The sequence below is a fragment of the Phodopus roborovskii genome, unplaced genomic scaffold, assembly GCF_943737965.1.
Source record: "Phodopus roborovskii unplaced genomic scaffold, PHOROB, whole genome shotgun sequence".
Classification (NCBI taxonomy): domain Eukaryota; kingdom Metazoa; phylum Chordata; class Mammalia; order Rodentia; family Cricetidae; genus Phodopus; species Phodopus roborovskii.
In genome coordinates this window covers 135,556-279,734 of record NW_026125837.1, presented here as the reverse complement: position 1 = coordinate 279,734, position 144,179 = coordinate 135,556, and the positions used below count along the sequence as shown (strand labels likewise).

Sequence of the window (144,179 nt, the reverse complement as noted above, 5' to 3'; positions counted from 1 at the left end):
CCTGCCAGTTCAGCACAGCTGCTAACAATGGTCCGACCTCTAGGGTCTAAATGATCTGAGATTTTGGATCTCTCTTGTTGGAATGAAGTTTGGGGGCAAATCAATTAACTTTGCTTCTGTCATTTCAGAAATGAGTGTAGTAACCATCCTTCTGTGGCCGCATTGCTAAAGGAACTGAATTAGACGGTCCATGGCTTCCCACTTGTCATACCTGGCATATGATAGAAACTCAGCAAATGGTCCTCCCTTCCAACTCCCTTTGTCTTTTCTCTCTACCCCACCATTTCCTTTCTTACTTATCATTGTAATTCTCACTACATTGTGTCCCTTGTTAGTCTAAATGCTTCGATGTCTAAAGTTCCATGTTAGATTTTTTTTTTTTTTTTTTTTTTTTTTTGCTCTACACTTTTTCTGTACTCTTGCCAAGTCTGGTATATTCATTGCTAAGTCCCATATCGTTTACATATTTCTAGGCATTGTAAGCACAGTTCAAAGAAAATTTCCATCTCTTCTTTAAACCCAGCAAATGGCATTTTGCTAATAACAGAAAATGAGAAAATACTGAGTTCTAGGTTTTGTCAGAAATGTACTAAGGTAAGCCAGGTATGGTAGCTCATGCTGTAATGCCAGCACTCATAGGTGGGAGTATTGATGTGAGTTTGAGCCAGGCTGGACTATACAGTGAATTTCAGGACAGCCTGGAATACAGAGTAACTTGTGATTATAGAGTAAGAACTTGTCTTTAAAAAAAATATGGGGAAGGCTGCTTGGAGAGATGGCTCAGTGGATAAGAGCACTGACTGTTCATCCAGAGGTTTTGAGTGCAATACCCAGCAACTACATGGTGACTCAAAACCATCCATAATGGAATCTGATGCTTCTTCTGGCATAAAAGTACACATGCACATGAAGTATTCATATATGTAAAATAAATAAGTGTTTTTTTAAATGCAGGGGGAATAAAATAAAGGAAGGAGAGAGGGAGAGAATGAGAGAGAGATTTAATTAAATCTGCCACACCAGATTTAAATTCACCCCTGAGTGTATAGTTAATGTCTACTAAATTCAGAGTATTGCATGCATCTTTCAAGAAAACAGTGACAGACACTGCACAGAAAATTCAACAGATGAGGGAGGGCTGGAAATGGGATAAAGTTGGCAGAGAGAGCTCTGAGAAAGCGGTGATAAACATAATATCAGATGGTTCCATGCATGTTCCATACATGTTGCTCCAGCAATATGTGCTCAGATGCCAGGCAGTCAGTGTCCCAATGGGCATGCAGATAGCATTGTACCCATTTCCTCTACCCTCTTCTGGTCTTCTGCAGCAGCAATTTGGATACAGCACTACTATGTCTGTGGGATATACTGCATTACCCAGGGAATGATCTTACTGCATGTCATAGTCTGCAAGAAATGCTTCAAGGGACATAGTTTAGCCTGAAGGGAGGGACAGAACATGAATGACACAAAGAAAAAGAGAAGATTCCTAATGAACTATGTGGAGTAGATACAAGTATGTCATGGGAGAAGGAGTCATAAAGGGAAGAAGACACATGGGGAGGGGAGCCAGAGGGACTTCAACAGTGCAGGAATTTGAAAACCAGACTGAGCAATGCAATGATGTGACTACCCTCAGGCAGCCTTGCTTGCAGCGAGGTTTCACTTGCCAATAAGTTAAAGCAAAGGATTGCAACTCGCTTAGAGAAAGAGGTTCCTTTTCGAAGCTTTCCCCATCCTTGTTAGAAGCATATGGCCTTGGCAAGGGTTCCTGCTTTTTTTTTTTTTTTTTAATCCTGTGACCCCTCTTTGCTGCACATTGTTTAGGAAGAAATAAAAACGGCAGTCAGGCTGCTTGAAGGAATAATCATTAGCTAATGCTGCCATCTCCAGGAACCTGCCTGCTAATAACAGGCATACAACAGCAGGCCAGCTTCAAACGGTCTGCCCAGTAATGCTCCTCCTGCCCTCGCCACAGCTGCACCGGCTCTATTGGCTTATCCAGCTTGAAAATGGCCTGCACAGCTGAAGGACGGGAGAAGCTGCCCAGGGCGTCTAGAAAATGTGACTTTCAGCTGCCTTCTCTTTTTTCTGCTCTGTCAGGAATGTGTAGCAAAAGTCCTACAAAGGCTGAGAAGGCCTTTGTGTGTGTGCTGGTGCTACCATAATAAAATGCTGGATGCCCTTAACAGTTCTAGAAGCTAAACATAGAAGATGAGAATGCCAGTTGATTTGGATTCCCCCGAGATTCCTGGGGTTTCCAGAGCTCATTGTATACTTGAGTGGATTTTCCATTACATGCATACATCCCCAAACTTTGCACATGCTGGTCTCTTCTTAGAACTCCAGTCAGATTGGCTTAAGGCCCACCCCAACGACCCCATTTTAATCCAGTCACCTTAAAAAAAGATCTGTCTTCGCATACAATGACATTCTGAGACATTGAGGCTTAGGACATCAACGTATGAATAGGGGTAAGGCAATTAAACACAAAGTGCCATAATGTTTACTGAATACTCTCATTCTGTCCCTCTCTGCATCTTTGTTTTCCCATTATTACCATAAGTAAGATGGAGTTGGTTATATAAATAATATGTCTGGTATACCAAACATTCTAACTGCCCAAAAGAAAAATGAGTAGGTGTTTAGCACAAAGACATTGTGCAAAACTTGAAATACAGTGAACCAATCTAACATTTAGCCAGTACTTCATTTTTTAAAATTTTATACAATTTATTATTTAAAATAGTTCCAAATAAATAAGAACATCACACACCAAAGTAAACCCAATGCAGAGACTATACAAGTCAGTGAACTGTATAGTTGGAGCAGGCATTTGAAACAAAAGCTGTGGCGCTTCACATTGAGTTTTACACTTTAAGTATTAAAGATATTTTATGCACTTATCAGCCATCAAAGAAAATCCACGCCAGAATTAAGACTAGAAAAACAATAGCTTCATATCTTTTCATAACTCCTTCTCATAGCTTCATTGAGCCCTTTCTCATGCCCATATATTTAGCAACTGCCTGATTAGAAGAAGTACAAGTAAATGAGCTTCTATCCAAGAGTCACTTACAGGCCTGCATGCTAGTCATCTGTTATTAACATAGTAAATATTGATACAGTTGATTAAATAGGAAATTACTTGACGTTTTAATCAGAGGCCTTTGCATTTTGTGAGTTGCAGGTCCTAAGAACAGAAATCCATTTATGTGCTAGCAGCAAGTCTTCCTCCTCCTCTAGAAGGCTGAGTTACAATGTACTAGGAAGGCACAACAAGTCCAGCAAACAGATTATGCAGATGATTCCAACACAAGGGCACCATTTGGAGACTAGTAGGATTTGATAAAGTCTAGAACTGTTGCTATAACTATGGGTGTATCTTTGTTGCTTTCATGTGTATGTTCATGTATGTGCCATGTGGAGGGAAAGGTATCAGATCCCCTCCTGGAGCTGATGTTATTGGCATTTGTATGTCCTCCTGATGTGGGAGCTAGGTACCAAACTCTGGTCTTCTACCAAGAACAGCACATGATCTTATCCATCTCTCCAGACCTGGCTGCTATTATTCAATGGTCAATGGACCAAACTAGTAATATTAACTTGGTAGTATTGTTAGCCATGTCACATCTCAAGGCTATCTCCACATACATCACCAAGTCTGGCTCTCAGCTTAACCAGAGCCATTTCTTGAAAGAAAAATTGTATTTACAGACATTAGTCTTAAATTCCAATATTACCCAGATTTGGCCACAAAAATAGAAAGGTTGGGATGATTGTAGGATTTATATACTCAACTCAACTGCTCTAGGCGTTTTACAGTTTGGCGCTATTTATTTTAAGCTGAATTCGGCTCTTAAAACTCATGCATTACAAATAGGTGGAGTCTTGATAAATCAGATCTGCCCTTGTGGCTGTATTCTACAAATCCAAAGTATCAAATGGAAAAGCACTTCCAGAACTGTGCCATCATTTCCACAACAAAATAAACCCTCACATATTTGCTATAGCTATATTCTTATCTGATAATTGAAGCTAAGTCATTGACAGTGCCTTCCTTCTCCTGCAAGAGGCTATGCAGCTTTCATTGTTGTGACAAATACCTGAAAGAAACCACTTAAAGGAGGAAGAATTTGGACCCATGATTTCAGAGGTTTCGGGGCATGGTTGGCTGGCTTCCTTACCCTCAGCCTGAGGTGAGGTGGAGAGGGAACATCAGGGCAGCACTGTTCACAGCATGCTAATCAGAAGGCAGAAAAAGAGAGAGAGGCGAGGAGGGGACAATAACAATGTGTTGTTGCCAGGGTACTTCCCATGTTACTTCTTGTGAGTAGCTTTCAACTGCTACCTTTCACTTCATATTATTAATCCATCAGTTCAGAGGCCCCCTTACCCAATTTAATCACATCTAGAAATGCCCTCAGCCACACATGCAGAGGTTTGCTTTTCCTAATCCAATCAAGTTAGCAATCACGATAAACCATCATAGGGGCTAAGTCATAGTAAGGGGAAAAAGAAAAGAAAACCTTCGAGCATTCAGCCTTTGAAAATGACCAAATTTCAAGACAACATAAAAATTAAATACGTTACTGCCTAGAACTATGCCTGGGATCCAGTGTGCTCTCAATAAATACCCAATGTATGAATAACAGTAGTAAATACATGACCATAATATGAGAAAATCCTGCAATATGCTCAGTTACTGAGTTACATATTTCCCATTTTAAGATTATTTTCATGTTTCATCAATAAAAATGAGTTATGCAAGGTGCTGATTCAAACATAGATACCCGTGATTTTTCCTGACAGTGAGAAATGGCCTTAGAGGTAAGTGTCTGGGAAATAAATTGTTCACAAAATGTATATATATATATATATTCCCGATTAAATCCATGGTCTGTGCTTTGACCAAAACAATGCAATGGGTTTGTGCATTTCAAGGCAGTGTTAGGTCAAAAGGCTCAGTGCAGCATACTCAGGGCTGCATACAGACAGCCCTCTGTATGAACTCTGTGAGGTCACTGATAGTGAGGTCTTGTTTAGTTGCTTCCAGATGTGCCATTTTCAGACTGCTTGTTCACACCTTAGCACTTCTACTGGACCATGCATGTTTATATATAAATTATTATTATTATTATTATTATTATTATTATATATCGAATACCTTACATTTGAAGTATTTATGTTGCCGGCATACACAAGCATCATATTTAAATTGAGTGGTTACCTGCTACTCATTTTAAAAATACTGTTAGACAAGTTTATTTCCCTTACCTGCACTGGCAAATGAAACTAGGAAGTGAGCTCTGCAGTGTTCTGTTGCAGTGAATGATAACACCCACACCATCCAGGTGTTCATTTAGAAATCTTAGACTGCTTTCTGAAACCTTCTTCTCTCTCGTGGCTCCATCTCAAATCTTTAAGTCCATCAGATTCTACATCCACATTGGATCTGTAGGGTCTTGCATTTTCTCAGCCACTGGGTCAATGTTTTCATATAGGCTGCCCTCATTGCTCTTTGTGAAAATTGCAATCTCAAAGGTCTTTCTTCCCTTAGTGTTAACATCTGCTACCAGTCACTACATCAGACTTCATGCTGCAGCCAGTGGGGTTTTTCTAAACTGCTCATCATATCGGGTGTCTCCCTCACTCCAAACCATAGCTTAGTTCCATTCTGGCATTCAATAGTCTCAAGTGTCTCTGTTGGCCAGGGATTCATGAAAGAGCTGACCACTAGCAACTATCAGAGCTTGATTCTTCATGTCATCCCTGGCATTCTGGGTCCCAGCCATTCCATTCCTAACAGCACTGCCTTTATTTACCATGAATGTCTGTGTGCTTGGTCCCTGTGCCTCAAATCTTCTCAGACTGTATAGTCTACACTCCCCTTATCAGACTTGACTAAAGAAAAGCCTTCAAGACTCAAATCCAAACACCTGCTCTAACAAGGGCTTGTCTGATCAGTGCTAGGTTTGGCAAACTTTCTCTGACCAATGTCTTGTAGCTCATGTCTGCCACCACACTTACCACCTTGTATACACATGCATGTGTACTGGTCTCTTTCTCCTGGGAGCTAAGAGCCCCCTGAGTCAGAGGTTCTTTATGATTCCTTTGGATTCTGCCTGTTTATAGAAGAGTGACTCTTCCCCCTGATTTTTGTCTGCTCTTCCATCATGTCTAAGCCTCTGGAATGCTTTGTGTGACCCTAGCCTCCCAACTCAGGCCACTTAATGACTTAGATGTCCAGCTTAAAAGAATCTTGAGTTTTGCCATTTTAAAAATACCAAGTATCCAAAACCCTGCTATTGTGAGCTGCAAATTGACTCAGGAAATTGCTAGTTACCTTGCAGTAGAAGCTGCTGCTTCTGCCCAGGATAGAGAGCTTTGGGGGAGGCACTGAGGTAGTATAGACCAGCCATCTCACAAAATGACCTTATTTGGGCACACTGGCCAAGGAGAAAAAACTGGGAGAAACTAACCCTTATCAAGTCCTCACTCTGTAAGGCACTACAGTGAGTGCTCTGCCTTGTATAATATCACACTTTTACAACCATACTAGGGGATCAGAACTTTATATTCATTTCATAGGGAAGGAAATTGAAGTAGAAAGAAGTAAGGAAATAGGTTCAGGGAAAAAAATGGCTTGCAATGACAAACATCTATTTTTTGTGGAGACCATACTATTTATCATTTTTGGCACATGCTTCTAGGTCAATGTAAAGGATAGATCCCACCTTCACTGTGTTCTCCATACAAAGTACCATAGATATCAACAAAGAAAAAATAATTATTGCCTGCCCTTCCTCTAGTCCAAGAACCAATCATTCATGTAAATGTCTTTATAGGTAGAAAAACTAGATACTTAGGCAGTGTTCTAAGCTTTGGTAGGGTTTTTTGTCCCCCCCCCCGACATGGTCTCACCATGTAGCTCAAGCTATCCTGAAACTCACTATGTAGGCTGGGCTGGCCTTGAAATCACAGAGATCTGCCTGTATCTGCCTCCCAGGTGCTGGGATTAAAGGCACATACCATCACACCTGTCCTATCTATATGTCTCTTTTTTATTTATTCTATGTGTCTTTTATATCATGTATCTTGAGATATTCATTTCCCTGTCCCTTTGCTTTTACCCTATGCCCACAAACCCCCAAAATAAAACGTGTGTGTGTGTGTATATTTTTTTCTTATTTTACTGCTGATCCCAGTTTCCTCTCCCTCCCTCCCATGCCCTTCAACCCCCCTCCCATCCTATTCCCCCCTCCACTCCACAGGGAGGGAGATGCATTCCAGGAGGGATCATCAAAATCTGTCAAGTCATTTGGAATAGGGACTAGGCCCTCCCTCCCGCCTCTAGAATTTAAGAGAAAAGGGAAAGCAATGAAAAAAATCTCATCATGGAAACTGCGGGGTGACACAGTAAGTCATGCCATAAACCCCTTTGTCACTATATCTTTACTTGCAAGTGTTCATTGCAAAGAGTCATTGGTCTGGCTCAAGGCCTCTGGTATCTTCTACACCATCACTGCTGGGCTGTCACTGGTACTTTTTGTGGATATCCTGCTGTTGCCCTGTGTTGTGGAGAGCCTGCAGCTTTGGGTCTGCAAGAGTGGTCCCTTCGCGTGCTTCAGCAGACCATAAATGGGGTAGACGTTGGGGCAGACCAAGTCATAACCGTGGATCTCATTTCTTCCTCCTTGCCTTCGCCCTATCACATTCTCTGCATTGCAGCCCAGGCAACCATTTGGAAAACGATTTGATTCTTTTATGGAGTAAAAAGGAATTGTGCTTAGTAGAAAGTCCAAACTCACTGAACTAGCTTACCAAGTTTCCCCACCACCCAGTTCTGTTTGCAGCAGAATAATCATATCTTCTAGGCTCACTGTCACTACTTCTGTATCACAGGGTCAATTCATATATGATTAGAGGTTCAGAGATTGCCAAGCAGCTTCTCACACAGAAAGAGGCTCTTGGACAAACGACACATCCTTTTTGAAATGCCATGTTCAAGAGTTGCTTTTCATGTTTGCAAATATAAACCATAAAGATCATTATTTAATTGGGCTATTTAAATCAATAGTTTACTCTTGTGGAATTCTTAAACATTTTTAGATGGGATTAAGCCTCCAATTGAAATATAGTTTTTGTCCACTAGGGGATGCTGTAAACACAGAAAGAAGCCATTCCACATTAATTGGTTCTTTCTGGGAGAATGAGGAATTGCAGAAACCAAGTTAACTCTCTGTCTTTTCTTGCTTTGCATTCTATTGTGGAAGAAATGAATTCTCTGATCCTGCTCCCAAAATACATATGTCTGACCACGCATGTGCACACACACACACACACACACACACACACACACACACACACACCTACCACCCTTAAAAGGTCAGGCATCAGATCAGGTACAAGGGCATATGATTAGGATATGTCTGAAATTAATTTTCTAACAAATTTTGGCATTATATTCTGTCACAGGCAGAATCTAGTGGACTAAAAGCATTCACTATGTTGCTGTTTCCTCTGTCAGAATATATGACAAGGCATCAAAGATGGGACATTGGCCAGATCTTTTCATTTAGAGGCACTGGTACCAGTTCTATGGGCACTACCTCATATTGGTTTCTTAAAACCGAAGCACGAGCAGTCAACAAAAGTAGTGTTTATGGAAGCAGAAGTTGATAAAACCACTGATTTAGATCAATCCAACATGTCTGCCACATCTTAGATCCTGTTTCTTTCTTCAGCATATATCCCTTGTTTCTTTGGATGCTGGATGATATTTTAAAAGTATATTCATGTCCATCTTTCCATAATTCTTGCAATGACAAAATCCTACTATAAAGACTCAGTTAATGTCTGTGAATTACTTGCTTATTGATCTATTTTCACAAAAAAAAAATGTTGTCAAAATGTCAGAAAGAATAATGGTGAGATTTACAGAGGAGACAAGTGAATGGGCAAAAATTGGCTAAGGGTACGAAGCAAGGACTCACTTCATTGAGTGCTCACAAGGTGCCAGTTACTGAACTAAGGACTTTATTTGAATATCTAACGTAAAGGCATTACTAAAAATTTACCACCTTTTCTGAAGCCAAAATGTAGTTTGTGTGTGTGTGTGTGTGTGTGTGTGTGAGAGAGAGAGAGAGAGAGAGAGAGAGAGAGAGAGAGAGTGAGAGAGAGAGAGAGTGGGAGAGGGAGAGAGGGAGAGAGGGAGACAAAGAGAGGGGGGAGAGAAACATATGCTGCTCTTAGATATGTACAGGGCAGCACCTGTGACTTCCTCATTTCAGGAAGTCAGTGATGCTAACTGGACTTTGGGTGGTGGACAAAAAAGCCAGTGGGATGTTACAGAAACAAGTGCTTGTGTTTACAGGGAACAGGGTATCTGGCTGCTTCCCATCTTACCACCATAAACAAAAGTAAGAGGGGGATGCAGCTCCTGGTAGCAAGAAAGTGTCTGAATATGACTGGGGGAGTTCTTCTGAGCATCACGAGTCTTCTTCCTGTGACACCTTAGTATTGTCGAGAATGAGTGACTTCTTCAGAATGTTGGGCTTCAAACTGGATTCCCTGGGGAATACTTTATGAAACAGGAAAAAGAGTCATTGAGACTTTGGTTTGGAAGAAGCTTTCTGACCTGTATCGCTTAACTACAATGCAAGATTCAAAACCCTCCCTTGACTGCTTTTCAGCCACTTGCTAGCTATGTGGCCTTGGATAAAAACTTCATATTTGTCACCTGCTAGGTAAATATTCCTCACCTGCAAAGAAAGAAGGAAAACAAGCAAGTAAACAAAGAAAACAAATTTAAATTTTAAATAAATTCTTATGTAATTATCATGAGGCCAAAATGAGAAAACACGTACTCCTGGAACATTCTAGAATTTGTATTTAGTTATGTTTTAAATAACCTGCAGTTTAAAACAAACTGTATGTTAAATTGACTGCTTTCTAAAATAGTTTCTGGTATACAACAAAATATCCACAGAGCTCACATCTACACCCTGGCCCATGTACATACCCCCAAAACAATATCCCATGCCAGATTAACACATTTTTCTTATAACAATTTGCCTCCATGGACACACCACTATCATTAAAAGACCAAGATTACATTAGGGTTCATTATTGGTGTTATATATCCTGAGGGCTTTAACACATGCCTATAACTGTAGCTACCTTTCTAGCCCTATACAGAATGATTTTACTGTCTGAAAAAAAAAATTCCTCTGTACTCCACCAATTCAGCCTTGCCAATTTTCAGGCTCTGGCAAATACCCACTTTTTCAAATTCTCTTCATAGTGTTGCCTTGTCTACAATGTCTTGTACTTAGAATTACAGTATACAGTCGTGTAAGACTGGCATTTCATTGCCTAGTTATAAGTTTCTTCTGTGTCTTGCCATAGCTTTGTTAGCTCATTTCTTATTAACATTGGGTAATGTTTCATTTTCTCGATGTGCCACAGTTTGCTTGTATGTTTGTTCACCTCTTGAAGGACATCTGGTTCACCACCAAAGGTAGCAATTATATGAATATTGGAAACATCTGTGAGTGTGGTTATGGGGTTTCAATTTCTTGATACCCAATAATTTTAAATGGAAAAATATTTTTTCCATACTCTCACAAAACTCCCCCTCTAGTTAACTCTTTCTCAGGTGAAGGATCACTGCAGCCAAGATACTCAGCTTGGAGCAAAATGTTCTTATTAATCAGCTTAGAACTGTAGCGAAAAAGAAAGTGCACAGTGTGCTACAAATGTGTTTACACCTGCTTCTAAAGACATTTCCAAACAATTCAGCTATCAAGGGGACCTGGAGACACAGCTTTAGATTTTAATGCCAAATGATTAAATCTTAGGCATCATTGCCTTTGATGTGTCTGGGCTGGAAGAAGAGGGCAAAGTATTGATTAGCGCCTCCAGGAAGGCAGGAAGCTTATTTAGGCTGCTTGACCACAGACCAATGAAAACCTGACGATCTGCAACCTTTTGGACTGGGATTAAAGGCCACTTGCCAGAGAGTTAACTACATTTGCCAGCTTCTGTTTAGTTAGACTCTGCCTGAAGGGACAGATGATGGATCGTGACGTTGGAGGGATATTATTGGTTGATTGGTAGGGTGGAGAAAGTGAAGAGAGGAAGGGGAACAAGTTAGGGTGGGGGGGTGGGCAAGAGAGAAAGGGCATCCATTAGAAAAGGATGAGTGACACAGCACTGAGTCACATGCAGTCACTACCTACCTGAGTCAAAGCAGAACTCGACTAGGTAAGTATGTATATCCCTTGGGTATAATAACCATAGAGTTTCCAAATCCCTGTATCCTCACAATTTCGGATACTGCTCTTATCTGTGGATCTTTTGTAGTCATGGGTACTTATTATATTGTACATGATCTGTGACCTCTGATGGCTCACACTCCACTAAAATGAGGGATCATGAAAACAGCCAAATACACCCAAGTTTTAGAAAGGAACCTTATGTTGGATGCAGTGTGACCAAAGAGGACATAATCAACTTTAAAAGATGCAAAGAGGCTCACAGAACAGTCTTCTTGTAGAAGGTTGAAAGATTAGTATCCAGAAAAGAGAAGAATTCGAATGAGCTAGTGGCTGTATGGAGAAATATTATAAATACAGAAAACCCAGGCAGGTACTGTAGCATTAGAGGTGGTTAACTGAGCCAGAAGCTAGTTCAGCTTAACCTGCCTTCCAGGAACTTTCTAAAGGGTAGGTTTTGAAAATAAAATTAATAAAGAAATGTAGGATTAATCATAGGAATAATCGAAAAACACCCTTACACGTGGTCTTACTGGAGAGAGGGGCTGTGATCTGCTCTCTCTGTCCTCCAGCTTGAATCTCCTCCCTACTCATTCCTCTTTGCTCCTAGTCTCCTATTTCCACCATTCTTGCTTTTCTATTGGCCAACAGTGCTTTATTCATTAACCAATAAGAGAAACATATTTACAGAATGTCATATCCCATCATACACAGATAAAGAATACCAAGTGGACACTCTGCTGCTTAGCATCCTTTCCATGTGTCATGGTACCCAAGTGCATGCCTATTGGAGAACAAGACCTGTGTGTTCAAGATGAAAATAACTAAAAAATGACTAGTTTTGAAACTTTTTATACTCAGATTATTCTCCTCTATAATACTTACAGAGAGTAGCTATATATACAATTAGGAGAACAGGTTGTTGCAGAATGTAAGTGATAGGTACACAGTGTGCCACATAGTCAGGAGGGAGACTCGCATTGAGATGTAGGCATCTAGAGATGAGTCAAGGTGCATTGGTGACTGGGAATTAGTTCATGGGAAAGGAACAATAGCATCCAATGAGGAAAAAGTCTCACCTGCCTCTCAATTTGGTTCTGGATCACTCCCCCCTCTTTTGTGTAATTCTGTGTTGTCATTGTCTAGACATCAAATGGCTGAGAACCCCTTAATACTGAAGTGACTTACACACCCCCCACCCAGGGCCATTTGAAGGAGCACAACTGAATGACTGGACCTCTTGTTTAGACCTAATAAGACCACTTAGATAGAGATGACTTAATTTTGTCCCATGGGACATGCCTTTTTAAAAGAGCTCTCAAATAGGCTAAGAGACGCTACCTCCATATTAGGGTTTTCTATTTTTGTTTGAAGGAAGTTGGCATCTCTCCTTGTAGAGAGTTCACTGAAGACTAAATTCTTCCATTACCCCTTTTGTTTGCAAATAGGGATCTGAGCACATATAACTGTGTTTCTTATGTTCTGAGCTTGAGCGCATCTTCCCAGTCAAAGGCCAACCAATGGGAAAGAGCCCATGGTCCCTTCTGAAGCACCACATCACTACCTTTCCAAGCAGAACTAGGTATTAAACCATCACTTCTCATAAGGGATACGATTGGCTGTAAAGTGTGCAAAATCAGCTGCAAAACAAAAATGTAGGGCTCCTTATTCAAAAACTATTAATTGAGTTTGAAACAATGATAGCAAAATAGGAAAGTAAGTGTGGAGCTCTTTCCAAAACAGTATCCTATGTAGTCACATCGGTCAGGCATCCAGGAAATTATCACGCCTCCCAAGTAATAGCTCTTCTTCCCATGTTCCTGATGTTCAGGTCCTCGGGCTATGGATAGTGACTGGGAAACAGGGGAGGGTGTTTGATGTCAGGACAGAACAAATTTTCTTCATCCTTTGCCTCCTGCTGAAATCCCATCCATATAGCTAACCCAATTCTGCTTGAGGCTGGCTCCCTTTGGGAGGGGCTCACATTTGCAGCTGTTGTTGCACTCTTAGTGTTGGATGCAAAGTGGAGGGAGAGAGAGCTCAAGGCAATTTTGATTAAGCAGTGAAGCTTAAGGAAAAATCTGTAAGTTCATGGAATGCTTTTGAATATACATAATCTTTCTTTCCATAAAGCTGTGAATATGGGTGATGGGACTTCATAAATTTAGCTCCCTGTGGGTGTCAGTAATTCTTCAATATTCATTGATAGTGACAATATTCAGAACTTGAGACAGATTTCCTTTCTTTCTGACTCAAGGGAAGTTTTCCCAGAGCCCCACAGAAGGAGAATCCAATCTGCTCAATAGCAAAGACTCATTTGCTCCCGGAATAACTTCAATTTCCATTCACATTTGCATTTTTAACCAAAATAGTGGATCTTCCATCAAGCAAAATTTTCAAAAAGGATGGCTACTTGGTTTATGGTTTTGCTTTTCCTTAAAATGTTGATTTTTTTATTAAGAGCTTCAGTATTTTCTATGATATAATGTTGTCTATTTGTTGTTGCATTTCACTGAAAGCCTTCTCTTAGCTAATTGTTTCTTTAATTTTTAAACAAAGGACTTTGATATGAAAATGTATTGTTTTAGGCAGAAAACTGAAAATTGAGGTGGAATTGCAACCTTTTACACATAATGTTCAAAAGCCTGAGCAACCGTAATTCTTGCAAATGTCTGTTTTGCTTGTAGCATTTTCAATTCATCAATAATTCAATTTCAAAATAAAAGACCCATTTCTATGTCTATTGGGGAGCCTTTCAGACTACAATATTTCTGACCTTAGGAGAAGCATCTACCAAATGAGGCAGCTTAGCTCCAAAAGCTCCTCTGATGTGCTGAAGGATCCAATTACAGACCATTTTTCGTAATTCTAGAAGGCAAAATAACATTTTATGCTTGGAAATAATAAGTTTAAGCAAATAGTATGGGCCAAGCTTATATTTGCGTCCAAGCAATGGTCTGATTACTGCCAGAATGATACTGCTACACGATGAATCATTAATGATCTGTGAGAGTCATAATGGTCTGTCACTAATGCCCATTAATGATCTCTCTATACCGCGAGTACGGGCTTGATGTTTCTGGCCAGTACCTTGGAGAATACTTTAGATATGCCTTAAACTTTCTCTGATCTCTCTCTCTTTCTGTGTGTGTCTGCTCCAAATGTAGACAGCAATTGTCTGGGTAGGACCAACTTATAAAGAAGCATGGCTTTGTTAAGGAAGTCGTATTCAGGTAAGACTTATTTAAAAAATGTTTTTTAAGGATGTAGATTTGAAAGATTATCCTGGACATTGGTGCCTTTGTGAAAATTAACAAATTAATGCTGGGGGAAATCTTTCTGTTTAGGTTTGTTTGTTTTCTTTCTTTCCTTCCTTCCTTCTTTCTTTCTTTCTTCCTTTCTTTCTTGATGGGATAGGGACTTTCAATTCTCTGCATTCTATACTGTTTGGCTGTTCAGCTTGACTCAGAGAAAGAAAAAACAAACCTTTGTTTTGTCTCTTCTAGAAGGAATTTAAGGTATTGTTATTAAAAATGAGTGTGTACATTTGATGTCCGAAAGCCGTTTATGTTTAGGAAATGCTGCTGTGTTGATTTCACAAGAGTTCCTCCTTCTAAACTTGCATTAACTCGGCTCACACATCATAACCATTAATTAGTGTAGGAAGAAAATAGAATTCGTCATTAGATTTAAGTGTATTTTTCTCTTGTCTTAGTGACAGGAAATAAAGAGAAGGTGACACACGGCTAGGGAAAGGTGAGCATGCAATAATTCTGTGAATACTATTAGGTGTATCTTCAGGGAAATCACAGAAGATAGGCAGTCCATGCAGCCACAAGGAAGCTGGGAGAGGATTGTTCTTCCATGGCGGCCACAGACATGCTGCAGGCAGCCAATGGAACCAACGCCCAAGAGCCTCCAGCTTGTGGACAAACAAGTGCGAGAAAGAAGGTCGCCAGAGCCAGTGGCCACTTTCAAGCCTCTTTGAAAATAACAAAACAGTGATGCTTTTAGAGTTTTAAAATTGCTCCAGTAGCTACTTTTTGCTGGAAAATTTTAACACGTAACTAAATGATAAACATGACATCATTTCTCGGAATGCCTTTTTTTTTTTTTCAGTCTTAAAATCTGAATAAAGCAACCCCATCAAGCAAAGATTTTCATTTTCTTTATCATTGAACTTGAAAGGGTTCCAGCAAATGTAAAGCCCTCTAAGTGTTTTATTTTTTAAGAACATTTTGTCCAGATGAGTGAAGGCTCATTATGATATTTTTGTTTCTTCAAAACCAATCCCTGTCCCAAACTTCTGAGTAGCATGTTTGTGTTCCTATTATTAATTGGGATTGGCAGGATTTCTTTTCAAATGTCTTTTACAATCACCTACACTACTTGGGGTGGTCCCATAGCAATTCCAAATGAAGACTTGGATTGATCTGCCCGTGTTACATATCCCTCATTTATTTGGTTATTTTGAGCTTCCCATGAAAAAGAGAAAAATGGCTTACCTGAAAAGTTACATCAGCCAAAACAATAATAGTGTTAAAGATCATGGAAGAATTTGTGAGATTTGCTTAGTGTTTCAAAGTTTATTTTTCCAATCTATGCCTCTGACAGATGCATTAGAGTTTACACCTGATGGGTAATGATTCCTAAAGGGCTACAGATTTGATTTCCCCTAACTTAGAATATCGCACATGTAGCTGAAATATCACTCTGCTTATAAAATATATTTTCTGCTGAGTAAGGTCTGTGACACAGGTAAGTCTTACCAATCAATTGCCGCACTGACACATTCATCTATTCATTGGAAAGGGCCAGGTTGCCATCTAAGCTATTGGGATAGATTCAAGCACAAACCAATTTTGTGCTTACAAAGGATTTTGAGATTGATTGATGAAATGTTACAAGTAGGCATGCTCATTTTAATAGATGTATATTCATGGAAAACCTACCTCCTTTCCAGAAAGGACCGTAAGCCAGGGTGCATATGGGTGTGAAGCAGTTACTTCAGTTGGTGCTTTTTGAAAAGAATGTAAAAAGTACCTGATGTGACAGAAGAATGTCACTGAATTGATTGTAGCACAGTGAAAGTGAGAGCAGGAGAAAGATTTATGTAATCAGAGAATGGCAAGTCCCAAGAAAAGTGAGGTAGTTTGTTTCTTTGCCTTCAGATAGGAAAACACTTCACTCCTTATTTACAGGGCAGACTGGCCCAGCTGTCACATCTTCAAGCTCTCTGAGGACCTCACTTGAACAACTCTCAAGGCAAGAATATTCACCCTAAGTCCTTCTGCTTCCTTCCAGTCCAGTCTGATGCCTGTCATTTAGCCCTTATGGACACTTATGGACATGCTAAATAACAGAGCTTAACTGTGCTCTGAGAAACCATTCACAGCCTGGAAGACTTTCTGATCTTATGTAAGGAAGCCGAGTTTTGTTAGTCTAATCTTTTTTTGTTTGTTTGTTTATCTGTTTATTTGTTTCTGGTTTATAGATAGACTCTTACATAACACAGGCTAGGCTTGAATTTGCTATGTAGCTATGGCTGGCTTTTGATGCCTCTTCCTCCTTTCCCAACCTCCCAAATGCTGCGATTGCAGACCATTGCCAGCACACACTGAGATTACAGGCCTGTGCCTCCACACTGAGATTACAGTGCTATGCCACCACACACTGGGATTACATACATGAGCCACCAGGCACAATTCTTGGTCTGCTCCTTACTCTTATTTCTAACACTATGTTTTATCAGGGCCACTTGCTTCTCTAGGGACTGCGTTTCCTTGCGTTGCTGCCTTCTGCTTATCTGTGACTGCTTCTTCAGTTTCTTAAGAGCCCTTGATGTAATTTTCTGCTTGACACTCTTATGCAACCTCTATTCACGGACCATTCTTATACCTACCTAATGATCCAAATAATATATAGACTTAGAATTTCAAATTACAGAGCACATGAAGGCAGATTTCATTCTCTTAGGGAACTTTAAGAAGCACCATTTCAGTATTGTAGTTATCTGTGAAATAATGAAGTTATTTGTTGCTTTTATAATTATTCTGTGAGCATATGTACATGGTATGTATATGGAAATCGTGTTCTACAGCACTTGCATGGAGGCCAAAGGATAACCTTGTAGAGTAGATTCTCTTTTTCCACCTTTATACGGGTTCTTGGAGTTGAACTCAAGTCATCAAACTTTTACAAAAATCTTTTACATTTACCTGCCAAGATCTCTTGCTGACTTAAGTTTTAATCAACAATTATTTAGTCAATTTTATGTGGGATATAAAAATGAACTTTAAGACATCCACCCACTCCAAACACTGAGGTATTCTCTCCTGGTCACTGCTTGAAAATGCCATATTAGAATAATTCAGTTCTTACTGCCTGGCTTGTAGATACTCAACTTGTTACTTATTTTAAGTGATTATATCTAAAATGGTTACAGAGAACACTGAAGACATCAATATATTTCTCTCTAAAATTATTTTAAAAATATGTATTTATCTTATTCAGCAACACCACAAATACTCTTACTTCCTATCTTTAAAACATGTATTGATAACTATGATTGTCATTCAATGGAAATGTAATCTCCTATGCTAAAAAGTCTCCAAGGATGACAGTCTTAAGAGAGAAAGATGACTATGCTACTTTTTTCCTACCAGCAGTGCTACTGGTTGGCATACAATAGAATTGTTTTCAAAATGTTATATGCAAATTGAATTATATTTAAAATTAACCTGGGGTTTGTATTAAGAGTTTGTCTAAAGTTGAGATACTTTGTATAAAGGACATACATGATGGATTACTCTTTAATATATCCATTAAAAGTCTGTTTTTAATACTAGAATGAAAATAATAAATCTGTATTCTGTTCAGAAGGACACAATTGACCAATGCTTACTAATCCCATGCATATTTTAAGATAATAATACTTCATCTGGGGCACTAAATATTAAAAATGGTTATATTTAAAAATGTTTACCACTTTAGCATGTTTAGTGATAACATACTAGTGTTTCTAGTACCTACTACCTGATTTTACAAAAAAGTGTTCCCTTCAAACTATGAAATCACACAAACAAAAAGCTATCAAAGAGACTTGAAACTCCTTTCTACATAGGGGACCTTAGTTTCCAGTGAACACTTTTCCTTCCTTCACAAAAGCTTAGCTGCTCTGCTGAACTGTCCTATTACCTAAGACAACTTCAGTTCCAACTTGACTTGTACCTCAAAATTCTCTGGTTTCTAAAAATATGGCAAAGGAGGACAGCTACATATTTCCATATTTCCACATATGTATTTAACAGAAGCATTCATATTCTTTCTGAGCCCATGGCTCAATGTGTTTCCCATGCCAATTCCCTGTTTCATTCTGCAGGTGCGTTGCTCTAATTTAGTACTTCCCAAGTGCACTCCATGCTTTGCTCTATTCTTACGGAACTGAATTAGGATTCAGGCCCTTCCCATTGCATGAGATTATTCAGAGATAATTCACAAGTTCTCTAGAGGATGCACAGTGGCGAATGAGATTCTTTCTTTGGTGATGTGCATGCATTTTCTTTGTGAACACCAAATATAGTAATATTCTTTATCTGAAGCATAGTTCAATATCATTTACAACATTTGTAGTTTGGAGGGTGAAAGGTGGCTCAGTGATAAAGAGTGTGTACTGCTTTTACAGAGAGAGAGAGTTTGATTCTCAGTAGCCACATTGGACTCTAGCTGCAGGGAATCTGTCCTAGCCTGCATGAGTACTTGCACTAACATGCCCACATAAACACACAGACATATGCACACATAATTTAAAAATAAAATAAATCCTTAAAACACAATTTTGTAGTTCCCCTGAGACACAACTTTATTGATGAGAAAGAACAATAATTCCAAGCCACCCCTTAATGTAAATCAAATAAGTTCTCTAAATGTCACATTAACCACATCCTTCTTTATAGAAAAACCTTTTCTGTTTTCCCTTTGAATGCCAAGTTAGAGTCAGAGAGAATTGGCTCTCCCCCCCCCCATAAGCAAAACCCATAACACTGTCTAGCATTATCATCTTCCTTTTTGAGAATTACTATTTTAGCCACCCATTCCTTTGGCTGAATCCATAAGTTTCCATTTCATTGATGTGTACTCTATGTACTACTCTGTGGTATACTGAGGAAGATGCCACAGTGAAAAAGCCATAACTCTATTTTCTGGAAAGGCACAGTCCGATTCCCAGGCTATATTACGCCAAACACAACTTGAGGAGAGTTGTAATGACAATACAAAGCCCACTAGAAATCAGAATTAAGGCAAATGCCTTTTGTTAGCTAGGGATAGCTTCATTGAGATGCTGATTACTTAGGTGTTAAATTATCATATTTTTATTTTTATTTTACTTATCAATCCCAGTTCCCTATCCCTCCCTCCCTCATTCTCTCCCATCCTCTCATGCATCCTGACCGCCCTCCCCTCCCAAGCCCCGCCCCACTCCACTTGTAGGGTGAGGCCTTCCAGGAGGGCTCATCTACATCTGTCAAGTCATTTGGAGTAGGGGCTAGGCCTTCTCTCCTGTCTTTAGGATAAGGGAGTATCCTTCCATGGGTGATGTACATCCAAAGTCCTTTTGTGCACCAGGAATATGTCCTGGTTCCACTGTGCAAGGTCCCTTAGACTGCTCAGGCCTTCTAGCTGACACCCATGTTCAGGGGTTCTGAGTCAATTCCATGCTGGATTCTCAGCTATCAGTCTGGGGGCCCATTAGCTTCTTCTTGTTCAGGTCAGCTGTCTCTATGTGTTTCTGTAGCCTGGTCTTGTCCTCCTGCTCTGAATCAGGATTCCAGTTCTGCTCAGTGTTTAGTTGTGGGTGTTTGCTACTAGATGAGGGCTCCATGATGGTGGATAAGTTAGTTATCCATCTCATTATCAGAGAAGGGCATTTATGGTAGACTTTCCACCTTTGCTCAAGTTGTTAGTTGGGGTGAGTCTTGTGGGTCTCTGGACATTTCTCTAGGTTCAGTTTTCTCTTCAAACCTATAATGGCTTCCTCTTTTATGGTCTCTCTCTTTTCTGTCTTCTATTCCTACCATGACTCAATCTTCCTAGTCACACATGCTTTCCTCTCCTTCCATTCTCTTTCTCCTAGTTCTCTCTCCACTCATAGCCCCCCTCCAACTTCCCATGTGCTCTGGGGGACTTGTCCCTTCCCCTTCTGTGAGGGACCTTATATGAATCTCTTAGAATACACCTTGTATCCTAGTTCCTCTGGCAGTGTGAATAATAGGCTGGTGATCCTTTGCTCTATGTCTAAAATCCATATATGAGGGAGTACATATCATGTTCCTCATTTTGTGACTGAGTTACCTCACTCAGGATGGTTTCTTCAAGTTCCATTCACTTGCCTGCAAATTTTAAGATTCCCTTGTTTTGTTTGTTTGTTTGTTTGTTTTTTGTTTTGTTTTTCTGAAGAGTAGTATTCCATTGTGTAGATGTGCCACATCTTCTTTATCCATTCTTCAGTTGAGGGGCATCTAGTTTGCTTCCAGGTTCTTGCTATTACAAATAATGCTGCTATGAACATAGTTCAGTGCATGTCTTTGTTGCATTGATGTGGATCATTTGGATATATGCCTAAGAGGGGGATTGCTGGGTCCTGTGACTGATTTCCATTTTCCTGAGAAACCGCCATACTGATCTCCAAAATGGCTGTACAAGTTTGCACTCCCACCAGCAGTGGAGGAGTGTTCCCCTTTCTCCACATCCTCTCCAGCATAAGTTGTCATTGGTGTTTCTAATTTTAGCCATTCTGACAGGAGTAAGATGGTATCTCAAAGTTGTTTTGATTTGCATTTCCCTTGTAGCTAAGAATGTTGAGCTTAAGTGTCTTTCAGCTTTTTAAAATTCGTCTATTGAGAGTTCTCTATTCAGTTCTGTTCCCCATTTTTTAATAGGGTTATTTGGTATTTTGTTGACTAGTTTCTTGGGTTCTTTGTATATTTTGGAGATCAGTCCTGTCAGATCTGTCTGTGGGCTGCCGTTTGGTCTTGTCAACTGTGTCCTTTGCCTTACAGAAGCTTCTAAGTTTGAAGAGGTCCCTTTTATTAATTGTCAATCTCAGTGTGCTACAGGGGTATGCTCAGGAAGCGGTCTCCTGTACCAATTTGTTCTAAGGTACCTACCTAGATTTATGTTGAGATCTTTGATCCACTTGAACTTGAGATTTGTGCATGACAATAGACATGGCCCTGTCTGCAGTCTTCTACACACCATCTTCCAGTTGTGCCAGCACCATTGGCTGAAGATGCTTCCTCCTCCCATTGTATACTTTTTGTTTTGTCAAAAATCAGGTGTTCATAGGTATGTGGGTTAATATCAGGATTTTCAATTCGATTCCATTGATCTACTTGTCTATTTTTGTGCCAATACAAGGCTGTTTTCAGGACTATAGCTCTGTAGTAGAGCTTAAAGTTTGGGATGGTGACGCTTCCTGAAGTTCCTTTATTGGGCAGGGTTGTTTTTGCTATCCTGGGTCTTTTGTTTTTTCCATAAAAAGTTGATTATTATCCTTTCAAGGTCAGTGAATAATTGTGCTGGGATTTTAATGGGGATTGCATTGAATATGTAGATTTCTTTTGGCAAGATTGCAATTTTTACTATGTTTATCCTACCTATACAAGAGCATGGGAGATCTTTCCATTTTCTGGTATCTTTAATTTCTTTCTTTAAAGACACAAAGTTCTTATTTGGTAAGAATTACCCCAAGATACTTTATGTTGTTTGTGGCTATTGTGTAGGGTGATGTTTCTCTGATTTCTTTCTCAGCCCCTTTGTCATCTGTATATAGTAGGGCTACTGATTTTTTGAGTTTATCTTGTATATCCTGCTAGTTTGCTGAAGGTGTTCATCAGCTGTAGGATTTCCGTGGTAGAGTTTTTTGGGTCGCTTATGTATACTATCATATCATCTGCATATAGTGAAAGGTTGACATTGTCCTTTCCAATTTGAATCTCCTTGATCTCCTTTTCTTGTCTTATTGCTTTTGCTAGGACTTCCAGTACAATATTGAAGAGATATGGAAAGAGAGGGGAGCCTTTACTTGTTCCTGATTTTAGAGGAATCGCCTTAAGCTTCTCTCCATTCAGTTTGATGTTGGCTGTTGGTTTACTGTATATTGATTTTATTATGTTAGGTATGTTCCTGTTATCCCTGATCTCTTCAAGACCTTTATCATGAAAGTGTGTTGACTTTTGTCGAAAGCTTTTTCAGCATCTAGGGAGATGATCATGTGTTTTTCTTTTTCAGTTTGTTTATATGGTGGATCACATTGATAGATTTTCATGTGTTAAACCATCCTTGCAACCTAGGGATGAGGCCTACTTGGTCATGGTGGATCATTTCTCTGATGTATTCTTGGATTTGGTTTGCCAGTATTTTATTGAGTATGTTTGCATCAATGTTCATGAGGGATATTGGTCAGTAGTTTTCTTTCTTAATTGTTTCTTTGTGTGGCTTGGGTACCAAGGTGATTGTAGCTTGTAAAAAAAATTTGGTAATGAACATTCTGTTCTATTGTGTGGAACAATTTGAGGAGTATTAGTATTTGCTCTTCCTTGAATTTCTGGTAGAATTCTGCACTGAAGCCCATCTGTATCTGGGGTCTTTTGGTAGGGAGACTTTTGATGACTGCTATGATTTCATTAGGGGTTATAAATCTATTTAATTTGTCTGTTCTTGATTTAATTTTGGTAAGTGATAATTATCCAGAAACTTTTCCATTATCTTTGAATTTTCAAATTTTGTGGAGTACAGGTTTTCAAAGCATGACCTGAAAATTGTCTGGATTTCCTCTGTGTCCATTGTTATGTCCCCCTTTTCTTTCTGATTTTGTTAATTTGCATGTTGTCTCTCTATTTTTTGGTTAGTTTCGATAAAGGTTTGTCTATCTTGTTGATTTTTTTCAAAAAACCAATTCTTTGTTTCATTGATTTTTTGTATTGTTTTTCTGGTTTCTATTTTATTGATTTCAGCCCTCAAATTGATTTTTTCCTGGTGTCTATTTCTCCAGGTTGAGTTTCCTTCTTTTTGTACTAAGGTTTTCAGTTGTACTGTTAATTCGCTTCTCTCTGTTCTAAGGCTTTCAGTTGAGCTGTTAATTCTTTTATGTGACTATCCTCCATTTTCTTCTTATGGGCACTTAGTGCAATGAGCTTCCCTCGTAACACTGCTTTCAAGGTGTCTCATAAGTTAGGGTATGTTGTGTCCTCAGTCTCGTTGAATTTTAGGAAGTCCTTATTTTCTTTCTTTATTTCTTCTTTGACCCAGATATGGTGCAATTGCGCATTGTTCAGTTGCCTTGAGTTTGTAGGGTTTCTGCAATTTGTGCTGTTGTTGAATTCCAGCTTTAAAGCATGGTGGTCTAATAAGATACAGGGGACTATTCCATTTTTTTTTTTTAATCTGTTGAGGTTTGCTATGTCGCCTAGTAAGTGGTTGATTGTAGAGAAGGTTCCATGTGGAGCAGAGAGGGAGTTATATTCTTTTGTATTTGGATGGAATGTTCTATAGATGTCTGTTAAACCCAATTGAGACATAACTTCTGTTAGTGCTTTTGTTTCCTTGTTACGTTTCTGACTGGTGGTCCTGTCTAGCAGTGAGGGTGGGGTGTTGAAGTCTCCCACTATAAGTGTGTGATGTTTTATGTGAGCTTTGAGTTTTAATATCATTTCTTTTCAAATGTGGTTGCTTTGTATTTGGGGCATAGGTGTTCAAAATTGAGACTTTGTGGTGATGGATTTCTCCTGTGATGAATACGAAATGACTGTCTTCATCTCTTCTGATTGATTTTGGTTTGAAGTCTAACTTGTTAGATATTATGATAGCCACACATGCTTGCTTTTTGGGTCCATTTGATTGGAAGATCTTTTCCCAACCCTTTACCCTGAGGTAATGTCTGTCTTTGAAGCTTAGATGTGTTTCTTGTATACAGCAGAAGGATGGATTCTGTCTTTGTATCCACTCTGTTAGGCTGTGTCTTTTTGTAGGCAAGTTAAGAAGTTTAATGTTGAGGGAGAGTAAGGACCATTGATTGTTAATTCTTGTTTGTTTTAGATTTGTTGTTGCCGGTGGTATTGTGAATATATTTGCCTTGCTTTACTCTTGGGTTCTGGTGAAGTGGGATTATCTATTGCCTATATCTTTGTGAGCGTAGTTAACTTCCTTGGGTTGGAGTTTTCCTTCCAGAACTTCCTGTAGGACTGGATTTGTAGATTGTGAAAATCTGGTTTTGTCATTAAATATCTTGTGTTCTCCGTCTATAGTGATTGGGAGTTTTGCTGGGTGTAGTAGCCTGGGCTGGCATCTGTGGACTCTTCGTACTTGTAGAACATCTATCCAGGACATTCTGGCCTTGAGAGTTTCCATGGAGAAGTCAGGTGTAATTTTGATAGGTCTGCCTTTATATGTTACCTGGCCTTTTTCCTTCACTGCCCTTAATATTCTTTCTTCATTCTGTATGTTAGGTGTTTTGATTATTATGTGTCGAGACTTTTTTCTTTGGTCCAGTCTATTTGGTGTTTGGTATGTTTCTTGTACTTTCATGGGCACGTATTTCTTCAGATTGGGAAAGCTTTCTTCAGTGATTTTGTTGAATATGTTTTTTGCAGCTTTGAGCTGGACTTCTTCCTCTACACCTATTATTCTTAGGTTTGGCCTTTTCACAGTGTCCTATGTTTCCTGAATGTTTTCTGTTAAGGATGTGTTGGATTTAAGATTTTCTTTGGTCGATGAATCTATTTCCTCTAGTTTATCTTCAGCACCTGAGGTTCTTTCTTCCATCTCTTGTATTCTTTTGGTTATGCTTGGGTCTGTAGTTCTCGATCATTTGCCCAGTCTCCTGCCTTCCTTCAGTTTGTGTTTATTTTATTGTCTCTATTTTAGTTTTCAAGTCTTGAACCATTTCCTTCACCTGTTTAATTGTTTTCTTCTTGGCTTTCTGTACTTTCTTTAAGAGATTTGTTCATTTCTTCCATTTTTTTTTTTTTTGTTGTTTTCTTCCATTTCTTTACGGTGTTTTCTCACATCGTCTTTGAGTGCCTCTATCATTTTTATGAATATAATTTTTAAGTCATTCTCTTTTGCTTCATCTGCTTTGAGATGTTCACCTCTAGTTGGTGTAGAGTCCCTAGATTCTGGTGGTGTCATGCTTGTCTTTCTATTGTTAGGTCTTCCCATCGCTTCTTCCAGTGGGTGCAGGTGGGGTTTCTCTCTCTCTCTCTCTCTCTCTCTCTCTCTCTCTCTCTCTCTCTCTCTCTCTCTCTCTCTCTCTCGTACTCCCCCGGTGGGCTTAGGTGGGCCAGAAGTTCGATGTCTGTAGCTCTGGGTACTCCAAGCTCTTTAGGAGGTCTCTCCTCAAGCAGGAGCCTGGTGATGGGGTCAAAGATTAGGTTCCAGCAGAGGCCCTGCGAAGGGGATCAAAGTTCCTGCTGGCAGGGATTCAGGATGGTCCTGCAGGAATAGTAGGCCTCTGGCCATGGGCCAGCGCTCTGGCAGAGGACTGGTAATGGGGGTCAGAAATCAGGTGGGCAGAGATTCGGGGTGGTCCCGCGTGTATAGGCAGGTCTAGTGTGCTCAGAGCAGCTCCAGGAAGTTTCCCAAAGGTGGCAGGATTGTTGGATCTGCCTTCTGTTCCAGTGCTCAACCAGAGCAGTGGGACAGTGGGCAGGGTATGGTACAGGGTGTTGGGAGGGCAGGCCCTTCTGGGGGGATAGAGTGGTGGTTGGATGTGTATCAGAGCACAAGGAGCGCTCTTACTGGGGACAGAACATAGGGGGGAGTGAGATTCGGAGCCAATCCAGGGAGTTCCCAGGGAAGGGTATAGGGGCATTCAACCTGAACTGGTCCCAGACTCACCTCTAGCAGACACCTGGTGATGGGCATCCGTTAAATTATCATTTTGAGAATGCATATAACTATGTTGAAAAAATATCCTGGAGTAAAGGATTTAACTGCTTTTGACTTCAGTACATGTACTTCTAGAAGCTGGTACTTTCTTCACAGCTAAATGTGGTTTCTTCCCTGCGTAGATCTTCCAAAATACTTTCCAGGTGAACTAGTCATATGCCATTAGTTCTAAACTCCCCTGCATTCTGTTACTGTTTTGTTTATTTTTTCCCACTGGATCATAACGTCTAGGGAATCAGGGCCTATAGTCAACATCTTTTACAATTTTCATTATATATATGTATGCATATTGATTTCTGTGTGTGTTTGTGAGTGCATATGTGGGAGCACACAGGTCACAGCAAGAATGTGGAGGTCAGAGGGCAGCTTGTAGGGGTTGGTGCTTTCCTTCTACCGTGTCAATCCTGAGGACTGAACTCTGATCATTAGGCTTAATGGCAAGCACCTTTATCCTCTGAGCCACTTGTCTGGCCCAGTATTTCTTGCTACCTTGCTAGTAAATAGTACTATACCAATAATGATTGTAACTGGAAATATTACTTATGTCAACAAACCTTGATTGAGTCCTGACAATTGTTTGTCTTCCTAATTAATCACTGGTATATAAAAGTTTACTAACATAATCAGGGATCAAATTTAACTGCATTTACAATTATTAGCCATGAACACAATACAAAACTTAACAGGTTTGCCTAACAAGCTTGAACAAAGTACACACAAGTTATGAAGTCTCCTTTAACCATCTTTTATATGCTCACTAATCATTTACTAAGAACTTAATATGTTCCAGGCATGGAGTTCATGTCTGGGGATAAAGTACAGAACAAAATATAGGTTATATAAGCCAGAAGCAACACAAGAAGGCTTTTTGGTCTCATTCTCCCCAGGTCATACCATAACCTGATACATATAATCTCACTACAAACACTAGGAAAAGTGGATGTAAAAGCAAACAGCCACATTCTGATTTTCTCATTTCTAAAATATTTCCTTTTCTTAGTTTGTGAGCTACTTGCTCTTAACCTTAACATTTCCTTTGCTTTGCTTTATTAGAGAAAGGAAGAATGAATTAGCACCCTAATGGTTTGACTGGATGACCAAGAAATGACAGCTGCTATTAATTAAGCCTCAACTATGTGTCCAGCTTATATTCTGGACCACCAATGTAACTAACCCTCCTGAAACCTCATCAACTGAATGAATAATTCTTACACAGAGATCTGGGACTCAGAGATTAAATAAATGGACAAAGTTGTCTATGAATGAACCCTCAAATTAGTCATTAAAATAGGTTGATATAATGTTATACTTTTTAAGATGCCATTGAATTGAAACATTTTGATTCATTGATTAGTTGTTGAAATTTTGATGGAATGATATGTACATATTCAAAATCACACTGTAAGAGGTTCATATAATTTGATTATATCTAATGTTGTCTATATAGTAAACATCTATATTCTAGCTGAAAATGCTGCACCAAAATAAGGCATGTGCCATCTATATCTTCTGTCATAATGGTTAAAGTTGGAAGACTCCAAACCGAATTCTTTGGAATCCAGTGATCTATGTTTGATACACGCTCCATTGGCCACTGATACAGGAAAAACATATCTATTTCACTTTCGTATCATCCTGTAAATAGTTCACACCGCTAATGTCTCTATTATCAGTGCTCATTGTTTTTCCCTTACCTTACTCGCTCGGCCCCACAATAGTGAAGCATAAAATATTCTTTAAGATTGTTTTATAATTTGTATAGTAGTTGTATTCAGATATTGTAGTACACAAGTAACCTAGTCTATTCTCAAGAGGTAGAAAACTTCCATCACTCTACAAAGTTTACTTTTCTAGTAAAATACTTCCCTTCCAGTCAACAATTACTACAAACAGAAATAACCACTGAAATTAGTTTTTTCTAACACCATAGCTTAGTTTTTCCATATTGTAGAACTTTATGTGCAAGGAAACACACTATATGCTCTTTGCTTGTGTCTGGATTTGTCTGCTTGTAATACATTTGAAATTCTATATGCTCTTTGCTTGTGTCTGGATTTGTCTGCTTGTAATACATTTGAAATTCATCTATGTTTCTATGTATTCTAACAACACAACATTTTATTGTGGAGCACTAGTCCTCTCTGCAGGAACATGACAGTTTGCACACTTATGCATTCAGGGCCATCTAGGGTATTTCCCACATTGAACCTTAATGCACAAAGCTTCTACAAATATTTTTAGAGTGAAGTTTCTTTGGAGAAATATTTTCATTTGTTTTGTAAGAACACCTCTAAGAAAAATCATTGGTTCATAATGTTGATGTAAATTAAACTACTACTACTGCCCAGCATCCTCTACTAATGGTTGCACCATTTTAGATTCCAACCAGAAGTGTAGGAGTATTACCATTGCTCACATAATCATCAACACATTTTAAGGTTTTCAGTTATTTTCATACACACACACACACACACACACACACACACACACACACACACATATCCCTTGCATTATGGTTTAAATTTGCATCTGCTCAATTACTAATGCTATTGGGGTTTCCATGTCTAATAGTATATCTACTGAGAAAACTATCTATTCAAGATTTTTTTCTATTTTTGTTATTCAGTTAATCAAGTATGCCTCATTATCTTTTAGATGTCTTTGGCATAATTTTTGTTTGTCATAATAGCTGTGCAGTGAGATTTTGTATATTAATAGCTTCTTTTTGTGTGTTTGTAGTGATTTAAAATTTTATTTATTTATTTATTTTATATAACCAAGTCCATTTAAATGAAAACAAACATTTATAGACAATATTTCGGAATGTGGGTGTTGTTCTTTCCAAACTACTTCCTGCTGGTAAGGGGTGCTGTCATGGGGGATTCGAAGAAGATTCAGAAATCCTGGCTGTTGTCTGTAAGGCTGCTTTGTCCAGCTGTTTTGAATGTAGGATCACCTGGTACTCTGTTTCAGGTGGTCTGGCTCGATCAACCCACATTAGTCTGGAAGGAATCCACATCTTTTCATTTTCTGTGGAAACAAAAATAGAAATCCTTTCCCCAGTAACTTGTCCTTGAACTTAAATTTTGGAGTCAAAGCATTTTTTTAAATTTAATTTAATATTTTACATGTCGATCCCAATTCCCTCTCCCTCCCTCCCTTCCTTCCTCTCTCCACTCTTCCCTCCCTATTACCCTCTCATATAAAGTCCCTCACAGAACTGGGAAGGGACAAGTCCCACAGAGCTCAGGGGAAGTGGGGGGGCAGCAAATGGAGAGAGAAGTAGGAGAAAACAAGGGAGGAAAGGACAACATGTGCGACCAGGAAGATTGAGCCTGGTTAGGAATAGAAGACAGGAAAGAGAGAGAGAGAGAGAGAGAGAGAGAGAGAGAGAGAGAGAGAGAGAGAGAGAGAGAGAACATAAAAGAAGGAGTCAATATTGGTTTGAAGATAAAATTGAACACAAAGAAAGGTCTAGAGAACTACAAGACTTCTCCCAACTAACAATTTGAGCTTCCGTGGAAAGGCTACCATAAAAGCCCTTTCCGGAGAGTGAGATCAACAACTAACTTCTCCATGGAGCCCTCAACTAATGCCTGTTGGAAACAGGATCAAACACTCATACATAAACACTGAGTCGAACTAGAACCCAGATTCATATGGAGAGGACAAGACCAAGCGGCAGAAATACATACAGACAGCGGACCTGAACAAGGAGGAGCTAACGGCCACTAGACTGATAGCTGGGAAGCCAGCATGGGACTGACTCAGACCCCCTGAATATGGGTCTCAGCCAGAAGGACTGAGCAGTCTAAGGGACCTCAGACAGTGGAGCCAGGATGTATCCCTGGTGCACAAAAGGACTCTGCGAACACATCCCCCATGGAGGGATAACTGCCTTAATCTAGAGACAGGAGAGAAGCCCTAGTCCCTTCTTCACATGACCTGTCAGATCTACATGACCCCAACTGGATGGCATTCCCCTACATATGGAATTGGGGTGGGGGGATGGGAGGGGAGGGTGGATAAAATATTTAGTATTTTCTTGACTTCTGCATGGTCCTTTGTGTTGTCTCTAGACTTCACTTTTCTGGCTTAGCAGTTTGGCTATGAATACCTATTTCTTTCACTGTTGTTTGTTTTTTTAATCCTTTTTGATATTCCCTGAGATTCTTAGATAGGTAAGGTATTGCCTGTCTTTAGTTTTTGAAGCATTCTTTGCCACTTTCCTCTCGTGTATTTCTGCTATTTTATTCTCTTGCTCGTCTCTTCCTGAGACTGTATTTAGTCCTTCCTAAGTGCTTTACTGTTGCCCCAGAGATATTTCACACCACTGTAGACTTTACTCTTTGATTTTATTTTATTGCTTTTTGGATACTTTTAGGCTGCACACAACTAAACAATTTGTTCCCCTGCCATATTAAATCATATGATTACCCCTTAAAAACATTAAGTATCGCTGATGTCCTACATTACTTTTCTAGCTTTTTACTTTTTTCTATTTATAGCTTTCTTCTCATTGCTGAAATTATTTCTTTCCAACCAAACACGTTAAAATAGTTATCATGCTATTTTAAATCTCCTGAGACCAACTTCTCGACTTTATTTGTAAAATGGTTTTCTGTTTTCTTACCTTTTTTGGAATTTCCCCCCTGATTATTGTTCATTTAACATGTCTGGATGGTACTATATGGGAAAAGCCCCAAACAAGTAAACAGTGTCAGTGTCGCCAAAAGGGAATCCCCTTTCCCCCCATTAGGCCACTAGTGCTTTGATTCCACAGATCCCATTGTTTTTGTTCTAATTATCATCAGTTTACCACAGGATTCGCATTACTGGCAGTATCAACAAAACTGCTTTCCCAAGGCCACTAGGTCTGGCAGCTAGGTAGGCCTGTTTCTGTTCTCTTCTTCCAGTAACCTTTTTCTTAAGCAGACTCTGTACCAGAATGTTGACAAAATTGGCTTTTCCTTCTTGTATCACCTGTCCCTTACTTTTCAGTGGGCTAGTGCATTTTCCCTGAGTTGTTATCTCAGCCCTCTGACATTATACACTCACAATTGCATTTTGGGGAAGAGCTGCCAGCTTTCTTTCCCATTCTCCAAGTTAGACAACCACCATTTCTCACTCATTGAAAGACTGGAATATATTTTATAATTTCTTAATGTTAAAATAGAGGAACGTTTTCACATTAAAATACTATCCACTGATCACATCCCAAAATTCTGTGCATGTTTAACTAAGGAATAACTATCAGGCTCATTAAACTCAGATCCCAATCCAAATGTCAGAATTTGGTTATGGTATATTTGGAATGAGAAAAACATTGATAATTCACGGGTCTGTGCATCAGCAGATTAGAGTATTTGGAAATAGGAGAAGGGAAATACTTGTCCTTTGTCTGCCCATGGTTAAACACTAATTAGAGATACATTGTAATCTGAGTCAACTATGAGTTGTAATCCATTTACCCAGCACAGGAAAGCTGTGAAGAACATATTAGGTTAGAGCAGAATGTAAGCAAACAATCCATTGTATGATGGATTATTGCTAAAATGCTTTGATTTCATCTAAATTTGTTCATATTTTACTTCCTCTGAGGATTCTGAGCAAAGTAAGAATTCACACATTTTCTTCAGCTTTTGCTAACTGTAGCTTTCAAAAGGCTCATATAATATTAGAATACTGGGGAAGTAAAAGTCACTGTTAAAACACAAGTTTCCCATCTGCCTTCATTTCCATATTTAGCATTATGACCTTGTTGAACTTAAAAGATATTTTTACAGAAAATTGAATAACGAGTCATATGAAAGTAATACCCAGTGAAGTAAAACTTCTAAAAAAGAAATCAATGTTCATGTCTTCCGGCTCCTTACTGTTCGTAGTACATTTTGGAGCAGTCTTTCATATTAGTGGGCTATATTTTGCTATCTAATTTGATGTTAAGGAAAGATTAATCACTAGCCTAATTCCACATTTTATTGGACATTTAACATAGATCATCAGAATGTATTCCTCTCATCGGTGACCTATGCACTTCTAAAGCAAGTCTAGAAAAGGTGTCTCTAGAAGACTTACATAGGGTGTGTTCACCCCCTTGCCTCTCATAGTACTTCATCATGTTCACAGATGATGTGATTATGGACCTTAAGCAATGTTATCTTGCACACTTAAGATGAATTTTCAGGAAGGTTGAACTAACTTGAATTTCCTGTAACAGATTTCTTTAGGTGCTTCAGCAATTTTCTCTGTTGAAGAGATCTCCCGGTCTTCACAGGGCCTATGGTCCTTGACTGTTATGTGGGAAGTTTTCACTGAGGCCTATCATTTTCTATGCCTCATTAATACAGGTGATGTGCATATTGTCCAGAGACACTGTTTGTGTTGTAATTACCTAACTCTTCTACACATTTGGCACTAATATTTGCCCTGATCATGCAATATAAAAACCGAATTTTAAAAAGAACTGGATCTCCAGGTGTAGCAATGCCTCATTAGATATCTTTCAACATTAAGTGAAACTTCCATTGCTAGGAATGAGTTGTTGAGTCATTGGCCAAGTGAACCCATGGATCGTCCCCCACAAGAAAAGAAATGGAGCTCATTCCTGCTAAGAGACAATGTGGTAGAGTTGAAAGGACATGAGTTGTTGACATATAAGCTAAGACTCCTTAGTTCTTTGATGTTGTACAAGTTAATCTTTTTTACAGATTTATTTATTTATTTTATGTGTATGAGTATTTTGCCCATATGCATGTATGTTTACCACATGCATGCTTGGTACCCATGGAAGCCAAAAGGTGGTATTATATCCTAAGAAACTGTAACTGTGAATGGCAGTAAACCATCACATGGGTACTGGGAAATGAACCTGGGTTCCCTGCAGTAGCATCAAATGCTCTTAACCTCTGAGCCATTTATCTCTCCATCCTATACTTAATCTTTTTAGTTTTATTTAGCATATAATATGTATACTTATTTATGTGGAAATGTTTTTGTTAAAAATGTTATAAAATACAAATGGATAAGATAATATTAATTAGCTTTCATCACTTCTCAAAATATTATTATTTTATGTTAGGGAACTTGTGTAAGTACATTCAAGTATGTGATTCCATCTTGTAATAGATATCCTTCAGTACTATAGAACTTCAGAACTATTAATATTTTCCCAAATTCTAACTGTAGTTTGACCCTCCCTTCTCTCCCCCCTTCCTAGGCTCTAGTGACCTTTCTTCTGCTACATCTCTGAAATTTATTTTCTTAGCTTACACAAATGAGAGCATGTAGTACTTGCCTTCCTATGCCTGATTTACATATTTTAACATATTGTCCTCTAGTTTCCTTTGCCACAAATGATACGATTCATCCATTGTGTGTATGAATAATAGTACATTGTGAATATATATTGCCTTTTTATCCACTCATCCATTAGCTGATTCTGTAGCTTTAATATTGTGAACAGTGCTGCTATAAGCATGGAGTACTGGTTACTCATTGGTACATGGCTGATTTCATTTTTTTAGAATCCATACCTAGTAGTGGAATTGCTATTTCTTAGAATAGTTCTGTTTTTAGGGTTTTGAGGAATGTGCATATTGTTTTTCATAATGACTATACTAATTTACATTCTGACCAACAGAGTTTTGTTGATAAGACCAGAGAACTTCAGACAACTAATGAATGCTTAGAGGAAGAGAGTCTCCCCAGAGAAGGGCACAGTAACTGGTCAGCCTGAAAATATATATACAAGTAACGTTATGTAGATTGAGCAGATTATATTTAGGAATATATATTTCTATACACATACAGATATTCATGTAACAACAATTAATGAAAAAAAGATGCCATGAGTTTCAAAGACAGGAAATGATGCAATTATATTATAATATTAAATAAATAATAAAAATATAAGGGAAACATTTCACACTATTTGATCTTTCTGAGAATCACCTTTGTCTCTGTAAAAACTGATGTGAATATATGCTTCACCTTGCAAGGGTTTTGTAAGTATTAAAGGCATGGTTTGTAATGAGCTTGGCACTTACTTAATAAGCAATCAGCAAACATAGAGTACTATTATGGAAGCAAACCAAAATATTAAAAGAACAGGATCCATAATCAGGTTTTTGAGATCCAAATTCTTATTCTGATATTCTATATCTGCTTCCTGGACAATCTGCTTTAATTTCCTTATGCTCCAGTTTTATCTTCTAAAGTATAAGGGTAATAATAACACTTAATCTCCAGTAGACCTATACTAATTAATATGTCAAAGAACCAATGTTTGACAAACTATTCTTTTTGTTTGCTGTGATAGAGCACTGTCCTAAAGCTACTGGGGGATGAAATGGTTTATTTTCCCACCTAGGTTATAGTCCTTCATGAAGGAAAGTAAGGAAAGACACTCAAGACAGGAAGTTGGAGGCAGGAACTGAAGCAGAATCTTTGGAGGAACAATATCTGTTGGCTTTCTCCCCATGGCTTTCTCAGCTATCTATTTTCAACTCAGGAATAAGGATCCAGGCATGGAGCATCCCATACTGGGCTGGACCCTCTCACATAAAAATTAATCAAGAAAATGCCACCCCCACATGCACACAGGAGACAATCCCTTCTGAAAAAGTGACTTCAGCATCCACCTTTAGAAAGTGAAATTTGTACATTTGTTACTTAGCTTTTCCTTTTCACAAAGCCAAGTCTAGGACAATCTGGGTAGGTGGGAGACCACTGGAGGACCTCAACTGAGTATTGTTTACTACATGCCAAGTAATACTTCTCTCACTCTCTCTCTCTCTCTCTCTCTCTCTCTCTCTCTCTGTGTGTGTGTGTGTGTGTGTATGTGTGTGTGTATGTTATGTTATGTGTGAGTATACACACACACATACACACACATATGTATACACTACAGTTATTCTGGGAGGTAGATACTATTATTATCATCAACACAATTTTACAATATAGTAAACTGAGGTATATAAATTAAACAACACTCTGAGGTCATATATCTAACATGTTATTAATAGCCCCTTTCATGTTTCTTAGTTCCAATGTCTATGTTCACAACCCTCTATCTTCTTCTTCATTAAATGGTGTGCTGGCCTTGGGACATCACCATTCCTATGATTGATGATTTTTTTTTCCAATATGATGGGACAGCTGAATATGATTTGTACATAATTCATGTCTATGTGGTAGCCTCCCATAAACACTATCTTCCTGATTAGTGGCAGGTTTATTCAATTCAAAGAAGCTTCATATCCATGCATTTTGGGAGTAATCTATGGCCTTTTGCCAATGCAAGTCATGCTTTGTCTATCAGCACTGTGTCAATTCAATTATTATATCAATATTTTTGCATGCAGTTTAGGAAAGTCAAGCACAGGACGTGACAAGTATTCTCAGTTAGGAAAGAAGCCACTCTACTATCAATGGTGTTTTCCTAAATGCCATTTATCTATGAAAATCTTGAACAACATCTGTGGCTGGCTCCTCTGAAGAGGTGAAGATATGAACTTCATAGTGTGTGCTGCTAGCAGTCTTAATACTAAGAAATCTCATGTCACTGCTCAGAAAAAAGGAGTGATCCTTCCCTTGGTGACATGAAGAAGCTGTTTTTTGCTTGCTTTGACTTCTTGTGTACTGATTGTCATCTCCAGGCAGTTGTATCCCCTAGTACATAACTATATCATGAGTCTAGTGTACCTTTCCCTAAGAAGAGGTGAACAGATGTTGATTCAGCTCATAGGTAGGACATCCATGACAGGCCAAAGAAACAATTCTACCCACGTCTAGTTTAGTTTATCCAATGAAGTTAAGTTGGGTTTCTTACAGAAGTATGAACAACTTGTACCTACATTGTCAAAAGTCCATCCTCCCACACCAACTCTGACCAATTGTTAACTCATTCCATGTCCTTGAGAGGCTTCTATAGTTTGCTCTAGAATATGACCTCTTGAGAGTAAATACATATGTTCTGATTTCAAGATGCTAGTAGCCAGATTATACTTAAAAGACAGATACAAATTTTGACTTGCTGCCTTTCTATAAGTGAGTGGCCAAAGGGTATGTCTTCCTCTCCCTATACTCGTGATGAGACTACATTATTTGTATACTCAAAGGAGTCCTTTCCACTTGAAACATCATAAATGCAGGCAAAAATTGGCCTTATTTTAGATACATCTGTTCCAATACCATAAAATAGTATTACTTATTTCTCTATAGGTCTCATTAAGTGGGAACACTTTAAACTAGATAACCCATGAGGTGGCTTCCAGATGAAAATTTAAAAACACAAAAACAAAAGAACAACAACAAAAGGTTAGTCTGGGAAGATGTGCCAGTGGCAAATTGCTAGGCAGGCAAGTGTGCGGACATTAGAGTTTGAATTCCCAGAACCCACATAACACCAGGTGCTGTAGCAGAAGTGTCTGGAATCCAAGTGCTACTAAAGCAACTGAAGAGGGAGAGGTCAGAGACTTCTTGGAAACACATGGGACAGCTAGCCTGTCATATGAATTGGAACAATAATACAATCTGTCTCAAAGAAGGTAGAAGTCACAAACTGATATCAGAAATTGTTTTTTTTGACTCCACACATACCTGCATACATACACATGCAAATACATACGTGTGTCATACATACAAAACCAGAGAGATTAAACAAATAAGAAATTACAAAGCGTATCGACCTATTTCAAAATAGACAATTTGAAGTGAACCATGAAGTACAGGAGAAATGCACCTCAGAATGATTTTATTAAACCTTAAATATTTTAATAATTTAAGATTTAAATAAAATATATATAAATGGAACGGTAAGTTCCAATATACCATTTACTCGGTTTATTCCCAAAACTAACATCTTATATACTACAGTACATGTATCAATACTAAGAAATTAATATACTGGGCAGTGGTGGCATATATGCCTTTAATCCTAGAACTCAGGAGGCAGAGGTAAGTGGATCTGAGTTCAATCAAGGTTGGCCTGGTCTACAGAGTGAGTTCCAGGACAGCCAAAGCTACACAGAAGCCCTGTCTCAAAGAAAGGGGAATTACCATTACTATCAGTTAAGCCATACTTAGTTCAGACTTGCCCATGATTTCCACTAAAGCTTTGGTGTTATCCCAGGAGCTATCCAGGGTAGCACATTACATTTAGTAATCTTGTCTTCTTGTCTCCTCTGGTCTCTGAAGTAATTTTATGTTTTTTTTTTTTTTTTGTTTTGTTTTTTGTTTTTTTTTGGTTAACCTTATACTAGTTTAACAGTCAATCCACATGGGTCCTGTATCTCAATGACAACATCACTTACTTGCAACGATTTAATCTCATTCACAAATTTGGCAAGGAATTAGCGATAGCTTACTTAACAAATCTGTCCTAAAAGGACTATATGACCAAATTCAGCCTCTAAAACCCTGGAAGTTCTCAGCTAATTCCTCTCTTTTGAACTGCTGCTGAGACAATTGCATCAGTCAATCATCCAATAAATCTAAGAATCCCTGCTATGACATCTGGTAAGCACTGGCACAGGTTTGTGTAACACCATCCACCCGATGCTCTGAACATTGATTACCTCCCAAGACAAGCCTGTGTCATTTACTTTTGGATAGTTCATACTGTTTCTAAATGGCTTTATTAAAAATGAACGTTAATCTGGTCCCTTCTATGTCTTCTCCATTCACCCTATTTATTTCCTGCACAGATTCAAGATCCGATTCTAGTATAATTTAGTATAATACTAGTTTAATCTTGTATAATCCAGATAAACTCCATATATAATCTCACCCCAGAAATACTGGATTCAGAATCTTTCAGTTGGTCCTAGATTTCCTCACTAGGACTCCTTGTTAAGAGTTTCATGACTCAGTCTCAAGTCCTTAAATTCCTTATTCTGTAAAAGAAAAACTTTTTAAATTATCATGAAAAATAGATGAACTAACACAAGCAGAAGCACCTAGCCCAATAATGGGAACAGATGTAGAGAAGACTCTTGATAAGTTCTGTGTGTGTGTGTGTGTGTGTGTGTGTGTGTGCACATGTGTGTGTATGCACTCTCGTGCACGTGTGCATCTGTGTACAAAATGTGTGCATATGCACACATGTGTATGATATATAAAATATTTTTATATACTTGTCAGAATAATCAGCTCATGAAAACTCAGGGTGAAACATATCATTTCCATTGTATTGTATTATTCTTTTTTCTGCCTGGCAGGGGTGTATTTTAGCTTTCTGTTTTTTTTATTTTTTTAATTAATTCCTTTTGAGGCTACATTTTATATTTGTGTTGACCTTTCTCCTTCAGGTTTTAATTAAATTGTTACTGAGCAGAACTGAAGTGTTATGTAATTTTAGAGGATGAGTTGCTCATGTTCCTGATTCTAGCATCTGATCAATTCGAGAGATTGGTCATGACAGCCAATGAAAGGGTTTGGCCAGGATTAAAAACAAAAAGTTAAAATTAGACCCTGGTTCAGAATATTGATCTAAATTGCCACATCAATAATAAGATAAACTACCTCCATGTAAAGAACAGATTTCAAAACTGTAAATGATGATAGAAATCAACATAATAGTCACAAAGGTGGAAAATTCCCCAGGAGAGAAGTGCTCCTACTACTTGAACAAATTCACAGTAATGTATATAAAATGGGTAGTCTCGCAGAAGTTTCTATAAAATTGGTGGCCTAACTCTCCAGAAGAAGGCTGGAAATGTCAGAAATGACTCATAAAGTCCACAATCTATCCATCTGACCAAATAACTATTAGACTATTTGGATCTCTGGGACTAGCAGGCTAGCCTGAGTTGTCATGCTAGATTCACTGTCTATTAACTGTTTTACCTTAGGCAGATTTTTAGATCTCACCTGGCCTCATTTTCTCTATCTATGGCTTGTGGCTTGTGGGTAATAACAGTTCCTATTTCATAGGGTTGGCCTTGAATAAATTTCTGTGTATCTAGAACAGTCCTTGAGTCAATGTAAATACTTGGAAAATGTCAGTTGGTATAGTTATAGCCATCACTTTTGTCATTATCATCATCATCATGATAACCATTATCATCATCATGATAACCATTATCATCATCATCATAGCCATTATCATCATCATCATAACCATTATCATCATCATCATTGCTCTGTCATTGTCATGATTCTCAAACAGACACTGTCTTTCATTTTTTTTTTTTAGACCGCATGAAAAAGCTACAGGGCTAGAAAGGTTACATTTTACATTTTCTCATTTTGTTTGTGTTAGAAAAAAGATTTGGAAATGTCAGCTCTGAAGAGGTTTTATAGGTATTATCATTTTCAATTTTAGTGTAGCCCTTAAGAAAATGGTAACTGTAATTCTAGTTGAGGCAGAGGGTCTAAATAAAGAACATTATTATTATTTAATCTCTGATCAGAATACAGGAAGAGGTGTTTATCTATGAAACATTATGTGGTCACAAGTGAATTAATTAGTTTATTTCAAAAAACAGAGTTGCCTCATGTATACATAGACATATATATATCTGAAAAGCAAACCACCAGAGCAATTGTCTCTGTAATAGCTGCTCATTTCACCTTGTCTCTTTTAGCTGGCTAGGTATGTGGTACAAACAGGATAATTACAGTAATTCATGCTTGGATCAGAGTTTTGCTCTGTACATCTGATGAGAGGCTTTTCTTTCTTTTCTTTTCTTTCCTATTTTTTTGTCAAATGGATGCTGGGCTACAGGCTTTATGAAATAAAATTGTAAGGGAGGCTTATTTTGTTTATTTTTTTATTTTTCTGAATGCCAACAAAATTGCCAGTCACCACTCTGAGCATTACAGGGTTTTGGTGACAGTCTAAAGAGATGGAAAGTAGGTACGATGGGAGAGGGTCAGAAACCTTAGTTTGAAATGCTACCAGGTTCCTTCATTGACTCTTAACTCTTTCACTCCAGTGTCACTTTTTGTTTCAGGTAAAGTTTCTCGTTTCCCTTTTTGAGATAAATAAAGCCTATTGTCACTTCATCGATAAATACACTGCAATATATATCATCGCCAATTCCCATGCATATCAAACAAAAACAGGATTATTTAAAAGTTTATCAAAGCCTAATGCACTGTGTATGACCAAATGATTATCTTGATGTCAGAATATTGCTAAAATATGGAGCTATGTTAACCTTGTTTTGCCTTACCTTTCATAGGGAGGTGGCTGTCCTTGATCTGTACTCCAATACCCAAACACCACTTGCATCCACTTGGAATTAAAACATGACAAAAGTCTTATATGGTCTTCTTTCTCTTATACATGAACCCGCTTCTTTTAAATGGACCTGTATTGTATTCTTTTGTTCCAGTGGCTCCAATCTGCTTTCTAAAGGAAGAGTTAGCTAATTAAGTTACTCATGACAATATCATTCACTGAGCTCCTACTGTATCCAAATATGGAAACACAGAAAGGAGGTTTAGTGATTAGTGGGGATGGCAAAGAAATAGACAAACGGAAATGGATTTAATAAGTATAGTCACTGCTGTATAAACAGGGGACTTTGGGAAGAGAAGAATATAGAAATTTGCATATGTGTTGTTGGGAAAGATTTTCCAGACAACACAATAATTTTGTGGATGTTTCTGGATGGGGAATAATAGAATGTTCAAGAATGCTGCAGTTTGGTTACCAAAGGATTGGAGGGACATGCTTTAGGGAAAGGAAGTATCCTGGGGTAGAAAGCGTGTCAGAGGAAGATCAGGAAGCAAGCATAACAAGACATCTAGTGGCCAGATAATGCATGGCATACATGATGGAGAGCCACTCAAGACTTGTTAGTTTAAGGCTTGATCATATTAAAAGGAAAAATTTGAATCTCTTTGATCAGTGGCAAAAGAAGAGACAGAACAGGTCCTTAGGAGTTTCTGATAAAATTCAGGCAAGTAGCAGGAGATCTTAACAATTGGAATTTTGAAGAGGTATTAATAATCTAAAATCTACAGTCCTTGGCTTCTCCTTGATTGCAAGGCGGTAAGAGAAGGGTTCATGTGAGTTCAAACTAAGTTTGGCGGCATTGAGATAGTGGATGGGTCCTGAAAGTGGTAGGATACAAAACACACTCAAACACCAGTGTAGTAATGTGACTTCAGCTTGGGGTTTGCTTAGTTTGAGGCCCTGTGGGATATTTGAATAGAAATATCTATATATGGCACTCCGATGAGCTGCGTAAACTCATGAAAAAAATGGAGAATTTGGGAGTTGTTACCTTATAATTGTAGTTCTTCCATGAATTATTCATAGAACTGGGTATTTGTCAAAATTTGAATCAGAAAAAATATTCTTTTCTTTTTGAGGCTTGTTTTGACATTGTGATCTCTGTATTACTCCTGAGTATATTTTTTAATACTCTGTTTCATAACAAGGGTCCTAATTTATAGCTACATATTTATGTCACTCTATAAAATCATCAAATTGCAATTTCCACATAAACAGGATCACTTCTGACTATATCATTTCTAAATATCTACAACTCAGCCTGACATATGGGAGATGCTTAATGAATAAACACATGAAATCAAGAAAATTAGACATTGGAGGACACAATCATAAAGGACTTAGATTATACAAAGGACAATGTAATAGAAAGAGTCATCAAGTATAAATATAAGGGAAAACAATGTGGTACAATGTCAGAGAGACTACAAAAAAGGCATAGTCAAGAATATGTAATTATATGATTTAAAATAATATACTTTACTTTTTAAAGCTATTTTCTGTTTTAAGATTATAATATAATTATATTATTTCCTCCCTCCTACCTCTCCCATATATGCTCCCTTGCTCTATTTCAAATTCAGTGCCTGCTTTTAAAAAAAAGTGTGCATTTGTGCATTTTCATGTGCACACATGTGTATACCAACACAGATATTACACAACCTGCAAAGTCCATAGAATGTTTCTTCCATGGATATGTTTTCAGGGCTGACCATTTGGTATGGTATAACAAATGAAGTGATATATCTGGTATATTTTAAGAAAAACTGGTTAATAGCAAAGAGTGTTGATAATAATTTATGAATTGTTGGAGAAACAATCATAGGACTTAAGGATTTATTTTAACTTTATTGGTATTAATGTTAGCCTGCATGTGTGTAATTTACTATGGGTGAGCCTAGTGCTCATGGAGGATAGAAGAGGGTATATTATCACAGGGATTGAGTAGTGGTTGCAGTGTACCACATGGCTACTAGAAATGAATGCATGAACAGCAAGTGCTCTTAACCGTGGATCAATTTCTCCAGCCCAGTTATAAGACTGAATTACATAAAAGCTATATATGATCATAGTCGACAGCATAATTAGTGCCACAGAACCAGTAAAGAATGAAAGGGGACATGTAGTCAGTAACTTCTTAAAATCGCAGAAACATTGGATCAAATGTTAGCTCAAGTCTTTAATAATAAACAAAGAGAATGCAAAAGCCAAACACAAAAGCTGCAAAAGACACAGAGAAAGAACTGACAACTAATGGATGTGTCAAGATTACCAGAAATTAATGGAAGCATAGGTAGACAGACAAATAGATGAAGCCTATATTTATTTCAATTGAAGCCATCTCCTTAATGTGGAATTCTGAGTTTTCACCATATGACCAAGAGGAAAGAAGGACTATCTTGTTGTTGATGAAAAAAATCAGTGTCCAAGGTCCAGAGATAGAAAATATAGGCGGATTGGGCCGTGATGGCACATTGCCTTTAATCCCATCACTAGGAAGGCAGAAGCAGTTGGATCTCTGTGTGTTCGAGGCCAGCCTGGTCTACAGAGCTATTCAGAGAAACCCTGTCTTGCAAAACAAAAACAAAAAACAAACAAAAAAAGAAAAAAGAAAAGAAAAAAGGGAAGAAAGAAAAAAAATATAGGTGTACTGTATAAGGAATTATACCCAGCATCTGAATTTAAATTGTCATGCTCAGATTAAATTTTAAAATGTACCTAGGACCACAGAACACTTATGAATAAAACATCAAAATTACAGAGACCAATGGCTAAACAGTGTTCACATGGGAGTTTTGCAGATAAAGACTTTTCTGTTGAAGCCACATCCATGCTCAGATTTATGCAGCATGAAGAAAATAAAATAAAATCACATCTAGGTGAGTCAAATCCTGACTTTGTCACTTCCAAACTGACCAAACTGGTTACCCTCTCTTTGCTTGAATTACCTCATTTGGAAAATTGGATCAAACCCTTCAGGCTGTTGTACACATTACATGAACAAATAAAGCACTTAGACTAGTAGCTAGGGTAAAGGTGATATTCAGTAAGTTATACATATTAATATCTTTGCATTCCTCGGGTACTTGGCAAAGGATTCTAAGTAAATCTTGAATGAATAAATAAATGAAAGAGTGAACTAATGGTCTAGGTCAAAAGTTTTTAACTGCTCATGCCTCTGATCTATTCTCTAAAATGAAATACAAGGTGAGCATCCATCCTCTGTTATGAAAGCTGATTTGAAAATTGCTTGAGATCTTCATTAATTGCAAGATAACTAACTAAGTAAATTCAATCAGTTGATTGTGCTTTTTGCTGTTTGTCAGAAAGGAAAAGTGAGAGCAAATTAGTTAAAATGGATACTGGAGAAACCCCTGATTGCAAAAGGATAGTCATGAGCTTCCAACCATGGAAGTAAATAGTCTGTGTGTAACATTTCTCTCTCTTTTGGCTGAACTCGAGCGAGCTTCCTGTAGCTGAAAGCAGATGGCACAGAAAAGCTTACCCTGTGGAAAGCCAGTTTTCCCTGGTATGAAAAGAACTGAGAGACTTGCTGGTGCTTTAACTTCTTGTGTCTGCTAAGTGGTGATGGAAAGAAAGGCTGGGGGAATTTCCTTTGGGTCTCCTAGCATTCAAAACCCTGGATTACCAGAGACAGAACCCATCCGAGTGTCAAATTATTTCCTGGACTGGGAATCCCCAGATTGACATTAAGCAGTGGTTTATAACAACCAAATTCCCATGTAAAATGATGTTTTAAGATTTAGTCTAGGAAGTTATTATAAAAAGTATTATGAACTATGGTTAAAGTCTTCCTGTGTTATTTTCATTTTTATTTTATAATTCACTTTTATCAAACAAAGGAAGAAACACAATTCTATTGAGAACATGATATGTTCTATCTTTTTTCACTTACTCAAGCCAAGATAGAGCCATATCCAGGCACTACTTCAGCAACCCAAATTCCAGACCCCGTGCCAAGGAGGAAAGCCTTGTACACAGATATCTTGTTGGCTGGAGTTCCTAGTTTAAATACTGGCACTGCCACTTGGGTACTTGCCAGGGAACCACTGATACAACACTTAGTCTCGCTAGACTTCACTTTCTTCACCAGCAAAATGGCAATCATGATAATATCTACGATATAGGCTGTTTTTCTCAAAGAGCACTGCTTTGCCTATGTATATTCATGGTATCTATTGGTTTCTAGCATGTTTGAGACCCTGGGTAAAAATTTTAAAGCAGAGTGGAGAATGTAATACCTACTTAGAGAATCTACACAGTTCTTATTGGGCCATCGATGTATCTTCCTTCCTTCTTTCCTTCCTTCCTTCCTACCTTCCTTCCTACCTTCCTTTCTTTCCTTAAATTCTAATGAATTCAGCAAGTTCTGCCAGAATACTTGTCTGCTCCTTCCCTTACAAAATAAAGATTCTTGATAGCAAACTAGTGGCCAGAGTGCTATTGGTAAGTAGAAAGTCAAACCAATGTTCTTTACAGTGCTTTTGAGCCCTGTCCCATATGGTAAATATTAATGCACATTGGAAAGTTTGCAAATTCTACACTCCCTTTCTCAAGTCATGGGTTTAGGTCATATACTAGTAACCTAACTTCCAGAAATAGCTTAGATCCAGAAATATTAGATTGCCTTCAAATCCACCCACCATTTTTCTATAACTTTTCATTTGGAGAACTTAGCTCATTGGACCAGGAATGAATGCTGTGTTATGGATATTTTTATACCCACCTCAATGGAAGATGATTCTGTAATATCATAAAAGCTTCCATAGAAGGAACATCAGTCATCAATTACACTATTTGACTTCAGAAAGAGTGCTGGCCTTCTAGAAAATGTAAATCTACACATAATGACACACTCATTCCCTTATGGTCTCTCTGGATGATCAAGGAGGACTCTGCATATCAAAAATCTGCCATTTCCCTTCAGAGTCTCATGATTAAATGGCCAAGCAGGGAACTAGAGACCTTGAACTCTCTATTTTGCAGCTGTCATGGTTAATTAAAAGGTAAAGTACTGGATTCATAGCTATGATTAATACCACTAGGGTTTTTATGCTCTTAATGTTCATAAACTGTGACAGAACACTGAAAGTTTTATGAAGGTTATGGGATTTTTCTTCTTAAAGGATCAGAATTAATCAGTGTTTTCTCAATTTATTTTAAATATAAATCAGAGGTGGCTTAAGTATTAAGACAATGATCTCACAGGAAGGACATAATGAAAACCAAGCCAGTTTCCTAGGGTGTTGCAAGCAGAGGGACCCATTGCTTTTCATTCATTCATGAAAAAAATCAAGACATCCAATCAGTCTTTGTAAAACAACAACAACAACAAAAACAACAACAACAACAACAAAATAGTGCTGCAGTCTTTTGTTCCCAAAGTTAAACTCCTCCAAGTGATCTGGCTAGGAGAGACTTTTTGGTACCTTATGAATGTGTCAGGTCATGTTATACAATACAATTGCCACTTTTTTTTGTACCTTGATTTTCAGAATTGCATGGATAAAATCTCCTTAAATTGCATGTTTTTTCCTGCTTGGAGTTAAGTGGCAAGAACCCATTCTCATGGCTTTTCTCTAAGTTCCTCATTTGTATTTCTGTCTAGTTGGTTTCAGAGGAGGCTTTTGGACAAAAGTAGACAGAACACATAATGTGTTGCTTGCTTTCTGTCTTTTAACCACGAACCATACCTCATTCAGTGGACGAAGAGGTCCTGGTGTTGCTTGACCCTTATACACTTGAGTCTGACCCCCTTCCCTAAGAGAGAACTCAGTATCAGTTCTTGACCTGTAAATGACTACAGAGAGGTTTTGATCAACTGTTAGGAGAGAAATAGCAGCAGAAGGAGAGAGAAGAGAAGAGAGGGAGAGCATAAGAGGGAACTGGCAAATGGCTGTGATCATGTTTATCTTTACGAAAGAAGGGTGTTTGAAATCTCTCATTTTCAGAGTTGCACAGAGACAGCCAATTCCTTCCTGCTCTGAAGGTTCTGAGACTGCTCCTGATTAGGCTGTCTCAACTCTCTCATTTTTGCTCATCACAGTCACATCTGTTTGAGTTTCTGTCTCTTTCCTGGAGAAGCCTCTGGAGAGCAGGTCCCCTCAGCTTCTCACAGCTCATCTGAGGCCTGCCAAAAACACTGGCAGAGAACCACCAGCATTCTATGCTCTGATAACTCCCATACATTTTGGAAAACAGTACTACAATCCTGCTTCTCAAGTGAACTCACAAAGTGGGGACCAAAGGACTTGAGCATTTTTCTTTGGGATTCAAGTGATACTTTATATTTTGGTGAAGCAGGAAGGGAAAAATGGCAAGTCCTAGAAGATAAGGCAGTTGGAGGAGCATTGGTGTACACAAAATGAAGCTAAGACTCACAGACCTAAAAAGTCTTTTAAGGAGCAGCTCATCCAGGCATTTTCCAACATTCTGTTTTTAGTAGTTGAATTTTTATGTTTATTTTTAAAAGAAATCACACAATGAGCCGCAGTGCACAGAATAGATGAAGTGCTATGTTTAAAACATTGTCAAGGGAACTCATTTTATGGTCCTGTACTTTGAGGAGCTGAAGAATACAACTTGAAAGTGACTGATATTGACGAAAATACTCCTCACAATGGGAAGAAAGGCATACCTACCAGAGTCACATGGTCAGTCAGGCTTCTGATTAGCAGGATGCAGAATAGAATTTTTTTCTGTGTTGAAATGGAGAAAAGTGCTAAAAACACATTTTTTTTTCTGAACATGGTCGACAAGTGAGCTCGGTGGGTGCAACAGGGAATAGGAGGTCTGTTGAGGAACACAGGTACATAGTCCCACACGGCCTAGAAGAATCCAAAAATCCCATAGCAGAACTGCTGTGGATAAAGTAAGTCAGGAGAAAGGGTCTCCTTTCTGAAGGCAGGTGTCAAAAAAGAATTCATTTGCTTTCTCCCACTCAAATGTCATTCTATTGGTCTGAGATGGTAGTGGGGAGGAAAGAAAAGACAAATGGGCTTTTCCAGGACAGCTTCAATTCTGTCTTTCCTTTTGCCCTTCTGAGATGGATAGGGCTTTGGTAAAATCCTCTTTGGTATTAATGTTCTTCTTTGAGTTACTAAGCACTTGGTAAACAGAAATGGGTGTTAAGAGCATGAATAATGCCTGGTTTATTTATAGTTAAGATAATTGGATAATATAATTTAGGTGGACCCATTTGTTATGCATAAATGCACACACACCTGTGTGTGTGTGCTTGTCTGTGTGTCTACCACATGCTGCGGAGGGTGCCCACAGAGGCCAGAAGACTGTGTTAGACCTTCCTTTGCTACCTAACATGAGTGCCTGGAACCAATCTTGAGTCCTATGCAATAACACCAACTATCCATCCCTACAGATATTTTTCTTTGTGCTCTGAATTGAACTGACTGCCCAGTCACGTACATCTTAGTGTAAGAGAGAGGAGAATGCAGAAAATTAGAGAAAGCCTAGTCCAGTTTCATCAGCAACACATCAGGTATTTTCGTGTAGAAATGAAAGAATGAGGAAGAGGGTATCAAGAAGTAGAACTTACCTTTGGGTGCCGACAAAAGACTATGTTTTATACTGTATGCTTCTTGTTTGGGAATCATCAAGTTTAATGGGGAGGATGAAAGGTTGATCAATGTGTTAGTAACAACTAGATGGGAGAAAGAAGTTCTGTTGTCCTATTACACAGTAGGATAGCCATGCACAATAATGCACTCCATATTTCAAAAAGCTAAAAAGAAACAGTTTTGCTTATTTTCATAGTGAATGTTTGATGTTAACATGATTTAAATAAATTTTACAGAATGTATACATGTACTAAAACACTGTAATACTCCAGTCGTAATTTTCATTTTTGTATTTTATGCGGTAGCTAAAAATAAAGTTTATAGGCCTGGTGGAGGTGGCACACACTTTTAATCCCTGCATTTGGGAAGCAGAGGCAGGAGGATCTCTGAGTGCGAGACCAGCCTGGTCTACGTAGTGAGTTACAGGAGAAACTTCGTCTTGAAAAACAATTAAATTATAAAATGAATTTTATAGAAATAACAGAGAAGAAGATTACAGCAGGAAAAGCATTTCCAAATAGCTATTGGCTCAAGTTGTCAGCTTTGGCCTAGTGGACCCATGTACTCATAGAGTTCAATTCTTACTCAAAAAAAAAAAAAAAAAAAAAAAAAAAAAAAGCTAGTGGTGGTAGATGGGGACTAGATGGTGAGAAGACAATGTTTACTTGTTTATGTTTGCTACTTTGTACTGATAATTGTCTCCCCTAGTTATGTATGCTAAAGTCTACCATGGGTCTGTTTACTGCCAATAACCAGTACAGACAGGCCAATAAATGTACAGGCACTGTGAAGATACGTCGTGGATATATGAGCTTGAGCGAATGGAGAAGTAAGAGAAAGGAGTGGAGGAAAGCCTTTCGCATTTCCTTGTAACATCCTAATTCTTTCCATCTTAACATTCCCTAATTCTGTCCTTTCTTACATAAAAAAAAAAAAAAAAACTTGTCCTTGTTTAGCCTTTTCATACTCTGGAACAGGATTCCAAAAGAGATTTAAGTTGGAAAACAAGGGTTCTTGGTTAAGGTACTACAGTGAGCCCATCTCAAATCCCAACTATCTGACCCTGGTCAAGGTTGCTTTTGATCCAGCTTTTTGGTGAGACTACTTCCCTTCATAGTTCCTGAAATTTAGCCAATAGCTCTTTCTGAGCTAAGACACACCTTTCCTTCCTCTCGGAATCAAAGCCAACCCGTCATTCATCAATTATTTTCAATGGAGTTTTATGGAGTGTAGACTATTTGATGAGGTTTGAGCCAGTTAATGGGATTATAGTGAGCAAGAGTAGTGAATGTGGAGGCATTCCTGGCACGGTGGGAACGAAGCAGGGCTCTTCTGTCCTGTGAGTTAACAGGACGTGTCCTTTGCTTTCTTGGAGCCTGGGGGGGGGGCAAGTTGAGCAATGGTTTTGCGATTAAGTGAATTCTCAAAAGATATGGGGGTGGGGGAGTCCAGTACCGAAAGTGAGGAGCAGCCCTGCTCTTGTGAGCTGTCTATTTAGCCTCAAAGAAGAAATCAAACAGTAAAATAACAGAGTCTGGAGGTACAGAGGTGGATGGACTATTAGTTTCTCTCCTGCATTTACAAGGACTAAGGAAAGAACTCATGAATACAAATAAAGCTAGCAAAAGGCCAAGCTAATCCCAGCATTGGGGGAATAGAGGAACCTTCTTGGTTTTGAGGTGTAGTTAGGAGAAGAAATCACAAAACTGGAGCTTAACTCAAGATATGGAATATACTTTTTACCAATACTGCATGTGGTACATCCCTAGGCTCACAGCGTGGCTCCCAAATGGCCAGATGAGGGGGCGATAAGGAAAAAAGAAAAAAAAAAAAAAAAAAAAAAAAGAGGTTTGGACAGCACGCATTGACACTGAATGAAAAGTCAGCAAAAACCACTGGGTGGCAGCGTGGTGTGCGGGCGCAGCTCTGCAGTGCCTGCTGCTGCCACTGTGTTGGGGGAGCTGAGCCCGTCCGTGAGCCCTGGCCTCCTCTCCTGAAGGGTTACAAGTGTCGCCACACAAAAAGCCTCCGCTGGTCTCTAGTGGGATTCGTAGCTGAACCAGGTGCAGGAGTTTGGCCAACTTCCCGAGGCTTAGGCGGGGCTAACTCTGAGACCTGCACTCAAGTCACACTCCTGCCCCTCTCCTGCCAGCCCCAAAGCCTAGCAAGCCTCAGTGCCTGCAAGACAACTATCTCATCCCAGTACTTCCTCCATCACCGTTTCTCCCTGAGCCCCTTTAGGGCAGAGAGGGCTTTGGGCCCTGGGGCAGTGTCTTAATCCCCTACAGGTGTTAGCAAGAGCAGGGACTCTGCACGTCGGGGGTGGGGCGGTTGGGGGCGGCGGGCGGGCGGGAGCCAGTAGCTGGGTTCCGGGAGGGAGGGGCCGCCGAGGTAGGGAGGGGGCCGCCGCCAGGCTGTCGCGCTCTTCTGGAGGGTGCCTGCAGCGACTGAATTCCTGTGCTGCGACTGTGCCGACTGTGCCGCGCCCAGAGCAGCAGCAAAGCGACGATGCCAGGCCATTACCTGTTTGATCCCTGCGGGAAAGCTGGCACGGGCCAACTTTTGCCGATCCCTAGACCGAGAAGTTGCAAGGACTAGTGGAAGCGCGGAGGGGCCAGGGCGAGGGCGCGCTCCCCCGTGCGCTGCCTCCTCCCTCCTCGCGCCGGCCGCCCGCGCCCGCGGCCTCTCTCCCGCCCGCGCGCTCTCCCTCCGCCCGCCTCCCTCCTCCGGCCCCCTCCACGCGGCACAGGGCGGGGGGTGCCGCGAAACTCCGACCCGAACCGCTTGGACTTGCACAGTGTCCTCGGGGCTCTGGGGCCGAGCGCACGCAGTCACAAGCGCAGCTCTCTGCCTCCTGCCTTGCTTGTCTCGCCTGCGATCCCGGCCCGGGGCTGTGGCGTCGGTTCGGACCAAGGCTGCCAGAGCCCGCGTGGAAGCCGGACCACCGTCAGAGGAGCTCGGACGGCATGCTGAGCCCCCTCCTCGACTGAAGCCCGAGTGCCCAGAAGCCCGGGCCAAGCAAGCGCAGGCTAAGGAGACCCAGGCGGCGAAGGCGCGAGCCCTTGGCAGCGCAGCAGCGGAGGAGCAAGAGGAGGCGAAGGCAGAGAAGGGGCCCCCAAAGAAGTGGTGGTGGTGGGCGTCGTGGCCATGGCGGCGGCTATCGCCAGCTCGCTCATCCGGCAAAAGAGACAAGCCCGCGAGCGCGAGAAATCCAATGCCTGCAAGTGTGTCAGCAGCCCCAGTAAAGGCAAGACCAGCTGCGACAAAAACAAGTTAAATGTCTTTTCCCGGGTCAAACTCTTTGGCTCCAAGAAGAGGCGCAGAAGGAGACCAGGTCAGGTCGGAAGGGGCGTTCGCCTTTATCTTTTCCCTTGCCTTACTTTATGACTGTGGAGGGGGTTGGGGGTGGCATGGAAGCGTAGGTGAGTTTGGAGCCCAGCTTGTGCAGATGAGGCCCCCTAGCTGGTGTGCGTACGTGGGAAAGAGATTGCTTTTTTGCCTCCGTAACAGTTAACAGGCTTGCTGCATTGCAACTGCCCTGGGACAGGCACAGAGCCCAGGAGCGTAGCTTGCCCTGGAGGTGCACCCTCAGCTTCAGACATGTCACATGCGTGTATGAGAGTGCATGCCCGTGGGCTCAGGGAAGGCGTAACTCAGACAAGCTGTCGTGTGCTATGAAAATTACAAGAGAGGAGCAGGGCTGACACCATTGCTAACCCCTCCTGGAAAACCCAGGGAATCCCTGTCTTTGCTTTCATCTCTGCCTGCCAGACCCTTCCCCACTCCCAAGGGATATGAGCTTTCCACTGTTTAGGCATTCCATTTCTTTTCAGGACAGACTTGACTTGTGGGGCAGCTTTTAAACGTTTGCTGGGGGATGGGGTGAGGGGAGCAATATTTCTAGAACCTTGCGTCAAAGGTCTTAGTTATCTGGTCAGACTACTAAAACTGATTGCTTGACATTAAATGCAAGAGGAAAGAAAGGACTTAAATCATCTTAGGTTGGGGTCCTTTTGAGGGATTTCAGTGTTAAGAGTGACACGACATTCCCAGGACAGGAGAAAATCAGAGAGCCTTAAGTGTCAGGTTGCGTCAAGGTAGACAGACCTTCAGGGGGAGCATGCAGCTTATTTACCATTCTTCACCAAATGAATCCTTCGCACCATTTTCTTACCTTTTACTTGACAAGTATTACAGCAAACCAGACTTACTCGAGATCAGTTATTTCTCTGTGGGTTCTACACACCCTGGAATGGAAAAGCAGGCATAGGTCTTCAGTTTGCACAAAGTTTGTAAATGCATTAGCTGCGATTTAAGCTTGTTTTAAAAAGATGTAAGCAGTTACAGTGTGTGATTATGTGACTCCAATAAATATTATTTCACCGCAGGTGTCTGTATTCAATAAAAGCAAATTTTAGATATCATGGCTGTTATAAATAAATTAAGTGCTTGATTAATCTAGGGTGATTCATAATTGAAGATCATTTTAATCATGAACCTATGTGTTTGGGTAATCATGTTTTTGTATTACATTTGAAAATAAGCACAATTTAATTTTCCTTCCTCCTTAACAACAGAAACCGTTCTTTTCAAGTCCATTTTTTCATAAGAAGAAATTATGTGATAGGGATGGCAGTGCCTGCTTTTCCTACCCCTTTCTCATCGTCTTGTATGGAAGCCTCAGTTTTCTAGATACAGGTCCTTTGATGAGATTCTAGGTTAGAGATATACCCTAGGTCCTTTGATGAGATTCTAGGTTAGAGATATACCCTAGGTCCTTTGATGAGATTCTAGGTTAGAGATATACCCTTCTTAGAGTGGTGGGATTCTTAAGGTGCTGATTCTTAAGGAAATCTTTGCTGGTGGGTTTTCCCACCTGGTTGGTAAGCTATGCTAAATTATTTTTGTATTGATTTTTTTCTTCCACATGAAAAGTAGCACATTATTAAGAAGACAGACTGTGCTTGCTGTTCACCAACCCATTCAGAATGTTTAATGAGGTTGAGTGCCACTAAGCCAAAGGACCAGCTATCACAAACTATGGGCTTGTCAAAGGTTCAGGGCATTACCGATGTTTTGAAACAAAAATCATATGTTTTTTTTTTCCAATACTCTAATGTTTATTCCGAAACTTCTCATTTGTTTACTTCTTTTCTTTCTTCCAGAGGACTCTTTGAAAATGTAATTTGGTATTTTTTCCCCACTAAAACTTGTAGATGGAATTAGAACTTTGAATCCTGCGTCTCATCTACTGACCCGAGCCATTGTTCTCTTTGCAGAGCCTCAGCTTAAGGGTATAGTTACCAAACTATACAGCCGACAAGGCTACCACTTGCAACTGCAGGCAGATGGAACCATTGATGGCACCAAAGATGAGGACAGCACTTATAGTAAGTGACTGCTAAATAAATAAATAGTATGGACCAGCACGTTGTTGACTTTGGGTTCTTTTTATTTATTTTTAATTCAAACAAATCTTGCCAAATCCTTAAGTGAATGCAAAATGTGGTCATGTGACATAACCCTGTTTACACAGGCTCACCTACAGGAAGTTGAACAGGGAAACATCTAAAATATAAAGTAGAACAAATAATGTTGACACCATCTGAAGGTTGATCCAAATGTCATCTCCATGGTAATCTAGATAGATTTATGGCTGTCCTTTGGATTTATTACTTTTTCCCCCAGAAAAATTTCTCACCCACACAACAATCCTGAAATAGCATGCTATCTCCACTCTTAAAAATGAGTCTCATCCCAAGAGGCAGGAGTGTTTTCACACAGCAATAATTCATTGTTGCAAGCTTTTGCCCCTACCCCACTCCTGCCGCACATACCAGTAACTCTGAGACTAACTGATACTTTCACACCAAGTTACTACCATGGGTCTGCAAACACACTTCATTTACACTGAACTGGAGACAGTAATGGTGAATCAAGAAGGAAATGCACCCAAAGGGACTTTATTTGTAATGCCTGAAGCCCAGTGACCTGTTATGTAACCTCTATCAACCAATATTTATTTATAGTATTTAAAACAAAAACACAAATAGTGCTTTTCTGAAATTTAATAATTGCTGTATTGCAATTTACAGATATCTGCAGACTTACTCATTTGTTTCTGAGGACTAAAATTCTTGCTTCTCATAATTCATTCTCTGTTTTCCAAAATTTGGATTCATTCCTTTTAGATTTGTTAGTTTCTAGAAAGATTCCCATTGTTGGCTGAAAAAACAGCTGAAGAAAGTAGGTCTGGCTGCTAAGGAGTTCTCCGTAGTTCTTCCTTTGGAACTGTATTACCATAGGCAGTAAGTGTCCCAGTATTAAAAGGATTAAAGATTTTCACACCTTTTAAGAATGCTTCCCGGACTGGGAATTGAAATATTACCTCAAGAGAAAATTACCTTCAGTTACCCTTGAAGAACCATGTCTTAGGTCCTAGGATGAAGGGCTTATATATTGAATGGGTCTTCGGTGTTTTTCCAAATTCTGTGTTACAGTGAGCATATTAAAGTTTTATAACAAATCCTGGTTGCTCCTTCATGCATACTATTATTTTTAAAACAACCACACAAATGAAGCAGAGCACTTTACTGCTGTCAAGTAATACATTAATACACAGTGATCCATAATAAAATATTCCACCAATAAAGGATGTATGCTACACTGCTACACTCTATCTTGTTTCCAGAACATGAGCATTGTTAAAGGGAAGTTTGTGATGAGCTACCAGTCAGGATTGCTCTCATATGCTTTAAATATCCAGGTTGAAATAGGGGAGAAATATTTATTTCCATGCTTCTGCATTTCCTCAAAAGGAACAGTTTTGTTTTGTTTTAAATAGATGATTCAATGTGCTGTGTCTTAGTGATATGCCAAAATAATAAAGATCACACTGTACGTATTCATTTTAGGAGATGTACAACACACAGACGCACACACAGAGGCAGAGCTCCACTTGTTATTATGAATTTTTATATTGTATGCTAGGTTATACTAATTAATCCTACAAATGCATAGTTTCTTCCCTTGTTTATCTTATAACTCTGTCTGACGTGACATTTGTGCGTGCTAATGACATTTGGAGATCTTTAAAGAACATAGCCAGATAACAAGAATCCATGTCTAGTCTGATTAAAATGTACAGTGGTAAGTTAATCAAAGGTAAGTATTATCATAACATGCAACAAAGAAATGGAAAGTATCACAAATGAAAAAAAGCAAAAAAAAAAAACAAAAACAAAAAACAACAAAACAAAAAAATCAAAACAAGCTTGACTGCCCTGGCTTGGCTTGAAGAGCAACCAGGAGCTATCATCACTTCTCCATTGATATTATGCTGTATAAGTCATAAGTAAAACACACATGCCTATTAATTAAACTGATCCATCCAATTATAAGTGTGACCATTCAAATTTATACCCCTAAAAGCCAAGCAATTTTTGATATTAAGTTTAAGTAATTATTTAAATGAATGGAACAACAATACAAGTTTTGTTTTGTGACTCATGATACTATTTTCTCAACGTGCATCCCTAGTATTCTGTTTATAATTTTCTTTTCATCATAGTTCTTTCATTTCATTCAATTTAATTGATTTTATCTTATTTTTTACTTTGATATGGTAAATAAGATCAATTGATAAGGCAAATAATTTCATGCTTTATATATGTCAGTATCTAAAACCACAGTTGGTACTGTGCATTTAAGGTTACCATTTGTAAATTTACTACAGTGGTAAATGTCAAGCCAATGAAATTTCTTCATATGCAAGTAAGACATTATAAATTATGTCTTTTCACCTGAAAATGAAAAAGATAGATATTTCATGGAGGCTGTTTTATTATCAGCCTTGGGTACAAAGAATGGAATTTGAAGAGACAGATTCCCCCTTTTCTTAAAACCTGTAATAGTTTCACTAGTTTGGTATATCATGAATCTCCAAGTACATGAAATAATGCCTTTCATTATGCGTTAATTGGAGAAATTGGCCTTAGCTTAAACAGGGCTTCAGCATAGAGTTCAGTGTGGAGTTGATTGCCAAGGAGACAACACTGCCCTGAGAAAGTGATCCCTTTAAGGTGGAAGGGTTTATTTTTATATAGGCACAATATCAAACAAGCAAGAGACAGCATGGAGGTTATTCATGAAAAAAGCTCTTAAAATCCCCAAAATGAATGAATGAATGGTCAAGCATGTTGGTGCACACATTAATCCTTTAGCACTCTATGTTTTTGAGGGTAGCATGGTCTACAGAGTGAGGTCCTGGACAGCCAGGGCTACACAGAGAAACCCTGTCAAAAAATGAGACCAAACCAAGAAAACTAAACAAACAAGCAAATCTCTTCATGTCTAGCTGAAAGAGAAGGAAGGATCTTAGGTATTTAATTGAATGTTCTTCAGAGACGCAAATGAAATCAATTGTTTGTCATACTTCACATTTTTCTGCACTCTTCAGTTTTGACGTGTGTGTGTGTGTGTGTGTGTGTGTGTGTGTGTGTGTGTTAGATTACATAGTGAATGCCCTACTGCAAACTCAATGCCAGTATTCAAAAATAGATAATATGGAATGATTTTCTTTGTCTCTCTCCTTCAACTGTCTACTGTTTGAAATTTAAGCATTTCATTTCTCATTAAAACATTTTGTGATCAGTGAAAATCAACATAAAAGTCAAATCATTATCAGTCTCTTCCCTCTATGCTCATCTCTGACATTAAAAGCTACATTCATCCAACTAATAAGGTTCAGAATATTGTTTTATAAAATAAGGTCCTGGAAAAAATTTAAAGTTTCATTAACCATGTTTCTCTGCTATCTATTAGGTTTCAGGCACATAGTGATATGGACTTTAAACAAACCCACATGGAACTTTTTGTTTAGTTTATTGTAGGCCTCAGATTTTTGAACTATGATATTTTTATATAATATGATTGCCATGTATTATATCCCCCCAATACATGATCATTTCACGATACCTTGGTATCAGTCTACAAATGTGTTTTGAGTATCTGCTATAAGCAGGGTATCATCAACAGAAAGAAACATGATTTATACATGATGTGCTCAAAGACAGTAGGCTTATTTCCTGTACATTACATTGTCAATTATAGCACACGATCCTGGCTTGCAATCTGTAATTAGTTTTCTGTATTTCGTGTAACAGAAGGGCACAGCTTTTTATATGGTGAGTACTGAATGAAGTGCCATCAGTGGCATGTGGTAGGAACACTTGTATTTTGAACTGTACACTATGTCCTAGCTCCTCTTTGATAGCACCCAAATTCTAAGGAAAAGATGTATTGTAGACTTCACAGGGAATATTTTGTTCCCTATTGATATTTTGCTCACATTAACCTATCCAATGGAACAGAGTCTATATGCTCAAAGACAAAATTCTAGGGGAAAAAAATTCTTATAGATGGGAGCGATACCTTTACATTCATTCTTGTTCATGAAAGTAACAGACCAGTTTATCATCCCCCAACGAACTTACAAAATAAGGCAAAAATCATCAACATCGGTCTGTGACTCCCAGGAGAAAGGTGCACAGGCTATTTTCAATAGATATGTGTGGCAAACACTACGTTTTAAAAATGTACTATTTTATTTTTGCTCGTGGTGTGGGAGGGCGGAGACAGCTGGCAGTGGGAGAACACCCACTGCTTGTCTCCAGTGAGTGGTGTGTGCTTGTGTGGAGCTCTTGGGTGTGAGATTCACGCGGTGAGACCTTCAGACGGAAAGATGAAGACCTCGTAAGCCCACTTGCAGCATTTTTGCAAAAAAACATTAAAATAATAAATAACAGTTTCCAACACCTCATTTTTATTCCTACACCTATTATCTTTGAGACTAAATGCCAACAGCCTGCTGAACTCTATTATCCTGAAAAATGCCCATTCTTTATGAAGTACTACTCTTGAACTATAGGAATACAAAATAACATCTTTTGCAAGGTCCAGGTTTATTTAGCGGGTGTTTGCAATGGAGATAATACAGATAATTTAAATGAAAATGTTGAGTATTGTGTCTTGGGAGAGTGTAGGGATTTCTCCTCAGCTAGTACTTCCATCTAACAGTGCTTATGAAAATTTCAGAAACTGTCTAGAGGAACAAGTTAAGAACTTAATTGGAGAAGGGTGACATTTTATTATGTGGAATGATTCCGGCCCTTTTGCCACCCACCCCGCCAAATGTAAATATTTCGACCTCCAGTGCTCTAAAGTACAGGGTGTTTCAGCCAAAGTCTTCTGTTCTCCTTGGAGTGTTTGAGAATATGCTTTATAGACCTTCCTAATAATAATCAGTAGCCAAATACACTAGAAAGTAGAACAAGGCTATATTTGTATATTTCTAGACTCACTTGGTCTACTCTGCTTTTAGAAAGCCAGGTACTCCTGTTGAATACATTGGGAAGCTATGAAATTTGGAATTGTAACATTTTCTCATTCTTTGAAATTTCAGCTCTGTTCAACCTCATCCCTGTGGGTCTTCGAGTGGTGGCTATTCAAGGAGTTCAAACCAAGCTGTATTTGGCAATGAACAGCGAGGGATACTTGTACACCTCGGTGAGTCTTTGTGTGCTTGCTTTCACGCGCCAAGTTTTCATCTGACATGAAAGAAAATGTATGACACATATTCTTTTGGTATAGATTTTGGACTTCATGGAAATATATCAGTTGGAAGGGCAAATTATTTTCTGGTGAAAATTATAGCTCTTCCTAATTAATCATTGAAAGCCAGCATGGTCAATATAAAGTCAATAATATGCCTAAAAGTTTTGCAGAGTTTCATTGGAGTACTATGTATTATTAAATAGGGAGTCAGACTTTGCAGCTATGGGAACCAAAGCTCTTACTTAACTACATAATCATGTCTGTCCCCACTTATTCCTGACGATATTAATGAGCTCTCTCTCTTAGATCAATTCCAGGACACAAAACTGGTTTGAAAAGTGCTGCTTAATAGTCATTACTAATCTGTTCAGTTAGTACAATTGCCATCTGTTTCAATTTTTAATTTTTTATTAAAATTTATAGATACAGTATGGTAATTCAATATTTGCATACAGTATATAATGATCAAAAATGGAAATAAACATTTCCATCCTTTTAAACACTTCAAAAAATTTTGATTAACAGTCATATTTCTGGTGCACAGTGTGCTATTTTAGTACATTTGTAAAATATTTCCCAATCAGGATAATTACTTTTCATCTCATCATAATTTTGTGTGCAGAGATATGGAGGTCCTCTCCATTCATATTGCATTACTCTATGAATATATTATATTGTATTATACTACTAATGCCATTCATTTGTTTTTTGTTTTTGTTTTTGTTTTTTGTCAAGCACAACTTAACCTTTTCTTATACACAAATTCTTGCTGGTGTTTATTCTAACAAGAATGAGGATGATAATTTTGGGTATATTTTAGGTTATAAAAAATTTATATTTTTTATTGTGAGTTCCTGCATTTTAAGAAAGGTACAGGATGTTTAAAATGGAGAAATTGGGCTGGTCAAATTGCATTGTGGTAAAAGGTTCTTGTTCTCAACCTTGATTGTTTTAGTTTAGTCCTCCAACCCCTCAAACAGTCAGTCAATAATTGTAGAAAATTTTTAGGCCTTCAAAAATGGAGAAAAAAATTGCTCATTAAACTGCCTAGCAGCCTTAAGAAGGAGGTGATAACCAACTATCAACTGCAAATAAAACAGTCTATATTCACTCCTGCTCTATCTTGTTAGATGAATTTCATTCAAAGTCATATGTAAAAGGATTTGACAGACACTGTAAAAATCATGCAGTCACCTTGGTTATAAGTGCACAAGATGGGGGAAAGTTGTGGGAAAAGAACAAGCCCACTCATTTACCAGTAGACACCTCAACCAGTAGGCACTTGTCAAAGCTTTGTCTATATTGTTGCTTATAACATACTGAGATTTTTCTGTGTTTGGTAAACTAAAACTTTGAATTTGTTGCAAGTTTCATGAAATCTATTACTCTATCAATACAGTGCTAGAATTGTAGGAAAAGGAATGGAATATATTTAGGTTTGTGCAGTAATGTAGTGTGATTCATTTTAAGTGACCTCTTTTAGATTAGCATGGTCAAATGCAAAAGTAGGCTTTTAATATGAGAAGTGACTCCTTGAACTAATATGCAGACATGGAAAGGAAATAGAATAGTGAATATACTTGAGAAGATAAAATGTTGAACATTCTATATAGTTTTAGTTACAGTTTCTTTTTTTTTTCCTTTGTTGTAAAAGAATATTTTAATTTATTCTTTGACAGTTCCATAGATGTATATAGTGTATCTTGATCAGATCTATCCCCAAGACCCCCTCAACACACACCGTGTGATGTTTATGTCCCCTTTATAACATTGTGAGTCCAGTTAGTGCTGCCCCCAATCCAAAAGTATTGGTGCCATCAACCTGAGCATGGCAAATTTACTATTGATCACACCTCAACAGGAAAATCAATCCTCTTCTCCCAATAGTCATCAACTTCTAATAGCTCCTCAACTGGGGATGGAGTCTGGAGCACCTACCCAATTTATGTTAGATGTTCACTGACTTAATCTTGTAGAGGTTTTGTTTCTATTGCTGTGATAAGACTTCATGACCAAGGCAAATTACAAAAGGAAGAGTTTAGTTCGGCTTATGGTTCCAGAGTGTTAGTCTGTGGTGATGGAGTGAATGCATGGTGACAGGTGCCCAGAGTAGCAGCTGAGAGCTTACATCTCTCTCCACAAGCAGGAAGCTGACACACATTGGGAATGACATGAGTCTTTTGAAACCTCAAAGCTTACCCCTACTGACAAACCTCTTCCAACAAGTACATACCTTCTAATCCTTCCCAAATAGTTCTACTACTGGGAGACCAAGTATTCTGACATAAGAGCCTATAGAAGCCATTTGCATTCAAACCACCACCTTTCATTCCCTGGTCCCCATAAGCTCATACCTGTATCATATTGTGAAATGCATTTAGTCCAATATCAAAATTCTCCATAGTCTTTCAGTCTAAACACTGGTTATGAGTCCAAAGATTCTTCTAAGACTCAAAGCAATGTCTTAATTGTAAAAAAAAAAATGCTTATTTTTAACCTACAGGGCATAGAATATACATTCCAAAAGGGAAGAATCAAGCATAGTGAGGAAATACTGAACCGAAACCTAGCAGAAAACCCTCCAAATCCTATAGCCCATTGTTTAAGGGTTATCTGTCTCTCTGCCCTTCCAACTTTGTTGCCTTCAAGTAAATCTCGCTCTCAGGATGATTCAGCTCCCCATGTACATACAGATCTCCTTGGCAGACATTCTACATTGCTAGCATGTCCAGCATCTTAGGGTCTCCAATACAAACAGGTTTTGCTTCACACAGCTGCTTTTGTTGATCTGCTCTGTCATACATTGTCTGGCCTCTATGACTCACCTTAACCATGGAAGAAGATTTCACAACCCTTTTATTTGTGTATCCTCTATGACTCTAGAACCAGAAGCAAGTGGGGATTGCTGCTAAATTTGCTGTCTGTTTGGAATCTGGCCTGGCCCCATTGAATTACTGTTGGCTGAAGCTTTCCTTTGTTTCTGTTTTTGAGGAACAGATAATTACTTAGGCATTTTCCTCACAGGTCAGAAGCCTCGGGGTGGGGTCTTGCCCTGAGGGCAACCCTCCTTTATTCTTTTGTAGATCAGGCCTCTTCTTAATCTGTTTAGCTATTTAGCTATTTCAACACTTGCCATGGCTCCAACATTCAATTTTCTAGTGCTGTTTTTTTTTTTTTTTTTTTTTTTTTTTCAAATTGCATTTTGTATTTCTTTTCACCCCATTTGGTTTTTTTTTTTTTTCATTGCAGACCTGCATAAAAGTGATTAATATTAACCATATGACAGAGTCAATATTTGGCTATTTTGAAATCTCTTCTGCCAAAGAAATAGGTTTATTTTAAAATTTAGCCTCGGAAAATTCTTAGGACAAGGGAAGAAAGCAACTACAGCTTTCACCAAAATAACCCAAACTGATGTCTAAGCTGAGTTGCAAATATTGTTCCCCTCTGAAGTCTCTTGAGCCAGGCATCTATTGTCTGTATAACTCTCAGCATTAATGTATCCAGTGTCCTACTAGGATGGCCCATTCATCTCTGTTACAGCATTCAATCACTTTTCTAATGTCAAACCCCAAACTCTCCCACATTCCTTCAAGAAGCAGTATGGTCAGTTCTGTCACAAGAATAGCATCACCCCAATACTAACTTCTGTCTTAGTTACTTTTCTATTGCTGTGATAAAACACCATGACCAAGGCAACTTATGAAAACATTTAAGTGGGCGGAGGGTTCCTAAGGGTTACAGTCCATGATGGCAGAGGGAAGGGAGGCATTACAGGTGGGGCAGCATCTGAGAGCTCACCTCTCAATTCACAAGTAAGATGCAGAGAGCCACACTGTGAATGAAAGTGAGTGTTTTCAAGCCCCCAAAGCCACCTCCAGTGACACAGCACCTCCCCCAAGACCACATCTCTTAATCCTTCTGAAACAGTTCTACTAACTGGGACCAATATTCAAATATATAAGCTAATGACAGCCTTTCTCCTTCAAAGCCATACATATAAGTATTTCATTTTAAGGAAGAATAACCTTAAATACGTAGTTGCAAACTAGGGAAAGTAATTATATTCTCATTATGGTGGAAACATTTCTAATTTATGTTGGAGAGAAATGTAGGGGTGAAATGTCTAAACTGTTCTGTTCTAGGAATGAAAACTGAGTCCAGGTAAATGTTCCAGTTCTTCCCATTACTCTGTATTGACTATGACTTCAGGCCCCTTCAACAAATTGATCACCACCCCCTCTGGAACACTGTTTTGTTTTCATCTTGTTTAAAGTGTGATCTCTACATCCTAAGAGGACAGAATTCTATCCTAATGACTTTACAGCCAACCTACTTGGTAAATAATTTAGGCTCTGTAGGTAGATCATAAAGTTTCTGTCGTAGCCATTCAACGTTGCTTTTGCTGTTGTTGTACAAAAGTAATCATAGCCTGTAAAATAAATGAGTTAATATCATTATGTTCCACTAACAGTTTATTCATAAAAACATAATGGGATGGACTTGGCTCATGGCTGCAATTTTCCCATGTGTGGCCATATTTTCCTTTCTCTTTTCCCCCAGATAGCTGTTCTTTAACTCCTCCAGCCCTATGATTTGGATTTTCACAGATGACCTTTCATTGTATGTTAACGGGAGAATAGAGGTCATCTGGCAGAAAATCCAATTTACTTGTCTATCATATGCAAACATGGTACACTAACATTGCCCCTGTCATCCTGTTATGAACTCCTTGCCTATTTGTAGAGCGTTCCTTCTTCTCTACTTCATTCTACCATTTATCTTATATTTTAATCACCCTCTCTCCTATCTTGGAGCTTCACTTCATATATCTTTGCCCCCTATCTACTAGCTCCTGTTGTCTAGCTGATGTTCACTAAAAAAAGAAAAAGAAAAAAAAAAAAAAAAAAAAAGGAAAATGTACTCTGGAAACCTTCTTCAACCTCTATCTTTCCTGCCCTGGACAGTCACTTGTGTCTCCAGATAATTCAGAAATTTGGACCTTACTTGCTTCTTTCTGTTCTTTCCTATCCCTCTTCAATCCACCTAGTGTAGCTTCAACACCATTGAAAGTCTGTTTAGCAAGGTCACCAAAGACTGCCATATAGTAAACTCACAATTCTTGTTTTAGTTTGTTTTTTCAAGCTGTTGATGTTTTCTGCCCCTGCTTTACTCCCTCTTTTGGTTTGGTCATATCATTAGATATGCTGAAATTTCTTTTTTCCTTACTGGCCACTTCCAAATAATAGTATTTAGAAAACTTTTCCCTTTACATGCTGCATATTTTCTATACATTTCACATAGTAATAAGTGCCATTCATAGTCACTGCACAGATAGAAATGACCTGTCTCCACACAGTGACTTTTTAACAATATGTGCAATAATGCTTAGAAGAGTGTCTTCAGAGGTCATGGATGAAAGGAGAATATGACCTTTGGCATTTCATTTGATGGAAAAGCCATTATCCAAATAGTAATAAAATGAAACAGGCAGATTTTGCGATTGACATACCAATTTTCTGTTCTACAGATTGTCTTTACATTTCTGAAGGACTATTCTTGAGATGATGAAAACTGCTGATCTTTGGAAGACCGTTTTAATATATCTCAGATTTCTTCTTTGCTTTTCTGATTTTGTTCCCATAATTCCATCTCAATTAAAATGTCTTTCTTACTTTTATCCATTAGATAAAAAGCACCTCCATGTTGTTATTGTCATAGAGATAACAATTTACCTCTCATGATTGATCTTAGGATTCTTGTACCATATACTCTTCCCCATTTTTATTTCTTGTTGCCATAGGGGACAGACTTGGTGTAGGCTCAAGTGGCAGTGAGAAACCATCTGTGGCACAGATGATCATAATTAACCATTATTTCATAACATATTTACTTTTAACCATGATATAACTAAGTCTTTCTGCAACCACAGGAAATTACTACTCATTGTGCATAAAGAAAAATTTTTAAATACTAATAATAAGGAGTTCTATATAATGGTTTGAGAGTTCTCAAACTTCATACCATACATATTTCATAACATGATGCTTTTGTAATAAAATTTTAAGTGAGTTTGAAATATATATTAACTATAAAAAGCATAAGAATTTTACATATGAAAAAATGGTAATGTCTTAGTATTTATTTAGTTGAATAGTAATATTATATACCAGGTACAGATGATAATAGTTCAAAGATAAATAAAAATTATTTGTTTTTTATTTTAGAACGTTCTAGAACTCATAGCAACATCTTTATCTAGTTACATACCTTTTGTCAAAAGCAGTTGACTATTTTTACATAAAAATGTCACGTCTAGCAAAAATGTGCAGACAATAGAGATTTTGATGGAAGCAGTTTCCCCATGCATACATTTCCAGTGATTTGTGGGAATGATATAACCAACATGATTTGACTATCAAAGACAACCAAATTTCTCCAAGTTATCTAGTTTGATACCTTAGCCATAGGCAGCCTGTATTACTGTTTCAGGAGCTCCATTCAGTTATTCTTCCTCTAACAGATAATTTACATGTACTTTATTTTTATCACATTTCTTCTTTAACACATAAAAATAGACTAATATATCATTCTCAGCACCCCATGATACATTTTCATTCAGAAGAATCACTATCAGAAATATGGAGATGTCAAGCCATGGTACTCTTGTAGTAGCTGTAACACAGGGACATTATTTTCCTTCTTCTGATAACCTAGATTTTCTTCCAATTAAAAACAACTCCTATACCCGTGACTCAGGGAACATTCTGGAAGAAGGGCAAGGGATGAATGGATATTGTAGAACCAGCAGAACAAGACATCTGGTATGAAATTGTGTCTACTAGAAATGATAGGGAAGCTGTACCCATGAAATCTTACCAACATGGCTGCCTAAATGAGACCTGAACAAGTAAAATACCAATAGACTTATTGACATGGAAAGTGGAAATTTCATGGGGCTCCAGTCTTTGACAAAGAACTAAAAATGACTAAGAAATAATGAGAGAACAAAAACCAGTCTTCCTCAGGGATAAATGTACTGAACAGCTTGTATTAATACATTTAGGCATATGGCATACAAATATGTAACTAAAGAAAATACACCCATCATTTTGAGAAGAGCAAGTTGGAGTGCATAGGAAGGGTTGATGAAGGAAAGTGAAAGGGGAAAGTGATATAATTATAATTTATGTTTTTAAAAATAATGTCATGGAATTTTTTAGTTTAAGTCCAAATGCTTTAGTTATTGTTTCACTATTTTATGATTTTGCATAATCCATCACAAGGTTTGACCCTTTTTGAAATTAGTTAAACCTTGGTGTTTTAAACAACATAAGTATCACAAAATATTTAAGCAGATGAAAATGCTATCTACTATAATGTGATCAGCGTACATTATATACATATGTCAGTTCTCACCCTGTGCCATATACATTTGGTACAATTAAAGTGATAAAAACAACTATAAATGTTTAGTGGAGTATGTTCCTATGTGATACACCTCTCTACAAACATTACTTTTATAGGTTTCTTGTTGAAGTGTGTACGTGTGTATGAATATCACAATATATCATATATTTTGCATTCTGTACCTGTCCTGTTCCTCTTGCTCCCATTAGTCTACTTTCTCTTTTCCTTTCCTCAAATAGTCTACCTTCTACTTTCATGTCATATATGTCATTTGGCAACCTTCCCAGGAGTGATATAATAGCATAACTATAGTTTTATTTTTAGCTTTGTAAAGAAACTCCACAATGATTCTTACGGCAACAACAATAATTTCTAATCTTGATGACCTTAGAATCCATGCAGATTATACACTCACCAATTCTGACTCTGAGTTTTTTGGCCTTTTTCAATCTAATATGTAGGTATTCTGTATTCATTGACCTTCCTAATCTTATAGCCACACCACTGGACTTTTTAATATTTCAAGTCATTGACTATTTTAAGTATATATCACTTCCTTTTCATCTTTCATTATTTTTTGCATATATATGTGTGTGTGTGTGTTCATGTGTGTGCAGATGCATGTACATACAGAGGTCAGAGATGTACACTGGGTGTCGTTATCAGTTATTTTTGACACAGAGTTTTTCATCGACCATTAGGAGCTCTGACTCAGCTAGAGTGGCTGGCCATTGGTTCTAGGGATCTATCAAATTGTGTCTGCATCCTAGTTCTGGGATGACAGATGTGAACTGACTACATGTCTTTTTACATGACTGCTGGTTGTTTGAACTCAGGTTCCCACACCTGCATAGCAAACAGATTACCAACTAATCAAATGTCCTTATCCTCAGCCCTTTGCTTTTCTTCTTACAAAACAGCTTTATTGAGATATAGCTTCTAGATCATAAAATTATTCATTTAGAGTGCATAATTCAATAGTTTTTCACTTGTTAACAGAGGTGTGCAATCATCATTGCTGTTTAATTGTAGAATTTATTATTACCATGAATGATAAAATTATACCAATTCACAGGCATATCCCATCCCTTCTCCCACTTCTCAGTAACTGGTAACCTATTTTTTCTCTATACATTCACCTGTTTTAGGTAATTCATAAAAATGGAATTATGACCATATAATCCTTTGTGGTTGGCATCTATCGCCCAGCATAAGTGCTCTGATTAATGATTTATTTCTCAATAGGTAATTGACTGACTTGGTTAGACTCTAAGAAAACTGGACAGATTAAGACTTGTACAAAGAACAGCACATGCCTTTTACTCAGATTCATCTTACCTCAATTGCTTTATCATTCATATTTATATAGCTATCTATCATGTATCTGTGTCAAACAATGTGTTTATATCTCCCACTTTGGAGCCATTGAAGACTATATTAAATTCTCAGCATTAGGTGACCGAAGAGATTGCTCAGAGAGTAAAGTGATTGCTGCGAAGAGGACTTACATCTAGATACCCAGCACCCATATACACCTCACTCTAACCCAGCACAGGGTTGGGGATGGAAGGCAGTCAGGAGGATCCTCATGTGTACCCACTGGACATGCAGTCAGTGTCATTGAAACACTAAACTCCAGGTTCAATGAGAGACCCTGCCTCATATAATAACTTGGATGGTGATAGAAAAAAAAAAAACACCCAAAGTCAACCTTTGGCTTCTGCATGCAAACCCACAGGCAGGCACGCCCCATTCCATATACATACATCTGCACTACAGACACAAAGTAGATGAATACAAAAAACTTGAAATGCTTCACATCTTACCCCAAAGTAGTTCAGTGTTTATTTACTAGAAATAGGTGCATTTTCTTAGATAGCCACAACAAAGTATATTCCTCAAATTCAGTAAATTTAAAAAAATATAATATTGAAATATTTTATCTCATCTACTGTCCATTTTCCCATTACATGAGTTGACAGTCATCATGAAGCCTATGACATAATTTTCAGTGATATAAATTCACATCTCTAGTGCACTATGTAGAAGTATTAAAGTCTATACAAGTCATTGGTTAATTCAGATGCACTCCTAGAAGTTTTATGTAACCTGGGAAATGTTTGTACTATGTCAATTCTGTATAATATCAACTAGACATAATTTAAGGTCTAGGGTTATTATCATAGAGGATTACAAATTGAATAAAAAGGAGTATAGAACAATGCTTATATCAATAGAGCTCTTTGAGGAACTGACGTCTCAATCATAAAAGAAAGGAAGATGAAAACTGACATGAGCAGTATCATATCCAAAGCAGAAGAAACGGTGATCAAGTTAAAGTGTTAAACCAAAGAGGGTGTAGGTACAAAGAAATATTAACTTCTGGTTGTAAGTTTTTCTTGGGCCGCTAAGATGGTGCAGTAGATAAAGTCCTAATGGATCGAGTTTGACCATCTGAACCCACATAGTGAAAAGAGAGTGCAGACCCCTGCAAGTTGTTCTCTGACCCCCATATGTGGTCTATGAGTCGTGTTCCTTCCTCCCCCAACAATTACAAAAAATGTAAAAATCTAAAACTTTTCCTCATTTGTATACTCAATTAACATTTATTACATTTTTATTTAGTATAAAATTGCAGAAGTTTTAACTGTCAAAATCCAAGTTCCCAGTTTCAATGCATATGTTTTTAAAAAGCTATGATCAAATAATCTATATATGCACTCATACATTTTGATGGGTGCTTTTTGTTCAGAGAAATGGATTGTAATAATATAAGGGTAATTATACAGACACATTTCTGAGTCATGTTTTTTGGGAATTTAAATTGTAAAACATGAGCTTATTTTGAAGGAAGAAAAGCTTATTTTGAAGGAAGACCAAGATAGTCTCCTAAATCACAATTATTTCTCCTGTTTGCTATTCTTTGTAGTGCTAACATCTTCATTAAAATATAAAAGAAAATCCAGCTTGGTATTTGAACATCTCTTCATAGTCTCTATTTAAAAAAAAATTAATCAAAGCTAGTAAGTTATTCAGGGTGAAAAATATGTGTTTATGTTCTTAAGTGTGAAAATGAATGATGATGGCACTTTGTCAGAAATCAGAAAGACAATAGTGGTCGTAGCTAAAGACAGATACTGATCAGCATCTGAGGCCATGTTGGAAAAGTAATCTAAATTAGAAGTCATAGGGCACATATTTAACTGAGGGTCTCATTGTTTTAACTCAGGCCTAAAGTCATGTTCGTAGGAAAACACCATGTATCTTGGAACTGAAATACAAAATAATGGTCAAGAAAGACAAAGAAGAATTTTAACAGGTAAAGGCAGTTATGAGGAGATTGCTTTTTCTTCTCAACTTGCCTCCTACCTCTCTGCCTCTCACACACACTAAAGACAATCTGAGGAACCAAAACTCATACTCTGTTGCTGTGATGACACTAGTTTATTTTGGAATTCCAAAAATAATTCTAAGCTTTTCATATATAACCCACCCTCACCATTAGGAGATTGCTCTATCATGATACTCAGTAAAATTAAATAAATCTATGAAAGAGAACCAATGGCCTTTTAGCATTAGTTTATGTTAGTAAACAATTAATAGCATAAAGACATTATTCAATGAAGGCACTATTTTTAGTCCTTACCTTCTTGTTTATTTTAATCCACAGTGGGATAGGGAACAAAAAATAGCTCACTAATCCATTTTTCCATGTTGTTCTTATTTCTATGAAACTTGTGCTTTGAAATAGTTTGCTTCTAAATTCTGTAATCATTAATTAATAATTATTTTCCTCATCCAATCCTTAGCCTTTCATAAGTTTCTAACAAATGTACATTTTAATATGCATTTATTGACATAGTAATGTATGTGCATAATAAAATATAAAGGCCAATTATGATTTCTGTTTAATCTGTCTGGACATTTAAAATATGTTAAAATACCAAATTATTTACCATTGCTGATCTATGTAAGAGTTAAAATTTCAATTTCAAAATTATGTAAGCCAGTACATTGCTGAGACATAGGGAAAAAAAAAAAAAAAAACAGAAGGCTTTCTTTCAGTGACTACCCAGCATTCAAGGGAATTGTGAGTTCTGAAGAAAGAAACTTTAAATGGAAACATTTCTCTGATCATTGTAATAGCTGTAACCAAGGTTAATAACTGGCAAACCCCTGACTAATACATTAAGTATGTTTTGCTTGAGCTGAGTATGTCTAGAGAAGGCACCTCTGTGCAAAACTTCTGATTAAGTTATTCGTCAGCTACACTGATGCTAACTGCATTTGACAGCCCTGGAAGTGGGACTACAGGGACAACCTCAATTGATTTCTCGGATGGATTTTTGCATAGAGCCAGTAGCAATAATACATAATGCCTCCTTTCATAAGGGCATCAGGTATGCATAGGAATTCTGCCATAGTGCATAACAGGGCGAGTCAAAATTAGAAATGACACTTCTTTTTTACTCAGGAAAAAAATATTTTCCTGAAGATTTGGAAAAGTCAAGTGTACAGAACAATTCTAAACATTACTATGTAGACTGTAAAGGTAGAGAGGATTAAAATGTTTAACAGAGTATATGGATTATTCCATAACACTTTTATAAGTGGGAATGAGACACTAGACCATGAAGATGATAACTTAGAAATGAACTTCAAACAGATAAAGCTTCATTGTCTATGGCAAATACTGTAACTCAAAACAAACAAAAAAAATCTGCAAAAAAAATCTGCACGTAACAAGTTTGTTGGTTGACTCTGCTCATAAAGTCAAAGCTACTACAACAGTCCTTGTTAGATGTTTGGCAGTTGGCCTTATACAAGATTTCTTTTAAAATGTTATACAAAGTATTCCTTTGTTCCTGCCCATATAACAGTGGTGTGGGTGTGTCCCTTTACTAAAAGTTCCCATGCAAAACCCTCTTTTCAGGTGATTTGCACTGAAGCAAATAAAGCCTAGGGGAGTCTAGAAGCTTAGCTCTTCTATGTTCTGTCATAACCTTTGAAGCAGAGTTTCCTAAAAAGGGTTTTCATTTCCCTACTTTCAGAGAACCCAGTCATATATCTAAGCTCCCAGGGAACCTAAAACATGGAACACTGGTATAGAAGCTTTTGGTATTAATTTTGATATTTTTAACATAATATTTCATTAGTGATTGGAGAAATTCGCACATTGTTTTTTTATTCATATTTAACCTCCTACCTCAACACTTTTCATATCCCACTCCTCTTCCCACTTGACTTTGTGTTTGATGTTGTTTTACCCCATCAAAGCTGGTAAGTGCTGCCCAAATATTCTTGGATGTATGCCCACTGGAGTATGGTCTACATACTATTGGCAGCATTCTGGGAGAAAAACTGATCCTTCTTCCAGCAGCTAAGAATTTCCAAAAGCTTCTCAGCTAAGGGATGAAGTCGAATGCCCAGGTCACTTTTCCATGCTGGGATTTGGCCCTGCCAGAAATTTTTATGATCAATTAATTATCAAATATCTGTTAAATCTCTACAAATACTAAACACTCCCAAATGCCATCACAGTGGTTCATGCAGATAATATCTGGAATTTATAATATACATAATGAGATTCATGCTAAATTCTAAGCTCTAATTGTTAACAGATAATCTACTGTGGGGAGGATTGGCATGAACTATTTCAACTCCATCCTGACCTATAACACTGGCAATGCTATTTTTAAAAGCACACAACTCACTGTAAAAAAAAAAAAAATGTTTCCTTGTAGGGAAACAATTTGAATGCCCTTGAGTCTGGGACTAGGTAAGTATGTATGATTATGGAAATTTACCAGTTGTGCCAAACAATACTTAATGGTATGCAGTAAAACAATTTCCAGCAGATCACATTAATACCGTGGTAGTTGAATATGTGATAGTTGAATATGACAGAGAAATGCTCTTCAAATGTCGCAAGAAATGACATAAAGTTTGAAATCTCTGTAAATTTGTGACTCTTAAAAAAAAAAAAAGATGCCTCACTTGGACAGCACAAGTAGATTTTAGTGGATCCAAGTAATTAAAGCTTTTAGGTATAGCAGAGTCCATGTCACCTTTGGACTCTTTGTCTGTGAATTGTTTGCTTCAGAAGTGGGCAAAGAGAAACAGTGTTGACCCAGAGGTACAACTTTATGAAGCTCCAATAATCAAGATGCATTAACACATACTATATCAAGTAAGAAAAAGCACATTTTTTTTTCTTGTCACAGCAGCGTTACAGATGACTTTGATGGGTGATGAGACAACACAGCATAATTTTGCCCCTTCTATTTTCCCTTGCTTCGTCATTAGAATTCTTATGCACTTTTGACTTTTCCAAAGCCTTAAGACTAAGTTACCACTTCCCTTTGAGGAGATGGGTGGCTAGTACTAGAGAAAACAGTAGATGCAAACCGTATTTATTAAAGCTATTTATTACATTTATGTTCCTAAAATCCTTCTCAGCAGGGAAAAATACAAGCTATTTCATGTTTTTTTTATACTTTTCTATTCCCAAATAGAAGTATTAACTCATAAAAAGTTCTGCTTCCAAAAGGGCTGTCATTGAAACATTTAAATGTCACCAGAGGTTGAGTCTAACAGGTTTGAAGTGGTATATAACAGGCTCAGCAAACACGGCTAGTATTTCTGATATAGACATGCAACTTTATTCAAACAAATGATTAGCCATAGGAGGAGCCATAGGATATGGAACAGCAGAACCATGATGGTGGTTTTGTCCACACTTTTGTTTTGCTACCATCCTTGGTTGTACTTCCATTGACACAGAACACTTTAATATGTACTCAGTTTGCTTTAGGTATGCCTCTCCATCATTTGAAGCAAGGCATGTTTCTTCTCCATAATTCATCAGTTCACCGTTCCTACCCAGTAGCATCTGTCCTGTTTTTAATCTCTGAACTCTTTATGTATGTATTTATTTTATGTGTATATGTGTGGGCTTGATGTATGTATGTGCACCATACACATGCAGTGCCAGTTGAGGTCAGAAGAGAACAGTAGACCCCCTATAACTGGAGTTACACCAGGTGGGTACTAGGAACCAAACCTAGGTCTTCTGCAGGAGCAGTAAACATTTTTAGCCATCTCTCTAGCTCTAAATCTCTGGACTGTCAGTTTTGTTAGTAAAGCTGCAATGTGCAAGGATTTATAGTTTTGTTTACTTTCTAATGTCTATATACATCCTTCTGATATTCTTGTGTTCACACGAGTCATTCATGATCCTTGCTATCAGGGAAGGAACCATTCTACTTTTTGGAGTTTGCGTATGGCTATGGATTAATAAAGTAGTCATTTGACAGTGTACTGCCTACATAACTAGTGTTGGTTATATAATTATATAAAGTCAATACATGGAAACATGCAAGCAAACAGATGAAGAATAACAATAGGCAAAAAATGTAGGAATCTCAGATGTGCTGGTACAACTCTAGATGTGATTTGTTTTAGACCCTAGTTTTTGTTTCTGTTAGCCAGGACCCTTTAATTGTGACAGTTTCAGGGAGCCAGGATGAAAGTGAAACAGGTTTTTCCACAAGTTTTTAGTAGTCTATGAAATTCTAAGCAGCCTGAAAGCACTTGAATGTGGAAACTTTTGGCCCAGTTGCCCTGCTGTTCCTGTTCTGCTTTTGAAATGAAAACTTCAGGAAGTTAAGTGAGTGTGTATAAGAGATAGTATTGTGGCAGGTATTTTTCAAGCATGCTCAGTGCATTTCTCAATACTGTGATAATAATCATGTACATGTCTGTGAAAATATGTTTTAAATGATTTGGTTTCATAATAAGATCAAAGTGTTCCGTTTATGCAGCATTTTTTCAGCATATTTGACAGGACATTCCCTGAATGGTGAATATATAGATGCAGTTGCACACAGCCTTCTTTTTAGGCCAGTCTTCCATTTGGAAAAGTGAGCACATGCGACCTTTGTTAGAGTTATTGTAAACACCCTTCTTTTAAAAATTGGAAACATAATAGTGTCTGGTTGTTGCTGTGGTAGGTTATAAGTTATTGGACAGGAGCACTGACCATAAAAGCATTTTGAGAGAAGGTGGTCAGTCACCTAGCTTCTAGCATTTTTACTTTGCTTGTATTGCTCATGTGTGATTGGCTTTTTATTAATATCTTCTGAAGTATTACCATGCATCAGTGAGTAATAACTTAAGCTTCACGTACATGCATTGTAGTTTTCTTTTTTTTTTTTTCTACGCAAAGCTAATTCAAGCATAGGTGTAACTTACACAACTTGAGTAATTCTTTAACATGATAGAATTTTCTTTGCTAACAGTATATAGCTTGCATCAAATCCAGAATTCACAAATCTTAAAAACTCTACCAAGTCTCATTATATGGGAGGTATAGTAAGAAAATGAGATTTTTAAAATTTTATTTTTATTTAATTGCATTGTTGTTTTCTTTTTGGCATGCATGTGTGTCTATGTGAGGGTGCTGGGTCACCTGGAACTGGAGTTACAGACAGTTGTGGACTGCCATGTGGGTGCTTAGAACGGAACCTGGGTTCTCTGGAAAAGTAGTCAGTGCTTTTAACCACTGTGCCATCTCTTCAGCCTCAGCAAGATGAAACTTTATTTATTTATTTATTTAGTTAGTTATTTATTTAGGTTTTTCTTTGAGTCAGAGTTTCCCTGTGTAGGATTAGAGCCTCTCCTGGAACTAGCTCTTTTAGACTAGGCTGGCCTCGAACTCACAGAGATCTGCCTGCCTCTGCCTCCCAAGTGCTGGGACTAAAGACATGTACTACCACCACCTGGCTTAGATGAAATTTTTAAACACTGATTTATTGATTAAATAGCAATGTACAGTTAAGTATGGTATTTTCAAAATGGCATAGCTGCCCACATTGTGAAAGACCTCAAAATTCTTAGCGTGTTTTCAATGAAATTAGAGCCCACTGAAAACCCTGGAAAGTATCATAAAAGAAGTTGCTCATTTCTGACACATTAGTTAATTACTTCACAAATTTGTTTATTATGTTGCTTCATCATTTTATAAGGACAATCACACATTTTAAATGTTAACATTTATGTTCTTAGTGAATCAGTGTATAAATTACCTATGCTATAAATTAGAATATGGGTGTGCCCAACCAAATAGCTACACTGTGTTCTCAAACATTTACTAGAACATCAGGAATTACAGTTAATTTTTCTTTCCATTTTAAATTCAGATTTTGTCTTTTTCTTTTCATTTAAATTAGACACAATCTTATTTTATATGTTAATCCCATTTCTTCTCCCTCCCATTCTTCCCTGCCCCCCACCAACCCTCATCTCATCCCTCTTCTGCTCCATAAAAAGGGTGAGGCCTTCTATGGGAATCATCAAAGTCTGTCACATCATTTGGGGCAATTCCTAGGCCCCACCCCATGTGTCTAGGCTGAGAGGGTATTCCTCTATGGGGAGTGGTCTCCCAATGTCTGTCCATTCACACACTAAGTATAAATGCCATTCCATTACCTGGGGCCACATAGACTGCCCAGACCTCCTGTCACCCACAGCCAGGGGGCCTCTTTCTGTGCTATGCTGGTTTCCAAGTTGTCAGTCTGGGGTCCATGTGCTCTCTCTTGTTCAGATCAGTTGTTTCTGTGTTTCTGTGGGTTTCTCCAGCCTGATCTTGACCCTTTTGCTCATCACCCCTCCCTCTCCACAACTGGATTCCAGGAATTCAGCTCAGTGCTTAGCTGTGGGTCTCTGCTTCTGTTTCCATCAGCTACTGGATGAAGGCTCTAGGATGGCATTTAAGGTAGTCATCAATCTCATTATAGGGGAAGGGCATTTAAGATAGCCTTTCTACTATTGCTTAGATTCTTAGTTGGTGTCATCCTAGTGTATCTCTGGATATTTCCCTAGTGCCAGATTTCTCTCTAAACTCATAATCTCTCCCTCTATTAAGGTATCTCTTTTATGTTTACTTTTGCATTAACTTTTTTTGTCTCTTAGATTCTATGAGCATCCTTTGCTCTTAAAAGATAACAGGAAGACATTGAAAGTAACTTTTTATAGGAATTTTTCCAAATACAAATGGAATGCATGGTTTGCATTTTTATGAGATTTTAGCGAACCTTTATTTGCTGTTATTGTGGTCACCCAACCTATTACCATCTCATCAGGGAGGAGTGTCTCAGTCTGTATAGTGAGGAAATTGCTTTTAAGAAGCTCCATGCAGAACTACCATAAGCAGAACTTGTGGTGGGTTAAAAGTTCACTGGAGACCCTTGATATAAATGTTTTCATATATGTGAACATCTCCCGTCAGAGTTATTTTGTGGAATGACACAGAAATTTCATGACTATAAACACAACTCCCATTCTAAGTTTGCTCAGCCTTAAGACTCTTAGTGAAGATTTATATTATGTTACATCACAGTATCCCCATTAGCTTGCCATGTGATCACAAAATACAGCTGCATTTGATGTGACATTTTGCACCATTTAGTTAAATGTACAGTCCAAAAATGTCTAAATGTTATGAAAACAATTTAAAAAAAGATAGCTTGAAATTAATTTTGTACATATTTTTCATTTGTGACACTTTTATTATTGTGTGGGTTCACACTCAAAAACTTATTTCTTTAGAGATGCTATCAGTAAAGCCCCTTTGTGTTTTAGGCTCTGCTGGCCTAAAAGCATTTTTTAGGTAATTTTTTTGGAAGATACATGAGCTTATCCATAGTTGCTGGCAGTTCTCAATAATGTTCAGATTCCATAGACGATTAAAAATTTATGTCATTTTCATAGGTCTTAGGAACAAATTGCTGTTGTAACACTGCCAGGGACACCAAGACAATTAGACACAGTTTTTTGTCATCTCACTCAATTCAATGAAAAGTTCCTGCAGGTTTGTTTGGTTTGGAATTAGTTTTTCAAGCTGGCATCTCTCTGTAGCCATGGCAGGTTTCAAACTCATGGCAATCCTTCTCCCTCTGCCTCCCAACTGCTGGGATTATAGCTCTAAACCATTTTATTCTATCTGCGCATGTTAAATTGGTTTCCATACAAATTCAACTGTAAGTCCTACAAAATCATTTTCCCTTCAAAGAGGTGTGACATTCTAAATTCTAGTGAGATAGGACTTCTTGTGGGTTCTTTCTTTCTTTCTTTCTTTCTTCCTTCCTTCCTTCTTTCCTTCCTTCCTTCCTTCCTTTCTGTCTTTCTTCTTTTTTTTTCCCACTACTGATTATTTTTTTTTCTGCCTTCATTTTGCATGTTTCTAAATTGCTAAATGGAGAACATCACTGACAAGTTTAGTGAGGTTGGACTTTGTGTCCTTAAGTTTCTATGTTATTTGGATTTAATTAACCCATTATAAATGTAGATATTAGAGAAAGGTGCCAGGGAATAACCAGACTAGCTTCTTCTTGTGCTGTGTGTGAAGACTTCAGAATCATTGCAGCCCCTCATTTTACTTAGACTTTCAGAGTACAGTGTATGTGCTAGTTTCATGCATCTCTTATTTCCAAATGTCTCTTGTATGTATGTGGTTTCTTGTTGCTACACCATATGTGGAAAGCTGTCTTTATGGGACTATAGTCTGAGTCAGCCAACTTGTCCTGTTAGTACCTTAAAAGACAGAAACGCAGGATAGAGTCAGAATGGCTGAATGCCCCTAATTTATTCTTCAACGTTCTTAAGTATTTCAACCCAAAGAGAGGACTTGGCAGAAGACTTCCATTATCGGGTATAAAGAGAAAACAGGCCTTCTTCCCTTAATCTTCTAAGCATTTGGTAAAGCCACACTTGTTATCCAGCCTTCAGGGTCACGAGTAAACACACCTGAGCACAAATCTGTTGTTACTTAGATAAGATATCTGCTACCAAGGCCAAAACATCCTTCAGTAGTCAAGCCTTAGCCCTTTAGGTCTTTTGACTTATTAAGGACAGCTTTGAACTCTCTGACCTTGAGGCAAGATGAAGAACAGCCATCTTTATGGACTCTGGCATATGTAGAACTGTCATTTCATAAAATATACTTTAAGTTATTTGAAGATGAGGATGGCATCTTCTTGTATTTTCTTCTGTATCAATTTCACTTTCTGATGCCCAGTACATAATCTACAAATAGCAGAAACAACTTGACTGTGCAACTGGTAATAATTGAGAAGTAAATAATTTTTCTAATATAGTAAGACAAGATGGAATAATAATGTGTCTATTTGGAAGCTCAAATGAGATGTTTTTAGTGTGTCTGCATATACATGTGCCTCTCTTCCTTTTCATTATGGATGCAGTGTAACCCAAGTCTTTATCACCTGTTCCAAAATACTGATGAATGAAATGCTATTTCATTAAACATGTGTTTTTCTGCACATGGGAATCACTAGCTGAATGCAGTTGTGTTGGCAGTTACAATGTGGGCACACTGAGATCCAGGGATGCAGTTTTCAATGTATGAATGAGTATATGAATTTGGGCAGCATTTACCCTTTGCCTTAAATATTAAACAATGCTATTGATTTGTTTCCTGTAGTTCCTTATCTGGTTTTTTTTTATTAAGTAATAATGACTCAATTTTGCATTCATTGTGGATTTTTAAATGAGATCCACACACTGAAGTTGAGGAGAGCAGAGTTGTGATATGTTTTTTTAATCCTGAGAGACAGGTTTTCATCTTAAAAATAGATGAGATAAACTGAGAAGAAATGAACTTCAATTATTATCTACTCTCAATCAGAACAGTGATATAGATGTCTATGAAATCTTTCATAATAGAATTCTTTACTTTGTTGCCTTCAATTGTGTGGTTTATATAAAAGTAGCATTAGGGCTTCACTAGAGACATAATTGTTTTTGACCAATAAAAGATGATTTGCCTTCTAATTGCCTGCAGTTAATGGTCCTGCAGTTAATGGAAAATGACTCATACAAGAAATGAGTGCATGTGAATACTGTCAAAACACAGCAACTTGCTGTATGTAAATTACAAGCTACATAACTAGATATTTCTAAACTGAAAATATTTGCTCATATGGGCTTATAAATATACTTTCCTGTAGTGAGTCTGTATTCTTAACAATGGCTAATGGCCCAGGAAGCAAACCAATTGGCCTCCAATCTAAGCTATCATTATACCATGTAAGAGAAAAATTCATATTTTCCTTCTGGGTTAATATCAGGTTTTTGTTTCCTTGAGCCTTTTGTTTAGTTTCCCCCATAGTGCAGTCTTCCAAACATTTGTTATTTTTCCCTTCATGCAATTTGAATTAATGTGGGTGATGGTGGTAGTTAGATGCTTTTCTCTCCTAGTTAGTAATTATCCAATCTATAGTTTCATGCCAAACTTGGTGCAACGGAAACAGGAAAGTTGAAACTTCTCAGAAGAAATCTTGTAGGCATTGATTTGTAGGCATTGATAGGAGGTTTTAGTAATGCAAGCCTCTGCTATATCCATGGGCTTCTTTTCTATGAACTTATCAAGTCATAAATGCCAAGAATTTCCATTACTTTTGTTGGCAAGGAAGTATGCTTGGGAATTCCTCAGAGGAATTCTTAGCAGATAAAAGATCCAGGCTTTGGTGACCTAAAATGAGAGCAAGTGTTAAAGCACTGGGTTTGGCATAGTTTTGCTTAATTTTTTTTACATTTTATTTTATAGTTTATTAAAATGCTGATCTTTGAGATTTTTGCAAAGCTAAACCCAAATAGATCTGTGCTGTTCTTTCACAGATGAGCTATGAGAAAATCATATCATAATTCATGCATTCATTTTATGAGTCTGTAAAAGGCAATGAAGTTAAAGATAACTTTTAAACAACAGACTCTCTCATAAAATTACTTTTTATGTAAAAATGCATTTTTGAGAAACAGTGAGATTAATGTCCCCTGATATATCCTATAAAAATAAGCCTGAGAATGGGGGATTTGTGTAACTCTGTCAGTAACTATGAGGCCTCAATATCCATTTAGTTAAAGAAAGGTATGCAGAGATACTGTGGTGCAGCTCTCAACTATTCATACTTGTTGTTTGATTAGGACAGCCTATCTCAACTGTTCTGAGTTCTTGGAGTACTAGGAATATTCCATAAACATGACAATGCATGAAATTTTCCATCTCATAATCTAGAGGTGGCTAGAGGAAACAATTCGTGTGGTAGCCACAAACAGCCTTGATTTTCATATATTCAGGTTTGCAAAACAAAAATATATAGAGCCTCTGCCCCCCCCCTTCATAATCTCCAAAGGTCTACCACTTGCTAACTCTGGCCTTGAGAAAATTATCTTAATTTCTGAACTTCAATAAAAATATGGTATTATTTAGTCCTAGAATTCACTGAGATTACATTTGTGATAAATACCTGGTTCCCTACCATTCAAATGAACATTGAACTAAGGTTATATTTTAGATAACAAATGATCCGAATACATTTCTAAACTTTACTATTAAGTAAGGAGTTTGACTTATGGAAAGGCATTGCTTGTTAGACCTTTTAAAATGAAACAGTTTATAATGAGAAGCATCTCTCCTGTGTGCTTTGTTCCCCAGTTGAATTTGGCTGAGTGTACGTCTTTACTCATTATAAGCTGAAAACTTCTCAGTTAAATAAACTGAAAATGCCATTACAAAAATAAAAATACTGTATTCATTTAAGTATAAGTTTCATAGTGTAAATCTGGGATTATTTTAGTGCTTAGAATTTCCAAGACTACCTGCTTGGCATGAAAAGTATATGATCCAGAATCCTGGCATGAAGATGGGAATTGGGAAAGGAGCCATTGGCAATTGCTAGCTGCTGGGAATGGGAAAGTCTGTTTGTTTGTTTTTTTCTTTTTTTTTTTTTTTTTTTTTCCTGAGAGTATAACCGCTGATAAGTCAACCATGCTCCAGTGGAAGGCCAGTTATCCAAAAATGTTGTAGCAGCACAAATTTGCCTTGATAAGAAAACACACACATACATACACCCTTGATTCCATTTGCCTGTCTCTCAACATCATGAATCAATACCCCAGACCTAGTTAAATCCACATCTGTCCCAACTCTGGATATATGCTGTTGTTGCTGAAGGAAAATATGCTATGCTAACTGTTTAACCCCAAATTCATAACTGTTGGTGACCATTTATAGGGAAAATAGAGGAAACTGCTCGTAGAATTGAGAGATCTACATGTTACCATATGGAAAGACCCTTAGAACAGTGCCTGGCAATTACTGAAGTTCCTCTTCCTCTTCATCTCTAACTTCTCCTTTTCCTTCTCCTTTTCATATTCTTATGCTAATTTCTCTAGGTAAATTATTGTTGCATATTTAATGCTTGATTTCTCTTGAAGGACTGAGCATTTCCTTGCTTTTCTCATGGGCAATTGTGTTTTCCTGCAGCAACCTTACAGATACGGAGTTCACACAGATGTGCATTTAAGGAATGGCTGGAGAAGTTCCCTGTTGATTCATAATGGTGGGAGATATAGAAAGTGGCATCAGCTGTGTATGAGAGAGTGGTTACCATGAGGTCTGGGTAACCTAGGCCACAACTATTTCTTTGGTTGTGAGCCTAGCCTTTAACAGCTGAGCCATGTCTCCAGCCCTGCCACAACTAATTTTTTATATTCTCATCTCCATACCTATTTGACCATTTACATCTCTGACCTCATGCTCTGTCTTGTTTATATTATTGATCAATTTCCTTCTTCTTACATAAGACCAGCATTTATATTGCTAACAAAAATTCAACTCCATCTTATCAGTTAAAAAATATTGTTCAGATTATCTCTGTCTCTCTCATCAAATTTCTTTCTCTGCCATGCCACCCCCATTAGCATATGCAAATATTAATTGCTCCTGTTTACAAAAGAAAAATTGTCTTTTTAATTGCATACTTCAGCAGTACTCCATTTATGCAGAGAAGCCTTTCAGAGAATTATATACCCCTTGTCTTCGTCTCTTCTCATCCCACTCTCTTCCATTCAGGCTTTTATTTCCATTCTGGTAAGTTGCTCTTCTGAAGGTCACACCTTATCTCCACCTTTCTCAATCTAGTATGTGATTCTCAGATCTGCTCTCACCGACAAGCTGGCAGTCCACACCTCCTTCCTCCTCAAATCATTGCTCTCACTTGGCTTCCAGACCACCACATTCTCCTACTGTGTCTCCTTTATTCTCCTTTTCTGATTTCTTTCTGCTTTAGCCTTTGGTGAGTCCCCATTCTTGAACATTTTGCCTTGCTACATTTGCACTCTAAATGTATCCCTCTCATGCTTTCAAATATTGGAGGCCCCAGCCTAATACACCTTTTGTGTAATATCCGTCATACTTCCAGCTGCTTCCCTAACATTTCCACTTGGATATTTAAGTAACATTATTCAGTTAGTACTTCCAAAATTAAACTGTTTATACCTATTCCTAAATAGTCTATGTCCATGATAATTCTGTCTCTCTACTTGCTTAGGTCAATATCCTTCCAGTTGCTTAAGAGTGTTATCATTTTTTCTTCTCTTTCTCTTTTAATACCCCATGAATCAACAGATCTTGACTTCCCTTTAAAATATGTATGCTCCAGGACCAAAAACGTTCTCATCACATCCACTTCCTACCATTTTAGTCACTCCAGTGGTTCCCAACATGTGAGTGGTACCCCCTTTGGAGAGTCACCTAAGACCTTCTGCATATCAAATTTTTATGGTTCATAACAGCATAAAATTACAGTTGTGAAGTTACAAAGAACATTTATGGTTTGAGGTCACCACAAAATGATGAACTATATTAAAGGGTTGCAGCATTAGAAAGATCGAGAACCTATTCTTTTACTCCTATATTTTTGTAACAATCTCCTAATTAGACTCCCTACTTCCATCCATATACTTCCCACTCATAGTTACCCTTTTCAAATGTATATTTGACTATGTTATAACTCTTGTGTTCAGTTCCTTCTAACCATAGTCCATCCATGACTGTATGGACACACCCTTCCAACACTTTTCAGATCCCACTTTATCTATGCTATCCTCTGGCCATATTGGACCTCTTGATGTCCATTCATGAAATTCTGATGATCCTGCCCCCTACCTTGGAGTTTTTGCTCTGTTTTTCCTTTTGTCTTGACTCCTACCAAGAGTTACTTTCTCATCACCTTCCCGTCTCTGGTCATACATCCCTTCATCAATGTCACTGTCATTTTCCTTTTCCCAATATTCATTTTTAGGTATTTTATATTAGCACAATTTATATAGCAAATTTACATGGGTGAAGGCATTTTGAATTTGTTGAATATATTTGTTAATTAAGCATTTATGTGTACACAGTCAACCCTCTGAATCTTTGCAGGCTCTGTGTTCATGGATTCTACTAAGTATAAATTGAAAACACTAAAATTGCATATATTCTTAACCTGTAAGATCATTTTATCTTCAATATTTCTTACTTATTACATAGCAGTTATTTATATAGTATTGGCATTGCATCAGGTATTGTAAATAATATAGCACAAAATGTGGGGAGGTGTGCATCATTCATATGTGGATACCAAGCCGTTTTACATAACATACTTGAACATATCTAAATTTCAATATGAAAGGAGGATACTAAGAGACAGGTCCTATAAGACAGCTCTTCTGCTTGTGTCTGTACACTAGAATATACATTCTGTGTAGGTGAACTTTTTCGTTTTTAATAAATGAATGCTTATATCTGTATATTTCCTCCCCCTTCTTCAAGGCATGATTTTTATATTTAGTGATTTATCCCAGTGCCTGAAACAGCACCTGGCATGTAGTGGGTGCTTAAAAATGCTGTTTGAAGTATTTAATTAATTAATTAGGTCAGACATTGAAACAGCTTCTAAGGGTAATAAACTTGACTAAACTCAATCAGCATGATGGATAGCCAAATGCTTAGATCATGACAGTCTATTAATAGTAATGTTTGTGTTTTCCAAATTCATAATCTTATTTAACCTTTTGGTGATGATAATTTTGAAAGATAACTTTATATAAACAATATGTGAATTAAACATGCTACCTAATTTACATTAAACATCTATAGCATAATCAATTATTGATCAGATATACTGCTAGGGAACACACTACGCATAAGATATACATTTCTAAGTAAGTTATTAATTATAAGTCAAGTCTACCTATCTCGTATCCTATATGATGGTGGTATCGACATTACATGTGCCATAACTAAGGAACTGGGAATTTTGTATTCATTTTGTGGTGCACCACACACAACCACTAAAGTAAGAATGCTGAAATGGCTAGTCTTTTAAAGTATTTTTAAACAGATAATCATATATATTTGCCAGAGAAGTTCAAACTGTGTTAACTCTGGCTTTGCATGGGTCTTGGGGGTAATTGGATATAGTACCACAAGTATTTATAAGTAAAGGTAGATTATTTGAGGATTCCAAGAACCTTTGTGCACAGGTACATTTTTGGTTGTACCTCTCTCTCTCTTTGTTTCTCTCTCTTTGTGTGTGTGTGTGGGGGGGTGTGTTTGTGTGTGTGTGTGTGTGTGTGTGTGTGTGTGTGTGTGTGTGTGTGCTTGTCTGATTTTTTTTCTCATGACACTCAAAGCTGCACCTTATAGTACAGGCTGTCCCATAACTCATAGTCTTCCTTCAAATTCCCTCTTGCTAAGATTGCAATTGTGTACTTCAGGTACTTTTTTTCATTTAAATGTGGTTTTTAGTTTATACCAGAATAAAGTAAAACGCTGTTCTAAATCCACCATCCAGATATTTTGGTGTTTGTTATCCATATGTCCATATATGTATAGGTATACATATGAACTTCTATACTATGATAATTATCATTATGACCCCTCATCTAAGTTTTTATTTTCTTTGATTCCATTTATATTCAACTGAAGTCTGAATTTAAAAGAAAGTTTCTGAAAAAAAAATACGTTTGAAGTAACATTTATTATGAGACATGGTTATAATTGTTCCATTATTGTTGTTGTTAATCTTTGTTTTTGATTTACAAATTAAAATTTGTCATAGGTATGTGCATATAGTGACAACACAATATAAAATGGAGCCTAAGTATCCATGGAAAATGTTGGACTGTATCTGTCAAATTGGTGTTCAGGAACTTGTTCTTTTCTTCCATATTTTATATACATTTTTTATGTCAACATGTTTAAATTTATGTTGTAATGTTTTTAAAATTGAAAAGTATTTTGTAGTCTGTATAAACTGAAGTTTGCTTAGCCAGGCCCCTTTTGATGAATGGTTGCCTTTGTTACTGTTACTATAAAGCAGTTCTGGAGCAAATATATTTATGCATGTATCTTTTAAACTTGATATGGAAACCATTTCAAGATTTTTTCCTTACTGTCATTATGTTGTACTACTGTATATAAAGGAATCACTAAAGAAGTTTCTCCTTTCACTATTTTTAAATGATTGTAAATCTCAAAAGTAGTGGAATTGAATAAATGAGATTTAACTCTGTACTTTATACCCAGGAGCAAAAAGTATACTCAGAGGCAATGAAATGGCTCATTAACAGAGACAGACAGACAGGTAGACAGACAGGGGGTGGGAAAGACAGGGAGAGAGCGAGCTATTTAAGTGAATGATCAAGTCTTTTGAACATTTTCACCTACATACACCAATCTTATCATCTTGACATATCTGTTAGATTTGATGCTGACAATAAAAACTTGGGAATAAGCTATAATTTCATCATCCATGCATATTCAGGTCTGGAAATGAAAGAAGGGGATGACAAGTTTGCATGTAGAACTTCCCACCCACGCATTTCTTTCCTTTCTGATTCTGACACTTCAGCCTTTGAAACAGTTCCCATGAGCAATACTGAGATTCAGACTATTTAGATCTGAAGGAAAAACACAAGATTTTCTGCTTATATCTAGCACCTGGAAACCTCCTTGAAAAAGCGCCGAGATGCAAATGGTGCTGTTATTTTTTCTGCATACAGGAGAAATCCTAAAGTATTTTAGGGAGAAGGAGAGGAACTTAGAGATAATAAGGACAGGAGTGAGGAAGTAACCTCAAATTCATATTGCTAAAGAGCTCTGTTTCCACTGTATGCTTAACAAGTTAATTGGCAGATTGCAGGCCATTTTCATGCAAAAGGTTTTATACTTTATTCCTGGCCTTTAGAAGTGGTCAGGCAAATTAGAGAAGGAAATTTTTGTTGAATAAGAAGTATATGTGGGCAGGGGAGATAGCTTAGTCAGTATAGTTCTAGCCTTGAGAGCATGAAGACCTGAGAGTTGGATTCCCAGAACCTACTTTTAAAAGGCCAGGCACTGGGGGTTGGGGTGTGTATTTAAAATACTAGCACTGGAAAGGTAGAGACAAGTGGATCCCTAGAGTTTGCTGGACAGGTAGTCTAAGCCTATTTGATGAGTTTCAGGCCAGTGAGAAACCCCAAATTACAAGGTGAATGGGTCCTAAGGAACATCTGTGATTGTCTTATGGCCTCCATGTGCCTGTTCGCACACACACACTAAACAGGGAAAAATGGTGTGATAGTAGTAGTGTATGATTATAATCATAACACTCAGAAGCCACATGGCGACAAGAGGAAGAATGTCGAGATCATTCTAGACTACATAACAAGTTCAAGGACAGCCTGAGCTACAGGAGACCCTACCTCAAGCAAGCAGAAGGACAGGCAGATACAGTGGATTAGGGTTATAATGTCATCATTCACAAGGCGGAGGTAGGAGTATTACCACAAGCTTGATGTCAACTTGGGATATCCATTGAGTCCCAGGACAGCCTAAGCTACAGAGTTGAAATCTTGTCTCAAAAGCACAGAGAGAAGAAGAGACAGAGACAGAGAAAGAGAGCTAGAGGGAGAGCTTGGGTTAGGCAAAGAGTTTAGTATGTGTATGAAAGAGACTAGCTCCCTATCCCCTTGTTTGTTTTGTACCACACCGATTCAGGCCAAGCCCACAGGAGTGGACTCCCTTACTTGTTTTGCAAATCTTCCACAATATCTCTTAACATTTTTTCCCTCCTTTATTGATGAATATCAGCATTGCCTTATTGGCAACCACTCTCTTCTAAGTAAAAGGCCATGCTTCTTTTTCAGGGATAAGCCTTCTAAATTCTTACTGCACATTCACTAGCCCCTCGTGTGTAGATCATTTCAGGGCTCCATCCTAAAATATCCCAGCTGGAATTTTGTTTCCTCCTCCAGCTGTTTACCTGGCTCTTTCCCTTTGGCAGACAAACCAGTGTTACCCTTGTTTCCTTCATTTTTCCTTCATTTCTTAATTCCTCAATATTCTTTATTATTTCTTCTGCCCTTCTAAACATCCTTACATTCCTCTTGCTTAAGTGTTTGGTGATTGCTAGTTCAAATCTAGTTCCTTTCAGCCCTTACCATCAATCTCCTGTAGCACTGGTCAACTTTGTTCATTGAAACCAAGGCTTCTCTTAATTTTTTTGATATTCCATTCTATCTACTCTCTACCACTAGTTTTTTTCTTTTATCACTTACTTGTCCTTCTATCCTTTTTTAAACAGTTGATGTTTTCTCCAACCCAGTTCCAGTATTCATGTTTTCTTTTCTATGTCCTCTCTCCATTAGTAAATGTACTCCTGTGACTGCAATGACTGTCCATATATAGGTAGCTTCCTGTCTGAAAGCTAGGTCTATATAGACTACTGGCTACTGCACATTTGCCTATCAAAATCAAAATAGTCACCAGTGAAGCCATTGTCTTCATGTCTGCAATAGAATACAGTAACCTTTCAGCTTTCCCCATGGCAATAATCTTTTGATGTTCTAGGGTTTAGTAGGCACCAGCATCAGTAGTAAATGATACATACTATTTACTTTCAGTAGTTAAGAGGGCTCTGCGAGACGATATGAGTTTGAAACCTGGCTGAAATGCTCCTATAAACTTCATGCTTTGTGAAAAAGGAGTTGATCTTTCTCTCCTTTAGTTTCTTCATAAATGTGATAAAGACAATTATAGTACATACCTTTTTGGATTGCTAAGAGGACCCAAGGAGGTAATACAAGCACAGTATTTGTACACACCAAGTTAGTAAAAGTTTGATGTTACTGTTTCCTCTTTCGGTCCATAGGAAAACACTCTGAGCTCAGACCAATATGTAGCAGTGTATAATGGGAGAAAACTACGGGAAGCACATCTTGTAAATAGTTGTGTTTTGTTTTAATACTGAATTGCCTAGTTTTCTCTAACGTCTTATGGTAGAGTTATTTACAGAGGCAAAGTGATCCATATTGCCACCGTCTACTGCCATCTGCCAGAGTTCATCAGTGACAGAGAGCGATTTCAAAGGAAAAGGGCACAAGTGTCACCACTTTTCCACATAAGATCACAGCTGAAGAGAGAAAAATCTGGATTGGAATGTTGAAACTGCTGCTGTTGGGAGACCCTGGTCTGCACCTCTATCTGTAAACTTACTGAAGGGAGAGCAGGGCAGGGTTTCCCATACAGAGGGCACAGGCTACCTTCGCATGGCAAAAGGTTGATGAGAACTCGCTTTCAAAGCTGGAATCTGCTGGAATCCAAGTGATCTGCTCTGAAGAAGAAACTCACCCTTGATAATTCTTGCTAATTAGTTACTGAAATGTCCTTATTATTGATGTAAAAAGATCATTTTGAACGAGTCTCCCTCCCTGTTTTATCTTTCTTACCTACACACCCCTCACCTGTATTATATAGTATGTATAGTTTCACCTGTATTATATAGTATGTATAGTTTTATATATAAATGTAGATTTGTGATTACTCTATACATGCCATGTTTAAAAACTGAGTCTTCAAATTATGTTACTTCCTTTGTAAATGTTCTTGTAAGTTATCATTCTAATGACAGACTAGTTGAAGTTTGTGTCGATTTTCATTAATGTTCATGTCAAAATGTGAATGATATCCTTGTCTAGACAAAGCACTTGAATCACCAACTAAACTGTTAGGAAAGTGAGTAGTTAACACTCATGTTATTCTTGCAAGTTATGTGTGCGTGTATATCCTGTCCATAACAGTTACATATGTGTCTAAACTAAGATTTATAATATTTCCACACTGATTTCCATATTTGATTGCTGCAACTACCCTGTGAGATTAAGCAGGCAAGAGATTATTACTGTGTCCTTAAAAGTGTCTAAACTTGTATTTTGACAGTTGTTTGCTAGAAGACATAATTACATGAATAGATCAGAAGTGGAAAGGTTAGAATTTGGAATTTAGTACCAAATCTTCTGATGCCATGCAGTATTGTTTTGGGGACACTTCCTTATAGTCTACTTATTCCACTTTATTTTAGTGTTTCTTTTTAAAAACCCTTGTTCAAATTTTATTACTACACATTTTTCAGACCATATTGTGGGAGAACGCATGGTTTTCATCAATTCCTTCATAAACAGAAGAGTGAATGCGGTTAGATTCTAACAAAAATACATCTTTCCTTTGAAATACAAATGTGTTAGCCATTAATATTAAGGGAAACCACTCTTAGATGTTGGGTCCTTATTAATTACACTTATGTGGTAATAGGGCATCCCAGGCTTCTATTAAGAACAAGAGTATTAGTTGTTGGTTGAGCAGTTCTGAGAGAATGTGGACAGCTCCATCCTGAAGTTGAACATCATAATTTCGAAATGTGAATAGTTAAGAAAGACAGTAATTTCATCCATATCATAAGACAAAACATTCTCTAGTGCAGCAACTTGAAAACAGGGACATGTGTTAAAGCTAGTAACGCTAGTAATGTGGAGCCCTTTATCCTAATTGTCTGCAAAACAGATGATCATGTAACTTGTGGCCCTGCACAAATTCAGTTTGTAGTATTAGTGTGTATCCTCTTGATTTCACAGTACAGTGATATTTCTTAAAATTTTAATTTACTGCCACTTTCTGCCCTCTCTTATATCAGTGTCTGTTTAAACAGTAGTCAGGCACATACTTCCCCCCCCCCCCCCCCCATTTTACAGGAGGGTAAAAAAAGAAACTTCTGTTTTCAGTGGTTGAATAATACTCCATTCCAGCTAAACTGCCTTCATTTAATGAACATTCAGGGAACACTGAAGCATAATCCAGTGCAACATAGAAGCCTGCTGCAGATTCGTCATAAACTGCAAACTTAACTAGTCCCTCTACTTAGTACCTGTGTTTGGACATTCACTACAGTGAGTTCTGTGCTTGTAAATTTGCAGTAGCAAGCTAAGAGAGTATGTTCTAGAGGTGCAGCTTCAAAGGGTTTATGATCTCTTCCTAATTACTTTTTCCTGTTTACTTTTGAAAAGCTGCAGGGACCCTCTCACTTGTTAACCCTGCGAAGCCCACAGGAATGATGGCAGCAATTACAAAGGCTCATGGAGAGTGTATAGGATGTAACTAGCTTAATTACACAGTAGATTAAGAATAGTGTGGGATCTTCTCTCCTCTGTCTCTGTCTCTGTCTCTCTCTCTGTGCCCATGCTTCAGGATGTAGCTCAGCTACCATTCCAGTGCCACAGTCATGCTTGCCACTATGCTCCCATGCCCACTGCCATAATGATAATGGATTGACCCTCTAAAACTGGCCCCAATTAAATGTTTTCTTTTATAAGAAAAATGGTTATAAGAATGGTTTGGGATCATAAGAACTAGAATATTATCGGCTGTCTCTGTGTCTCTGTTTCTGTCTCCTCCTCCTTCCATAGTTCTTGGTCTTATGCCACTATTTCTTTTAAAAGGAGATAAGTTTTTTCTTTCCTTGATCCTATGTGGGAAACCCTCCTGGTATTTCCTAAGTGCCAAATGTTCTGTAACTAGCCATCTGTGTATACTTTTATTTCTTCGAGTTATTTTATATTAGCCCCCCCCCCCATACACTAGTATTTTAAGATCAAGGAGCTACTGGTCTCTCTTAAAACTTGCTGTTCTTCAGCTGAACTTTATCACTTTCTTTTCTCAACAATTTCTCTTAGAATCACATAAAGAAATTAATTGTCCCGGGACAAATGATGAGGCCTTAGGGGACATGTGCAGAGATCAAATATATAACACTTCAGGCGTTACAAATAAGTGGGAATAACATTGCACTTCTGAGGGTCCGGAACAACAGCAAATGTTAACATAGGCTTTGCAGTTACTGTCTTCAAGGATCTGTGCCCACAAGTGTTCTGTCTCATTATCTTCAGAGGCCTTCAAGCCACAGCAGTCTTTATACATCTGTGCATCAGCCCCACAGACTGTTTTTCTAGTTGCTACTTCCTGGGGAATTTACCAACTGAAGAGATTGCACCATTGAGCCAAAATGGACTACTGAGCAGTCATACCATTTTATTTATTCATCGGTAGAGCTATTTGAGAAGATGCTATAGTGTAAGGAATAGGTTTTTCCACCCGCTGCTGGTCTTGTCCCGCTGCCGCACCAGCCCCAAATAACACACTGAGACTCTGTATTTGATATAATGCTGTTGGCCTGTTACTACTTTCTTATCAGCTAGCTCTTTCTTAAGTATTAACCCATTTCTGTTAATCTATGTATTTCTATGTGGTCTCATCTTACCGGAGAGCCGGCTGGCGTCTTGCTCTCTCCAGACTCTTCATCTTGACTCTCCTTACTACTTCCTCTTTTCTCCTCGTCTCCTAGTCCCACCTATCTAGTTTTCCTATTGGCCAAGAGTGCTTTATTCATTAACCAGTAAAAGAAATATATTTACAGAATGACATCTCCTATCATCTCCTCTTTTCTGTCTAAAAATAAAATGAAGGGTTTAACCTTAACATAGCAAAGTATATCACACAACAGTTATCAGATAAGAATCACAGTTAACAATATTTAGTCCATTAACATTTAGCAAGATTTAAAGAAAATATTCCATCATCTATCCTATCTTTGTGAGTCTAAAGTCCTATATGAAATGTATCTTTAATCCTAACTAAGGAAAATTATAACCATAACTATCTGTATAGTATTGTCATTGTGCTAAGTAAACCTTAATTAGACTAGGAGATGATCAAATAAGACAAAGAATTCCCCACAAGTAAGGTGCTGTGGGACTTTCTATAAGTTTTCCCACTGTGACATTGGAATGATGTAAAGTGAAGATTTGAAAATACAGAGTACGTCAGCCATAGTTTATTTTAGAAATTGGATTTGGACTTTATGTAGGTGACCAAGAACAAGCATCTCCATTCTAATTAAAGAAATGCCTCCCTGTTAATTGGAATGTTTATTGATGATATTGTCTACCCCATATGTCTATGTATTTATTATATGCTTTCCTGGTAGACAGTTAGGGTCATTGGGGATGACTTGTTTGGTATCTATTATATTGCTATTCTCAAAACATGAGTTGATGTCTGAATGCAAAATTTACATTTAGAAATGGTCATTCTAGTTTGTACTGAAGATATAATGTGCAGTCTTATGATTTGACTGCTATGGAGATTTTTTTCCTGCCTTGAAATATTACAATCATATGTGCATAAATAAACTACATAATTTTAACTGCTTTATGAATTTTGTTGATCCATTGAGCTCAGGATTGATTAGAAGCAATTGGTGGGGTATTGTGATTTATATCTGTAGAAAATTTTTAATTTCAGCCTGGCTTAGCCTTACCATATTTCCAAATTTCTCTTCACTGGCTGAGGAAATCAGAAAGTATTTGATCATCTTAATATTTACCTGAACAAAATATAATTTGGAAGATTGATTCCTGACGTCAACACTATGTTTCACAACACAAAATACCAAAAGAAATCCAGTTGAGGTAATTTGTACTCTTGAGGAGTTTATGCTGATGTTTTCCTCTCCATTAGCCTAGAGTTTAGCCTTTTGGGGTAGAAAGGGACTCATCTTATCCAAGCTGCTACTCCTTATAAAACACAGGTAGTATAGAAACCCTGAACAAAGCTTTGGACCAGAATATAAAATTGGAAATACCCAAGTACAGAGCCTTCTAAAGCATGGGGGCATCATTCCACCTGGAGTGTTGCCTGCTTTCAGTGAAGAGCACACAGCAGCTACCCAGTAGAAATTAGTCTTCAAACCACAGCTGTTGCCTCTTTGGACCTAGAGAGAATGGAAGCTTGCTGAAAGCCTCTCCTTCCTTCTTAATGATGCTCCATTAGAACACCAAGGTTTTTATTGCAGAACAAATTAGAAACAATTAGCAATGGGATGACTGAAGAGGTTCATGCTGCTTTTAGTGTTTACAAGCATCTTTTGAACAGAATCAAAATTCCCCTCCCCATATCAGATGTCTCATTTCACCCGAGTTGCATGTTATTTCTCTCTCATGGATAAGGATTCAGTATATATCGCTGATGTCTGTGTTTAATTTTAGATGTTTAGTAAGCTAATTTTCTCATGTTGAACAGTGTGTATTAAAATGATGTTGGGGGCTGGAGAGATGGCTCAGCCATTAAAGGCTAGGCTCACAACCAAAAACATAAAATGATGTTGGAAGTATAGTTCAAGCTCACCTTTGAACTCATTCAGTAAGAATATGGAACTATACTGACTGTTGCTGAACCAGTATAGTCACTCATTTTTTACTAGGGGCATTTTGTTTTTATATTGTGCCTGCCATTATATTTCATTGTATTTGTGTCTAAAAAGGATCCATTTTATAGGAAAAAATAATGAAATTAAAGGAACAATGAAAAAAATTTTCGCAATGTTCAAGTTAATCCATTTAATGCCAGGTGCATGGAATATAGGGGAACACCATTAGGAATCACGTACTTCAACTTTCTTAACGTAGAATGTTGTTATTATCATATACATATATATATATACGACTTCATATAAGTGGGAAATTTTAATCATGTCTTATATTAAGGCATTTGATTTTTTCTGCAGTCTTATGCTATCTCCTCTGAAAAGAAGCAAAGTTTGGTAAAATATGCAGATTAGAATTTTATTGAGGATTGTGCTTTTTTCTTCCCATGGACTAAGGTAATAAAGATTAGACTCCACTGGCAAACTTCACATCACATTTAAATAAATAGTCTCAGGGAGATTTTTCTCATGAACATTTCACAGCTTGAATCTGCTTCTCATTTCATCCCAATTTTTTAGGCATATAAAACAAAAACATTCTAATAGGATGAAACACATGAAAATGACCAACTTCTGCAAAGAAATGCTGATCTTCAACTATTCCCATAGCTTCACTTTTTATATGATGTAGGAACTCAACCTTTCATGTTTTTATCTAAAGTAATAAGTGAAATTTAAATTAAATTTCTATCTAAAATTATTCATCAGGACAGACAATTGTAAATATTAGGGTAAGTTCTAAACAGCTGCAAGTCCCTCCTGGGCTTCCTACCATAGTATGCACATAATCAAAAATTCCACATAGGGCCATTATGATGGTTCAATACTTAAAGAAGCTGGCCTCCAAGCCTGAAATCCTGAGGTAAATCTGGGAAATCCATTTGGTAGAAAGACAGAACCGTTGGCCTCCGACCTCTGCATGCACGCCCAGCATGCGTTTGTAACCCCACGTAAATAAGTAAAGACATGAAAATCAATGTTGAATAAAAATCGAAGTAATACAGCATCAGTAGCTCCATCAGAGTTCACAGTAAAGTACTGCAGTTTCCACTGAAAGTGCAATGCTCCAAGTGGACCCTGTGTCACAACTTGGAAAATGAGGCCCTTCCTCAATTGCAGCTTTCTCTAAAAACAAATAGAAGCACAGTTTACAGTCATGTATGAGACACAAAGATATAAAACATTCCATTGCTCTGTGTCTGTGAATACCAATTGACTAAGGGTTTCAGCCATTTGAAAGGATGTGGTATGAGGGTTACAAGGTTTCTAATGAACATATCAGTTCTTATTTAGTATTCAACAAAGGGGAACTGTGATAGTACCTGGCAATGGACAGCATGAACACATTAAGCAAGTAATCAATATATATCTCAGGTCACTAAGATACTGTTTATTAGACAAGATTCTCCCAGTAAATTAGTGATAACAGTAGCAAACTACTCAAAAACAAGTCAATGTATTTATCTAAAGGAGTAGAGCTAATGTTTCTGTTGAATTTAGAAAATGTAGGTGAGTGTTAGGAGAAGTGATCACCTGTGATCACCTTTACTTATATTGTTTTTCTGATGGTTTGAGAAAGCATCTAACATAGTCCAGGCTGGCTTCCAATTTCCTATATAGCTGAAGCTGACCTTGAATTCCTGATCCTCTTGCCTATACTTCTCCAATTGCTAGGACTGCAAGCATGCACCACCACAGGCAGCCTTTAAAATGACTACTAAATAATATATTCATTACCTGTGTAATGCTCCACATAGTATATTTCAAGTAAAATGTATCACCATGTACCTCTAGAAAGTCCTGTTCAAATTATTGGCCTATCTTTCATAGACAAGGTACACATTATTTAAACAATGTATACAAATGGTGTAAAATATCTGGAGCCACCATTTGTAGCCCACAGGTTTGTCAAGGATGGCTATAGAATTTCACTTTTAAAGGAGTGGGTTCCTTTTACATATGTTGCTGGAAACCGCCTTGTTGTGGTGGCTTGTTCCTTTAATTCATTTTCTCAGAAGGCACAGGTAGGTGGGGCTCTGTGTCCCTAAAGGTCACTGAGTTCCAAGTTTTCTAGGGCTGTATATCGAGAATGTCTTTAAAAAATTATAGTTGGAAATACAGTTAATTTTCAGTTCTGGTGACTAGCTTTTGGTTAGTGTCTCATGTAGTACCTTGATTTAGATATAAATGTTCAATACATTTTTCAAATTAATAAAAATATATGAATTATGAAAATGAGGATATGGGTAAGTTTATAATGGCTATTTTACACTGAGTTTAGAATCTCTTTACAGAACATTTTTGGCTCATTTCTTTGGAAGAAATTAATGTGATAGTGAATATATGTCATTCAAAATTTCAAGTTGTTACTCATGTCCTTCATTTTTCAGAGGATTAGAGTCATAAGAAAACCAACTTTCAAGATTACATAAGGTTGCTAGGAAATTCAAGCTGGCATTTCCCCATGCACTTGAGTTAAGATCCTATATTTTGACTTGTATCATTGAGGTGTGATGTGGGTGGTTTTCTTTCAACCTAAAGTATCTGTCAGAATATGTGGAAGATGAGGGTTTATGCACACCTTAAAGAATAAATTCTCCTTTTGTTGGACCCTAGTTCTGGGGTCCTGATGGGCCAGTGGGAGAGCCCCGCAACACAAACAAACACCAAAACCAGGAGATGCAATAAGCAAGAGGTGTTTACTGAACGAGTGCACTCAGGTGACAGCAATCTCGGGGAAAGCTGCACACCCCCCAAAGGGTTCAGGATCTCTTTTTATAGAGAAAGACCGCAATCAGCATACATGCATGGGGCACAAGGAGACTGATTACAAAGTAAGATCTCATGTTTGAGAGATCACCCAGGTATGGCCTCTCCTTATTCAAAAGATAAACCATAGAATGACTTGGAAAGTCCCCAGACTGTCCTTTGGCCAGGAGTGACCCATACAGGGCTGTTCATCTGGGACCATTTGTTCCAGGGTTGGGGGCCTATTTCCTTTTTGTGGGCCAAGATCTGTGAGAAACTTTTTTCATACTCTGGCTTTCTCTTGGCTGTAACTAGCCCTATTTAACAAGATCAGTCTAGCATGACCATTAACCCTCTCACCATAGTATCTTTCTTGTTTACATAATTTCTGTTCTCTCCTCCCATGTCAATGTTCATGCCTTATAATTTTCTACATTCCACTTGCAAGAATTATTCTCCTACCCTTTTCTTACATCCTTGCTCTGCAAACTAAAATCTTTCACTTTAACCACAATTTTGAGAAGTAAGTCAAGCCGTGATCATATAGTCTTATAAAAATAATACTCGTCATGACTTAATTTGTAAATGAGAAAGGTCAATATCATTATTTCATGATATAAGCTAGGACACCGAATGCTCAATACATTATGTCAGATGCAATGGTGTTTGTTAGATAGGTGACAGACCCAAAGGCCTCTTCCTAGAACTCGTGAATCTGATAAGCTCCAGGCAACTGAATGCTTAGTTTTAGACAAATTGAGACGATACTTCTTGCATTGACATATGAGTGATTATTCTTGTGTTCATAAAGTGAATTCATCTTTGTTATAATTATAACTTTCTAGTTATCTGCCCTAGCCTAAGTAAGTCAAAAAGGTTTAATTTAAAAAGTATAATTAGAATAATTGGATTAGCTTCTTGCTTTCATTTAAGTATTCGAACCAAATGAAATGAGGTTTTAAGGACTGGTTTCTTGCATGTGCTATGCAGCCTAGTTGATAACTGTTGTAGTGAAGGCAGTTTCTTGTCTCAATTGTTCATTGTGTTTGCTCACACCTTTCTTTAAAGGAACCTTCTTTGTTTTGACAAGTTCACATTTTTGTTTGTTTGGAAAATTACTTGGTGCAGAAAACTTATTTTTCCTTCTACCTAAAAAATAATATGTCTCCCACCTGAGCACAAATATTGTCCTGGAGAAATCTAACTATTCTGCTGGCTACCTTTGTTATAGTTTTGCATTGAGAATTGGAACCTCTATACATTTCCACATTTCATGATTGATTACAAAGAAAGAAAAGAAATGTGTACAATAGTAATTAAAAAAGTAGAAAAATAAATAAATAGCTGCTTTAATATATTTCTGATTGTGATTTCTGCTATGTGTAAAGTAATCAGATCAGGGGTTAGTTTTTTGTTGTTATTGTTTTGTTTTTCTACCAGGAACAATTCTCGGAAATGAGCTGAATAACTTAATTTCTGTGTAGGTTACTACAGAATTCCTCCTTATAAAGCCAATACAAAAAAAAAATACTGGCTCTTTGGAGCAAAGATACAAATATCCATCCTTAACTACTCATGCTGATATGAAGTCAATGTTGGTTGTTCTAAGGAGATAATTGGATATGGAATTATTGGTGTTATTTTAATAGTAGATACAGTCATATATACTCAATCTCTTTGTATTTTGTTTATTCATGATACATGAGACCCCAGATGATAAAACTTTATAGGATCCAACTAAATGTTTTCATTTGTTTCTAAGAATCTGCCATTATAGTACTTTGCCTACAGGCAACATGTAGGTACATGACAGCTAATTAGCTTTGTTCTTGTTAAAATTGATTCCCTATAATTCTTAAAGAACAAGGCTTCATTCAAGAAGAACAGTGTGGGAATTGAATTTCAAGTACACAAGAGTAAGCTATGTAGGTCCTGTGGTCATTTTTTAAAAGCTGCAGTGGGATCATTAAATAAAAGAGACTAAATACAAGATTATTAAATAGAAGATTATTGTATTCATTGCTTGTTCCGGTTGAGGATGTTAGACGTGGCAGTGGTTCTTTTCTCCTCCCTCATTATGATGCTTCATGGTGCTTTGGCATCAGCCTGATGATGTCTTTTCTGGACACTGCATGACATGAGAATCTTATGCTCGCTTCCAGCCTCCTTGTATACGAGGCAGGCACATGGCACACAGACATACATGCAGACAAAATACTGGTGCATGTAAAACTGAAAGAAAGAAGTTTTCCTCACCCAAAGCAACAATTAAGATTTCCTCATCATTCGGCAACATTCTAAAGTCTGCTTAGGGCAGCAGCCTCTAAAAACTACTTTCCTTCTGGAACAACTAATACCCACAGCTATCACACCTTGGCATAGCTTTTAAACAATTTTCTCCGGAAACAGCAGTTACAGATGGCTGTGAGTGTTGGGGCCTGAACCTCCCCGGTCCTCTGCAGAAGCATCAAGAGCTCTTAACTGCTGAGCCATCTCTTCAGCTCCACTCTTCAGCATATCTTAAGCACTGTTTTCAATTTTCCCACCTGCTCTTGCCTCATCAAATGCATATAACCTGAGCCTCTTACGTTTCCCTGCATCAGTGAGTAACATCCTCAGTAACTGTCTTGCTCCCTTTTAATCTCTATTCCTTCTCCCACTTTCTAGACGGCTCTATGTAGTTTACCATCTACTTGTCCATCCAGACGCTCATTCATTTGACAGTCTCCCATGGGGGGCCCAAATCTTGCCAGTCTGTGCTAGCTCCTTCAAAGCCTGTTGTGAACAAAAGGAAACGGATACTGAACTGACTGCCTATTGCCAGAATGTGGCTACTCTGGATCCACTGCTCTCCCGATTGAAGACTATCAGATGCTACTTTAGAATAATGGTGTTGTGACAGTATTTTAAGTGTGGAGCTCTGGAAAAAACACTAAGAAAGTCCTAGATATTAGGATGTCCATAGATGTGGAGGTAGACTGAAATGAACCATTAGTTTTTGGAAATCCAAATCAGAAGATCCACCTCAATAGCTGAGGAGGGGTGGGGTATTTCTAGAGAAATTCCGTGGGGATTTATTAGTCAAGAGTGTAGGGAATGTTTACATTCTTTTTTTAATTAATTAAATTTATTTATTTTTCATCTCAACTGCAGTTTCCCCTCTCTCCTCCCCTCCCATTTCCTCACCCACCTTCCCTCGCCCCCACAAATCCACTGCTCTCTTTAGAAAGGGGAAGACCCTCCATAGATATCAACAAAATATGGCGTATCAAATTGCTGTAACATTAAGCACCTCCTCTTGAGGAGTAGGGTCCCAAAAGCCAACCAAAGCGTTAAGGACAGGCCCCGTTCCCACTGTCAGGAGTCCTGCAAATACAATCAAGATCCAGCTGTGCCACTCTTGAGCATATACTCAAATGATAGTCATACCACCACATACCATAAGGACACCTGCTCTACCATGCTCCTAGCCTATTGGGAATGTTTAGATGATTAAAGGCAAAGGATCTTATCCTGTGCTCCGAGGATGGCTGATTAAAGATGTGAAGAAAAACAGACTGTACCATCCTCAAAAGGTTCACACAATTTTATTGCCTGCCACCACCCCGCTTGGAGAACTCTAGAAGCTTTCATCTATACTGAAGTAGACTCGAGGCTGCCTGTATGTGCCATTCCTGCCCTGGTTATACATGACAGTGAAATGATTCTGTCAACAGCATTCACTGGTTGATAATTTCATCTCAATACATTGTGCCCATTAATGGGATTAATGATCTTTTGTACATGTTCATGTCCTGCTTTTTATTATCTACTGCCCTCCCTACTTCAAGTAATCACTAAGTCTTAGTAGGAGTGTAAATTAGTACAACCACTGTAGCATGCAGGTTCTTTAATAAGCTGAAAATATATCTTCCATATGACTCATATGTTCAAATTAGCTTACTTGTGGGTCTATATGGAAACCAAATGTGTGGCTATTATATTCAGGCACAAAGTAACTGTATTGTATGTGGTAACAAGCATGGTACAATACTGTCCTCTGTTCCTAAACATACAAGCATTTAATTAAGACAATCATATTTCCTGGACACGGTGCGACTCAGCTCTTTAATTTGGGAGGAAGATGCCAACAGATCTCTGTGAGTTTGAGGCCAGCCTGGTCTATATAATGGGTTGCACAGCTACTCAATGGGACTTTTTCTCTGGTTTGCAGGGCTACTCAGTGAGAGTTTGTCTCACAAAAGGGGGTAGAGTAGAGAATGAAGAAAACATGCCTTGTGGTATGATATCTTGTTTGTACAAAGTGTGTCTTTTTAAAATTTTTATTTGTTTGCTAGGGTTTGATTTGTTTTTTATTTAAATTAGAAACAAGCTTTTTTTTATTATTATTATTTTACTTGTCAGTTCCAGTTCCCTCACCCTCCCCTCCTCCCCTGCCCCCAAAAAACTCCCATCCCATCCCCTTTCTGCTCCCCAGAGAGGGTTAGGCTTTCCATGGGGGATCTTCAGAGTCTGTCTTATCATTTGGAGCAGGGCCTAGGCCCTCCCCCATGTATCTAGGCTAAAAGAGTATCCTTCTAAGTGGAATGGGCTCCCAAAATTCATTCATATGCTAGGGATAAATATTGATCCACTACCAGAGGCCCCATAGACTGCCAAGTCCTCCCACCTAACACCACATTCATGGGGTCTGGGTCAGTCCTATGCTGGTTTCCCAGCTGTCAGACTGGGGTCCATGAGCTTCCCCTTGTTCAGATCAGCTGTTTCTGTGGGTTTCTCCAGCCTTATCTTGACCCCTTTGCTCATCATTTCTCCCTCTCTGCACCTGGATTCTAGGAGTTTGGCTCAGTATTTAGCGGTGGGTATCTGTTTCTGCTTCCATCAGCTACTGGATGAAGGCTCTAGGATGGCTTATAAGGTAGTAGTCAATCTCATTACAGGGGAGGGCATTTAATGTAACTTCTCCACTATTGCTTAGATTGTTAGTTGGGGTAAACAACATGTGTCTGAAGATCAGAGGGTGGCGCTTACCATTAGCAAAACAGAGAAGCCAGGCAATGATGGTACTTGCCTTTAATCCAAGCACTATGGAGGTAGAGACAGGAAGTGAGATGGCTAAGTGGAGAAAGGAATATACGAGGGAGGAAAGAGGAACTCACTCTTCAGCTGGGAAGTTGTCGAAGTAAGGTGTGGCTATGGCTTGTGCCTTCATCTCTCTGATCTTTCAGCTTTTGCCACTGTATCTGATTCCATGCTTTTCTTATTAAGACCTATTAATACTTGCATTACAGTTACACTGCCTTATTATGAACTATGTAGCTTTTTTATAAACTCTAACAGCTCCATAGTGACAACACCCTTCTCCCCACTGAAAGAGAAGGAACTGAGGCACAAAGTCAAAACTCAGGTAGATTTAGATTTCAATTACTCCTCTTCCACTTAATATAGACATGGTAATACAGAAATTCAGACCATAGGAGTACACAGCACAGCAGCTTGGGATGGGCTGTACCATCAATACTTCATTAGCAATGCTTGAAGGGCATTATCTTGTTTGCCTTTTCTCAGGATGTGAGAATCTGCAAGGCAAGACAGTAAGAGTGTAAGAGGGTCTGTCTGAAAAACAACGTGGCCATGACAAGAATACAGGGCCCAGTGTGCTCACTGCCTTCCCCTGATACAACTCCAGTACCCAGTCCATTACTTTCTTCCTACAAGGAATTTACATCTTACAAGGAATACAGCCACAGCCACCCTGCATTCCATTAGATCTGGCCTCTGAATCTCTACATTTGTCAGAGCCATTTGGTTCTTTTGATTACTTCTGAGTCCAGTTATCAACAAGACAGGCGTTTCATTCTGATACACTCCACTGACCTTACCATGCCTGTCAGTGAATGTGATAACACCTTCCATCACTCACTTTTGAGACACGTCCTATTTTACTTTCTATTGCTGTGGTAAAAGTCATGGTCAAAAGTAACTTGAAAAGGAAAGAGTTGATTTGTCTTACCCATTGCAGTCACACTCCATCATTGATGAAATTGAAGGCAAGGATTTGGTGGCAGGAACTGAAACAGAGATCATGGAGGGGTGCTGCTTACTGGTTTGCACCAGGGCTTGCTTGTCTCGCTTTTTTATAAACCCCAGGGCCACCTGCCCAGACGTTATACCCCTATAGTGATCGGGGCCCTCCCACATGAATTATTATTCAAGAAAATTGCCCACAATTTTGCCCACGGGCAGTCTGGTATAGTCATTGTCTTAACTGAGGTTCCCTCTTCCTCAGTGACTCCAGCTTGTGCCTAGTTGAAAACAACAGCAACAAACCGAAGCAGAACTAAAGGGATACACGTTTATTTTTCTGTAAAATGTAGTTTCTAAATCCACTTGAATCGGTGTGATACTGTGGACTGAATTCTAGGGCCTAAGGCCTTCTTCCTTTGTGCTACCATAGTACTACCCCCAGCTAAAGTAATTCCTGTTTCCCCTTCTCTTCACTGTCATCTCAATTTAGTCCTTTCTCTAAAGAACATTGTGATTGTGGTCCTCGGGTGAATTTTTAAAAAATGTTCTGTTCTATTTAATTATATGCAATACATTTATTGCATATTTAACATCATTATTTCTAATACTTTTGCTTTGGTAAAATGTAATCTGTGTATACCTCACTCAATTTTCCACAGAACAATTGTGACCCATCACAATTTGATTTGAAATGTTTATTGCTTTAATCTTTAACAAATACTAATTATCTCATCAAAATTCAAACATATTTCACTGGAAATATATTCTTTTACCAACACGATAAATGGACATTTCCAGTGTGTTTTGGAGATGATTTTGCTTTCATATATCACTGAGCTAATTATTTGAAATTTATTAGCCATAGCTGCTCTTAGTAATTAATTACTTGTTAACACTCTTTTTAAGGGTGTTTAGCTATTTGCCTTTATCTTCTATGATTTTTTTCATGAATACTCTTTCATGTCTAGCTCAAAAGAATATTACTAAATTTATTTGGAGATGTAATTGGTTATTTATAATGGCAATCTAGTCCAAAACCACACGGAAAATTGAGGGCCCCAGAACTACCTAAATAGACTAAATATTTTATGACAAATCAAATTTAAAAGCATCCAGAGATCTTAATAATAAGTGGACCTTTCTGTCTACCAATAAACAGGTATTCACCCATCTTCTTATGCAGTAAAAATAAATACATAAATAAAAATAAAATTGACAGAATTACAAAGTACCAGTCACTATTCTGCATACTGAACAACAATAATATATGAAATGAAACCCTGGTGTATATGGAACTCATATAGAATAGATGGATACTGAGAAAACAACTACATATATCGTTTGCCATGGAAAGTATATCATCAGGATTAGGTGAGTTGTTTATACTGAGAGATCTAGCATAGTTTGAGAATGTGTTCAGGTGACATTAGGCAGATTAGGGGAAAAGATCATAAGGTTATCTAGACAAAGAATAATCCAAGCAGAGACATCAGCAAGTTCAAAGACCCTGAGATGGGCAAAAACTTAACATGTTCAAGAAATAATCTAGTAAGCCAGTATGATTGATGAAAAAGAGAGCAAGTATTACCTGAGAATAGAGAGGGATGAGTGGTTACATCACATGTTATAAATAGATGAAGGCACGAACTTGTCTTTGGCTTTGGGTAAGACAGAAATCTGTTGGATAGTGTCAAATAGATTGCTAACATCTTATGTTATGTTTTACTTTAGTATTTTCTACAGTTATAGCATATCTGATTCTAATGTCCAAAAGGGATAGTGAAATGAGATTTTGGCAAGGAATGTGAAAATCCCTCCTCATGTAGCTTCATTGGCATTGCCTTGTCCATTAGCCACAGAGTGGACTCATACTTTAGCCAAGCATCACGAACATTTTTTTAAAAGGTCACAGTGGAATTGGTAAGAGCATCCCATACATATTGCTAGAAGGGGGAAAAAAGCAAATACATTAATTTAACTTAGAAGTTCAGCAAAACCAACTCCCACTGCAGTGAGTCAGCAAACACTATAAGCATATTATTCCTTAAACGATGGTACAGTGGCCTGAAGGATGTAGAGCACCTTTTAAGTGTCTGATTTACTACTAAGCTATGACTCAGGCTTGGAGAAAATCAAACCTATCACTGCTTATTCAAAATACAACAAGCAACTGTGGCTAAATATTGGCTCTTTTTTTTTTTTTTAAAGAAAATGGAGTTAATGCTGCTAAGATCTATATATAACAAGCAGCCATGATAATACCCCATGTGTGCAGATGTCTGTCCTCAAGCAACTGTTCCTTTGACATCATTTTCTTTGGCGTTTCATTGGAGTCACATGTGTTTGTGTGGAACTAAATATTCCAATTCTATTCGTTTGATAGGTGTTTGACTTACAGGGCCTCTTTCCAGTTTTTACAAATGGGAAAAACTTCCCCACAGGACATAGCATGTGGAGCTCCAACAAAGCTGTAAAATCTCAAGGTCTGACAGTGTTTCCTCAATGTCTGCACTTAACTTTGCTCACTTGGCTTATCATCCCTCTTCTCTTTACTCCTTTGTATCCTTATTTATTTATTTGTGTGTTTGTTTGTTTTGCAGATATACAGTTTCTATAAGCATTCTTGCAGTAGGTCTGGATTGTGGAAATTATAACTTCAGTGATATTATTGTGTCTATGTTGTACGTCATGGACAAATGCTAAGGAGGCACATGGTTATCCTCAAAATACTAAGTGCCTCGATTGTCAGAATATGGTTTAGGAAAGCCAGTGCATACCTTTGACACTTTACTGATTTGACTAAATAACTCCCTCATAAAGTGGTATATAGAAAAACAAACTCCATAAGACAGAGGCGATGTCATACATTCTAAAACAACAAACATGATATATAGGTATTCGTAGAAGCCCTGACCCTCTATTCTATACACATCATAAACTGCAATTCCTCAAACAATTTCTTTTGTCATAAATACCTTTACCTGATTTTCACAAAAATGGAGAGGGTAAGAGAGATCATCTTAAAGTCGTTGTTTCTAACGTAATGAGCACAACATGTACACTTTTATGAATCATTACCATTGGAGCGTACAGGAACAAATCTGGGTTTCTTTGCCCTTATTGTAGACTTCAAAGGAAAAGGAGATAATGAGTGATAGCACAGGAAGGAGAAATCTTGGGGCTAAGCCTACACTGCTCTGCCACTGCAGTCCTACCTTGGCTAGGAAAGGAAAAGACTGTACATTGACTATGCCTTATTTCCTTTATGATGCTTACTTCCTTTTAACTGACCCTGTTTATTTTCATTGCAAGGCAAAATTTAACAAGGTCTGCCAGAAGTTAAGTGGGGAGGTTTAAATATGAAGACTGTTCTCGAAAGGCCACATCTTTCACTTCCTCATTGGGAAAAAATGTTCTCTGTGTCCTCCTGATGTTGAAAAGAATGCCATAGAGATGATGATCCAACAATCTTCCTGATTTAGGTTTTCTGCAAACATAAGACAGGACAAGCAATCCAAATGCTGGTGCGATCCAGGAGTGTAGGTGGTACAGTTTACAACGCTTGAGGCTATGTTCTTTCATACATTAGACATAGACACTTAGAAGAAACTTGGTGTGGAATTATTGTGAACCATAAGCCCAGACATAGTAGTACATGCCTGAAATAACCAACATTGGTGAGGTGGAGCTGTGATGTTCATGAGGCCAAAGCCAGTTAGTGTTTCACAGTACAACCCTGTCTCCCTTTTTTATAAAGAGGCAAAAGACTAAATACAAATGTGAGTACTTAATGATTTAGTCCCCTGATTATTTTAAGGTATGTATATATCATATTTTCTTGGAATGATTTTTTTTCATCATCAGTCAGCTGGTAAAAATTAGTCTTAGATAAATAATTTAGCTTCCTTCTGTTCAGATACAGTTTCACTACCCTCTCCCTTGATGCTGTGAAAAATCATCCAAAATAATCAATTGGAAAGTGCTTCTTTTGCATCCCAGCCAAAGCTGAGCCTCAAGGTTTCTGACATGCTGACGTTTGACTCTTTTTTTTTTTTTTTTTTTTTTTTTTTTTTTTTTTCTGTGCGTTGAGAAAAGAAGAGGTGCCAATTATTAGCAAGGAGCCTCCGAAGAATTGTGTGCCTGTTGGCAGTCTCAGCCCAAGCACACTGTCTCTGCTAAATCACAGAATGGAGAAACATGACACAAGGCAGCGTAGTTATTCAAGAAGTACAAGTCGTTTTTTAAGGTTAAAGAATACCAATGCATAGCATAGGAAATAAATTTAGTAGTGATTAGCTACATGTTCCTTGTGATCCAGTGAGTCTGTAACCACAGTGACTATCCCAGCCTTAAAGAATTGTACTTTGTCAATAGGAGCTATTTTTTCCATTCATAAGAAAAACAAATCTCTGCTACTTTTTGCTCTGGCCTTATTTCTCCAATAAAGATGGAAAAGGGGAATGCCATGCTAGAGCTGTCAGGGAGCAGATTCCATATTGACCAGGGCCCTGTATGCCAGGCCAGGAAGTTGAGGTTTTGTCTTTTGGTCAGCGGGAGCCATTAAAAGATTTTGAGCGGGAGAGATGTAAAAAAAAAAAAAAAAAAAAAAAAAAAAGAGGACTTGATTTGGTGCATGTTTGATATAAAAGTACAATGATAAGATATATTAAGGGAGTGTTACAGTTCTGTTCTCAGCATGAATATTACTGGAAGATTCATCTCTCCTAGCTGTCTAGTTCAGCCTTTATAGCACACAGCTTTTCAGAGCCAGCTGTAAGAGTTCCACAGTAAAGGAACAAGTAAGAACTGATCACATGGATGTAATTATGAAGAAAGGACATTTTAGTGATGATGATCAGAATACTGGTAGCCTTATATAATTGCCTTAAGGTTAAAGTGCTCCTTGCAAAAGACAATTTATGCATCTTGAATTCATATGCAAATGCTTTAATAGTCTATACTGTTGAAAATGAATGATGAAAATTACTCTAAATGAGTAATCATTGTCCAAACCTTATAAAGCGCTAATCATCTTATATATTCTCATAGTGCATATTACTTTATTGTTTTCAACTCTAGTTTTACTAGGCTAACAAATATTTAAAATTTTGACTTGCATGTTTTAATAGAGAACACCATTCGCCTACTTTGAAAATTTAATGAAACCAAATTTAATGACACCGGGCATGTTTTAAAGAAGTTGTATTAAGGTAAAATTTTGTAGCATTTCAGGAAATAAAGAAAAGTATTTTAAAACTGAGTAACTAGGAATTCTATCATAAGTATTTCATGTTTGGTCTCTACAGGGAGAAAGCAAGTGATCAGAGCTGAGGCTTCACTGCAGTGATTTCTACATAACCATGGTGTTAGGTGTTGTAAGAATCAACAGTGTCATGGTGATGGCAGTTTGCACATACAGAGAACTGTCATCTTGCTTACTGCAACATAGTGACACATTTATAAGTACCTTGCGAAAATATGATTCACTTTGTGATAGTGACATTCATGTTTCAAAATGTCTTGTTTTAATTAATTTTCACAAGACTTTAACTAGTTCAAAATGTTTAGAAGACTTGGCTTTCTTGTTCAGTTTGTTTTTAGAGATGGATGCAAGTTGTTTTTAGAGATGGTTGGACTTGCTTTTGTGTCTTATTCATTGGTAGATAATATACTAACAGATCTCTGAGCACATCTAGTTTCTGGACAGGAAGTAGACATCTTTGATAACAGAGAGGAGATTTCCTTTGTACCTTCTCTATGAAACCTTGGTCTCATGGAATCATGCATTGGGAGAAACAAATCAATACATTCAACTATTCCATTCACCTTTTCTTGTGTTCTGTTTTGCTCAGTGCGTTTCTTAGAAACGCCCATGTCAGTTTGTCTACGTTGATTTCAATTTCACTTTGTCATCCACACCTGAGCCTATACAAGTTAAAAGCCATGTTGTATTCAGTAATGGTTCTATAGGGTCACTCTTTCAAATTTCTAGCGTATAGGAGAAGTCAGTGGAGAAGAAAAACCCCAAATCAACTGAAATACTTGGTTAGTATTTTTCAATAGAAAATGATACTGTACTTTGCTTGAGTTAGGTAAATGCAAAGCTGCTCCCTGTGATGGAGAGAGAAGCAACAGTTTTCCTTGGTTGCAAATCTGTATTAAACCTGCTGTTTCCTCTGGGACACAGATCCAGCTTTACAGCTAAAGTTGCCTTAGCGTTAAGAACCTGTTGCTGAGCAGCTCCAGCTGTGGTACATTGAGTCCGGGTTCCTCCAGCAGGAGCTACTTCCCTGCTCTGAATTCCTCGCTCAGCTCAATGTTTCAGTGCCAAAGCCACATTCTAATGTGTGAGCATGTTTCCTTTCTTCAACACACATACACACACACACACACACACACACACACAGAGAGAGAGAGAGAGAGAGAGAGAGAGAGAGAGAGAGCTCTTCAGAGAGTAATTTTCTACGAATCTACCCCAAATCCATTATAATCATTACCTTTATTATCATTATCATTATTAAACTGTCCCCTACCTGTCGCCAGAATGCCATAAGTGTTCAGACAGTTGTAGGAAAATTTAAAGGTAGGCAGTGATTAAAGAGAAGGTATTGTTAGATTTTTTTCGTGTTATTTGTATTAGACAGTGACACCGCAGTTTAGAAGAAAAGAAGATGAAAATGTTGTACTTCTTGAGGCACAGTAATTAACACAAGATCTGGAAATGTCATTTGGCCCATTAGTACTGGCTTATTTCAGAAATACCTTTAATATCATATGTGCTCACTGATTCACATTATAGCAATTCTTGTTTTGGCATCATAAGGGAGGACCCGAGTGGCAACCTTGCATATCGTTCGCTTTGCCGTGGAATCACCGAGAGTGAGTCTCATCTGCACAATGAATGTATATTGTTAACCCCTTATTACAGGGATGGAAAAGGGCTCTTCTAGTCCACCATTACTTTTTATGGCCATTTCAGGTGGACAGTGGGAAGGACAGGGTGGTGCCATTTCTGACTTGTTCTGCCAACTGTAAATGAAGGCAGGGAGGGTTCTGTGGCTACCGAGCACTGGTGTGTGCACTAACCACCTGCCTTGCCCTTTCTAGCCTCATGCTGAGGCACATGATGTAGTTCCTATCTTGGAGATGCAATTCAGGAAACACATACTGCTCCAATAAATCCAGAGACTGGAAGTGGCGATTTCCTTTCTGTGCTGGAAGGGCAGAAAACACATAGGAAGGAAGGTAAACCTAGAGCAGATGTTAAAATCTTGTATTACTCATCTGTTTTAATCACATTTAATATTTTTGAGACAATGTCTCCCTGTGTCCTGGAACTCACTCTGTTGAGCAGGTTGGCCTGGAACTCACAGAGAGCTGCCTGGCTCTGCCTCCTGAGTGCTGGGACTAAAGGTGTGTAACACTAGTCCCATGGTTTACTTTTTTACATTTTATTTACTTATTGTGTGTGTACTCATGTATGTAATACCCAGTAACCACTATCTGGATGAAGTATTTTTAGAATTGAGTTGTTGAATAAATTATTTGGGCTATCAAGATGCTTCAGTCAATAAAGGTGCTTGCTATACACACCTTTGCTATTCAAGGCTGATGATCTGGGTTCATTCCCTGGAACTCACTGAAAAATGGAAGGCAAAGGTGACTCCTGAAAAGTTGTCCTCTGACCTCCACAATGCACCATGGCATCTAATAATTCAAAACAGAAAATTACTTAATTAGTGCTTGCTTCCCTCTTTGTTTTATTGTTATTTTTATGCACCTTTAATGTGGGAAATTTTCTTAGCATAGATTAATGGAAATCAAATCTAAATGCTATTAAGATTAGATCAAAATCCAAGGGATGGATCAGTGAAGCAATTTGTCACCAACCAAGCCTGAAAGCCACATGATACAAAGAGAGAACTGAATCTCACAACTTGTCCTGTGACCTCCAAATGTATGCGCACACATACACAATAAACAAGTAAAAGAAGTAATTTGGAGATATTATGCAAAGTAGCAGCAATCCAGTATCTCTGTGACGTTTTTTCTCCCTCATTTACGGGACATGTCTTTGTGCTCTGCTCTCCCATACCAGATTCGGTGTTTGCAGTAATACACATGCTGTAGTAATTTACATTGACACCATCCATTGCTCTTGTTTAGCCTTACTTTCCTACTGGTGCAATTGGGGCTAAGGAATCTTTTGTAAAGCTTTGAAGCAGCAGATTCGCAGTTATTCTAAGCTATACTCTTCTGCAGAGACTGATTCCTTGCTATTTCATTTAATGCAACTCCTATCCAGCGCAAATCAGAGCAGTGATTCCAAAGTTTCCCAAAGTATTCAAACATTCTATAATCGTGGTATGCTTTTCATTGTAATGGGCTATTCTCAATGCTCATTCTTTTCAGTTCACCTAGGAACAAATAGCCTCCCTCATTCCCCTGCAGGGTTGTTGGATCTTTGGTAAATTTTTCAGAACTCCTAGGCTTTAATTTTTAGCCAGGAGCTTGCAAGAGCTATTTAAAAAGATTCGACCTACTAAGCTTGCTCTCCTGCTGACTACAAGTCCCCCAGAGGTCATTATTTTGCAAATGGATTTAGATCACATTCTGAAGTTATTACAAAGAGGAGCAGTCCACAAATTAGAAAGCTCCAAGCACCATAGTAAAGGAATGCTTAGACAGGAGTTTTACTTTTAGTTAGACAGGAGTTTTACTTTTAGACAGCATTTCAGATGTTTTTGTAAAGACAGTGTCTTGCTATTTAGCCTTGTATTCCAAGGTGGCTTTGAACCCATGACAACCCCCCTGCTTCAGCCTTCCAATGTTCAACCTACAAACACATTCTTCCATGCCCAACTCATCTTTGACACTTGTTATTCGCCTTTCAGCCATTAGTGGGTGTACTGCTCTTTCAGAGTATCTAAGTTTGCTTACCAGCACCCATGAAGGACAGATCCCATTACCTACAAACCCAGGTCCAGGCAACCCAATGTCCTCTTATGGCTGCCAGGCTACTACAATTAACAGCAAACACACACACACACACACACACACACACACACACACACACACACACACCCATACTTTAAAATAAAATATATCTTTCAAAATAGCATGGAAGTCAATTCTGCCATTAAAAACCAGCGTGTGGAGTTAATAACATGCACAAGACATATTTAGGGCTTTTTTCCTCTAATACAGCAGTTCTCAACCTTCTTAATGCTTCAACCCATTAATACAGTTCCTCATATTGTGGTGACCCCCAACCATAAAACTATTTTCGTTGCTACTTCATAACTCCAATTTTGCTACTGTTATGAATCATAAATATCAGATATGCAGATGGTCTTAGGTGACCCATGTGAAGGGGTTGGTTGCCCCTCAAAGGGGTCGTGCCCTACAGGTTGAGAACCACTGCTCTAATATATGAGTGTTCTTTACTTAGAAAAAGAAGTCTCTGCTGATTTCTCTTAGGTGATGATGTCCTTTATTAAGATTAAATTATAATTTGTTTTCCTCAAATATGTCTGAACTGTCCTTTCTTTATTTAAATGATGTACATCTGTTCATTGTAAAGGTTCAACGTCTCTTACCTCAGACTTCCTTCCTTTATGGTAACATTAGGGTCTTTTCTTGAGATCCTTTGAAATGCACAGGGCATTATTATCATTTGCAATTACTCTGCTGTGTGGTAGCACTTCCGAATTTCTTATGCCCATGAATCTTTTCCGGTTCTTCTCATCTTCCCTGAGACTATGCAGTACCTCTCTTTTCTGTGTCTGACTTTATACTTAACATAATGATCTCCACTTCCAGTCATGTTTTCAAGAGTGGCACCATTTTATCCTTTTGATAGTCAAATAATATTCCTGTGTGTGTGTGTGTGTGTGTGTGTGTGAGAGAGAGAGAGAGAGAGAGAGAGAGAGAGAGAGAGAGAGAGAGAGAGACTGTCTGTCTGTCTGTCTGTCTGCCTGTCTCTTCACTATTATGAATTGTGTTGGAATAAACATCACAGTGCAGATGTCACTTAAGCATTTACGGGTTTCCTTTCCTTTTGATGTACATTTGGTAGTGAAATGCTGAATGATAATGATAGTTCTACTTTAAAGTTTTATTTATTAGTGTGTACAATATGTGTGTTTAAGACATGGGAGTCTTGCCAAGGTGCACATTTGAAGGCCAGAGTCTAACTTTCAGGAGGCAGTTCTCGCCTTCCAGCACAGGCTCTAAGGATGGAAATTGATATCATCAAGCTTTCATTTCCAGAACTTCTGGTTGATGAGTATCCGTGGTTCTTTTCTATAATAGATATTCTTACTTATATTTGCCAATTATGTGTTGGAGTTCTCCATTTACATCCTTGGTATTGCTTGTTATATATCTCTGTGATATCTCAATGTGCTTTACATTTTCATAAGCCTGGTATCTAGTGAACATTTTTATAAACTTATTGAACAGTTCTTTGTCTTCTGGGAAATGCCTTAGCTATAACTTCAGTTTTTGGGTTTAGTTATTGGGAATTCTGTAGTTCTATAGCATGTGAGTATCAGTGATCTCTTTTCAGATGTATAGTTTGTAGATATTTTATCTTATTCTGGAGTCTGCTTCATTTTCATTTTCCCATTCGTTGTACAGAAGATTCTTCTTGTGATAGGATCCCCCTTGTTTCTGCTTTTGTTTCTTCTACTTTTAGGTTCTTATCCAAAAAAAAAAAAAAAAAAAAAAAAAAAAACTAAGAATCTATGTCTGCTTCTATATTCTGAACATTTCCCCTATGGCTGCTTATAGTAGTTTCATAATTTCAGATATTATATCTAAGTCATTAGTCTATTTTTAATTGTTTTTCTTTGTTTTTGAAGATAATGAGTGTTAGAGGTCTGGATTCATTCTTCTACATGTGCATACAAAATTTTCCTAGCACTATTGAATAAGCTGGTGGAGGGATGGAGTGGGAGCACAATTAAAGAAATATCTGGATAGAGAGAGTCATTATGGGGTTAGGAAGAAAACTATTCTTTCAATCTGTGAATGTAGGATACCGTTTCACTTTTATATACTTCTACTTCAAATATATAATGTACAATATAATTTTACTTAAAATATATTTAATATATACTAAATATATTTTACATATACTATAAAACCCTACTTATATATAAGTATACAAGTAGGATTTTTTTCATATGTTATCTACTTCTAATTGCAGGTATCATCACCTTTGTCCTAGTTAGGGTTACTACGGCTGTAATGAACCACCATGGCCAAAACAACTTGGGAAGGAAGGGAGTTTGTTTGGCTTACACTTCCATATCACTGTTCATCATCAAATGAAATCAGGGCGAGAACTCAGGAAATCTGGAGGCAGGAGCTGATACAGAGGCCATGAAAGGGTGCTGCTTACTGGCTTGCTCAACCTGATTTCTTATAGAAGCCAGAACCACCAGCCCTGGGATGGCACCACCCATCCTGGGCTGGGGCCTCCCACATTACTCACTAAGAACGTTCCCTACAGACCTTCCTAAAGCCTGATCTTTTGGAAGCATTTTCTTAATTGCGATTTCCTCCTCTCAGATGACTCTAGCTTGTTTTAAGTTAACAAAACAACAACAACCAACCCTTTTGGTTGATTTATTTCAGCTATTTTCAGTATTTTTTAGTTGTCATAAATTGGATTGCCTTCAATTTTTTTAGACAAGGTCCTTTTATGTAGCTGAGGCTGCTCTCAAACTCATGATATAGCATAGGCTGGATTTGAAAACTTGCCTCAGCCTAGCACATGATCACCTCTAATCGCTGTTTTGTTTGTTTGTTTGTTTGTTTTTGGTAGAGCCTCTGTGGTTTTTGTATGTAAGAGTATATTTACAGATAGTAACAATCTGACTTCCTCTTTCCAGTCTCTTGCCTATCTGTTATCCAGAATTGAAAAGAGGATGATGAAAATGGCTCTCTTTATATTACTATCAGCTATCAAAGTTCTCCCATTCAGGATAATGTTAGCTGATGTCTTATAATATATGGTCTTTATGTTGTTGAGCATGTTCCTCCTGTGCCTAATGGTCAGTATTTTTATTATGGAGGAATGGTGAGTTTTCTCACATGGCTTTTCTACAATTATTGAGATGATACTATGAATTTTGCCTTTCATTCCATGGTGGTTGTGATTCCTGCTTGTTGATTTACATTTATGGAGCCATACTTATATCTTTGTGATGAGTCCCATTTAGTCATGGAAAGTGGGCAATAGTCCTGCTTATTGTGCTGTTGTATTTATTCAGTTTGCTAGCATTTTGTTGTTGAATTCTACATCTGTGTTCATCAGGGATACTAGCCTGTAGTCTCTCTCTCTCTCTCTCTCTCTCTCTCTCTCTCTGTGTGTGTGTGTGTGTGTGTGTGTACCTGCCACTTGTCTCATTTTATACAGTTTTGCTAATGCTGGCCTTTTTGAACATATTTGGATGATTTTTTTTTTCAGTTTGGGGAGTGGTTTAACATGAATTGGTATTTGTTCCTTTCTAAATGATTTGCGACATTCATTATGAATCCATCTGCTCATGGAAACTGATAAGAGGCTTTGTTGTTGTTTGGTTATTTTGGAACAAGATCTCACTTTGTAGCCTGGCTAGCCTAGGACTCTATCTGTAGTCCAGGCTGACCTTAAACTCACAGAGATTCATGTGCCTCTGCTTCCTAAGTCCTGGCATTAAAGGTATGTACCACCACAGGACATTTTATGAGTCGTTCACTTCTGTTCCTTATAGGTCTGTGCAGGTTTACTGTTTTTTCTTTGTGATTCTATTTTGCTAACTTACATGTGCCCAGGAATTCATCCTCTCTTTTAGTTCATCAAATTTATTAGGGTATATAATTATTCACAATACATTTCAAAGATAAATTACATTTCTGGGATATCCATGATAGTATTTCTCTTTTCATCTGACTTCAATGATTTCCATCTTTGCTCTTACTTTTTAGCTACGTGTTCGTCAGTTCTGTGTTCTTTATCTTATTCATCTAATATGCATGTATACATATACATTTACCTTACTTTGTCACAAATCTCAACAAGTTGCTTTCATTTTGCACTTTGGTGACCAACGTTAGAGATGAATGAGACCTTTGAATCTTGTCATTTTTATATAATAGTAAAAATGACCCATTAGCCTCTATAAAGGGGGAGTTTGTTTTTATTTTCCTTTATTTCTTGCTTATTTTTAATGTGTCTTGTATTGTTTTGTTTTGTTTTTGTTTTGTTGAGACAGCATCTCTATATATAGCCCTGTCTGAACTGGAACTTGCTATGTTGAACATGCTAGCCTTGAACTTAGAGATCTGCTTGCCTCTGCCTCCTGAGTGCTGGAGGCACTCCCAGTTGTGGGTTTTTTGTTCTTTAGAAATTTTCAATTTTTTTGATAATTATTTTGTTATGTAGGCTGCCAGTACTCCACCAAGAATCAATGACCTTTTAACAAAACCCCCAACATCCAGCTGTGTTTTAACATTTTGATACGGTGAATAATCCAATGCATAGAACTAGAAGATACAGGATTACCAGTACAAAGCTGTCAGTGAACTATGGAACTAAAACGTGGTATTTGGATCCTCATTGACAGACCTAGTAATGTTCTAGTTTTTAATTGATGAAGAACTGTGGGGAAAAAGAAATATGTTTCCATGTTTTACGAAGTTAACCCAAGGTAAATTACAGTGTCCATGAAATATCCTGTAATATAAAATGACATCAAGAAATTTTGTTATAACAGTATAAGGCAGAAGAATCCTGTATACACACAGTTAAGCATAATTTGCATTTCTTTTCAAATGATTGCTAATTACCATGTATATTTCTTTGGCTTTTCAGGGCAGGGCTTCTCTGTATCCCTGGTTGCCTGGAAACTCACTGTGTAGACCAGGCTGTCCTCAAACTCAGAGATTTGCCTGCTTCTGCCTCCCCAATTTTGGGGTTAAAGGCATGCATCACTGTGTTCTACCTTTTGTACTTAAGTCATTTTTTATGTCATGGAATTTCACAAGGACCATTTTAAATACCTATTTCTTTTTTTAGTGCTGTGGATTACAGCTGTGCAGCCATTTATCCTGCTGCAGACAGAAATGAAAAATGAAAGGAGACAAAACAGTTTCCTGGGAACCAAGATTTGATAAGAATATTAAATACAAAGTATAATTCATCTGTAGTCATAATTTGGGGTAGAATTTGTATTAGTCTCTATTAGTAAAACACACATAGGTTTATCTTGTTCCTGGAAATTGATTCTAGATGAAAAAGAACTCTGAAACTTAAAGAATGTGTTTTGCCCTGGTTTTCTGGTCATTTGTATCAGAAGAAACCCTACAATAGAACTTTCATATACAGCTTCTCATTGGATCTTTGGGAAAGAGAATAATTATGTTAACAGGACTGGTAGACTTTTTCATCATTTTACAAAATTAAAGCCAATAGAATTTAATTGAAATGTTTAGTTATTTGGAGACACAAAGACAAGAGCGTAATTATGTACCTATGTCTTTAGTCTTCCTTCAGCTCAAGTACTGTTTTGTCTTTCATAAATTATTTTTTTAAAGATTTTTAAAACTTTATGTGTATAAGTGTTTTGCCTTTGTTGATCTATGTATCCCACTTGTGTGTCTGGTGCCCACAAAGGCCAGAAGAGTACATTGGATCTTCTGGAACTGGAGTTACATATACTTGTAAACCACCATGTGTATGCTGGACACTGAACCTGGGTCATCCATAAAAGCAGACAGAGTTTTTAACTGCAGGGCCATATCCCCAGCTACACTATGTTACAAGTAGGTTTTCCCTGCCAGCCTGGATCCACAGTGGCGCCTGCCTCAAATAACACACAGAGACCCTGTATTAGATAGAATTATGTTGGCCTGTTACTTGTTTCTTATCGGCTAGCTCTGTCTTAAGTATTAACCTATTTTTATTATTCTAAGTGTTTTCACGTAGTCTCATCTTACTGGAGAGTGGGGCCGGAGTTCTGCTCTCTCCAGTCTCTACATGCTGACCCCTCCTTACTACTTCCTCTCCTTTCCTTTCTCCTAGTCCCTCCTATCTTCCTTTCCTATTGGCCAACAGTGCTTTATTCGTTAACCAATGATAGAAACATATTTACAGAATAACATCTCCCATCATCTCCTCATTTCTGTCTAAAATACCCTCTGTCTTTTTTACCCTCTTTTGTCTCCCTCCCTCCCCCTCTTTCCTTCCAAGTCTTGAAGATTGGGTTTATCAGGCTAGGGAGATAGCTTATTTAGTAAGATGCCTGCTCTATAAGCATGATGACCTCATGTAAAGCCATGAGGTACATACAGTACACTTCAACTCTAGCACTGGAGTTTGCTTATTAGAGATAAAAGTTTATCCCTGAAGCTCAGTGGTCAGGCAGCCTGATGAACTACATGTTCAGTAAGAGAACCTGTTTCAAAAATTTCATAGAGACAATCACGGAAGACACTCAACATTCACTAATACCTTGCACCATAAACACCTGCTTATGCACCCCTCGGCACCTAGGCACATAACCACATGAACTGAACATGTGCATGCACGCGTGCACACACACACACACACACACACACACTCAAGATTTATCTCCAGACTCGTTTCCTCATTTTTTTTTTCACATACTGTTCCCACCCTAGTAGGCAAGTGCTGACCTGTCATTTCTCTCTTCTGAAAGAAACTTTATTTTTATTAGGTAGATATAGTGTCAGATTTAACCTTTTTTTTAGTTTGTACAAGGCAGCTTCAAAGGTCTCATCATATGCTACTGTAATTTACACCTATTTTTCATCAGGTATGTATAGGTCATCTGCTATTATCTATCCTTATACCAAAAACTGCCCTTAATTATCTCTTAGTCCAATGGGGGTTTTGCATTAAATATACTCCATCACGAATTAATACATTTGCTTGGCTAAGGAGCACAATGTGTTGATTCCCTTTTCCTCAGCTTCTTTATTGCCATGCTTTGAAATTGGTAATAATGAAGTTTATTTGTCTCAAATATATCCTTGGAGAGAACATCAAAGCTCTGGGTATAATAATTAGTCCTGGATTTTGAGATCACTGATGGAAGAGAAGCCAATCTAGGGAATATAGGTAGTTACCTTGTCACCCATGGGTATAATTTATATTTTAAAATTCCATTTACTTATCTTAGAAAAGAGCTGAAACTCTGATTTTAATCTATTCATGATTTTCAATAGGCTGGAGGATAATTGACATACACAAATCAGACCTGCTTAAATAACTTGCACATTTTAAATCCAGAAAATTAATTATCATTAGAACATGGCTCAAGATTAGATGAATGACCCTTGCTAGTGACAGTAATTGCTAAACTAATTGGAGGATTAATCCGCTGACAATGTGCTGGAAGATGGAGGGGGGTAAGAGGTCATTGGGAGCATGGAAGAGAAAGGCAAACCTGTTAAAATATGAATATGGAACTTGCTGAAAAGATCATGTTTTAGGGATGTTAGTGATGTTTCTGTTATTGTTCACACATAAATCTATAAACTGTTTTCTATTTTCTGGGTTCTGTACTTTCTGCTTTAAAAATGTCATAGATGCAGTAAGCAAAATCCATTGAAAAACATTAGTTTATACCAGGATGTGTGTCTTTGATATAACACACACGTGTGAAAGGTGATGACAGTTCTTGCTACCAAGGTTTAACGTTAGCAGTTTTTGTAGGAACCACTTCAGTAGACAATTTTGCTCTCCCTAGATCCAAAAGAATCTATGCAGCCTACCTAAAAATATGTTGTGGGGGCTAAATGTGTAAAAAGGACATTTACAGTCTATGTGGTAGTCCTCAAAGCTTCCTATCCTGCCAAGATACAAACTCAAATGTAACACTGTCACCTTGCAATGACTTCCTAGCTTAAACTACAAGAGCATGGGGTGGGTGGATGAGAGCCCTGTTATTATGGCCTCTGTTTGCCAAATTACTTATTTTAATTATGAAGGTATTTAATCTTGGTGCATCTGTTTTAATGCTGGAGATGTGCTTATAGAGCCTGGCTGACAAATATGCACAGGGATATTAAGCTCTGTTGTTTTAGGTCATTGCTACTGGTGGCACAGCTAAAAACCATAGCCCTACCGGCCTCATTTTACAGCAGCTACTCTCCTAACCCAAGTCTCCTTTAATCAGGGCTCCAGCTCCAGCAGGCCAAAGATAGTGTGCTGTCTCCACACTTTGCCATTTTGACTGACACAGAGCAGGCTACTTCTTTGAAAGAGAATAGCAGTTTACACTAGTCTCAAGTTTTGTATTCAGACTCAACATTTCTGACACACTAATTGGTCTTGGGATTGTTTATAAAAATCCTGGATTGCCCATTGTGCCTCGCAATGTCTATATTGAGATACTGTCTGCCCTGATAGGAGCAGCTGACCCTTGACAACCTTGGCTGTAAGAATTCCCTAGTATATTCTATTGATGTATTAGGGTTTTAAAATGATTTCTTCCTATTTGCTATTTTAACCTCAAATAATTATTTACTTCTTAATAATGTGAGTAAAGAGGGTTTGGAAAAGGAACTGTTAGATATTACTCTTGGATCTGTGTATTCTCTAAATATCAGTTCCTTGTTCCTTGGCCAAAATATGATAGTGACTAGCTAGTATGAATTGCATATAGATAAGAAGTTTAATATTCACCAAAAGAAACAAATCTTGAGCTTTGAAGGGAATCAAATAGAAATCATAAACAGAGAAGATATTGGAGAATGATTATTTTATAAACTAAATTTTAGTTATCTGACAAAATATGTGCATGAGAGTTAAACAAGATTTAAGGGAAATCAATGCATTGAAAGTTATAAGCCCCACCAACAGATCAAGCTACATAACAGTCATCCACATTCATTTGTTGTGGGGGCGCTGGCTGTGGGAGCAGGACGTAGCCCAGGTGCATGACCTGGATTTTTGGAGCCCACTCCCTATGGTGGGATACCTTGCTCAGTCTTGATACGAGGATGGGGGGGGGCTTGGTCCTACCTCAGCTTCATATGCCAGATTTTATTGACTCCCCAAGGGAGGTCTAGCCCTCTCAGAGAAGTAGATGTACAGATGGGAAGGGGTGGGGGGTAAGAAGGGGAGAGAGAGGGACTGGGGTTAATATATAAAATGAAAAATAATTTAAAATTAGGGGCAAAGTGCCTTTTATTTTATGTTCATATTAAGTAATTTTGTAAAAAATCATGCAAGGAATACATGACATATGTTTTAACTCGTAGACCCATTCTGATAGCAGCTATTTATGTGCTGCCTTTTAAATACAGAGAACAGCTATTGCTGCCTTCAGTCCGTGCTTCTTTGTGTGGAGACCACTTTGATACCTTCTTCGAGGGCACCAGTGAGGAGGCATTCACAATCAATCAAAGGAAATTCGTTCTTTGATATCTTTCCCACCAAGTCTCCTCAAAATAGGAATTTCTTGGCTTGAGCCAAATACAGTTTCCATTATTTATATTGCTTATAGGTACTGAAGAGATGCAACTGCACCTTTGCCTTTGTTGGGCTCTTCTGCAAAGAATGGGATGGTAAATGATTCCACATTTTAATAGAATCAAGCCTCTTCTGCCTACTCATTCTAACACAGGGTAAAAATGACAGTGTCACACACAGAGAACAGAACACTCCTTTGGTTGCTTCAACATATTTTTTCTTCTTCTTCTTTTTTGGCCTCATTTTCTTCTCTGCTGAGCTTTTGAGTCCAAATTTAGTAGGGATGACTAAGAAATTGCCAGGATGTGACAGAGCATTCAGTTCATTGAGTCCTTCCTTGCCATTTTCCAATAGTTGTAACAATTGCCAAGACTTCCTCTTAGCGTTGTAGGTGCCACATTATTCTTAACAGCTGTTAAATCACTCATACAAGATCTGTCCATGCAATGACAGCCTCCTTATAAATATAGCTGATTTTATTCTGTGGTATAAAGGAAATTCCCTGCAGACATTTTGGAAGCTGATACTCTAATAAGTCATATCATTTTCAGTATTTCCTCTTGATCACTGAAATCCAACATTCACATTAATCAGTGGTACACTAATCAACTGGTCTACCATGGACTTGGAGGATACAGCAAGATGGATTTGGAAATAGGACAAGTTCATAGCTGCCATGCATGGGTATAAGTCCCAGGCCATGCCAGTGACCTAGATAAAGTCTCTGGGTGTTGATAGAGATTTAATCAGTTCGGATGGGGAGAAATCACATATAATTCAAAGAAGAATTATATTTAATGTAGGCTTTGAGGAATGAGAAGAAAACTAGGAGTCAGAGAAAGAGAAGTATGTGTTACTAAACAAGCGAACACATTTGGAAAGGCATGTGTGGTTTAGAGGTGGAGGACCAAAAACATCCAGGCATCGGTTGTTTATATTATAATCAAGGTGAAATCACCCAGAGTTCATGAGGAAGGCAACCTTACTTTAAGAAAGCAAATACAGCAGGAGAACAAGGAAGACTGATTATTAGATCCTTGAAACAGTCTGCTGACAAGGTCCTGAAGTCATATAAGTATGGAAGGTGAAGGGTATGGGCCCATGAAATTGAGAGCAAATGGATGAATGCAAGCATCTTCTGGGTTTAAGTGTGAGAAGATACTATTTGGTAGATCCCAGATACTAGAAGAAGAGTAGGAGAGAAAGTGGAGGATGGAATAAGTGTTGACCCGTGCTTCAGCTATTCTTTATTTCTGTGTTGAATTCTTTCCCATCCTTCCAGAATCAAATATCATGATCTTTTCTGTCTATGAAAATGTCCTTGGTGCCCCCTGTCAGAATTAAATCTGAATTCGCTTCTCTTCTTAGACAATATGTCTTGTTTGAACTTTCATTTTGAACTTATGACAGCATATATATATCTCATGCTCTAGTCATTTTCATGATCCCCTCAGATATAGAGTAAGCTAAGGGGATATATTTAGTATGTCTGAAATTTTTAGTATCATTCAAGTATTTAATTCGCCATCTGAAAATGTATATAAAATTATGAATAAATGCTACTATCACACAATATGCTAAGCCTGGCCTGTTTTGGAGACCTGAATTAGAGCACACATTGATCCTGTCTACTCATTCTATACTCAGGGATATTTTCTTCATATGACTTCATGAACACTGTCGCCTAACTTGATCATCAGCATCCTTCAGCAGATTCACTTGCAAATGATTTCTGACTTTTTATGAAAGGAAAATCTACTTTCCAAGGATGAATACTTTATCCAAGTGATGACTGAATTCACAAAGAACTCCAGAAATTTTTCTCATCGCTAGAGGAAATGTGGAGATTTTTTTTTTATCAAATGTCTTTGTAGACATACTTTGGCTTTCTCTGTGTTGAGAAATCCCACAAAGAGAAAATTTTAGAACCCATAAATAGAACTCTTTTAAGTTTCTGCCATGTGACAGTTACCCCAGAAGTACATTTAGTAGGTTGATTTTGTGTGAATCCTAGGAGGAGATCTATGGTGTGTACCTAGATTGAATGAAATGACCCCCCAAAGTTACTCTGATCAAGTGCATTCTGCAGAGCAAAGAAGGACATCGGGCATATTACTGAATGAGGTGGGGTTTAATAATTATAATATTAAAAAAGAAAATTGCTTGAATTTTCCCCTTTCAGAGAAGTGCTGAGAAATGTGTTCCCATTCACTAAAATAACTTTTAGAACATTACAGATGTTGTTGCTCAGCTGGTGTGTATGCTGAGAATGATATTAAATATGAAAGTGAGGGGAAAAAAGAAACATGAAGACATGGTTTAGAAAAGACAAGTGGCCTAGAAAACATGCACAACAAGGGTTTGCAAACATCAAGCAAAATTATCAACTGTTGTTCCTGATAACATCCCAGCAAATTAGGGAAAAAGATCTGATAACATCATTGGCATCTCTACTTTACTTTTCTTGTTATCTTCCACTCAAAGTGCCTGCTCTGCTACTCTATGAATTGCTTATAGATTAAAACCCATTCATTGTTTTATTTAGCTTAGCTTAGAAATGGCCACTTTAACATATGCTTAATCTATGTATGTGTTCATGTAAACACCCAGGCTAAAAGAAAGCTTTTTGTCCTTGAACAATCTTCTGTGGTTAGAAGAATTTCATGTAAATGACCCATTTAAAATAAAATGTGGATATGTCCAAGACAGAAAATCACAGCCCAAGGTGCAAAGGGTTATTTTCTTGTGTTCGTTTATAGAATTACTGTAAATTCTTTGCTACCATATTGATTTGCTTATAAATGTTAAGTTAAGGAAACAATGAGGTTAGAGGTAAACTATCTTGAATTAAGATCCAAAGAGCTAAAAAAAAAGTCAATTTGATTTATTTTGTGGTGAAAGATAAGCTTTCTTTGTAGAACTATTTTAGAAATCTATGTGACAAGCATTGTAACACTGCTTATAGACTCAGTAACTGGTAACCATAATATATGATAACCTTAAATCTATGAAAAGTAATCACATGCTGGTAAGATGATACTTCAGTAGACAAATACACTTGTCACACAAATCCTAGAGACCTAAGTTCAACAATTGAAACATAAGTAAAAGTGAAAAGAGAGAGCGTTTGTTTTCTGATCTCCACATGTCAGCCACACACACACACACACACACACACACACACACTAATAATATAAAAAGTTAATGCAAAACTAAATGTTAATTTTCTTTTATTTATTGTTGAGGAGAACAAAGATTTCAATCTTGACTTAGTCTAGCATACAATTATGTGGCTTGTCCGAACCTTCCCATTGTTTACTGCAGAGAGCCAATCACTGATCAACGGAATTTTTACATCAGGTGTTCTCTTAAAAGATCACATAAATTGCTACATGTAGTCTTTCCAGTGATAATAATTTCTCCTATTCAAACAGAGTATCTTTCATATAAGCTTTAACAATGCATTATCTAAACCCCTGAAAGGCATATTCTGTCTACTCTACTTGAAATTCACACCCTTATAAATATTGACTTTTGCATTTATTTACTTTTGTTTCAGGAGCATTTCACACCTGAGTGCAAATTCAAAGAATCAGTGTTTGAAAATTATTATGTGACATACTCATCGATGATCTACCGTCAGCAGCAATCAGGCCGAGGGTGGTATCTGGGCCTGAACAAAGAAGGAGAGATCATGAAAGGCAACCATGTGAAGAAGAACAAGCCCGCAGCACATTTTCTGCCCAAACCACTGAAAGGTAAATCTGATAGTCTATAGACTATGGATGCTGCTGTGAAAATTACTAATTAAATAAGTCCTTTAGGTGCTGTTGGCTGCCAAACAATTCTTACATATTAGGGCATCTATCTATAAATTTTCAAGCCTTTCACAGCACTAGAAACCATCAAGACCAAAATGTACAAACCATGCCAACATTCAGACATTCTCAGTAGCCTCTACTCATATTTTAATTTGTCCATGATAACACCTTTCTTAGAAGGAGGGACCTAAATTGCAAACTCAAGACAACTAAAAACCCTAAATGATAACAAAACAGCTTATAGAAAAGATAACCATGGAGTTTAGATTGTGTATATATTTAACCTTTATAGGAAAACCCCTTGGTCAATATAGACCTAAGAATTCTCATTCACAGTTTTCTTTTCAGATTAATCGACAAAAAGAGAGATAACTGTTATTTTATGGTTTTTACTACTGTGATAAAACACCATAACTTAAGACCACTTGGGGAGGAAAGGGCTCATTTAATCCTACACTGCCACATACATCACAGTCCATCATGGATGGATGTAGTGAGATAGTCCTTCTGTGGCACTGACCACGCCCATTGGGGGGGTGGAGCCATGGGCGGAAGTGACCTGTGGAAGGAGGTCGGAGAGAGAGCTGGGAAAAGCTCTCTTGCTGGCGTGACTCGGACAGGAGAGAGCATCGGGTTGAATTTCCTGGTGTTCATCTGTCTAGGTTGTAAGTTATTTCTCCCTGAATAAACATCTATTCGGCCTATTTGTTTATCCTGATCTTTATTTAACCGCAATAGATGGAAGTCAGGACAGGAGCTCAAACAGGGCAGGAATCTGGGGTCAGGATCTGATTCAGAGGCCATGGAGAGGTGTTGCTGACTGGTTTGCTCATCATGGATTGCACAGCCTGCTTTCTTATAGAACCTGGGACCACCAGCTCAGTCTGATTTCTTCTATCATCCAGAATCACCAGCCAAGGGTGGCACTGTCTACAGTGGTCTGCACCCTCTCATATTATTCATCAATTAAGGAAATGCTCCACAGGCTTACCTGTACAGTCTGGTGCGGGCATTTTCTTAGCTGATGTCTTTTCTTACTAAATGATTCTGCCTCATATAAAATTGACATAAAACTAGCCACCACAATTGACTCCTTATCAGCTTGATACACAACTAGAACCTTTCCTTTCTTATTTGTCCCTGTGATGGCATGTTAATATTAGTATCACAGTATAAAACATTCCAATTGTTCCAGTCCCATGGCCTTCAAATTTTCAGCCATTTAAAAAGTTCAGCCTCTTCCAAACATCCAAAACCTATATCATGTTCAAAGTTCCTATGAAATATCTAAGGTCTCTCTAAAATCCCAAACTCTCCCTAAAATTGCTGAAGTCTTTTAACTACAAGCTCTGGAAAATCAAAAACAAACTACATACTTCATTACTCTAAGAAGGAATAACCATAGGATAGTCACAATCAAATCAAAGCAAAAGAAATATTCAACAGTGTAAAAAGTTCACCGTTTGGTGTTCAGGACCCAATTATGGTACTCCATCTTCCAAAGTGCCTTGGGAACCACAGTTCTCGAAGCCCTGCTATTCACAGCACATACAGTGTTATCTTCTATGCTTTACTCAGCTCTGCTCCACGGCTGGTGCGCTCCAAGATGGTTATCACATGTTACTGCCATCTCCAAGATGGTGGCATCTCTATTTCACCTGGGCTACACCTTCACCAATAGCCTCTCTTGGGCTCCTCTCTTCAGGGACACTAACTCTGCATATGGTGTCAATCCTCAATGTTTCTCAATGACCCCTTCAATCCTGAGGCTTCTACTTTAACGGAAGCTAGTCACCAATTGCCTCTCCTGGCGGCCTCACAGTGCAAAATCGCAGCTGCTCTCTATGAGCTCTTTATGCCTTCAAAATTAGTAACACCTGGTAAACTCGCATCATCAATTTTGACTGCCAGCACAAGGTATAGCCCTGGCAACCTTTGGACCATAGCTCTGTGTGCTGATCATAGGGAAACACTTCTCAGAAGATTTTACCTCAGTGATGCTGGTATCTTCTTAATGGCAACTGATTCTTTAGCCCCAGCTGACAGGTATCAATTGTCCCAAGAAGTAAAAGATTTACTTTGGTGGGTCTTAATACAAAATATCAAAGAATAGATTCTTTAAGAGACACTCAAAACACCCTACTGAAACGGCACAAGTCAGGTCTCTATCAATCACTTTGATCTCATGTCTATATTATTTGTTCCCACAAGTCACTAAGCTCTGAACAATGAATGGCTTTTCCAGCCCAACATTCCAGACTTCACTGTCCTCAAAACGTGCTCAGGTCTATAACAGCAATACCTAATGAACTGGTACCAATTTCTCTTTTAGTTAGGACTACTATTGCTGAGATAAAACACTATTACCAAAATCAACTTGGGGAGGAAAGGGTTTATTTCTCTTCCACTTCCACATCACAGCCCATTAAAGGAAGTCAAGGCAAGAACCTAGAAGCAAGGCAAAGGTTATATAGAGATGTTTACTGACTTGTTCAACCTGCTTTCCCACAGCACCTAGGGTCACCAGCTCAGTGCTGGCACCACCCACACAGTGAGTTGAGCCCTCCCACATCAATCAAGGAAATGCCACTATAGGCAAGTCTACAGTCCAGTCTCCTAGGAACATTTTATTAATTAAACTTCCCTCTTCCCAAATAACTCTACTTGTGTCACACTGACACAAATCTAGCCAGAACAGATGTAAAAATAAACTAAGAAATAGCAATATTAGAGGAGAGAAACAAGAGACAGTTCTAGCTTCCTTTTTCACTAAGTGGATGGTCAAATTGTGTTTGTTTGTTTGAAACACAGTCTCACATGAAGCTGGGGCTTTCTAGTTCCAGTTGGCCTCAAATTCATCATCTTTTTGTTCTCAACCTCCAAATTGCCAGAATTATAGATGTTTGCCACCATGCACACTGCTAACGAAATGATCTTGAAATGCTACTGCATGATCATCAGTAAAATTTAAGTAAGATAATTCACTGGCTCCTTAGTGATACCATGGCAGCCTAGGCTACAGTCAGCTCCTGTCTCGAGTAAAAAACGTGTTGTTACAACATAGCATTCTTAATAGGACAAAATGCAGTGATATCTATGGTGAACTTAGTATCTACCATATTGTATTTCACACGTATGTGCTAGTAATGTGATTTCTAGCCTAACAATAATTGCTAACATTTATTGTTCTAAAAATCTTACTAATATGTTTAATCTTAGAGAGTTTGATTTAAAGTATGATACAAAAAAATCAATGTTTTACAATATGTAAAATTTTAATATTAAGCTTCCACGGTGTTTAATAGATTATATTTAAACTACTGAGCCCATCATTAAATTGTGTAATGCATATTAAACTGTCAATGATAGAAGTTAGGTATTAAAATCCCATATGTGTGACTGTATGAAGACGAAAAGTCATCTAATCTAGTTTCATTCACACTGCTAAGTACTTGTATGTTTGTCTTAAGGCATAGATACTTAATAACCAAAACGTTTGCTTTTGTCTGTATTCTTTGTTTCTTTTCAATAGTCAAAATTAAATCAAAGCTATTTATTTTGTATAAAATATTACAAAATATGTATTCACTGTGTAAGGGCTGAATTGAAATAATGAACACGAGCTTTGCTTCCTGAATTTAGAAGTTTTAAAACGAGAACACCTAGGATCTGTTGTGGAAATTTAGAAGAGTACAGTACATTAATGTGCCCCTTTAAAGGTTTTTCCCTCCATCTTTGTGCTTTTCAGTGGCCATGTATAAGGAGCCGTCTCTGCATGATCTCACGGAGTTCTCCCGATCTGGAAGTGGGACCCCGACCAAGAGCAGAAGCGTCTCCGGTGTGCTGAATGGAGGCAAATCCATGAGCCACAATGAATCAACGTAGCCAGTGAGGGCAAAACAGGGGCTCTATAACAGAACCTTACCTCCAGGTGCTGTTGAATTCTTCTAGCAGTCCTTCATCCAAAAGTTCAAACTTATCAGAGAGGTTTACCAAACACACAGGCAGAGTTCCCTATTCTATCTGCCATTAGACCTTGTTATAATCCATACTAAAGCCCCATAATTTAGATTGAGCTTGTACAAAACAATGGCAAGCATTATCAGTGAACTAACTCTGGAGGAAGGACTGCCAAATCTTCTCATGATCTCACCTATACTTTGGGGAGAACACAGCAAAAATATTTCACAGCACTAATGCTGGCCAATTTGTTTCCCAAATAAGAAAATTTAAAAGACCACAGCTATTCTTTAAAAAAAAAAAAAAGTAAAATTAACTGCTTAAATGTTTTGTAGGGGCAGAAAAAAAAATCTGTGAACCGTGTTGTTTTCTTGGCTTCATGTTTTCTATCTATGCTTGATGCAAATGTACTCTTTAATATAGTGAAATTGTATGATTTCTGAAATCCAATGGTTCTATTGACTCTCACTTAATCCAAATCAACCAAATTCAGGGTTGATTCTGAATTGGCATCTCAGGCTCAAGGTAACAGTGTTCTTACAGTTTTTCCTCTCCCTCCCCTCCCACGTCTTGCCCTCCCCTTCCCCTGCCTTTCTCTCACGTTTTTGGTGTTAATTAGAACTGTAGCATTCTGGTCAAGTTCTTGTGCTGTACTTTGTGCGTAGAAATTGAGTTGCATTGTCAACCCCAGTCAGTAAAGATAAGTTGAAACAAGATTATCCTCAAGTGTAGATTTCTCTTAATTCCATTCGTGTATCATGTTAATCTATTGTTGTGGCTTCTTGTGTAAAGACAGGAACTGTGGAACAGTGGTGTCGTCTTTTGTGTTGTTCAAATAAGAACTGTCTCATCTGTACATGTGCAAGTCCCCCCCCCCCGCTGTTGTATTTGGCACGTGAACATTGTATTGTGTACAAGGAAATGTTAAGACTGGTTCCCCCTAAACAACATATATTATACTTGCTACTGGAAAAGTGTTTAAGACTTAGCTAGGTTTCCATTTAGATCTTCATATCTGTTGCATGGAAGAAAGTTGGGATCTTGGCATAGAGTTGCATGATATGTAAGATTTTGTGCATTAATAATTGTTAAAATCTGTGTTCCAAAAGTGGACATAGCATGTACAGGCAGTTTTCTGCCCTGTGCACAAAAGTTAAAAAAGTTGTTTAATATTTGTTGTTGTATACCCAAATACGCACCGAATAAACTCTTTATATTCATTCAAAGAAAAAACAACTTCAATGTGTATTTATTGCCCATTATTAGAAACTGGACTTAAATATTAAATACTAAGTATGTTAGAAACTGGACTTAAACACTAAATTTCATAGGGAAGGCTGCCACCACTGCTAACGTCAGTGTTCACATGAACACTCTTTTCAGGTGTGTCTCTGAATCTTAATCTTCCACATTGGTACTGAAGAATCCTTATTGTCATTCAGCAAAGTGAACAAGGATCTATGGTTAGTCACCCGTTCTGCATTCACAGTGTCATCACCATTCCTTTGGCTTATTTCTCTCCTCTGTCAAGGGAAAAAAACAAGACTAAATAGCTGGGAGAATGGAAGGGAAGTATAAGACTTCTTTCTCTGTGGATGCCTTTTCTTTAGCTCCCCAGAGCTTCTGACGCCTGGAAATGAAGGCTTTGGGAGTAGTCAACACAGGAAGAATGGTGGAGCAAACCATACAAAGGGGTATGTTTTAACGCAAGGGTAACATAGTTGCCATGGCACCAACAGTTTTTACAGAGAGATAAAGGTGATGATTCCCAAGATGTTTGGACCAGACTCAGCAGAAACTCCTCCCTGGTCTCAGCCCAGTCACTTTGTGACTCTGAGGCACACATGCAGGAGGAGGTAAAGCACTTGCCGGTCTTGAACTCAAGAACTTTTGTATAAACACCAGTAGATTCAAATTGTTCCCTCGGCTGATCTTCCTTTGTCCAAGCACCTGAATTTCACTTTTGGCTGTTTGGGTTGCTGGTCTTATTTTTCTCATCATACAGGAACATGGTAGTCTACTTGTCATAAACATATCAGCACTTTGGTGTGTCACTAAAGCTGCAAGAGCAAAAGGAAGAAAGTGTGCTCTCAGAAGAGTTCCCTTTGAGCTACCTTGCTTTTCGTTTTGTTTTGCTTTGTTCAAACAAAGTTCCACTATATAGCCATAGCTGGCCTGGGACCCTCTATGGGTAGACCAGGCTGGCCTGCAACTCACTGCAGTCAATCCTCCTGCTTGAAGTTGTTTTGAACAGTGTATATTTATTTAAAAAGTAAAGAATTCAAAACTGTTTATATAAGTAGTGGTATTGCTTGTCCATGCCTTTACTGCACATATATTTACATATTCTTCATGGTAAATATATTGGTCCTACCATGAAATTAGAAACATAAACATACTCCATGATGAAAGAGGAAACTAAAAACACTTTTGGTTCTCTGACTTTCACACACTGAGGATCACCTTGGAAGTTCAAAAGCCCCAGATTGCTGGAGCTCACCTCCAGTGGTTCTAATTTACAGTGGAGCCAAAACCTTGGATTTCTCTCTGGTCCCTGCGTTGTACTGAAGCTGCATTCTTCCCCTCCTTAAATTAAAAGTAGGCTTGAGTCCATTACATGCTGCAGAGCCTCCAAGATACCTTTTTTAAACTGTTAGGATATACAAGGCTGACTACAGAGCCCTATTTTTACAGAGCACCTATTAGCACCACAGTAGAGGGGTGGCCCTCAAGCTTTCTATCACTGTAGTTGTTATACATTTGCGTGGTTTTAAAGTGGCTTTGGGAAATCTCCTGAATTGGATGTTGGCCATAGTTGGATAAAACCATGTTCTATGGCATAGCATCTGACCTCACATTACCACGGGGAATATCTGTCTAAACCTTACACTGTGTACCATCTAGAATCAAAAGTGGAAAAGATTATTTTCTTCATTGCAATTCTTTGGAAACAAAACAAGTTGTCCTGCCAACCAGGAATTTTGTTGGTACATCAAGAGAGCCCAGGTACAAGTTCCCAAGCATCCATTTCCCAAGTGAATATGTGGAGAGGGTGAATATCTAATAAGATCATCTTTCCATCTGTGGCAGTTGATTAAAATCATTCTGTGTATGAGTGGTGGTAGACTCAGAACAGATAATCACTTTGAATAAATTTCATCCTGAAGTGCCTTAAAAGCCTCATAAGCTGAAGTGCACTATTCGTGGGTTAAATTGAAAGGTGCCCTCACTGGGATTTTTCAGAAATATCCAGCTTTCTACTAATGATCTCATCAAAGAAATCTATATAGTGTCTATCATATTTTCAAAATTCTTTCAACCTCTATTGAAAGCCAGCTTCAAGTTGTAGATATTGATCACAGCAGAATCTCACTAGCTAGTACCAAAACCTAGACTGGGTTATAGTAGTGCCATAAGACCCAATGATTTCAGGTAACACAAAGAATTAGTGAGTAGCTAGAATAGAATACTATAATCTCAAATCCATAATCATATTTATAAATATGACTATCCACAAAATATTGTACCATGGTATGACCTGAATCATTAGCTATCCTAGAATGAAAAATACCATGAAATTACATGGTTACTGTGCAAGATTTCTGTCGCCTCAGGTAAATTTTACCTCCCTTAATTATCAAGAATCCTATAGACAGTAGTGAACTCAATAAGTTGCCTGTATATTAGATGACAAAGAAAGTAATCCTGGGGACAAATGATCCACCCACCCCAGCCACCTGCTTTTCTAGGACTAAAAGCATAAGCTACAGTGTCTGTTTTCTACAAGGCCATTATTTAGTGGTGCTGAGAATTAAACCTAAGGCCTAGTGAATTCTAGGCAAGCACTCTACTACTTAGCTGTACCCACATTCCTCTGTAGAGACATTCAGTTGGTTTTTGTTATTGTGTTTATTTGTTTGTTTGGTTTGGGTCTTTTTTACTGTTAACTTCATATAATGTATTTTGATCATATAGCTCCTCTCACGTACACCCCTACCTTTCCAGTTTCCAATTCTCTGTCTATTTTCTTAACCCACCAAGTCTAGTTCATACTCAAAAGCTCATAGGTGTGGGGCCAACCATGTGAACACCTCCCCTCATGCTGGAATATTGACCAGCTTTATCTTGTACAAGTATAGTGCAGATAATCCCAGCTGCTGAGACTTCAAGAGTGTAGAGGTACTGTCATATGCACAAGGTATTGTTTCTCTCTGAACCTCCCTGGCTTTACTATCATTCCATCCAAAGGTCCCTGTGCCTTAAGAGGAAGATGTATGACGTAGTTGTCCCATTTATGGCTGGCCACTCTACTGACATTTTATTTTCAGCACTTTGACCAGTTGTGAGTTGCTGCGTTAGTTGCTGTCCAATGCACATACAAACTAATAGTTGCACTAATCTGTGTGTATAAAGATTAATTTAAAAAGATGTCTAATATTATATCTATTCAGCTGCACAATCATAGTAGGCACGATGATGAGTTGGAGCAACTTCCCCACCATAGGTTCTTGACCATATTTATAGTGCTTTGTATTTCTGCTCATGGAGTGAACCTTAAATCCAATAATACAGAGGCTGGATATCCCTATAACATTCATGCCACTATTGCCCCCACAGGCATATCTTACCATAATAGTCACTGCTAAGATGATTTTTCCCCAGCAGCCTGCATAGCAGCTTCCAGTTCTAGGAATGCTAGCCAGCTGGGTGAACGTGTTATATGGACATTCTTGAAGAGGTTTACAACAACTACAATTCTGCACAAGTCTTTCTAGAGCATGTAACATTCATGATATTTGGCATTTGAATTCTAAAATAACATAACATCAACCCAATTTCTCAGTTTTTTGTATTTGTTTCAAATACTTCTTCCCTCTATATAAATGTCACACGTACACAAGCACAAATCCTGGTGTGCTTCCCAAAGGACTTTGGTTGCAGACTGGTCATGGGGAGTCTAGAAATCAAATTTAGAAATCCATGATTCTGTCTTCAGAAGCAGTCCTGAACTTTAAACTAAGGATTTACCCAGATTTCTCTGACAATATATTAACATATTTGCATATATTTTGTACTCTAAATACTTATGTGTATTCTTAAAATCCTTTGTTTCCATTTGTACGAGGCTAACTATTGGAGTAAAAACGTTGGGTGATGACTGAATGAAAATCCAGCATCCTTGAATCATTGCTCAGCTTGTACTATAGATATGTATTAACTTACATATAGTCACTGCTGCACAGCATGTTGCTGAGGCTTGGGTAAAGCATCCACACAAGATAAATGGGTAGACATCAAGTCAGTCATAGAGAAAAATAGATATTCTGGAGTTTAGCAACAGGGAAATGTCTTTTCTGGAATTAATAAAGTAGAACAGCAGCTCTTCACATACGTTTTTAACTCTGTCATAGTCACCTTTGTACAACTGGAAATTTACAGGCCAGGTGTTCTTTCACCCTTTGAGCCCTTCAAAACAAGAATGGACTAGTACTCAATGGAGTACTACTCAGACACTGTCCTCCCTTTAATGTAAAATAACTGACCAGTACAGCTTGACCAATGTTTGAGCTTCATATGTTTTAAGGGCTTTATAGATACATGATCATTAAACTCACCAACATACTAGCATTCCAGATACTGTGTGTGTGTGTGTGTGTGTGTGTTGGATTATAAGACTAAAAACATCTACCAGGATGGTTTAGATAGAGAGGCCTCAATGTTCTTGGAGTCACAGTAAATAGAATTATCATGTGAATAAACCCTACAGAGGTTTTGTTTTCTGTGAACTCTAGATCTCTAAAATGATAGACAAGCATACAGCTACCAAACTCAAAAGTGTAATGAATGCTATAAAACTGTAGTGCACTCTAATGTGTAAAGATTCGGTATGTATGGTAATAGCGTAAGGGAAGAGGGAAAGAAAATTTGTGTGCAACTATGTGTAAGACTCATTAATATAAAAAGCACTCTTATAGGTTTAACTTGTTAATTGGGAATCTAAGGACAAAGACAATTGTGGAAAGATGCATAGCAAAACATTGCAAGTGAATTAGGGTAAGACTTTAGAACATAGAGGCAGTGGAAGGGTGGAGATAAACTGGTATTTAAAACAAATATAAAATTAATATAAAGGGATGATTATATGGTTCAATGTTTCCATAAAGACATTTGACATTAAGCCTGACATCCTGAGTTTGATTCCTGAACTTACTTGGTGGAGAGAACTGATTCTCAAAAGTTTTTCCTATGACCTCTATACATATCCCTTGGCATGTACATGTGAGTAAACACAGAAAAGAGAAGAGGAGATGGAGAGAATAAACTGTCAAAAATACAACAGGATAAAATATTTTTTCTTCTATAGATGAAGCAGTAGTGTAGAAGTAGTTCAAAGCAATTTATTAAATATTTGATAAGTAGCTATGAGTTTTATGCTTTCTCATAGAAAGAAAACATAAACGAATGATATGAAAATGTTACTCTCTCTTTTGTCATTATATAGTGAATTGAATTTTTGCACTGCACCCATAAAATGTACAAGTATCATAACTTTATTTACTGAAAAATTTACAGGATTGTTTAGTTCCCAGCACCCACATAGGGGAGCTCACAAATACAAGTAACTTCAGCTTAAAAGGTATCTGATGCCCCTGGCCTCTGCAAGCATGCATGTATACTTGCATACATACACATATAATTAAAATTAAAAAATAAAATCTAAAATGAAAACTTGTACAATGAACCTAGTATGATGACACATATATTTCATCCCATCATTTAGGAGGATGAGGTAAGTAGATGGAAGTTACAGCCCACCATAAACATATTATTATTCATAACAATACCTTTTCTCAGAAACAAACAACAATAAAACCTAAATAATCATTAGGCATATGAAGAAGTAATGGTGCTGACGTTCTTCAGTGATGTGAGTTAAATTTTAATAGTAAGTCAACCAACCACATGGTAATGGCTTGGTTTGATTTTTCTCTACTTGAGCTCTATGGCTACTGGAGAGAAGATTCTTAAAATCCTTTAGATTGCTTCTGTGCTTCTGAGGCCAGTTAATTCTGTCACAGAGTCAATTGTCATTTTATCCAGAGATGATAGACATGACCAGCTACCATCATTACTTTTCTTATTTTTTGCAAATAGCCAAAAGTTTATTGAAGAGTCACTAGACTTCTTTTTCCTCACAAGAGGTGAATAGGGGCCATCAAATGCATTTGTCCCTATAAGTTCTTTAAATAGTTCACAGGATGGACTTTCAGTGCTCTTCATGCTACTAGAGATATTTTTACTAACTGGAGGTTTTATTGACTTAGAAAACCAGCTCCAAATAGCTCTAGGAAAATTTCTTGTTACAATTTTGTTTATCTGGGTCTCTTGTTTTGTTTTGTTTTCTTGGTTTTGGAAGTTTTTGTTGTTGTATTGAGTTTTTGAGAAAACTTAAAGTTGAGTAGGTCATGGAGGAGATGATCTGGAAGGACCTGGGAGAGGCAAAGAGTTTGATGAAAATATACTTAAATTTAATTTTTAAGTATTAAAAATTACAATAAAAATAAAGGTCAAATCAGAATATGATATTTTGTCTGAAAAGGCATAAAAATAATAACCAGATTATTATGTCCACCTGGCATTGGTGGACAATACAGCTCCTAGAAGACATGATTTCTTTAATGAAAATATAACTGCCAAGCATGGATAACTCACTACAATTCAAGGAAACCACAAAAGCACCCAGAACAACACAGGCTATTGTTATCTCTTATGGTTGCCCATCCTAGTATTTGTAAGACTATTGCTTAGGACATCACTCTCCTTGGTTTCAGAAACTCAAAAAAGCAATATTAAATTAACCAGGAAACTAATTTGTATGATAGCTAGCTTTCATATTTTTAGTAGGTATTATGCAGGCTTCAATGATCTTACAACAATAACCTGTCAGGTAAATTGTGCCCACTGGTACAAAAGTGACATCCTATTTTATGGGGTGAGGAATAACCAACTACATTCTCCTTGGATATGAGGTCTGATCCATTCAAGGGATCCCATGTGTGGTACTGTAAACCTACTCAAAATCCCACTGCTGTGGGACATAATAGATCCTTGAGGGAAACTTACTGGTCTTATTTCAATAGTCATAGTGTTGAACTACCTTATTAATATTTATATTTATATTCATTTGTGCTACTGTCAACTTTTGTTAGAGAAGTTTTTCCATTCCTCTGGTGGCAGATACTGCAGAGACTTATAAATGGCCTAGGTTTTGAAGTCAAAGATAGCTTATCCATATCAACCTCCTCCATACAAGGCTTAGGGAACAGTGCAGAAAGGTGTGTGGAAACAATGTAAAAAGCAGAGAATGGAGAGCTGTGGGAGCCTACAGAAGACTTGTACAAGATCAAGTGAGTGAAAATTCCCAGTATAGACTGGGGCAGGACCCCAGAGAATCTACCAATAGCTGAGGAGATAGTGACAATTGTTGGTTGCTGATGGAGGGAGACTCACTTTCTTTGGGGATGTGGCTACTAGTAGGTTGCCCAGTGGATGACCCCACAGCAATTCACACATGGTCAACAGTAACTGGGAACATACTACTACTACTACTACTACTACTACTAATTATAATATAATAATTATAATTATAATAATAATAGCAATCAAGAGGGCATGAAGTTGGAAAGGAAACAGGTTGGCAATTCCTGGGTGCCATTGGAGGGAAATGGGGCAACACTAGGAATGGAAGGATTGTAATACATATTATATATGCATGATATTTCCAAATAAATAAGAAAAAAATCAAGAATCATGACAAACACAACAGTAGTAAGTTGTCCCATCTAGGACCTATGGCTTCTCCAGTAATGAATTTTTGATCAAAATTATAATACCTAAATAAAGTACATCAATGTCTGACTATAACACATGGATTGATAGTACCTCAATATTGTACATGAATTCACTTTTCTAGAGTAGATCTCAATTCTAGTCAGAAAGCAGTTACTTGTCCCTATAACAATTGGACCACTATTGCATTAGTGAATGCATCTTGCCTAGCAAATTGATATTGTAGCATGCAGGGTCCAAAGCTAGTTGAGACTACTGATGATATTTTTTTTCTCCAGAAGCCTTCATAGCAGCTTCACCATAAATATCACAGCAGCTGTGTAACATCCACGTGCATGGGGAGGCCCTATCCCTCCTAGAAGACTCATTGTCAATTAATGAACAGAGGAGAGACAGTTTGTTCTGCAGAGTGTATCCACTAGTTTGTTGCCCATGGAAGTAATCATCCACTAATATTTATTCAAGTGACACTAATTAAATTTGACACAAACTTCAAAAATTCTATATGAGATGACAATAAAATTTCCTACCTTTTAAAAATATACAAAATTAGATAAGCAATGGAATTTAAAATATGACAAAAATCGTTTCACTTCTCTACATATCAATTAGTGTACTATTTGCACACTAGATTCTTAAGTGTCTTATTTGTAAATATTAGGGATCAGAAAAAGGAGATGAAAATTTTTAAAAGAAATAAAAGTAGTTGTTGGACCTATTGTAAAAAGGGGGAAAGGAGGAGTAATAGAAAGTACATATGACCAAGATGCATTACAAACATGCTTTAATTTATAAAAACTGAAAATATTCAAATAATATATAGTATATATCGTATAAATAGCCAATCATCACAGATCCATTGAGAAGGACAACTGTTTCAAGTTAGAATAAATCTTAAAGAATATGTGAAACAGGTCTCTTCAAGTTTCCTTTGCCAGTGGAGAACCATAATATCAATAAAACTAGAGTAGAAAGTGCCAGGATGCACATAGCCACCAAGAACAGTATCTGAGATACAGATGGCTGCATTTCTGACATTTGTCCCAGAAAGAAGGCCAGACAGAACCATCAAATAACTAGAAGGGAGGCTAAACTGAAAAAAGTCATCTAAATACAAAATACTGTCCCATGGCTCAGTGACTTTACTAAATAGAGGGATAGTATCACAGAAATAAGAAAATGTCTGTCTGATGCTTTGCACAGCATGACTCCTTGATTATTCTGTATATTTCACTAGTGGTTCCGTTGAATGCCTATCAACTTGCTGTCTAGTTTAAAATCTGCTTGGATAACATCACCAGTTGCCTGGTATATAATGTATCCAAGGAAAACCCTTTACACTGTTGTGTGTGTATGAGAAAACCTAACTGACAAAGACTAAAAAAAAAAAGTAGCAGTTTTTATATTTCACTAATGAACAAAGCAGAGGTAGACAATCCAGAGCTGATGCAAGTATTCAAGACATCAACAGGGATGCATTAAAAAAAAATTTTGCTGCTATCCTAGTGTTTGTGTTTTTTCTTTAATGATTACACAGTTCCTATTTTATTAATAAGTTTTATATTTGCATTTCACACAGGATTGCAAACCATGTCAAAAAGCATACTAACTTATTTTGCTTATAATATTGTATAAATTGTTTAATGTTTAATAAAATGCTTGTAGCAAGACCAACATATTATCATTTGCCTGTATAGCCAAGACAGATTAACATAGCCCCACTCAGTTGTATGAATGTCTTGCAAGGTTGTTTAGATTGTCTGGCTTCACAATGAAGGAAAGTAAAGATAAAAGGTATTATGAAGGCTTTTAAGGGTATCAATCCATATCTTAAAATGGGCAAAATAACAAAACACATAATTTCAACTATATAAAAAAGTTACTTTCAAAAATGTTTTTTATGAAAATAGAAATGATCTTTCCAACAGCTTCTGTTTTTACTGATTAATCTTTCAAATAGCTAACATAAAGATTAAGTATGAGCATAAGAACATATATGTAGCCTTTAGCTCTTTCTCATATATATATATATATATATATATATATATATATATATATATATGCTTTTGTGCATACTCTGATATTCATCAGGCAAAAGTAATATGCACCAGAATAGACAATTCCAGAAAAGTCATATTAAAATCATGTTTTAACAGTGGCAATTTCTGAAATAGGTTAAGTACAGATTTAACTCTAGAAATCTGGAATTTCATGTAGCTCATTATTTAATGAGCTATTGCCTCTTGCATCTGAGAATCTGTAAAATACCTATCATGAAAATTTATCACTTTAATATAAGATGCTATGTATTCCTATGTAGGACTTCCAAAGAGACTCTACCAACATATGCTCATCATTCATCTGCAAGCATTACAACTTGGGGCTAAAAATTCTTTGAAAGGGTGAAGACTGAGAAATTTAGACTTTTCGGTTGATATATGATTTCTCAAAACCACTCATAGGAGTCAAGCACAAATTATTTTCCTCTGGCTCTGAGGTCATAAGGGCAGGATAACTGCCTCTACACACCACCAGATGCAACACTAGGCAGAACAGGTCCTGCACCTTACATGGGTAGGACAATAGAGTCAACCCAATTGGTGGAGGTGTGGGTAAGCCAGCCTGGTAATTGTGAGAATAGGAGAGCTATCCCCATTACTTATCTGTCATGTAGTGGCATGGGTGGGGAAGAGTTGCTCCCCCCCACCACCACCATACCTGAGGCAGGTAGGAGAGCAGGCACTGAGGCCATAAGAGCACTGAGGTCATAAGAGCAGGAGAGATGGCCATGCCCCTCATCAGCTACAGCATCTGAAGAGTGGCCCCTACGCCAAACCTGGTCAACACAGTAGAGCTGGCCCTGAAGGTGGGTGTAGGTATGAGAGTTCCGACCCTGAAAACATGAAGATGGAACTGGCCCCACCCCTTGCTCATGGCTGCAAAGGGTGAACCAGCCAGTCAGTACAGGAGAGCGCACCCTGGTGGTGGGAACGAGGAAGAACTGGCGAGCTGATCAACCCTGGGTTATTTGTTGGCACACTCCAACATCCACCCCACCTGTGATCTGCTGGAGCACATGAAGGGACAAATCCTGCATACCCAATGCTGCAGAATTTCTACAACATGGGACAAGAGAAGTATAGCCAGCAGGAGTTCCAGTGAGAACTCACCATCCATAGTGTAGCAGACACCAGAGGCCTTGGAACAGACCAATGGGTCTTTGCAATGAAAATTGCAAGTAAAGATAAATGAATAAAGAAAAATCAAGTTATTTTCCTCCATGTTATGGAAGTGAGTCCTTCAAGAGAACCATTTGGTGAACTTGACATGTGTACTCTATGGTTTGTATGATACAAGGTTTTTTGTTTTTTTTGTTTGTTTGCTTGTTTTTTTTTTTTTTTACTTCCTAAAAATTACAAAAATGAGAAGTTATGGCTGGACATCTGATCTATTGACAGTATGGGAGACTGGCTGTGCATTTAGACTTTGATGGATTGGACAAAAGATAAATGTTATTTAATTTTTCGTTGTATGTTTCTTGAAAAAATGATGGAGTAACAGTGTGATTAACTGAGCCCAAAAGGACATTGTAATGGAGAAAGTGACCAGTGACCATGAGATAAGTGAATCACTGAAAATGCAGGTTAAATTGGAAAGTTTAAGTTAGCAACCCAAGAAGATATGGCCATGGGGACATGTCCATCATGATGAGCTTCTTATAATTCATCGAATTATACATGATTAAAAAGATGACTTATAGAAGCTGCCCATATCTGGAAGACAGTTATGCCAAATGTTATTTGTCATGTAAAAATATTTTCTGCTTTCTTTACCTCTTTCCTTGTTCTTTGTTGTTCCACCCAATAGTACCTAAGGTAAAGAACTCAAAACAGCACAAGCATCATCTTCCCTCATCCTCAAGGGATTTACCAGACTGTGGTTACCTGTACTTAATGAAGTACACGATAATTTGAATGAGGTTTGAAACATTAATTTTACACTGAACTGAACATTTCATTAACTAAACATCACTGGGGATTTGTTTCTTACTTGAGAATGGCCAAGAGAGCTGTGGAACATGCTGAGTATTTTCTTTAAGAAGCAGAAGAAATAAACTTAATTGGTCAAGAGATGTCCCCAATGTCCTTCCGTGTCCAGTTCACTTGATAAACAAGTTACATAAGTTACAAGACATACTTAAGATTGTTAGTAATTCTTGGGAAAAGATGCACAAGAAAAATGGAAGAAAAATCAGTTTGTTCTAAATTTCTATAGACTAAAAGGAAAAGAGAGGTAAGTGTGAGTGTACTTGTAGTGTGTAATTGACACAGATGCCAAGTGCCTAATATAATTCCCATTTCCATTTTATCTATTTCTAAATTCAGTTCTTTTGGGAACCTATCTGATGCACTTCTAAGAGAAACTTCATTTGGAGTACTTGCCTGAGTGAACATTTGGCCCAGGCTAGTCCCACATATCATCTGCTGACTCAATATACTTCATGCAACTTGGGCCTATCAGAGACTGGCTGAAGATGGGTGGGAACAGGTGCTTTACCATCTTAACCACCAAAGGAAAGAAGAAACCTACCTAATTCACAGAGAAGGAAAGGAAGCAGACCTAAGAGATAATAACATAAAATGAATAAGATCATTATTACATTAATTGGGTTTCTATTGTTGTGGTAAAACATCATGGCCAAACACAACTTGGAGAGGAAACGATTTATTTCACCTTACAGCTTACAGACTTTTTGAAGGGCTGCCAGGGTAGGAATTCAAGGCAGAGATCTCAAGGCAGGAACTAGTGCAGCAGCCATGGGGGAACACTCTTTACTGACTTGCTCCTCATGACTTGCTCAGACCACTTTCATATAGGACCCAGAAACACCTGACCATCAGTGGCACTGCCACATCAATTATTAATCAAGAAAATGCCCCTTACAGACTTTTCTACAGGCATCTGGTGAAAGTATTTGCTCAACTGATGTTCCCCTTCCTGGATGATTCTAGCTTGTGAAAAAGTTGATGAAAAATTAATCAGGACAATTATTTAGAACAATGATGCTAGCTAATCTTCAAAGATCAATATGCAATTCTTAATCTTTGAGCTGACAAGAGCCAATAAATTAACTTTGTTATTGGAATGGGATGCTAATGTTACTTTTGTAATGTTTCACAAACATTCTAAACATACAGGAAACAAGGAGCATCAACACAGATACACATGGAAAGAACCTCTAAGAAAGTATATCAGAATCTTGGGAATGGGTGCTGTAGAAGGAGAATCATTTTATATAGAAACTAGACACTGCCGTTTCAATTGACTTTACTTGTATTGTGGTAACAATAGTTAATTTTTTATGTCAAAATAAAACAAAGAGCAATGATTAAGTTTTAGTACGATGATGCTATTAACAAAGACAGTAAGGTAATACAATCAATCATTGGCTAATTTTATGACAATAGATGAGAAAAATCTTGGTTAATAACCTAAAATCTAGCAAGATTACAATTAAGAAAATCTCCTAGTGAATTGAATTTTAGTTCAGAAATATAAGGAAATTAAACATATTAAAGTCTTTTTCACATTAATCCTTGAAATGAAAAATCATACCATTACCTCATTGGTTATAAAAATAAACTGCCTACTCAAAACTTAGACTTATGAAATATCATTTATCTATAAAACACAAGTTTCTACAACTATTTAAGTTGTTTAAAATTTATATATTCATGCAATCATCGCCAAAATAAAGATATATACATTTATGTTTATCCCCAAACTTGTCATTAAGCCATCAATTCCACCATGGTCCCTAATACATTCAGTGCCAGATCCATGTAGCAACTCATATGTTCTGTGAGCATGGATTACATTTTCTCCTTTAGTTTTATTTAAATGGAGTTATATGATATTTACTATTTATTTGACTTAATATTTCAGTTCAATAGTTTGATAATTTTATTGCTGAATTGTATATCATTATACTGTATTATCAATGGTAGCTCTATTGGTTACAGTTAGCTTTTAACACATGGTAACAAAATTGCTAATGTAATATTGGGAGCATATGAATTTGTATTCCTGTCTAAAATTGTCAGTGTGGGAATGTTGAGTCATAGTAAGTTTATGTTAATTTTAACAAGAAATTATGTATTTTTCAAAGTAGTTACAATAGTTTCTTTCCCACTGCTAATCTGTAAAATTCATACTTACAGTGTTTTAACATGTTACATTAACAATATCTTCATGTCAAAGATGTTGAATATCTTTTCATGTGACTACTGAAAGTTACATTTTTGTGTGGTTTGTCTCATCAAACCAATTTTTATTCACTAATTCATTCACTTCTTTGCTTACTTTTGAGATAGGGTATTCCATGGGGCTCAGGCTAGACCCAATCTTGCTATGTATACAATTTTTTTTAAAAAAAATTGTTTTCTTTATTCTTGGGGCTGCAGAGATGCCTCAATGGTTAAGAGCACTTCCTGCTCTTGTAAAGGACCCAAGTTCAGTACTTAGCACCCACATAGATACTTATAACCATCTTTAACTCTAGTTTCAGGGGATCTGATGTGCTTTTCTGACCTCTGTGTATACCAGGCACATGCATATGTGGTACACAAATGTGCTCCAGGAAAAACACTTATATAATAAAGTAAAAACTACACAGAAAGAAAATATTTAGAATTCCATAGTTAATAAA

General features: G+C 37.7%; 1 protein-coding gene across 1 annotated transcript; it reads left to right on the top strand.

Moving 5' to 3' along the window:
• Positions 1-51,069: 51,069 nt before the first annotated feature.
• On the top strand, positions 51,070-129,187 carry Fgf13 (fibroblast growth factor 13). The gene is made up of 5 exons (XM_051178768.1): positions 51,070-51,405; positions 53,351-53,461; positions 58,534-58,637; positions 124,399-124,597; positions 128,409-129,187. Exons 1-5 carry the CDS (start codon positions 51,219-51,221, stop codon positions 128,543-128,545), a joined length of 738 nt encoding a protein of 245 aa, XP_051034725.1. The 5' UTR covers positions 51,070-51,218; the 3' UTR covers positions 128,546-129,187.
• The last annotated feature ends 14,992 nt before the right edge of the window (positions 129,188-144,179 follow it).

Bases quoted from the DNA above. Each gene is read 5' to 3' on its own strand.
- Fgf13 (XM_051178768.1), top strand. From the start codon at position 51,219: ATGGCGGCGGCTATCGCCAGCTCGCTCATCCGGCAAAAGAGACAAGCC. The intron at 51,406-53,350 runs GTCAGGTCGGAA...TTCTCTTTGCAG, and splicing joins GAGGCGCAGAAGGAGACCAG to AGCCTCAGCTTAAGGGTATA. The intron at 58,638-124,398 runs GTGAGTCTTTGT...CTTTTGTTTCAG, and splicing joins AGGGATACTTGTACACCTCG to GAGCATTTCACACCTGAGTG.